This window comes from Neomonachus schauinslandi, chromosome 14, assembly GCF_002201575.2.
Source record: "Neomonachus schauinslandi chromosome 14, ASM220157v2, whole genome shotgun sequence".
In the NCBI taxonomy this organism is placed as follows: Eukaryota; Metazoa; Chordata; class Mammalia; order Carnivora; family Phocidae; genus Neomonachus; species Neomonachus schauinslandi.
In genome coordinates this window covers 12,751,045-12,867,018 of record NC_058416.1, presented here as the reverse complement: position 1 = coordinate 12,867,018, position 115,974 = coordinate 12,751,045, and the positions used below count along the sequence as shown (strand labels likewise).

At 39.7% G+C, this 115,974-nt stretch overlaps 2 protein-coding genes across 3 annotated transcripts in view; both read left to right on the top strand.

Annotated features, from left to right (window-relative positions):
* Window positions 1–12,297, top strand: part of SERPINB11 (serpin family B member 11) — a 20,390-nt gene extending 8,093 nt beyond the window's left edge. The window contains exons 5-8 of the mRNA XM_021686404.1: window positions 550–667; window positions 8,339–8,481; window positions 9,405–9,560; window positions 11,640–12,297. Of these exons, the coding sequence (XP_021542079.1) occupies window positions 550–667; window positions 8,339–8,481; window positions 9,405–9,560; window positions 11,640–12,044 (822 nt within the window). The 3' untranslated portion in view covers window positions 12,045–12,297. The remainder of the gene's footprint in view (window positions 1–549; window positions 668–8,338; window positions 8,482–9,404; window positions 9,561–11,639) is intronic.
* A 17,237-nt stretch (window positions 12,298–29,534) lies between these two features.
* Window positions 29,535–87,351, top strand: SERPINB7 (serpin family B member 7). Of its 2 annotated transcripts, none has more exons than XM_021686153.2 (8): window positions 29,535–29,612; window positions 63,825–64,010; window positions 70,255–70,305; window positions 70,877–70,993; window positions 77,720–77,837; window positions 81,476–81,618; window positions 83,169–83,315; window positions 86,179–87,351. In XM_021686153.2, exons 2-8 carry the CDS (start codon window positions 63,843–63,845, stop codon window positions 86,575–86,577), a joined length of 1,143 nt encoding a protein of 380 aa, XP_021541828.1. In that variant the 5' UTR covers window positions 29,535–29,612; window positions 63,825–63,842; the 3' UTR covers window positions 86,578–87,351. The 2 variants fall into 2 exon arrangements, with proteins under 2 accessions (XP_021541828.1, XP_021541827.1); XM_021686152.2 differs by lacking the exon at window positions 29,535–29,612 and adding an exon at window positions 58,693–58,750.
* Window positions 87,352–115,974: the final 28,623 nt, after the last annotated feature.

Sequence of the window (115,974 nt, the reverse complement as noted above, 5' to 3'; positions counted from 1 at the left end):
AGGTCAGGGATGAAGCACAAACACACATACACACACACACACACACATCAAGGTCAGGGATGAAGCACAAACCCACATACACACACACACACACACACACACACACACACCATGGGGAGACCTAGCTCTCCGTTAGACCTCAAACAAGCAAAATGTACCACTCTGGTCCTTACTTATGTAATCGCCCTAGATCTCAGTTTTCCAATCTAGAACATAGGGCAGCAATTCCCATTTGTCTGCTTTGAGAGGACAGAGTAGTGAGAGTGAACTGCAACTTGCCATTTTGCTTTGAGTGTTTTAGAATGAAGAATTCCAATGATATGATAGAAGAAACAACCAAACATTTCTGAACATTCCTTTTGGAAAGCTTTTTGATTTGTTTAAATCCATTTGTTTTATTAAGAATAAGTACATACGGATTCTGTTTCCTTGCAGACGTATATACATGAGCTGCTTTTGTCTCTGTGTTGTAGATTTTAGAACACATAGAGCTTAGGCTTTTGCTTCCCTTACACTATTTTTTGTGTGTGATTGTCCTTTCTTTTACAGCAATATTTAACTTGTTCTGAGAAACTGTATCAAGCCACACCACAAACTGTTGATTTTGAATGGTCTCCAGAAGAAACGAGGAAAACTATTAATGCTTGGGTTGAAAGTAAAACTAATGGTAAGAATAAGTCCCACATGTGTCTCCAAACTTTATTCGCACTGTTTTGATAAGCTCCCTGAGTCAATGCTAACAAGGAATCTGGTTGAAGTCCAGGACCCAACATAGGCAGGTCAAGAATGGAGGAAATGGGGGAGTCTTTGGGAATATTTGTAAATATCCTTTACAGTCATTTATCCTGATTGGGAGCTAAAGCTTAGTGACTCTGAGAATGAGAAGAACACTATTTCTACTTTACAGAAGTGTTGTACATTCTGCAATTAAATTTAATTAATTTTAAATCTACCTTTCATGATTTTAAAATAAACTTTCTAATTGTCAAATATTTCTTTGAAATTGCAGGTTAAATGTATAGATTTAAAGATGTATCCATTTCATTATTTAAAAACATCTAGTTAAGGAAAGATTTAAAGAAAAACAAGTGGAGAGAATACTATAGTGAATCCTTATTGACTCATCACTCAGCTGCAGGATTTATTATCTAAAGCTATTTTCCCTTGCCCTTTTCCCCCTAACTCTTCCAGGACAAATCCCAGAAATCATCTTTTTTTTTCAGGTTGTTTCCTCTCAAAAATATAAGTTATTTAAAATAAAATACCACTGCATCATTATATCTATAAATTTAAAAATAATCATTTAATATTAACAAATAGGCAGTGAGTTTTTGTATTTCCCCAATTGTCTCTTTTTTTATTTGAATCAGGACCCAAATAATTATACATTGCAGTTGGTCAGTATGTTTCTTACATCTTGATTTTTAAATTAAACTTTTTTGATTAAAATATATATACTTATAGAAAATTTCATACATTCTGTGTTTGCTGTTCAATGAATTATCACAAAGCAGAAATTATCACAAAAGTGAATGCCCTCAGGTAACCTCCCTCCACCTCTACCAAGTCAGAGAAATAAAACATTAGTTACTAGGAAGGGCACACTCCAAGGCCACTCTTGTGTCTCCTCCCAGAAACTAAACCGCGTTATTGCCAAACATTAAGGCTTCTCTGACTTCTTTACTGTATATTAATTCTGCCTAGTTAAAAATTTCATGTAATTAGAATCATAAAGCATATGTTTAGGTTTTTTTTTTTTAGGTTAACATTTTGTTTGTGAGAGTCATCCATGTGACTACAGGTTGGCATGGTTTGCTCATTTTCATTGATGTCGGTTTTGTTCTCTGAAAATACCTAAATCTATTTATCCATTCTACCGAGTCTTAACAAACACTTGGGACATTTTTAGTTTGGGTCTATTATGAATAGCACTGTTATGAGCATTTTGATACACATCTTTTGGTACATATGTTGTATGTGATTTTGTTGGATGGATACTTTGGAATGGAATTGCTGATCATATAAGGTGTATATATATTCAATTTTAGTAGTTAACAGTTTTCTAAAGTGGTTTGCCAATATACTTGCCCAAGCAATGAATGAGAGTTTTATTTATTCCTCAACTTTGCCAACACCTGTTAGTCTTATTAACTTTAGTCATTGTAGTTAGTTTAATTTTAATTTGCATTTCCTTTATGAATGATGTCATTGGACATTTTTCATACACTTCATGTCTTCCTTTGTAAAGTGCCTATTTGAGTCTTGTGCCCATATGTAAGGTTGGTTTGTCTGTTTTTTTCTTATACATTTTTAGGAGTTACTGAATACATGTGTTGCAAGTAATTTCTACCATTTTGTATCTTCCCCTAATGGTGCCTTTGATGAATAGAAGTTCTTAATTTGAAAGGAGTAAAATTTATCAATCTTTTCCTTTATAGTCAGTACCTTAGCATACTTTTAAATAAATCTTTTGCCTACTCCTAGCTCATGAAAATATTTTTATATGTTATCTATTAGAACCTTTATTGTTTCACTATAGTCAAGATTCATTTAAAAATTCATTCCACTCCACATGGACATCTAGCCGACAGCACTATTTATTGGGAAGAGGATCCTTTCACCATTACACTGCACTGTAAACTTTATCATAAATCAGATGACCATATATGTATGAGTCTGTTTCTGGGTTCAGTGTGCTCCATCTATCTATTTATTCTCATGAAAATACCACAATTATGGTGGCTTTACAATACATCTTGATAGCCAGAAGTGTTAAGTTCAGTGTTGATCCTCTTCTGGGGCTGCCTTGACTTAGCTTGCTTGATTTTTTGCATTCCATGTAGATTTTATTTATTTATATTTGAGTATAGTTGATGCACAATGTTATGCAAGTTTGCAGCATGGTGATTCAAGTTTATACATTATGCTGTGTTCACCACAGGTGTAGCTACCATCTGTCCCAATACATCGCTATTACAGTATAGTTGACTATATCCCTTATGCTATGATTTTATTCCCTTGACTTATTCATTCCATAACTGGAAGCCTCTGTCTCCCTCTGCCTCCCCTCTGGCAACCATCAGTTTGTTCTCTGTATTTATAGGTTTGATTCTGCTCTTTGTTTATTCATTTGTAGTTGTTCTATGCAGTCATAAAAAAAGATGAGATCATGCCATTTGTGATAACCTGGATGGACCCAGAGGGTATTAATGCTGAGTGAAATAAGTCAGACTGAGAAAAGCAGATGCCGTATGATTTCATCATAAATGGAATCCATACACATTGTAAAATCAACTTGTCAATTTTTGTTAAACATACTAGTTGAAATTTTAGTTGCAGTGATACATATAGAATCTATAGGTTTGGAGAGAACAGGCATCTTTATAATATTCAGCTTCTAATCCATTTCCATGAAGTTTACCTCTGTTTATTTAGGTCCTCTTTAATTTTTTTCAACGACATTTTGTATTTCTGTATGTTAATGTCTTGTATGTCTTTTGATAAATGGTTTTCAGATATTTGAAGTGTTTACCAAATTTTAACTAGTATCAATTATTTCAAATTTTATTTGTTGTTGATGTAGAAATATATAATTGACTTTCATATATTAACATTGCTGAATTCTCTTAAATCTAGTTTATATATTATTTTAGATTTTCTATAAATACAATCATTTCCTCTTCAACCTTTCTTGCTTCTTTTCTTTTCTTTTTGGCTAGTGCCTGCAGTTGAATAGAAGTACTGATACTGGGCGTCCTTTTGTTATGTCTTGTTTCTGGATTTATATCTTGTTTCTGAATGGTTTTAATAATATATATTTAAGTATAATTTTTGTTGCAGGTATTTTTATGAATATATTTTTTCAGATTAAGGAAGTTTCTTTCTATTTCTGGTTTGCTAAGAATTTTTGGCACAGATGACTAACCATATTATATTAAAGCCTTTTCTAAATCTATTGAGCTATGATTTTTCTTCTTTACTAGACTAATTTAGTGAATTACATTAATTGATTGTTAGTGTTAAACCAGCCTTTTAGTCCTGCAATAAACCCGACTTGGTCATGGTATATTATACTTTTTGTGTATCACTGGGTTTGATTTCTTAATATTTTCCTTAGAGATTTTACACCTATGCTTATGAAAGAATTTGGCCTTAGTTTTTATTTATTGAAATATTCATGTTTCTCCTCTTTTTTCTAATTTCTAAAAAAGAGTTTATGTAAGGTTAGTATGCATTTTTCTCCTTTAAATATTTGGAAGAATTCACTGGTGACCCTCTGTGCCTGGTGTTTTCTATGTGGGAAAATTTTAATTAGAGATTTGATTTCTCTAGTAAATAGAGGCCTACATACATTTTCTGTTTTCTTTTTGTGTAAGTTTTTGAATTTTTTTTAAGAAATATGTCCATTTTATCTGAATTTTCAAATGTATTAGCATAAAATTGCTCATAATAGCCTTGTATTATCTTCTTAATGTCTTTTGGATATATAATGTTGTCTTTTTATTCCTAGAAATCTAAATGGTGTATTTTTTCTTTTTTTCTTAGTTAGACTTATTATGGATTTATAGTTTTTAGTCTTTTCAAAGAATCGATTTCTACTTTCTCTAATATAGATTTTTTATTACATTAATATTTATGATTATCATTTATTTCCTTCTTCTTACTGTCTTCGTATTAAATTGCTATTCTTTTTCTAGTTTCTTGAGATGAACAATTGATTTTCAGACCATCTTTTTTCAATGTACACATTTAAGATAATGGCTTTCTTTCTGGTGTCACTTTATCTCCATCTCACAATTTTCCATTTGTTTTATTTCCACTATTATTCAGTTCAAAATATTTTCTAATTTTCATTGAGATTTCTTCTCTGAATCATGGGTTGTTTAAAAGTGCTCGATTGATGTCCAAAAATTTGGAAATTTTCTAGTTGTTTTTTAGTTATTAATTTTTAGTTGTTTTTTTTTTTGTAATCAAAGAACATAATAATTCAATTATTTGAAATTTATTGAGACCTTTTGTAGCAAACCATATGTTTCGAATTTGGTAAAATTTTCATGTGCACTTAAAGATAATGTGTATTCTTTATTGGGTTATTGGGTGAGATGTTTAATTTTATCAGGCCAACTTTGTTAATTTTGATGTCTATGTTTGCATATCCTTATTTTTTGTCTGCTTTTTTATCATTTACTGAGAAAGCTGTATTAAAATCTTCCACTATGATTGTGGATTTTTCTGTTTCTCCTTTTAGTTATGTCCAGTTTTGCTGTGCATATTTTGAAGCTGTGTTATTATGTGAATAGATATTAAATTACTGTATCTTCTCAGTGGATCAGTTCTTTCTTCATTATGAAACACCTCTTCCACCTTGCCAGATCCTGAACTTCAATTATTTTTTCTTTAGCACTGAGAGACTATAAGTAGTTCTTAAATTCTTGGTTCACTTGCTGCTGTGTTTCTTCTTATCTAGGCGTGGGGCAACTTTTGAAATTTCATTATACTTTGAGGGAAAAATTGTCCAGAACTCTCTATTGAGCTCACCTGCCCAGGTTTTCTCCTGTCTCTGGGATCGTTATCCCTTCAGTGTTGGTTTCCTGCTTCTTTGAACTCTATTTTTGGTCTTCCCAACCCTCTCATGATGTTCTACTCAGTTTCTCTGTCTCTTTCAGTCACTTTCTGCTCAGATTTTTTGCATCTCCATTGCTTATGATTAGCAGTTGCTTCAGAAACAACACAGTGTAGAACTTAAAAAAAAATGTATTCAGCTTTCCTTATAGTTCTTGTCAGGGATATTGGTCTGTCATAAACCATATTCTTATTGACTAAAGAAATCTCTTTAAATCTTTTTTTATCTTTTAATAATTTCTCTTTTGATCTTTCATTAATTTCCCCTCCTTTTTTTTCTTACAGAAAATTTGTTGAAGGAAATAGATATTTGCCTGCATTTTCTCATAGTCTCGATGATGATGATTACACCTTGAAATGTCATTTAATAATTTCCTGTTTTTATATTTCTCATAAGTTGGCAGTTAGACCTAGAAACTTGATAAGATTCTGGTGATTTTTGCTTGTGTGTTTGTTTTTTACTTTTGATAAATATGCTTCATTGGAGGTGTTGTGTTTCCATCAGGAAATAAATAATGTCTGGGCACCCTCCCTTTTTTATGATGCTAGTAGCCTTCGATGATAATTGCTTAGGTCCATTATTTCAATAGGGGTTATAAAGTTGTAGTATTCCAATTCTTGCATTACTTCTTTATAAGCTGGAATATTTCTATATAAGATACTTCACCTCATAAAAAAGTATTTGGTTATTCTAAGTACTGTTCATATGAGAAAAACAAAAAGAGAATGCTGGATTCTTTCTAATACCAATTTCAAAACTACCTTTTTTTTCCTTCTAGCATCCTTCGAAGATAGCCAATGAGTTTTATTTTTTTTAAGACTTATTTATTTATTTGAGAAAGAGGGGGAAGGCAGGGGCAGAGGGAGAGAGAGTCTTAAGCAGACTCTGCACTGAGCATGGAGCCCATCATGGGGCTTGATCTCATGACCCTGAGATCACTATCTAAGCCAAAACCAGGAGTCAGTCGCTCAACAAACTGTACCACCCAGGTGCCCCAACCAATGAGTTTACTTTTAAAATATCCTTATGAATTCATAATTTTAAACATTCTGAGGTGTTTCAATTTATTGGCCCCTTTTAGTCAGGGGTCACATCTTTATATTGGTTTCTAAGTCCTTTTGACACTACCCTGCAGAATTTGATAGCTTCCTTGCCTTCCAATTTGACCAGATGTTCCAGACGCATGTCCTGCTCCTGACCTAGAATTACTTACTTCTCAAGGGGATCCTGAATCATTTTAATGAGAAATGATATTTAGAGACCATAATCTGGGTACAGGAGTACTCATTGATACTGGCTTGGTTATTGTTTATAGGCCTTCTCAGTGCATACATTTTTTTAGATGAAATACAGCATAATTTCTTACTGTTATGACCAGTTCAAATTCAGATTCATAGGATTTTTACTTAACATGCCCCCTTTTTATATCTATTTCTCTTTTATCTTGTGTCAAAAATCCCAGATTCCAGTGTCACCAGTATTATTGCAAAATCACATCATTCAACATAAACACGGTCTCAAAGTAACAATACTAATAGAATGTAACAGTAGCTTAAGATATTTTTTGCAGTTCTTTCTGTCCTTAGGATCTATCTACCCAACTAGAGATGTACAAATTACCATGTTGAAATAACCTGTCTCTGTGTGGTTGTGCCACCAACTCATTGTACCAGTAGTTTCTGAGGTTTATGAATGTAGACAATCATATTCCTTGATATAGGAAAGAATTAAGTTTATTAAGTAACAAAATCAGGATGAAATAACATTAAAGTATTAAATTAGAGCTAATTGCATTTATGAAGAGGATGTCAGTAATATAAATACTTCTCTGAGAATAAAGACCACATTTCTAACATATTCATATCTTACTATTTCACTTACCAGTGATGAACTCTCAACAGTATTTTGTTGATTGATAGATTGATAGATGTTATTCAAGCTTAGTAATAGGTGACCAGATTAAAATATGTATTTATTTAATTCTTTGTATTAAGTTAGAAAATGCTTGGAAAGGTCTACAAATTTTTCAGATCTGTTAACTTACTTAGAACAGTAATGGAAAAATTAAGCTTAGAGTCTAATGTTCTGGATATCCCTATGTTTCCTATTGTTAGATTATATTCCAGAAAGGTTTTATAAATTGCAGTGCACCAAGAGGGCTTGGTGTTCAATCTGACTGGTATATCTGGTTGTATACTTTTATAAATTCTCATTTTCAGATACATATTTACTTTAAGTCTTGGTATATACTTGTGATACACTAATTGCTAGGACATTATAAGAATGAATGAGTCTTTTGAATACTTAAAATATTTGGATGTGGTGGGGTGCTGGTAAGTATAAAGCCTGATAAATATTAGAAGGAAGCCATAAGAGATTATTAATATTTTTTTAAATAAGCAGTAATGTATAGGAAAGCATTGGATATAACTAGGTATAAGACAAGTTGATCATTAGCTAATATACTAACTACTCCCTAGAAGCCATCTTCTGATTAGAAATAACAAAGTATTTAATTCTTGGACATAAACTTCATTTGGTAAGGACAGCCTCAATGGCCAGGAGATAAAGTAGTTCTCCTGGCATCTCAAATTTGTAACTAGCCTTAAAAAAGAAATGGTTCCAAATTTCTAGTGACTGTTCAACTCTCTGTTATTAATAAACCCAAGTTCAAATCCAAATACATTATCTGTTTTTTTTTATTATTATTATAAGGAAAAGTCACAAACCTCTTTGGAAAGGGAACAATTGACCCTTCTTGTGTAATGGTCCTGGTGAACGCCATATATTTCAAAGGACAATGGCAAAATAAGTTCCAGGAAAGAGAGACAGTTCAAACCCCTTTTCAGCTAAGTGAGGTAAGTATTTTGTTTTCAGACTGATGATAAATTCCGAAGAATGCAATAATCATTTAAGGACAGTTTAGAAAGTTTTAGTGAAAATGCTGGTCTAGGTTTCCAGAGGTTTCTTTAATTGTGTCTTTTATGAATTTTATTTTCATTTTTCCTCATGAGGTGACAGTAACCTTTCTCACAGGGCACTGAACCGGAGCCTTTGGACATGGGGGCCGCCCTGGGAGAGAAGAGAGCATGCTCTCTCCTCGCTCTTCCCCTGTCCACACATTCTTCCGACATATGCTGTGGCTGTTTTCTCAGCACAACAAAACCATCTACATTATTTTTCTCCTAGAGAGTCTCCAATTGGATTAAAAAAGAAAATGATCCTATGATGTCATTTTTCACATAAATCACTTTAGGTGGTAATGTTAGCTTTGTTTTGGGGAAACATTATTGTTACTATACATATTACTATACATATATATTTTATATATAGATGATTATATATATTATTTGAACTAGTTAGGCTCTAACAATGACTTATTTTAAAATAAAAAATAACAATTGCAAAGGAAAGTAATAAAGGGTTACTTTATTGTTTATATTTTCCCCATGCCTTTAGTGTTTTGTTTTTTTTAAATTTTATTTATTTGACAGAGAGAGACACATGAGAGAGGAAGCACAAGCAGGGGGAGTAGGAGAGGGAGAAGCAGGCTTCCTGCAGAGCAGGGAGCCCGATGCAGGACTCTATCCCAGGTACCTGGGACCATGACCTGAGCCGAAGGCAGACGCTTAATGACTGAGCCACCCAGGTGCCCCATCCTTGCCTTTAGTGTTAACGCAGATATTCATGTTAGGCAAAAAAAAAAAAAAATCATTGTACATACATGTTCATGCATATATGTAACTATTCTACCTAATTACAATCTTTTTTTAAAAAATAGGGTAAAAGCGTATTTGTGGAAATGATGTATCAAACTGGAACATATAAATTAGCCTTCATAAAGGAACCGCAAATTCAAGTTCTTGAGCTGCCCTATGTTAACAACAAACTAAGCATGATTATTCTGCTTCCAGTAGGCACGGCCAGTCTAGAACAGGTAAAGGATGCTAATGTGCAGAGAAACATGTGTGCTCATACCCAGCCTCCCAACTCTGTGTACCCCATGATGCTGTGGTCAGTCCCTAATTCAGTCACACTCTGGGTTGAGTGGGGTTGCCCCAGGGGCTGTGAGAGGGACCCTGGTCCCTGCCCTCAGGACAGTATATTTTGGGGGAATAATCCGTTCTTACATCAAAGAAGGCACAAGGAGGCCAAAGTGCCATCTTGTACAAATATCACACCTACTGGTTACTTGACACTTGGGAAACATGATTCTGTAGTAGTGAAATTGTAATGCTGCTTAGGGTCTTAGTCCACTGAAATCTGATTAAGCCATCTTCCCTCTCAGGAGCAGTTTTTCCAGCCCAGATATGACATGCTTTCATGAGCTAGCCACCCTTATTAGCATCCTGATTTTGTGGGGGAAATGAGTGCCACAGCCCCTGAGAACAGGTCATAGTGGTGGCAGGAGTTTGGGTCTAAGCCCCTCTCCCTGGCTGCAGCCAGTGCTGCCCGGCACAGAAGCAGGCAAGCCACTGATACAGAGTGACTACACTTCCTCCCCGGCCTTGCTGGGACTTCCCAGTGCTCTGCTGGAAGGACAGTTTCTTGGGAGACCAGCTGTGCTTCTGGGATCTTGGGGAAGCTGACCTACGCCCACAGATGGGATGGCCACAGTCAGGGGTTTCTAAGTCAGGGAGCGCCTGCTTGAGGCTAAACAGTGTGGCACAGGTGGCTGGGGGATAGGGAAGGCTTCTTGAAACACCTGAGCTGGGATGCATGCATTTGGACTCCTAGGAAGAGAAGCACGGCCATGGCCATGAGAACTGGTGTGGCCAGTTCAGAGGGGCTCAGACTTCTGGTTGCCTGTGGTGGGCTGCCATGGGAAGATAGTTGGAGGCAGATAGCATTTTGGAAGCAGTTTAGAAGAGGTCTTTATCAGCTTGTGATACATTCATTTATTTGTTCATTTATTCATTTATATACCAAACATTGAGTGCTTATGCTGAGAATTCTCGGGGGTTCTAGAACACCGACAAATGCGTGGTTCCAATACAGAGTTCTAAATATCATGTAACAAATGCCATGATAAACTGCCGAAAGTCCTGTGGAAGTAGAGTAGAGAGTAGAGAATGAGGAAATCAGGAAGGCTCCTCGTAGAATAATCTCGATGCCTCACTGGAGGAGTAGAAGTTGAGTATGTGGAACAAGCCCACTCTTTTGTTCTCACCAGAGCAAAGAGCACATGCCAATGCCTTAGGGGTATGAGGCCACGAAGTGGATTTGCAATATGAAGTCATGGTAACTTGGATTAGGGCAGAAAAGGACGAAAGGAAAAGATAGGAAGAAAAACCACCTTTACTTTATGTCTGATGGTATATTGTCAGGATGGAGAGAAGGTGACCAAAAGTTTTCAACTCTCATATTTGAATGATAGGGTTTTGGATGCCGTTTTGGAGCTGTGGGGAGGGCTGGCTGGAAGGTTTCAAATGCCCAAGGGGAGAGCTTACACAAAATTATAGCACTGGGTGGAGGATGAGAAGCCGGGATGTGAGGCTGCATGGCCAGGTGGAGGCATGAAGCGGCATGTAGAGCTGAGCTTCCGGGGAATAGCAGAGAAGGACTGGAGGGAAGTGAAGCAGAGCAGAGCAAGGGGGTGCTGGCGTCACAGAAGCCAAAGGAGAAGCAAGTTCATAATAGAGGGTGCAACGAAATGTTTCAGGTTTGAGAACCGAGGAGGAATGGCGAATTCACCCAGGACACACCAGGACTCCAGAGGCAAGAGAGGGAGTGTAGGTGGAGCCTACCTGCTGAGGGAGTTAAGGCAGAAGACCGTAGGACACACATTTGAGGCATTGACTTATGAAACATGGATAAAAGATAGACAGTAGAACAGGGAAGATGTGGCTGAGTGTGAGATTCTGTTTCTTTTTTCCAGATGGGACTGGAACACATTTTCAAAGTAGAAAAGAAAGCAATACATTGAATCATTCACATTGGGAATTACAAAATAAACAGCATTTAATACAGAGAGCACGTGTTTGGCTCACGTGGACTCATCTGTGTTTTGTCTTAGGTAGAGAAGCAGCTGAACACGAAGACGTTTCACGAGTGGACCAGCTCTGCTAACATGGTGGAAAGGGAAGTTGAAGTACACATCCCCAGATTCAAACTTGAAATCAAGTATGAGCTAAATTCCCTGCTAAATTCCCTGGGCATGACAGATATCTTCAATGAGATCAAAGCTGACCTTTCTGGAATATCACCAGGTGATGGCCTGTATTTATCAAAGGTCATCCACAAGTCGTATGTGGATGTCAACGAAGAGGGCACCGAGGCGGCAGCAGCCACAGGGGACAGCTTCCTCGTGAAAAGACTCCCCATCCGGGCTCGGTTCCTGGCGAACCACCCATTCCTGTTCTTCATAAGGCACAGCCATACCAACACGATCCTCTTCTGTGGCAAGCTTGCCTCTCCCTAAACAAACGGGCTTGAGCAAGGCTCAGAGGAGGTGCAGGGACAAACCCATGACTAAAAGCAGTTCATCCCCCACACACCTCTGTACCTCACTTCACTCATCTGCAAAATGGGGCTAGGATCTCTCTCAACCTGTACCTTGAATTGGTGGACCTTAAGATTATGGAAATCATGGAAGAAGGTACATTTACAAAAAAGCTCCTCTAGTTCTCTTGTCTTTGGAGCCTCATTTAACTGCTATCTGGGTGACGTAATCAAGTCAGTGAGACTAATTTTAAATGGTTAGATTTGTTTGACTTCTATATATCCATAAGCTCTTGAAAAAGTGACCAATCTACCTTCAGAAAACCAATTCGAGGGCTTCAACTGTGATGGGATTTTTAAATATTGTAATTTTCCTTGCATGCATAGATACAACATCATGAATTTTAGTTCAAAATTCTGTATTCACTATAATAAATACGTAAAATGCCTTCAATTCTTTAAAGATTTTTAATATACCACAGCAATTAAATGACTTATGAAAGGATACTGAATAAGGAGAAGTCTAATTCAGTGAACATTTTCATGGAATTTTTGGCCAAATATTTTCAGCCCTAAATTGAATAATAGATTTTTCTTTTTGCCTCCTTCCCTCCCTTCCTTTGTTCCTTCCTTCTTTCCTTCATTTTTCTCTGTCCTTCCCTTCCTCCCTCCCACTTCTCCTACCTTCCTTCTTCCCTTCCTTCCTCTCTCTCCCTCCCTCCCTCCCTCTCTCTCTCTTTTTTTTTAATAATGCAGTGAGTAAAAGTTCAGAATAGCAAGAAAACAGAAATCATATTTTTATTAAAAAGGGATTTTTATTTTTAAAATTTGAAAAAACTTAAAAAGAAATCCTTCTTATTTTCTACTCAAGATAACATGAGGTGATAATCAGATAATAAAGGCCATGATATATTTATTGCCTTCTCAGTGCCCTCTTGGTAAGTACTTCCTCTCAGAACTCTGTCAGAGATGTGAGCAAAGCAGAGGATCCCCTCAATTCTTTCTTCCCTAAGCCTGTCTTGGAAGAGGCAGTCTAAAATCAGCCACTGCTTCCCTCCCGAGGTTCTGGGACACCCTCTTTTACTATTGACAGTGGTGGTAGCTGACAGTAGCTCTTCTTTCCCATCAGGGCACTGAAGGATGGGGCTGACTTTACTCTCTAATAATAAAGATAAAGTAGCTGTGTGTGCTATTCTAGTGATCCTTTATAAGCTCATGCTTCATAAGCCACCTTGGCCTACTTCACAGAATACCCCAGTAGTCCCCGGGTACAGTGGGTTTAACTATGGAACAATGGAGAGACTTGAAGCAACAGTGATGGGTGGAGAAAAATAAGAGTTGTATCTTGGCATCTACTTCTCACTTTAATCATCCTGAAGAGACAGTGAATGGAACCAGTCCAGTGAATGCTGGGTCCTTCGACATGAACCTGGCCTGTGCTGTGCAGGAGCATGGAGGTATCGCATGGACCAAACGCCTTGGGCATGACCATAGCCGAGCTGCATGGCACTCATTTGGCTTGGCCTCCATCTGTTAAAAAGACTCAGAGTGAGTGCCCATTCCCAGGTTGCAGTCATAGAACCTTAGAGTCCTCTTGAAGGGATGGGAACTGAGCTGATGGTTAGCATTTAGAGTCAAAGCAGGGAATACTTCACAGATGGGCCTTCAGAAGCACCGGTATGGGTGCTGAGCTAGGAAAGGAGGACTTGGAGAGACAGCAACTAAATCAGCCCCTGAGAGCACAGCTGGGAGGGGCACTAGAGTCAGGATCCTGAGCCTCTTTGTAGGATGGAGCCAAGAGCTTTTTAGGGCACCCAGCTGGGATGGGGAGAGCACAGCTATTTTCACTCTTCAAAGAGCTAATGTTATATGTCAGTTTTATCTCAGTAAAAAAAATATGGGTAAGGGACCTGGATAGACATTTCTCCAAAGAAGACATCCAAATGGCCAACAGGTACATGAAAAGATATTCAATATCACTAATTGTCAGGGAAATGCAAATCAAAACCACAATGAGGTATCACCTCACACTTGTTAGGAAAAGAAAAGACAGAACAAGTGTTGGCAAGGATGTAAATAAAAAGGAACCCTTATGCATTGTCAGTGAGAATGTAAATTGGTTCAGCCATTACTGACCGCAGTACAGAGGTTCCTCAGAAAATTAAAAATGGATACTATATGATCCAGCAATCTCGTTTCTGAGTACATATCCAGTGAAAATGAAATCAGTATATGGAAGAGATTTCTGCACTCCCATGTTTATTGCAACATTATTCACAATAGCCAAGACAGGAAAACAACCCAACTGTCCATCACTTAGAACCATGAAACTATTCAATATTACACCATGCTGGAGAAGACATGTCCATACACGTCTGTCTAATCACATAGGATGTACAGCACAAAGAGTGACCCCTAATGTAAACCATGGATTTTAGTTAATAACAATGTATCTAAGTAATTACCAATTTAACTAATAATAATAGTAAATGTATTGGCTCATTGGTTACAGTAACAAATGTATGACATTAATGCCAGATGTTAATAATGGGAAATTTGGGAGGGGCCCCAAAGGAGGTAGGTGGGAAGTCTTTTTGCTCAATTTTTCTATAAACCTAAAACCGCTCCAAGAAAGTTAAAGACTAGTAATTTTTTTTTTAAAAAGGAAGTAGGGAGGAAAATCTCCTTTAGCTGGACTTCAAAACAAAAAAGTCTTTTCTTTTTTCTTATATGTTTTCTGATAGTTTTTTTTTTTTTTTTTTCATTTCTGTCAGTTTTATTCCCTTTCATACTTAAAAGCTCTTCTGAGTTTGTCAGTGGTCTTTTTTCCCCTTCTTATTTCAAGAACACTGAGCCTCCAGATGAGTGTTTGGTATATACAATGTCACAGCGACTCATACAGAATTACTGCTTTCCTAACCACGTTCACAACCACACCTCAATGCACAGGGAAGCCTGGTATTTCCCCATGGCCAGTAAATAGCGTCAAACCAAAATCTGAGTCATTGTGCATCTGGGGCGTAGAACGTCAAACTTTTTTTGGGTCTCTTTGCTCTGAGTGGCCTCCTCCATGTGAAATTGCTGCAAAATTAAAAGGCAAAGTGAGAAAAAATCACCACCTGGATAGTAGTCCAGAGAGAGATTTGTCTGTGTATTTACTGGTAAATATAGCTTTTTCCCTTTACTTCTAAATCTGTCATTTTTTTTTTCTCAGAAATTTTCAGGAGCAGAGTGGAATGGCAGAAATGAAGACTTAATGGAGACCACCTTGGAGGGAAATCTCCACCCTCAAACTTCCGTATTGAGGAATCTAGCTCCTTCTCCCTGTGCTGTCCTTGAAGTGCTTGGATTGATGGGGTGACTATAATCCTGGTATGACTGGCTCAGGCGTGGCTTACCTCTGTTGCCCTTGTGTGATAATCAGTAGCTTCCTATTTTACACTCAAAATTGTCCTGGTTTGGATGATTAGTTATATGGCTTTCCCACGTTACTGCTATTATGTCATGGTGGGAGGTCATCCTATCGAGTTAGTTAGCTAAGGCAACAGAGAAAGAGCTGCTGGTAGGAGGCTCCAGTTCTTCTGGTCACAATAACACTGATGCTTGACCAGCTCTCAGTCTTTGCTTTAGTGTCCCATGTTCCTTTGATTCTCTTCCTGAGAGCGCCATCCTTCTTCTTGCTCTGGGGTCTTTGTGGGGGGAGTTACTCCTTATATGTCTTATTTTTTAATTTTATCTTTTAAGAAACAACAGTTTATTGAAGTAAAATTAACACACCATAGAATTCACTCATTTCAAGCGTACAATTCAATGATTTTTAGTGAATTTAGAGTTGTGCAACCATCACCACAATCTAGTTTGAGAATATTTTCCATTCGCCCCTAAAAGAAACCTCATGCACATTTGCAGCCATTCCCTGTTTTTTTTTTTTGTACTTTTTAATTTTATTATGTTATGTTAGTCACCATACAATACATCATTAGTTTTTGATGTAGTGATCCACGATCCATTGTTTTCGTATAACACCCAGTGCTCCATGTAGTACGTGCCCTCCTTAATACCCATCACCGGGCTAACCAATCCCCCCTCCCCCCTCCCCTCAAAAACCCTGTTTGTTTCTCGGGTCCATAGTCTCTCATGGTTCATCTCTCCCTCCGATTCCCCCCCGCCTTCATTTTTCCCCTTCCTTCTCCTAATGTCCTCCATGGTATTCCTTATGTTCCACAAGTAAGTGAAACCATATGATAATTGACTTTCTCTGCTTGACTTATTTCACTTAGCATAATCTCCTCCAGTCCCATCCATGTTGATGTAAAAGTTGGGTATTCATCTTTTCTGATGGCTGAGTAATATTCCATTGTATATATGGACCACATCTTCTTTATCCATTCATCTGTTGAAGGGCATCTCGGCTCTTTCCACAGTTTGGCTATTGCGGACATTGCTGCTATGAACATTGGGGTGCGTATGGCCCTTCTTTTCACTACATCTGTGTCTCTGGGGTAAATACCCAGTAGTGCAATTGCTGGGTCATAGGGTAGCTCTATTTTTAAATTTTTGAGGCACCTCCACACTGTTTTCCAAAGTGGCTGTACCCACTTGCATTCCCACCAACAGTGTAAGAGGGTTCCCCTTTCTCCACAACCTCTCCAACATTTGTTGTTTCTTTCCCTGTCCATTTTTGCCATTCTAACTGGTGTAAGGTGGTATCTCAGTATGGTTTTGATTTGGATTTCCCTGATGGCTAATGATGATGAACTTTTTTTCATGTGTCTGTTAGCCATTTGTATGTCTTCTTCAGAGAAGTGTCTGTTCATGTCTTCTGCCCATTTTTTGACTTGATTATTTGTTTTTTGGGTGTTTAGTTTGAGAAGTTCTTTATAGATCTTGGATATCAGCCCTTTATCTGTAGTGTCATTTGCAAATATCTTCTCCCATTCTGTGGGTTGCCTCTTTGTTTTGCTGACTGTTTCCTTTGCTGTGCAGAAGCTTTTTATCTTGATGAAGTCCCAAAAGTTCATTTTTGCTTTTGTTTCACTAGCCTTTGGAGATGTATCTTGAAAGAAGTTGCTGTGGCCGATGTCGAAGAGGTTACTGCCTATGTTCTCCTCTAGGATTTTGATGGATTCCTGTCTCACATTGAGGTCTTTCATCCACTTTGAGTTTATCTTTGTGAATGGTGTTAGAGAATGGTCGAGTTTCATTCTTCTGCATGTGGCTGTCCAATTTTCCCAGCACCATTTACTGAAGAGACTGTCTTTTTTCCATTGCATCTTTTTTCCTGCTTTGTCAAAGATTATTTGACCATAGAGTTGAGGTCCATATCTGGGTGCTGTATTCTGTTCCATTGGTCTGCATGTCTGTTTTTGTACCAGTACCATGCTGTCTTGGTGATCACTGATTTGTAATATAGCTTGAAATCGGGCAACGTGATGCCTCCAGCTTTGTTTTTCTTTTTCAACATCTCCTTGGCGATTCGGGGTCTTTTCTGATTCCATGCAAATTTTAGGATTGTTTGTTCCAGCACTTTGAAAGATGTCATTAGAATTTTGATCGGGATGGCATTGAAGGTATAGATTGCTCTGGGTAGCATAGACATTTTAACAATGTTTATTCTTCTGATCCATGAGCATGGAATATTTTTCCATCTTTTTGTGTCTTCTTCAATTTCTTTCATGAGTGTTCTGTAGTTCCTAGAGTATAGATCCTTTACCTCTTTGGTTAGGTTTATTCCGAGGTATCTTATGGTTTTTGGTGCTATTGTAAATGGAATCATTTCTTTAATTTCTCTTTCTACAGTTGCGTTGTTAGTGTATAAGAAAGCAACTGATTTTTGTGCATTGATTTTGTATCCTGCCACGTTACTGAATTGCTGTATGAGTTCTAGTAATTCGGGGGTGGAGTCTTTTGGGTTTTCCACATAAAGTATCATGTTGTCTGCGAAAAGAGAGAGTTTGACTTCTTCTTTGCCAATTTGAATACCTTTTATTTCTTTTTGTTGTCTGATTGCTGTTGCTAGGACTTCTAGTACTATGTTGAACAACAGTGGTGAGAGTGGGCACCCTTGACGTGTTCCTGATCTTAAGGGAAAGGCTCTCAGCTTTTCCCCATTGAGGATGATATTCGCTGTGGGTTTTTCATAGATGGATTTTATGAGCTTGAGGAATGTTCCCTCTATCCCTATACTCTGGAGAGTTTTAATCAGGAAAGGATGTTGTATTTTGTCAAATGCTTTTTCTGCATCAATTGAGAGGACCATATGGTTCTTCTCCCTCCTCTTATTAATGTGTTCTATCACATTGATTGATTTGCGAATGTTGAACCACCCTTGCATCCCGGGGATAAATCCCACTTGGTCGTGGTGGATGATCCTTTTAATGTATTGTTGGATCCTATTAGCTAGGATTTTGTTGAGGATTTTGGAATCCATATTCATCAGGGGTATCGGTCTGAAATTCTCCTTTCTGATGGGGTCTTTGCCTGGTTTGGGGATTAAGGTAATGCTGGCCTCATAGAATGAGTTTGGAAGTTTTCCTTCTGTTTCTATTTTTTGAAACAGCTTCAGTAGAATAGGTATTCTTTCTTCTTTGAATGTTTGGTAGAATTCCCCAGGGAATCCATCAGGCCCTGGACTCTTGTTTTTTGGGAGGTTTTGATCACTGCTTCAATCTCGTTTCTGGTTATTGGCCTATTCAGGTTGTCAGTTTCTTCCTGTTTCAGTCTTGGCAGCTTATAGGTTTCCAGGAAGGCCTCCATTTCATCCAGATTGCTCAGTTTATTGGCATATAGTTGTTGATAATAATTTCTAATAATTGTTTCTATTTCCTTGGTGTTAGTCATGATCTCTCCCCTTTCATTCATAATTTTATTAATTTGGGTCCTTTCTCTCTTCTTTTGGATAAGTCTGGCCAGTGGTTTATCAATCTTATTAATTCTTTCAAAGAACCAACTTCTAGTTTCGTTGATCTGATCTACTGTGTTTCTGGTTTCTAATTCATTGATTTCTGCTCTAATTTTAATTATCTCTCTTCTAATGCGTGGCTTAGGCGTCATTTGTTGCTTTTTCTCTAGTTCTTTAAGGTGTAGAGTTAGTTGGTAAATTCGGGATTTTTCTATTTTTTTGAGTGAGGCTTGGATGGCTATGTATTTCCCCCTTAGGACCGCCTTTGCAGTATCCCATAGGTTTTGGACCGATGTGTTTTCGTTCTCATTGATTTCCATGAATTGTTTAAGTTCTTCTTTGATTTCTTGGTTGACCCAAACATTCTTGAGCAGAGTGGTCTTTAGCTTCCAAGTGTTTGAATTTCTGCCAAATTTTTTCTTGTGATTGAGTTCCACTTTTAGAGCATTGTGGTCTGAGAATATGCAGGGAATAATCTCAGTCTTTTGGTATCGGTTGAGACCTGATTTGTGACCCAGTATGTGATCTATTCTGGAGAAAGTTCCATGTGCGCTCGAGAAGAATGAGTATTCTGTTGTTTTAGGATGGAATGTTCTGTAAATATCTATGAGGTCCATCTGGTCCAATGTATCATTCAAAGCTCTTGTTTCCTTGTTGATTTTCTGCTTAGATGATCTGTCCATTGCTGAGAGTGGAGTATTGAGGTCTCCTACAATTAATGTATTGTTATCAATATGACTCTTTATTTTGGTTAACAGTTGGCTTTTGTATATGGCTGCTCCCATGTTGGGGGCATAGATATTTACAATTGTTAGATCTTCTTGTTGGATAGACCCTTTAAGAATGATATAGTGTCCTTCTGTGTCTCTTATTACAGACTTTAATTTAAAATCTAATTTGTCTGATCTAAGAATTGCTACCCCAGCTTTCTTTTGAGGTCCGCTGGCATGGAAGATAGATCTCCATCCCTTCACTTTCAGTCTGGATGTATCTTTAGGTTCAGAATGAGTCTCTTGTAGACAGCATATGGATGGGTCCTGTCTTTTTATCCAATCTGCAACCCTGTGCCATTTTATGGGAGCATTTAGGCCATTCACGTTGAGAGTGATTATTGAAAGATATGAATTAATTGTCATCATGTTGCCTGTGAGGACGTTGTTTTTATAGATTGTCCCTGTAAATTTCTGTTGTAGATCACTCTTGGGGTCTTTCTCCTTTTATAGAACCCCCCTTAATATTTCTTGCAGGGCCGGCTTAGTGGTCACATATTCTTTCAACTTCTGCCGGTCGTGGAAGCTCTGCATCTCTCCATCCATTCTAAATGAAAGCCTTGCCGGATAAGGTATTCTTGGCTGCATGTTCTTTTCGTTTAGTACCCTGAATATGTCTTGCCAGGCCTTTCTGGCTTGCCAGGTCTCTGTGGGTAGGTCTGACATTATTCTGATGTTCCTCCCTCTGTACGTAAGGACTCTCTTCCCCCTAACTGCCCTTAAGATGGTTTCCTTGGTTCTAAGATTTGCAAGTTTTACTATTACATGCCGGGTGTTGGCCTGTTTTCCTTGATCTTAGGAGGGGTCCTCTCTGCCTCTAGGACTCGAATGTTTGTTTCATTCCCCAGATTAGGGAAGTTCTCAGCTACAGTTTGCTCAAATACATCTTCTTGCCCTCTCTCTCTCTCCACTCCCTCCAGGATTCCAATTATTCTGACATTGGAACACCTCATGGTGTCACTTATTTCTCTGATTCTGTTTTCATGGATTCTGAGTTGTTTTTCCCTGGCCGCCTCTTTTCCCTTTTTATCTGTTATACTGTCTTCCAGATCGCTTATTCTCTCTTCTGTCTCAGTTACCCTAGCTGTTAGATTATCTAGATTGGATTGGATCTCATTGATAGCATTTTTAAGTTCTGCCAATTCCCCTTTTATTTCTGCCCTTAGAGACTCTATGTTGCCATTAATTGATATCTCCATTCTAGCCATTGTCTTCACAATTGCTAGCCTGAATTCCATCTCTGACATCTTGGTTATATCTGCATCCATTTGTAAATCTGCAGCATAAGTCATAATCTCTGAGTCTTTTCTGTTTTGGGGGCTCCTCCTCCTAGTCATTCTGTTGATGGGTGGTTGAGGGAACGTATAGCGTCGAAATTATTGACCAGAACCCAAGCAAGATGCACCTGTTTTCTTGGGACCTTAGGGTTGCTGGCCTCTTGTTTTCCCAGCCTGTCTTCTGCGGGAGGGGCCTGCCGTGCTGTTACTCAGGCAACCCTGTTTGGGCAGAGTTGCCCTGCGCCCCTGTGGCGGGGGATGGGCTCAGTGGGAATCAGTCTTTGGGGCTTTTGTTCTCTGGCGCCTTTCCCTGGCGGCTTTCCGTGTCTCTTCCGCGAGTCAGAGCAGAAGAGACCATTTCCAACCCTCTGCCTCAGAGCAGAGAGACCTCAGTCTGTTCTTCAGTGAGCTCTCCAGGCCACATTGTCTCCATTTCTGTCTGTGCTGCTATAAACTGCAGCATCCTGGGTTGTGTGCCCCTCCGCAGCACCCCTAGTCCTGCCTCCAGGTCGGGGCACGTCTCTGCCCTTTGTGCTTCTAAAACTGCCAGCCGCTCCCAGTTCCCGTGCGTGCGACTCAGCCGCTCGGGGTTTACACCCCCGGGGGTTGCAGTTCATCGGCGGGACCCCGGCGCACTGGGTTTCCGTCTTGGAGGCTGCAGTTCGCGTGCGCGCGACCGTCGCTCCGGTTTCTGTGGGGTGGGGGGGGGGGGGCGGCGACCCCGCCAGTCTGGTCCTCCACCCCGGGGCCTGCCCTAAAGTTCTTTCCCGATGCTACCGGTCTGCGAGTCTGTGCCCCGTCCGCAGCGCAGGAGGCTGTCACTCACCAGCGGTGTAGGATCCCCACGTCCAGGCTCCCTCCCGCCGCCTTTTATCCTCTGATATCTGCCCGCAGAATCACGGTCTCCGCTTCCTACCTCAAAACCAACTGCCTGCGATATTCTGTTTGCAGAGATCCAGATCTTCTTACATCTCAGGCTGGTTTCGTGGGTGCTCAGAGTGGTCTGGTAGATATCCAGCTCAATTCCGGGGACCAGTTGAAATAGGGTCCCCTGCTCCTCCACCATCTTTCCCCCCTCCTTATATGTCTTATTCTGGGAGAAGCTTCTCCTTTTATTTCTTTCCATTGGTGGCACTTGTTTCTTCTTTGTGTCAGTAGAGAAAGCAGAGCTCAGTGGGGGCACCCAGCCTACCCTCAACCAGACCCAAAAAGGCACATATACCTCCAGCCAACACCAGATTTGCTGCCCAAGAGTGGGTCACTTTAAAAGATTTTTGTTATTTCATTATTCATTGATACGTGGTTTATTTCTTGAAGAAATATTTCTTGAGCATCTACTAAATTCTAGGCCCCATGTTAAACCGTATGTATATATAACGAATACCAAAAGAGTCGCAATACTTGTCTTCATGAACAGAGACGACAGACTTCAGAACAATAATGACACCTGGGTGCTGGGCACTGTGAGAAGGCTGTTACAGGCAAGGACAAGTGATGAGGATGGAGTTATGGGTGGGGGTCTCCAACTGGGGAGCCCTGTAGCCATTTCAGGGAATGAGGACTTTCTTCTGAGGAAAATGACTGGATCAGATTAGCATTCTGGAAACATCACTTGGGCTTCCAAATGGCCATCTTTATAGTGGGAAAGATGCATTACAAGCTACATAAAATACATCACAAAGGAGCATTTTCCATGTTAATAATCATTTTGGCAGAACTAGAAGAGTTTAGAGGTGTAGACACAATGACTGCTCATGGTTTATTTTGGTTATATGTAGATAGCATCTTTGACAATTTAGGTGTGATAGTGAAGGTGCCATTGAGATGCTAAACTGGGTGATGGAATTGTCCAGTAATGTGGATGTGAGTCAGAGTCACCCACACACAAAAGCTCTGAGATGTCCATGCCAAGAATTCCCTGGTCTAGTCCCCAAGCATCTTTGACTATCAACGTGGAAAAGACTGTGTGTTAAGAGGTAATAAGGTTGTTGGCTGACATTTACCAGACTGGGATTTGGCAGGGTTTCCAGGTTCTACATGTGATCTATGGAATTTTTTTTTTTTTAAATACTCCTTTCTGTTAATGAAATCTTTGTAAGGTCTTGTAGACCGTACACTGGACTAACAGACTCTTTCTGCACTTGATCTCACTGGTTGTTGTGGGTCCTTCAGAATCCCTCCCCTTGCTTCCATAGTGCCCCAAATCCTCACTGAGATTCCCCGCTATTCCCTTCCTTGTGGTTGGATCAGTGTGGAATCTGCTCCCCTCTTTGGTGCCCCAGAAGCCACCTGTGATGTCACCAACAGGTCCGCGAAAGTGCTACCCTCTGTTGGTGTTGTGTCCAGAACTGCATTGGATCAAGTGTCCTTGAGTTCCTGGATCTGCTACTTCTGCCCCAGTGGGCTCAAGAATTTGGTGTGAGGAGACAATGCAGTGCTTGCAGTGGAAGCTGGGGTCGGAAAACTCTTGCTACCTGTCTGCTGTATCCCGTCATCATTCCCAAGCAGGGCTGTGTTGCTCTCCCAGTCTTGTTCAAGGATGATGCAGAGGCTATTTGAACTGTCCCATGAAGCTTTTCTGCCCTGGGGCTCAGACTCAGGTATGAGGGAACATGACCTGAGCATACAGGTGCGCTGCTTGTACAATTGCCCTTTATCTCAGAACCTGAGCCACCGTCCTTGGGTCATGGACACCCCAACTCTCCTCCTGAACATGAATTCTTTCCAGGATGCTCCCTGGTTCCTCATGCAGATAGGCTCCAGTGGGCTCCCTCATCACTCACTTCTTCGTACATGTCCATGCCACCCAAATTCCTGTGTGGGCCACAGGTCCATCTGGGACCCTGGCCACGTTCCTAGTCTTCACTTCCAGATGTCATCCTCCAAACTTCTAACTTGCAACCTCATTACACACTCGCAATCCCTCTTCTCTATTTTGCTTTTCTCCTTAGCACTTACCACTCTCATATATTTTATTTATTTTGTTTATTGACAGTCTCTCTCCTCTAGTATGTGAACGTCATAAGGGCCGTTTTTTTTTTTTTTAATCTTTTTTGGTTGTCTCAGTGCCAATAAGGCCTAGAGCATAATAGTTGCTCAATAGATATCAGTTGAATCAGTTAAGGAATTAATTCCTTAAATACTTCAGTGTTCTGAGTGTCTACTATGTTCAGCATTCATTGGTCTGAGTGATATATGCTAGATGGGGACTAATGCCGTGAACTTGGCCCAGAGCTCATCTGACAATTCTAATAGGATTGTTCTATAGTTAAATGAAGGTGACCCCAGGCTACAATGTGGAAAAACGTTTTGTTTCTGCATTCACAATCTCTTCTGATAAAGAAGATGAAAGAGCCTATATACTCCCACATGAGATGGTTTAAGATACACCTTGTGTTGAGCTGGTTTCCCCAGAACATCTAAGCCACAGTTTAGGAGAGTCAGTGACCACTTAGGTCAGCTGACCCACTGCAATGATGCTCACAAGTGGAAGAGAAAGTCCAACCTGTCTAACTGAGTTCCGGGTGTTGATACATTGGGAGCTGAACAGTTTAGTGGTTGCCAGCTTGTTAGGATACCACTCAGATTAACTAAAATTGTTAAGGATGGTCAAGAGTCTTCTGGCATCTCCAAAACGAGGTGTCATCGTGTTATATAATGTAACCAGATTTTCCAATTACAGCTAAATTTTATTCAGCTTTTACACTAAGTTACAACCTCTTTGTTAACCAGTGTGTCTTGGGTTCTTCCTGATGGGTGAGACAATAACATGAGATGCATATAAAACATAATCTGTGCTTGTGGGAGACCATGATGACAACAATGGCAATGAGAACTAACATTTATTGAGGCATTACTATATGCCAGGCACCATTTTAAGTATTTTACCAGTTTGATCTCCACAAGTGTATGTGATGACACTCGGTCACTTGGCCTGAGACTTAGAGAATGTCAGTAACCTGCCTAAAGTCCCACTGTTGGTAGTATAGCCAAGATTTGAGCCCAAGCAGCTTGACTTCAGAGTCTGTGTTCTGTCCTCTGCACCATTGTTATAACGGTACTTGGTACTTTTGTGAAAGTTGGAGGGAGGGTTAGATTGGCAATTTAGAGGCCTGGGTTCTACCTCTGCTTCTGCCACAGCTCCTCTTAAACTGGGTAATCCCTAAACACTGAGCTGACTGACATTTGCTTAAGGGCTGTAGATGTGTTGCTGCAGCTCCCCATCCCATCACTAGATGGCAGACATGGTGGTGGGAGGGAGCGCAGGGTGTGGTAGATGTACAGTATTTGATTTGTAAATCTCTTCTTGTATCCTACTGGTAAAGTAGTTTATGGGCTATTTCAGTCAGGCAATATAAATATTTATTACATTTATACTCATTAAATTTCTGTCAGTTTGTATTTAATAGTTCCATTTGTCCTATTTGTTCAATGTATACAGTAGCTACAAAAGGAATATAAATCAGGTAGTAGGGAATTTGGCTGCCTTATTCATGACAATGACTACAAGAGTATCTGGCCTATAATCAGGACTCAACAATATTTGAGATTTTCTTTTCTTTTTTTCATGTTGTAAGGATTTCATTTTCCTTTTTGTTTTGAACAAATGTTAGCGTTATAGAAAAGTTGCAAACATATTACAAAGATTTGCCTTATATCCCTCACTCCATTTCCCGTAATGTTAACATTTTACATTACCTTAGTAGAGAGATCACGAATAAAAAATCGACACTGGTACAGGCTTATTGACTAAACTACAAACCTTATTTGAATTTTACCCATTTTTTCCACTAATGTCCTTTTTCTGTTCTGGGACCATACTCTTCAGGGTTTCACCTTGCATTTAGTTACTATTTTTTCTTAGTCTCCTCCAGTCTGTGAAAGTTCCTTGGTTTTTCTTGGTGTTTTGTGACCTTGACAGTTTTTATTGATCCATTAATTTACAGAATGTCCATTAGTTTGGATCTGTCCGATGTATTCTCCTAATTGGAGTGAGATGATGTATTTTGGGCAAGAAAACCAGAAGAATGATGCTGTGTCCTTGTCTGTGCACCACATCTGGGTGTTCATGATATTGATATGTCTTACTGCTGGTGACGTTTACCTCGATCACTTGGATAATGTGATGATTGCTAGGTTTCTCCATTGTAAAGTTACTTTTTTATACCATTGTAGTTAATAAATACCTTTGAGGAGAGTTTTTGAAGACAATGCAAATCTTGTATCTCCTCAAACTTTGCCCACAAAGTTTAGTGTTTTTTCTGCTCTCCATTACTCACTCTGTTATCCATTTGGCCAAATCGTTATACTCTTGGCCTTATTTTTCATTCTTATATGACTCCGTAGTACTTACAATGGAGTGTGGATAAGAGACAGTGGAATATGCATATACTGTACATCTACTACTTATTGACTGGTTCAGATAAAGTTTTTTTTTACTGGTGTATAATTAAATTATTAAATTCCCCAACTGGACCTCTCTAGACCCCACTATGGATATTTTTAAAGTGAGAAACTATGCTCTGAAAAAAATACTGGAAGCAAATTTCAACAGTAATTAATGGAATAGGATCTACCCTCTTAAATCCATTGAAAATGTAAAGAGACAATTGTATTTATAAAAATTTATCCAGTGGTAGAAACATTAGAAATTATAGGTAATCATAAAGAAAAAAAACTCATTAATTCTTCCCTTAACTCTAACCTTTGTTAAGATTATGCCAATATCCTTCAGATTTTCATATATATATATATATTTAAATTTCTGTTTTAAAAAGGATCATATTGCATATGTCATGTTAAACTTAATTTGTGTACTTACTATGTTAAGTAATTCTTTTTTTTTTTTTTTTAAGGATTTTATTTATTTGACAGGGAGAGACACAGTGAGAGAGGGAACACAAGCAGGGGAAGTGGGGGAGGGAGAAGCAGGCTTCCCACCAAGCAGGGAGCCCGATGCGGGGCTCAATCCCAGGACCCTGGGATCATGACCTGAGCTGAAGGCAGATGCTTAACGACTGAGCCACCCAGGTGCCCCTATGTTAAATTATTCTTAAGAACAGCACAGTATTCATTTACAGGATATAGCAGGATTTATATAAATAATTCCTTCTTATTGTATATTTTCAGTTGGCTTACTTTTTAAATTTTAAATGTATCAGATTATAATTGGAGATGATATTTGAGGGTTACTTGTCCCCTTGATGTCTTATATCCATCTTCTAGGCTTTCTTTGTATACTGCCTTCATGAGGAAAGAGTATGCTGTTGGGCAGTGCTAAGGTTCCTCAATGGATTTTCTAGATAATAGCCTTGAAAGTCAAGCTTTTGTTTGCATATACCTGAATTTGGGAGGTAAGATTCTTTAAATTTCCAGGATTTGGCACAAAAAATGCAGGGTGCAAACTACGAGAGAAGCTGTATTTGCAGTTAATTTGACACATGTGTACACATTTCTGTTGCGTACGTATATAGGGCTGGAACAGCTTATGCACAGACTTATAATCAGTTTTAGTAGTTTTTCCACTTTATACTACCACTAGCAATGTCTGAGAAGTTCCTGTTCGAATCTTTTGCACGTTTTTCTACTGGATTGTCTTTCCTTTTATTACTGATTTGTAGAACTACTTTATGTATTTGCATAACATTTGAATGGGAGGAGATGAGGAAAAGGGATGTACTTATACTCTAAGTCTAGCCTTGGCAATGTGTCTAATTTTCCTGTATCCCAAGGGGTGTGTGTGTGTGTGTGTGTGTGTGTGTGTGTGTGGTGAGGGGATGAGTGGGATGTTGTTTCTATAAAGGACTAGTGACCTTCAGATAGCTTATTATGTTATGCCATGCTGCCTACCATTCTTACCCTTTCTACCCTGGCAGTTAATCCATGGGCCAGGGCATCCAGTAAGATGGAGACTGAGTATCCCCAACCCAAATAAATGGAAATAGAGAATAGAAGTGGTTCTATAAATTAGTGATACTGGCTGGTTTTATTTCACATGAACAGGGAAGTCTCCTTATTTCAGCACACAGACACTACATCTCTATGCTCCACTGTCACGGGCCATGGCTGTATTTAACAAGGGCAAAGTGACAATAATTTTGTGACGTAGATGAGATTTTCATTTTACATACAGATCATGATGAAATGCAAAATGAAAAGTCTTTTTCCAAAAGATAATTTAGGAGATGTCCAGGTGTGTATGAAGGGTGTTTATAGTCATGGCCAACCAAAATACTACTTGGACCACAATTAATTAAGTACATATTTTTCAAGTGCTTACCAGATTTCTTACAGTATATTAAATCTTTGGGATTTTAAGGCAGTATGGCTTGCTTTCTGTGCTCAGGAATATGTCTTGTAGGAGTGACTTAGAAGTGACAATATAAAATTATGTATAAAAAGTGGAAATTTAGTAAAGTATATGATGAAAGCATATTATCAAGAAAGAAAGAAATCAATATGGGCTCGTGATAATATGGAAGATGGTGAAAATGGGGGATTTGAGGTGGACTTTGAGTAATAGGTAATATGTAAATAGAAGAATCTTATAGGATCAGCTCTCATACATCCTGGATTTTCCAGGGCTGTCTCAGTAGGTTATTACAATAATAACTACATTTATTAAATGCCTGCTATCTACTAAGTACTTCGTATATGCTACTTATAATCCTCTCAACCACAAATTTCCTAAAATTCTCCCCATTTTTCAAACAAGCAAAGCAAGACATACAGAGCTTGCCAAAGGTCAGGTGGGTACAAAGTGAGGAGCTGGAATTTCCAGTACACCACACCCTTCTCTATTCTGCCACCAGAAGCGCACTTCCCAGAAGACGTATCCTGATATTTGGTTCCGAATATATGGTCTCTGCTGTGTATTGCGTTGTTAGCATTTCTCCAGAGTTGCACGTTGCCATCTATTATTGGCAAAAACCGTTCACGTGTTGCAAGCTTATCCTGAGATCTGGGACTTGAGTTACTTCATCTTCAGGGACACCATTTGAACTCTACGTAACGACTGTCATGGGAATGGCTGAAGCCCAGGCATTCGGTCAGTCCTGGGCAGAGGACAGGATTGTCTAAGTTTTGCACCTGGTGCTTGGCCCCTCTTGGCTCTGTCTCACCCTCTCACCCTCCCTGTGTTCTATTCTGCTGGCTCTGATTCTTGGCTCTTAACTGATTACCTGCTCTAGGTCCAAATACACACAGTTTAGATGGGAATGTGAAAGGAGAGTCTTTAGAATGTTTTCTTTCTGTGGTTGGTTTAGTTTACTTGCTCATGATTAAATGTGGTCGGTTGAATGACAGACACCAAGGCACTGAGCAGGGGGCGCCCTGTGCCTTCCTGAGTTGGACAGGGAAGCCTATTTGGTGTGCCTCGGTGGTGTCCCTTCCATGATTTTCTTCGGAGAGCAGTCTGGGAGAGGGGAGGGGCTTCTTGCACTGCTGTCACCACTGCTGCTGTTGTTGCTAGGTCCTCCTTCAAGGGCTGAGCCAGTGGGGATTTTGGGGAACTTTCCCTGGACCTTGGCAGAGATGAGGAGGGAGGAGGCAGGAGGAACCTGAGCCCAGCAGTGCAGGTGGCAGAACTGCAGTGGGAGGAGGTAAGTGGCATTCTTATGCATGCTGGGTTATTATAGAGTATTTTCAGACACCCTAAAAAGGATGGGCAATGCCAGTAGCTGTCTATGTGAGCATTCATCTGCCTTCAGAGTAGCAGCTTTGCCTCCAGCATCTGGGCTTCTGGCAGTCAGACAGTGCCTTGCTTGGTAAAACCAGAATCTCCCGCGTTTCCCTGAGGCATCATAAACTCCCCTATTCACTCTCTATTCTCTACAGGGTTGTAGAGTGATTTTAAGATTAGAATGACGGTGGATGGCAGCCTCTATCACATTGGCCAACATATTAGATATAAGAAAATCAGCATTGTTCTTTACTGTATGTGAAAAACGCCTACCAACTGCTGAATAAATCCAAGCTTATAAGAGATAATTTATACACTGAACATACTTAATGCTTGCATCCAGGCTTCCTATCCCCTGGGCGTAAAAACAGTACTAAATAAATGTGTGAATGAATGAATGGATATTTACAAGCTAGTCTTTTCTACCTTTTTATTTGTTTGTTTAACAGCAAATGATCTAAAACCCTGATGACAAGTTGCATGTCAGCTCCCAGATCCAAAACAAAAGCTAGAAACAATAATACAGGATGATAAAAATCCCCCCTCCAAATCTTCTAGGTGTTAGACACTCCCTGTTGGTGATATTTTCATTATTATCAATGATATTTGGCAACTTTAGCAACAATGGGGAGAGGCTTGAGCTTGATGTTGTTTTTAGGAATGTTAGGTGCTTTGGCGTACTTGATAAACTTAATTCAGAACCAAAGTTCCCCTGCCCCCGAAAAAAAAAAATCCAAAGCTGGGTGCTGCTGAGCTTTAGAATATCTCTGTGGTTTATGGGGCGCCTGGGTGGCTCAGTCGTTAAGTGTCTGCCTTCAGCTCAGGTCATGATCCCAGGGTCCTGGGATCGAGCCCCACATCGGGGTCCCTGCTTGGCGGGAAGCCTGCTTCTCCCTCTCACACTCCCCCTGCTTATGTTCCTTCTCTCGCTGTCTCTCTCTCTGTCAAATAAATAAATTAAAAAAATCTTAAAAAAATTTTAGAATATCTCTGTGGTTTAAATGTTGTGTTCAACAGTAATGTATAACCTGGACATCTCTGTTCATATTTTTGCTCATAAAGATAAACTAGAGTGTGCGCTTCCCACGGGGCCCCCTATTAGGCATGACACAGAGGAGAGGAAGGAAAAGGACTGTTTATATTTGTTAGGCCCTAACCTTGCATTTAATCACAGTTGTAGCTGGAAGATTTTGATCCAGTCTGTGGTAGGGTTTCCAATACTAACGTATTAGTAGAGAAGTTTATATTGATAAATAAAATAACATTTATTCCTCAATAGGGATGAAGTAAAACTGTTCTGAAAGTTTTTCTTAAAAAAGAGGTATTAAGTCTCTCATTTGTCTGAAAAGTGCTTAGAGATCTACATGGGGTGGAATGAAACCTAAGTTTCATAACTAGGGAAGTGTGCTGTTTTATTCACGTTTCATGAGTGAAGACGGGGTCTGGGTTTGCTCCAAAGTAAACACTGATTTCCTCCTTTATTCTTTGAGAACTAATCAGATTATGTTTTCCTGTCTGACCTGGGTTGTGTTGCCATGGGTGATGCTGCCTGGAACACCGGCAAAGAGGTAAGAGCTCCACAGTGAAGTTTTGTAGGGACAAGCCCTATAGTCTTAGAATGTTCCCCAGAGGAGCAAAGACAAGGATACGACTGGTCATCAGGGCTGTCCGGAGAGAGGCTGGAGCCCCAAGGATGGTGATTCTCTGCGCCTGAGCCCTTCCCTCCAGCTCAGTCAACCTCACTGGCTTCTCTCCTTACTTCTGTCAGAAGGAGTTTGAGCAGCATTTCTCCTGGAAAGCCTCCTGCAGCCATTCCTTCTCCCCCAAAGCTCTTTCCAAGTATCTCCAGCCATCACAGGGCATGGACTACTGGGGGAGAGGCAGGAAAAATGCCTTAGGAATTTCCTCCCACCCACAGCGTTTAAACTGAAGTGTTGAATTGAGGTGGCACTTCAGGCCATAGTTAGAGGCTTCTTGTTTTTTTTTTCCCCTACTTCTGAAATGATAAAAAACACTTTTTTCTTTACTGCTTCTTTTCTTCTCATTTCTCCCCTCGCCTTTTTTTTTCAATTTTTCTTTCCCTGTGAGAAGGGTGGGAGGGGGCATGAATAGGGACAAAAATCAGGGATAAGATAAGAAGGATCCGAGTTTCTTTCTACTGGTCCCCTTGGTGTATAATTAGCCTGTTTTCATGGCAGACACTGGAGTTTGTGGGTTGACTGAACAAAATTCACTGGCAGTAGTATCATTTTAAAGGTGAGTTAGTGGGGCGTCTGGGTGGCTCAGTTGGTTAAGTGTCTGCCTTCAGCTCAGGTCATGATCCCAGGGTCCTGTGATCGAGCCTCGCATTGGGTTCTCTGCTCAGCGGAGAGCCTGCTTTTCCCTCTCCCTCTGCTGCTCCCCCTGCTTTTACGCGTGCTCTCTCTCTCTCTCAAATAAACAAAATCTTTAAAAAAATAAAGGTGAGTTAGTGAGGCAAGTGGTGCTTAATAGATGGGCACTTTGAAAAATTTTAAAAATATTCAACTATGGACAAGAATTGTATCACATCACTAATAAAAGGATGCCGTTCTCTATGTAAGGCTGTTGTCATGGTTGACCAGTATGCAGTATGGTTTTACCTATTACCAAAGGTGGAAACAAATAGGGACAGTATTCATTGAGATATATATTTACACATGAACCTTTGAAGTTTAAAAATAGGATACTGTTCTCTGTGCACAAGATGTTATGTAATGAGAGCATGCCTCAGGGGATACAAAGTTAAGAGGAGAGCTGTTTTCTCACACATGTTGCTGCCTGTTCAAGCTCAGATTGTGAACTTTACTGTGTGCCAGGTCTCATAAAATCAATATGCGGGGTCGGTGCATGAAATGTTTCAGCCAAGTGGTTGGGAGTGTATTTTCCTACACCTTGATGGTGACTGGCCATTTCTGTCAGTGGGGCACAGAGAACTGATTTATGCGTGGTTTGCTCCCAGCCACCCCTAGAGGACCCACAGAGCGATCCAGTGACAACACCACAGTCTAAGAGCCATCCCGACCTGTCTCTTGTTACAGGTTGTGAAAGCACACACTGTGTGCCCATACCCACTTGGGTATGGGCTTCCACAGCATCCCAGTTGAAATCAGGGTGGAGGATAAACGGAGGTTCCTGCCTCCATGGTCAGTATTTTTTGAGGAGCTGGTGAAGGAGATTCTGTGAGATTAGAAGGCATTAATTATCTCAGGCAGTTAGGCCTGGCACTGTGGTTTCCTTCAAGATTCCTGTCCTACATTTTAGATTTTGCCAGTCATTTCCAGAGTCTTGGGTGGACTCAGTGTGTATGTGTGTGTGTGTGTGTGGTGTGAGGAAATGGAAAAACTTACAAGGACTCTCATTTCTTTGTAGTTGGCATTACAGTGAATTAAAAGGCTTTCCTTTATCAAATTCTCTACCTTTCCCCACATTGGTCACCGTTGTCATGTTGAAAGTTTCTGTTCAATGTTAAGAGTTAGAAACATAGGAAGTTCATCTTTCTTGTCCAGAAAATTTAGTTAGCTACAAAACAAAAATTTAGATTCTGGATTTTCTGATTCTTATTGAGCCAAATGATTGTGTATAAGTTCTATCTATTATAACGTGTGTACCCTTGGAAAAGTAATTGAATAACTTGAAATTAATTTTCAGCTGAAAAATAGGAAAATAGGAATAATAATAAAATAGTGGTATCAATGCTTGTGAGGATCAAGAGATTTTATAGATTTAGTTGGTGTAAGAGTGTTAGTTATGAAGTTTAGTTATAAAGTTGCATAGGGGTCTGTCAGGAATCAAGTGTGGTTTGCTAGAGTCCTTAATCTCATCTTTGATTTCTGGAGGGCCATTTAATGCTTTAGGGTGGAGTTGGCAAACTTTAGCTCTCAGTCCAAAACAGGCTTGCCACCTGATTTTGTAAATAAAGTTTTATTGGAACACAGCCATGTCCATTTGTTTACCTACTTGCTCTGTCTGCTTTCATGCTACAGCTGAAAAATTGAGTTGTGACAGATGGCCATATGGCTCAGAAACCCAAAGTATTTACTCTCCGGTCCCTTACAGAAAAAGTTTGCCAACCTCTGCTCCCAGGAGTTCCTGATGAAACAGTCTAAACTTCTACAGTGCAATGCTTAGTCTTTCATGTAATCGTAAACACTAGGCACCACACTTAGCAAACTATCAGTAGAGCTCCCCTTCAAGTTCACAGTCTAGTTTGCCTTTCTGGTAAGTTTTAGATTCTGAGGGATCCTTTCCTGTTTGTTGTCCATCCCTCAACTACAAGTGGGTTTACCGGGGCAGGGTGGGGGGGGTGTTGTCCACATATTTTAGGAACCGCTTCTTCAAATCTGGTGCAAGTGTCACACTGCTACATTCTCAACACACCTTCCCCCACTCCCTCACACACACACTTTGTACAACTCTGTGGTCCACATAGCAGACAACAAATGGCACGACTGGTGTGACTTTAAAATGTTCACCGATATAGAGCCCCAGAAATTTTTAATAGTATCAGGACCAGGACTGATCCTAACTGCCTAGCCACACCCAGAGCCAGACACCATCCACAGAGATTAGTTCTTTTTCCTCTGATATTTGTGCATTTCCTGGCTGGTGAAAAGTGGCACACGGGACTTAAATTGTAGAGTGAACACATTTTCACTGTCTTGAACAGATTAGTTAATATAAAGGGAAGCAAAAAGTCATGAACTGCTTTCTTAAAGATGCTTCCTGCTTCGCTGAAGCACTCAGAAATATAATCACTGTTTAGAAACTGGCTCTAAATAACAGTGACTTGGCCATTTTTATCCAGTCTCAAATCTTCTCTATCTGTCCCCTGGAGAGATAGTGGTTGACTGTGGAGAGATGTTTCAGGGACAGTTATAGGAAAGTGATTCTTTAGGGCCTGGGCCCCTTTACATGAACAGATCTCATGTCATCTGGATTTTTGGTATGTGTGACATAAAGAAGACTCTTGTGGAAATCCTGGTGCCCATGTGGGTGACAGGCCCACTCCGTTCTAGCTCCTCACCCTTCTCACCGACATGAACAGCCACTGTGAGGCTCTCACTCCCTGCTTTGGCACAAAGCCCAGCTCTTCAAAGGCATCCCCACAGTGTGCAAGTTCCCTTAACAGCAAAGAGCAAGAACTTTGCCTGGTGGCCAGGGTCCCCAAGTTTTAGTATTAAGCCCTAAATATGTAAGAAAGATTTCAAAGATTTCAAGACTTGATTAGAATCATCACTGAGTGTAGACCCACTTCTTGGTCAGTGGCTGTCAAGCAATTGTTGTCGATCACATGCATGTGCGCACATGAAATAATACTTGCCCTTACTGTGAGCAGTGCTCTATGATCTATTTTATTCTCTTTGTCTGTTCTCGTGTGTCCTATCCTATTCTATCTTATCATATACTACTGTATTTCAGTTTTTTTTTAAAGATTTCATTTATTTATTTGAGAGAGAGAGAATAAGAGAGAGCACATGAGAGGGGGGAGGGTCAGAGGGAGAAGCAGACTCCCTGCTGAGCAGGGAGCCCGATGTGGGACTCGATCCAGGGACTCCAGGATCATGACCTGAGCTGAAGGCAGTCGCTTAACCAACTGAGCCACCCAGGCGCCCTGTATTTCAGTTTTTAAAAAGATTTTATTTATTTTGGGAAGGATAGAAAGATGGGGGAAGGGGCAATGGGAGAGAGAATCTCAAGCAGACTCCCTGTTGAGCGTGGAGCCGGCACGCGGGGCTCATTCTCACGACCCTGGGATCATGACCTCAGCCATAATCAAGAGTCGGACGCTTAACTAAGCCTGAGCCACTCAGGCGCCCCTCATTTTTTTAAATTTTTTTTAAAGATTTTATTTATTTATTTGAGAGAGAGAGAATGAGAGACAGAGAGCACGAGAGGGAGGAGGGTCAGAGGGAGAAGCAGACCCCCGCTGAGCAGGGAGCCCGATATGGGACTCGATCCCGGGACTCCAGGATCATGATCTGAGCCGAAGGCAGTCGCTTAACCAACTGAGCCACCCAGGCGCCCCATTTTTTTTTTTTTTTTAAATGCTGATGTCCATGCACTAAATGTATTTCATTTCCCCCAGTGGATTGTAATCTGCAGTTTGGAAAGCAGTGTTCTAGGTAAAATGAACATTACTGACTCTTGCCCACTAAAATTGATGGCTAGGAAACAATATGTTTTCCTTCGTACAGAACCATGACACAGAGACCTAAGGGAGAGCACTCAGGCCTCTCTGGGCATATGTATCTTTTTCCTTCCACAACTGGATGGATTATTTTAAAGTCCTGGTTTCCTTTTTATTTCATTACTAGCTTTTCACTTCTTTTTTTACCCCCTAGTCTGTTTGTTTTCTTTCTGCCTTTGACCACTAGCTCCGCCGGTCACATGAAGGGCTGCCTTGTTCTCTACTGTCCCTGAGCCCTTGCGTGTGTGGCTTGGCCTCCTTTCTGCCCCTGTAGGCCTGATCAATTCTAGTTTATCTCTGGTAAGTTTCTCTGCTCCCTCTAGCTCTCCATGAACTCTATTTCCTGGTTGTTCAGACAGCACCGCCCTGTGGCACTTTTCATTCTGCCTTGTAATTGTTCATAAAGGGTCTCCTTTCCAAACTTTGGGCCCATTGAAGGCGGGGGACAGGGTTGTTTTAAATTTACCTACCACAGTATCCCCACAGTATGGCACAAGGCCCAACATCTAGTAGGCTCTCGATGCAGATTTGTGGGATGAATGAGTAGATGAATGGAACTACTGACTGGAGGGGGAAAAAGCCACTAGATGAAGGATTTGAATGGGCAACCTTCTTAAAATAAGTTCTGTTATCATTATTATTATTCTTTCGTTTTGTGCACAATGCCAAAATGTTCATGGAGTTTCCTTCTGAAATAAGATTGTGAGTTTTTTCTCTCATCTTTGGTGGTATAGTCCTTGTATCTTGATTCAGATCATACCTGCCCAAGACTATTACTGAATCGGACTTATAGATTGTTATGTGCATTATGTGTATCAAGTGGTAGGAGACACAGTGGCCTCCTACACATCTAATTTATGGGCTGAAAGGAAATGGGACAAGATTGTATACATTAAGGATCCTAGCTTCAGGCACATTCATGAAAAGCTGCATGTGCCAAGGATCTGATTCGCATGGTTTTCATTGGCATGGTTTTGAATTGTATATGTTGCCTGTCTCAGCCAGTGCACGTGGCGGTTGGTGCATGCAAGCAGTCATGCTTGTTCTCCAGAAGATCAAATATTGAATAGGAAGTCTTTTCCCTTGTAATGGCATTTTCATCTCAAATTTTATATTGGCTTAATTTAATTAATCCCATATCTGTGGAATATAATTCATTTTATCAATAGTCCGTTAAAATTTAACTTTAATATGGTTGCTGGATTTCAACTGACTCAACATGGGAAAAGCCACTTCTCAGAATACTCACCAACAAAAAGAGATTGTTTAGTCCTTTTTTATTTCTGTAATTTCATTTATTGAAGGACAATTTTTAGTGTCCACTAGGATATTGTGGTGAGACAACAAACACAGACATTGCCTTCATGGAACCCAAAGTGTAAAGGAGAGACAGACATTCAACAAATACATAGATACATAATTGTAAGCTCTTATAAATACTAAAGGGAAGGTCTCTGAGTATAGGAAGGAGGGCCGAATTTGGATCAGATGTTGAGGAAGCCTCTTTGTTGAAGTGGTATTTATGCCAGATATTTCATTCCTGGTGATGGAAACCTGTAAGAAATCTTTGAGGAGGAAAAAGCAAACTCTTTTAAATAATTGAAATACCACTGTATTGGATCTTAGGGAGTGCATTAGGTTCCTAGAGCTGCTGTAACAAACCACCACAAACTTTGTGGCTTAATTAAAGCAACACAAATGTATTCTCTTACAGTTCTGAGGATCAGAATTCTGAAATCAAAGAGTCAGCAAGGCCCACACTTAACTCTGGAGACTCTAGGGAAAATCCTGGCTTGCCTCTTCCAACTTCTGGTGGCTCTAGACTTCTTTGCCTTGTAGAAGCACAATTCCTATCTCTCCACTTGCCATCTCCGCCTGAGTCTCTGTGGCTGAAATATCACTCTCCTGTGTCTTATAAGGGCATCAGTCATTGGATTTAGGGTATACCTGGGTAATTCAGAATAATTGCATCTTGAGATCCTTAATCAAGTCTACAAAGACCCTATTTCCAATTAAGATCATATTCACCTGTACGGGGGATTAAGAGATGGGTGTATCTTTTTGGGGAAGGAATACAATTCAACCCACTACAGGAGTGAGAAGGAGAGTGTTGGCGAAGAGGTGGGCAGTGGGCATGGCCAGATCATGGCCATGGGCCTTGTAGGCAAGATCAAGAACAAAGGAAAGTCTTTGAAGGGCCCTCAGCGGGGAAGTAACATGATCCACCCATGTGTGAAGACAACTGTCCTGGATGATGTTAGAGATCAGATTGGAGAGGGCAAGAGTGGAAGAGGTGAGGGCAATGAGGAGCTATTGCCAGAGTTCAGATGAGAAATGATGGTGATTTGGATGAAGGTAGTCCATGAAGAGATGATGAGAAGCGGACAGACCTGAGATATATTTTGGAGGAGGAATCAGTAGCACTTGGCAATGGATTACATAAGTATGGGGGAGATGGAGAAATCAAAGGTCACCCTCAAAATTTTGTACTGAAAAACTGGGCTGATCGGAGTTACTGAGATGGGGAAGGCTAGAAAGGAAGAGCAGGTTTGGGGAAAGATCATGAAGGCAGATTTGAAGGTGAGAAGTTTGAGATGCTTGGGTGATGTCTACTAGACTTTGGAATAGAGGAATTAAAGGAGATCTTGGGTCTGGAGATGCAACTTTGGGAGTCGCCAGTGGTGGGTGACCATGGAAGTAATGGGGGTGGGTGAGATCTTCTGGAGAGAGAGTGGGAAAGGTGGGACTAGCATTTAGAGCACAAAGCAAACAGAAGGAACCAGCAGAGGAGACTGAGGGTGTGGTATGGACCCCACCAGGCTTTCATCCACCTCTGAAGATGTCCGAGGAGCAGGGGCAAGTGCGGGAGACTTAGAGGTCTGAGTTTTGTTGATACACTTGACACTCACTTGTTCTGTGGTTTTGAGCATCTGTTCTCTTTACAAGCAGGTGCTATGAACACCTTTTTAAAATAGATACATAAAATAAGGGCATTATTAATCTTTGCCTCTCCATGTATGAATATTCAGGAAGAGAAGAATCATTTAACATGATGAGGTATTTCACTACATTCAGTGGCACATTTTAGATTAATTTTTATTTCTCAATCATCACATGTTTGATCATAAAACAAGAACTATATAAATATAATAACAACACTTTAAAATAAACATTGAATTCCTCTCATGCCTATAGTATCAGCAGATAATTGTGAATTAGGTTGATGATATGTGTTTGAGGTTAGGTCATATCCTTATTTTTAGATTCCATCAGAAACAAAGGGGAGAGGGCCCTGCTTACTGTGGTCTAGCTACAACCTTGGGGGATGTGATTGGTTAGTGACAGACTCGCTTTGTAATTGTGGAAAGGAGTGGAAGGATGGATGAAAATCCAGCTCCTGAAGGAGCCTGAGCATCCTAATGAATATCACACAAATCTCTGCTAATTTTATTATCAAAATGTTGATGTAATTTTACTGAACTCCTATAGAAAGTTGTTGAAATCTGTGTCTTCTGCATGCAGCTTTGTGCTTCAAACTTTCTTGCTGCTTATTTTTTTTTGAATAAGCATAAATAATATGCTGAAAAGTGGAAACAACTAAGACATCTTCCAGAAAGTAATCTGGTCACTAGAATAAACTGAACTATAGGCTTTCTGTTGTTATTAAATATTTAAAAATTTTCAACCTGAAATGATTTTATGTTTGGGATGGTCTAATTTTTAATATTTTAAAAATTGGTAAATAATCCACTTTAAATTTATGAGTGGGTCTAAAAAAAGCTTATTTTATTTAAAAATAATCCTGGTGAAATCACAGCCGGAGCTAAATTTGGTAATGTTCAAATTCATCAGATGTTTAACCTAAAGGATGACTACTTGTCCAAATTTTAAGGTGCTATGGGATGTTAAGGTATTATGGGAATATAAAGCATTTATGTAGAGCACTTTAAATAATAGAGAAAGAGGCTTGGGGTTAAAGATTCATAATGTAGGTGAGTTGCAGGTTGTGGTGATACCTTTGATTTGGGTTCAGTGAAGCAGAAATTAGTGGCCATTGGGCAAAGAAGACTATCTGCTTCCCTTTGTTAAAGATCATGTCCTTTGAACATGCCCTAAGTTATTTTACTAAATGAAGGACTAATTTTTGGTGACTTGAATCCTGTCATCTCACCATGCCATGCTTTGAGAATTCCATGACTTGGGAACATATTCCAGGCCAAGGAACCCAGAAAAGAACAAGTTTGACCTGTGTTTCTAAATGGGTCACTATAAAGAATTGCATTACAATACAATTACAGTTGTGTAGTATTTCCCAAGTTATGAAAACAGAAACTGCATGCCATTTATGTGGTATGAACTGAATTGAAGGCAGGCCCAAGAGTGAAACTTAACCAACCTTCAGGGTAAAAGAAAATTCTCCCAAGACTTGGATTCTGTTGAGTGATGGATGATCTGATACATTTGGATAAATTTTTCTCAATCACTTGCAGCCTTGGTCCCAATATCTGCAGTAGAGTAATGTGAATGCAGATGGGATTTGGTTAACCAATCTAAGAAGATGCTGCCTCTGTTCTTCTGTAGTGAATGCAGATGGGATTTGATTAGCTAATCTAAGAAGATGCTTCCTCTATTCTTCTGTAGCTCGTACCCCAATGGCACACACTATGTTTGGAGGTTTCACAAAGCCAAATTTGTTTTCTGTCTATATTCAAATAAATATGGGGTGACTGAATAGTTTGGCCCTTTGAAGGAAGCCAGGTCTCTGCTTGTTGGAATTCTGACTGTCCCTGTCTCTTTATACATCCCATGTATGCTCTTTCCTGCTTCTCCCAAGCTGCTGATGGAAGTGTCCTAAGGAACCCTCAGACTAGTCTTCCAGGAGTGGCTGTATCTAAGAACCAAGGGTATTCTCCTTAAGGAATGCATGACTCAATATATTTTTTAAATTACAGAAATTAATTCTACTATACTTTGTACTGGGATGTTTTTCTTGAAAAATAAATCTAAAATTCTGTAGAAAATTTAAATGAATGAAAATAGTCAAGAATGTTTTGAAAGTGAAGAGCAATTTGAAGGACTTGCCTTAACAAATACTGAAATACACTTTTATTAAACAGTTTTAACTGACAAAAAATAAACGGATAAATGAGTGGCATGGACTTGAACTCAGAAATAGACTTACATAGTTGAAATTTAGCTTGTGATGAATGGGAATCATACATATTTGGAGGCAAGAGAGTTTAAAGAGATACTAGTAGGATAATTGGTTATTATTATTATTAAGTATGTAGATCTTCATTTTATACCAAAGGATAATAGAAGGAAACAAACAAAACAAATTAGCAGAAGACATGGGTAATTAGGTATTGGATCTCAGAGCAAAGGGTTTCTAAACATAAGAGCAGTAGAGGAAATCACATATTTCTAATTGCATAAAATTTAAAATAGGAGTGGGGAAGAGAGGAGGAATGAGTAGGCAGAGCACAGAGGATTTTTAAGGGGGCAAAACTACTCTGTAATTCTATATAATGGTGGCTACATGTCATTATACATTTGTCCAAACCCATACAATATACAATAGCAAGAGTGAACTCTAATATACACTATAAATATTGGGTGATAATGATGTGTCATTTTAGGTTCATCAGTTGTAACAAATGTACGACTCAGGTGGGGGATCTTGATTATCTGAGATGAATGAGGGCAGGGTATATACGGGAAATCTCGACCTTCCACTCAGTTTTGTTGTAAACCTAAAATTGCTTTAAAAGGTAAAGTCTATTAAAAAAAATTTTTTTTGTATATGTGAATTGTCTGTTCATGTCTTGTCTACATTTTTCTATCAAGTTTTTGGTGCTTTGCCCTTCACATTTAAGAGTTCTTTATGTGTTAAAAGTAGGCCTTTTGTCTATGGTGTATGTTGTTAATTTTTCAGCTTGAGTTGGTTTTCAGTATTTTCTGACATGCATTAGTTTTTATTTTTATTTTTTAGTCAAATATATTAATGTTTTCTTTTACTGTCTCTGGATTTTGGGTCATCATTAGAAAGCCTTTTTCTTCACAGAAGTTAGAAATTGACCAGTATTTTTTTTCTAGTACTTCCATGATTCAATTTCTTACATTTAGATTCCCTAATCCATTTGGAGTTTATTCCTATGTATGGGGTGAGATATAGATCTAATTTTATCTTTTTCTAAATGACTACCCAATTGTCCCAGAGTTGTTTATTTAAATATCCATCTTTATTCCATTGATTTGAGATGCTGCCTTTCTCATATTCTAATTGTCCGTAGGTATTTGGGTGCAACTATAGACTTGTATGTTTCTTTTATGCCTGCTACTTCTTTGAATTTCTTTTATTGTTTGATTTGCTTTTATCACTGATTATCTGTGGCTTTCCAGGTATACTATTACAACATCTAAAAATACAGGTAATTTAACTTATTTTTTTCGATCTACTCTTATTCTTCTGATTGAGTTCTCTTATCTAAGTGAATTTAGTAATACCCTCAGTGCAATGATGAGTAATAACAGAGAAAGTGGGCACCCTTTTTTTCTTGAGCATTAGAAATTTTTTTATCACAAATGGGTATTGAGTTTTGTCAGTGGCTTTTTCATCATATGTTGAGATAATCAGGATATTTTTCCTTAGATTTATTAATATGGCGTATTATAGTAATAAAGTTACTAATATTGAACTAACCTTGCCTTTCTATAATAAATCCCACAAGGTATTGATGTATTGTTTTCTTAATGTGGTATTGGATTCTATTTGTTAATATTTTGCTTAGAATTTTTGCATCAATATTCATGAGTGATATGTGTCCCTTCCCTGCCCTACTGTCTTCATCTGGTTTAGGTATTAGTGTTATAATTGCTTCATAGAAGGAATTGGGAAGTTTCCTTTATTTTCAATGTTCTAGAATAATGAGCACTGGGACCATCTGGTCTTTGGAAGTTTGGTAGAATTCTACTGTTAAACTATCTGTACCTGATACTTTTTTGTGGAGTAGTTCCTTAATAACGCTATTTCTCCAATGGAAATCGGTCTGTTTTTTTTTTTTTTTTTTTAAATTTTTAAAAACTTTTTTTATTTTTTTCCAATCCATTGCAATTATTTTACATTTTGGGGCTTATGTTTATCCCATTTTACGCCAGTAGGAGTTTCTTTTGTTTTTTTTTTTTTTCTTTTTTTTTTTTTTTTTTATTCTTATGTTAATCCCCATACATTACATCATTAGTTTTAGATGAAGTGTTCCATGATTCATTGTTTGTGCATAACACCCAGTGCTCCATGCAGAACGTGCCCTCCTCAGTACCCACCACCAGGCTAACCCATCCTCCCACCCCCCTCCCCTCCAGAACCCTGTTTGTTTTTCAGAGTCCATCGTCTCTCATGGTTCGTCTACCCCTCCGATTTCCCCCGCTTCATTCTTCCCCTCCCGCTACCTTCTTCTTCTTCTTCTTCTTTTTTTTTTTTTCTTAACATATATTGCGTTATTTGTTTCAGAGGTACAGATCTGAGATTCAACAGTCTTGCAAAATTCACAGCGCTTACCAGAGCACATACCCTCCCCAGTGTCTATCACCCAGTCACCCCATCCTTCCCACCCCACCCCCCACTCCAGCAACCCTCAGTTTGTTTCCTGAGATTAAGAATTCCTCATATCAGTGAGATCATATGATACTTGTCTTTCTCTGATTGACTTATTTCACTCAACATAATACCCTCCAGTTCCATCCATGTCGTTGCAAATGGCAAGATCTCGTTCCTTTTGATGGCTGCATAATATTCCATTGTATATATATACCAGATCTTCTTTATCCATTCATCTGTTGATGGACATCTTGGCTCTTTCCACAGTTTGGCTATTGTGGACATTGCTGCTATAAACATCGGGGTGCACGTACCCCTTCGGATCCCTACTTTTGTATCTTTGGGGTAAATACCCAGTAGTGCAATTGCTGGATCATATGGTAGCTCTATTTTCAACTTTTTGAGGAACCTCCATACAGTTTTCCAGAGTGGCTGCACCAGCTTGCATTCCCACCAACAGTGTAGGAGGGTTCCCCTTTCTCCGCATCCCCGCCAACATCTGTCAGGAAATCGGTCTGTTTAAGCTTCTCAGCTCTTATCTAGTTTTAGTAATCTGTAGTTTTTTAGGAAATTATCCAATTCATCTAGATTTTCCAGTGTATCTACATCCACTTATTTATTTATTTATTTTCTATTTCTTTCTTTTTTTTAAATTTTATTTATTTATTTGAGAGAGAGAGAACACATGAGAGGGGACAGGGTCAGAGGACGAAGCAGACTCCCTGCCGAGCAGGGAGCCCGACGCAGGACTCGATCCCGGGACTCCAGGATCATGCCCTGAGCCGAAGGCAGCCGCCCAACCAACTGAGCCATCCAGGCGCCCTTATTTTCTATTTCTTACAAAAGTGTTGGAAATTGCTAGTTGCAGCATTTTCTAATAGCTGCTTTAAAATCCTTGTTAGATAATTCCCACACCTATATCATCTTGATATTGAAATCTGTTGATCATCTTTTGTCATGTGATTTGAGATTTTCCTGGTTTTTGGTAAGATGACTAATTTTTTTTTTTTTAAAGATTTTATTTATTTATTTGACAGAGAGAGAGATAGCGAGAGCAGGAACACAAGCAGGGGGAGTGGGAGAGGGAGAAGCAGGCTTCCTGCCGAGCAGGGAGCCCCATGTGGGACTCGATCCCAGGACCCTGGGATCATGACCTGAGCCGAAGGCAGACGCTTAACGACTGAGCCACCCAGGCGCCCAAGATGACTAATTTTGTATTGTGACCTAAACATTTTGGGTATTATGTAATGAGACTCTGGTTCCATTTAAATCTTCTCTTTTAGTAGTTTTTAAAACATTTATGATCACAGAGTACATTCTGGCTCACTTTGGTGGGCTGTGATTTTAATGTCAATTTAGTTGTCCAACTCTTTGCAGTGCTATTCTGGTCTGCCCCACTTTTGCCTTATCCAGCGGCCTGCGTGGAACTGCACTGTAATTCAGTTCTCAGAGTATTTGCTTTACTGGTTCTGTTCAGTCACAGATGAGTGGAACAAGGGTGTGCCTGAGACTTCATATGCAAATTTAAAGGATCATTTTTTCCATCTCCTGCCTCCAGCTCTCTAGTTGGGAGGAGGAGGGGGGACTACTTGTTTGCTGGTTATTGTATTCTTCACTTTACGTCCGTTGGGGTAGTTATAGTCGACAAGATCCCACCTTACAGACTGTGTTCTCAGGGCAAGTGGGAAGGAGTGGGGGTTCTCTTGTCTGTGTCTGCAGCCACCACCAGTGGCCAGGCATGTGACACTGTTTGCTTGGTATAGGGTGGGGATATTCACCATGGTTTCACTCCACTGTCTCTGCAGCAACTAGACCGTGGTGTGGTGGGGGGGGTGGGGGGGTTAGTTAGGGGTGTTGCTTCTCTCATGACATCTGCCTATAATTGGGTGGGTAGAGTCTAAAAGGCTCTGTCCTGAAGGGCTACCCTCTTCCTAGACCTCTGGTTAGAGAGAACAGGCTTTCCTTGAAGACTTTTTTCCTGTCCCTGTTAGGAGTTCCAGAGTATAGAACTCAGGCTGGGATGTATAGGACGATACAAACCCAGCAAATTTAACACTAAGTTGACCGTCCAGTCCTGAGGTTCCTAGGCATTTTTCCATCTTTCTTTCTTTCTCCTTTCAGAGTCTTCTCATAGTTCCTATATGGCTTTTGTCCAGGGATTTTAGTTGTAATTTTTGGGAAAAATAGGGTGGGGTATGTTTTTCCTATTTTGACTAGAACTGGAAACCATTGTCATTAATTTTTGTGTGTGTGTAATTTTAGTTTCAATTTTCCCTTTCACCCAGGAGTGAATAGGAGGATTTTAACTATCCATGTGTTAGGGTCTTTTGTGCTTTGTTTTTGTTAGTAAACTCTGTTTTGTTGCAATGTGATAAGAAGGTGTTGTTTGTAGTATTTTCCCTTATTGAAGTTATTGATGGGTGCTTTCTTTGTGACGCAGTATATGATCAATTTCTGTGAATAAGCCGTGGGTATTTGAGATGAGTGTATTCTCCAGTATCAGGGTATAGAGTTCATAGAGATATGTAAGATTTACTCTGATGCCTATGTTGTTTAAGTCTTTTAGCATCTGGCCTTATTTTCTTTTCATTCCTCTCTCTCACACAGGTACACACACCCCACAGAATGTTACTCCCTTTCACCAGAACAAAGGGGATGATAGTCTCATGAAATGTAGTCAGAGTGGGAGAAAAGCTGAACTTCCAGAAGATGTGCATGGACTTTGCATGATGGGGAGAAGTGGGTCTCCTGTCATCAGTTGTTCATGGATGGGGATAGGGTGGACTTGTGCAAAAGTGGAAGGGGTGAATGGAAAGTGGGGCATAGTTGTGGTGAGGATTTGTGATACAGGGAAGGATGGTTAGCTGCTGTTCTGAGTGAAAGTTTGGGGATGGAAAGAGATATCTAAAAAGGATCTAGGGGGGACTTCTATGTGGCATACTTTGTGAAGTCTTTAGAATGGTCTCTTTAGGGCGCCTGGGTGGCTCAGTCGGTTAAGCGACTGCCTTCGGCTCAGGTCATGATCCTGGAGTCCCGGGATCGAGTCCCGCATCGGGCTCCCTGCTCGGCAGGGAGCCTGCTTCTGCCTCTGACCCTCCCCCCTCTCATGTGCTCTCTCTCTCTCTCATTCTCTCTGTCTCAAATAAATAAATAAAATCTTTAAAAAAAAAAAAAAAAAAAGAATGGTCTCTTTAAGGAAGCCTAAATAAATGGAATGGGATGTGTGTTTTCTTTGAAGGTGACTTTTTGCACAAACTGGATCAGTGGTCCTAGTTTTTATTCTCTGTTTTGTTTATATTTTATCCATAATTAACATAATTTGACATAAAATTACCATAATAAAAGAAATTTTTAAATATTTCCATTATCTGTATAGATTTGGCATTAGTTTATACTCATTTAATATGTTCTTTATGTTTCATATACCCTGCACATAGTTTTTTCTTTAAAGACCAGAATCTCTATATGCTTGACACCTCCACTCAAAAAGGCACCCCTCTTTAAGGTTTTGCATGGGTTGGGAAAGTATTACTCCAAAAATGGTGAGAAAACAACTCTGAGTTGATTGGTTTATTTTAGTTTCCTATGAGATCATGTGGGATTCTCTATTTCTCATAGGCTCTTATGAGAACTGATGGGCTGCTAGCTATGAGGCAGAAATCTATGGTGGGCACATTCATGCATAAACAAGAAGGCAGCCATATTAGCTTCTGACTTCTGACTAAGAATAAGTCTCAGAGGAAGCAATGGGGGATGCTTGCAGAAAAGCCAGAAGTACTCAGGAAGAAATTACAGTTCAATGAGAAAAAAAAAAAATCCCAGGCATCCTGGGGTATAGTTCCAAAAGTTTCTTTTTTGGGGGAGAGGTAGGGGCAGAGAGAGAGGGAGAGAAAGAATCCCAAGCAGGCTCCACGCCCAGCACAGAGCCCAACACAGGGGTGGATCTTCCAACCCTGAGATCATGACCTGAGCCGAAATCAAGACTCTGATGCCTACCTGATTGAGCCACCTAGGCATCCCCCAAATGTTTCTTATTTTAAAAAAGCACAAACTTTCTGAGTTCCAGTTTTCTCAAGTTGTAAAATGGGAGACTTAGATTTAAATGTTCTCTGAAGTTTCCTTTAGCTCATTATATACCTATCTTTAATAAAGGCAGAATTGGATTTATGTTTACCTTCCAGGTCACTGAATTCACAAATTTAATTAAAATTAAAGTGGAGATCTTAAAATTACACTGCAAGTAGAGGAATGCATCTAGAATATAGTTTTAATGAGCCCAGTGAGAACCAGAACCATGATGATAAAGGATGAGAAAATAAAAGGTTATAGAAAAACTAAATACAGGTTTCCCCTGCCATCCTTTTGTAAGCTAGGATGGCCTGAAGTGAAGAAGCAATTACGTTAATTTATATGGAAAAATATTTGAGTGTTCCCTGATCCCAAAATAACCTGTCTTAGGCATTCCTGATACCTTAGGACACAGATGCACAAAATAAATGGAGACAAAGCCCAGAGGCTCATAGATACAGTTCACAGCTGGGGCTGCTGCTGAGGTGCCCAGTGTGGTTCCCGGGGAAGGAACCGGTGGGGGCCCCTCTCCCTGCTGCTGGGGGGGGGGTCCAATGCCCCTACAGTGGCTGTGACTCCTGCAAACAATCTCAGAATTCTGTTTTCATTTTTTACCTTTTTTCATAAAAGAAAATCTTCTTTGGATTTATTTTGGTTAGCAAAAACAGCTACTAATGCAGGTCTTTCATAAAAGCCGAGTGGCTTAATGCAAACTTCTGAGAAGTAGGTGATGCCTATACATCATTTACATTCAGCTTTGCCACTGAAATTGATCAAGGCTTAATGAACCTGGGTTAAGCACCAGACTCTTGATTTCAGGTCAGGTCCTGATCTCAGGGTCGCAGGATCAAGCCCTGAGTTGGGCTCTGCGCTGGGTTTGGAGCCTGCTTGAGATTCTCTCTCTCTCTCTGTCCCTCCCCCTGACCCCTCCTGGAGCATGCACACGTGCACTCTCTCTCTATCAAAAAAAAAAAAAGAGAAAGAAACTAGAACTGGATTTTATTTGGGAAACTTCCCTGTCTCAGCCTGTTCATAAATATCGGAGAACTAAGAGCTCAGATAAGAAAGGTTACTGATAAGCAATAGTGGTGACTCAGTTCTTCAGGAACTTACCATTCATTATTCTGTTGTTTGTTGCCATGAGGATGTGATGAAATGACATGGCGCAAATAAGTGGAAACTGAGAAAGCCTCCGATATTTGAAATTCTGATGAGAAGAGATTGTAGGAAGTTCCAATGACTGCATTCATTTAAATGTCTGAGGAGAATACACCATCATGGTATTGATGGCCAGATGAGAGCTCAGATTATTCATTTCGAAAATAAAATAGGGAAGAAAAGGTGAAGGAGGTAGAGCCAGAAGGAAAGATAGGGTAAATACTGACATGTAAATAGGAGATGTAGACTAATGGAATTCTTTTATGCCCTGCCTATTGTGCAACAACAAAAAATACATCAAGAAATAAAAATAAACCTAACATTCAAAGCATGTAGGATCAATTAACCATGATACAACATGAAATTAAGCCATGGAACTTGCTGCTGCAAGGTTTTATTCAAACAGATAGATTAGAGGATTCGATTTGATAAACACAGTTTATAACAAAATTTCAGTGTCTGCAATTCAGAACAAACGAACAAAACACCAAGCAAAACAAAAAGCAAATGACTTCAACTTCCAGAGAATATTCTAATCTATTTTAGGATGTGTAGGAAATTTCCCTTAAGTGATATTTTATTGCTATTCTTATTGATGGTCTTTAGTAATAACCTCCAAAAGTAGTGTTGCTGAGTAAGAGGCAGAAGCGTTGGAGTATGAATTCATTGCTTTTCTTTTTTTTTTTTTTCACTGCTTTTCTTTTTTTTTTTCTTTGTTTGCATGTTCAATGTTTATAAATTTTTTATTTTTTTAAATTTTATTTTATTATGTTATGTTAATCACCATACATTGCATCATTAGTTTTTGATGTAGTGTTCCATGATTCATTGTTTGTGTATGAATTCATTGCTTTTCAAAGGAAGTAGCCATAACCATAATGTAACAATGGATTTTCCCCGTATCAATTGTGTAAAGAGAAACTTTAGGGAGAAAAAGTGAAAAAATCGTATGTCAGTAAATAGGAGACAATTTAATGTAGTGAGAAGAATAAGCATTTTGGAGGTCTGCAGGTTTTCCTTACAGTTTTCCTCCTACTCTCTCACCTCTTGCTCTTCTGCCTTTCCACACGCCAATCTGTCCTTTCCTGCTTATTCAATAGAATCGAATCCTCGCTAGCCCAGTAGTGAGAATTCAGCAAGCACATGGATTGCAGAATATAAACCTGAAAAGAAAGGCAGATCTTGATTAGACTATTTGTATACCTTGGAGTATTGCCTGCATGTTCTGGGAGCTCACTGAGCAGTACTTGATGATGATGAAGAAGGTGATGATATGATGGTTGTGGTGTAGGAGTGGAAACAGTAAAAAATACATAAGCACAGTCCTCAGGGGCTTCCTGCAGGCCTCTGTTGAGCTCTCGAAATTGACCCACACGAAAATGCTGTAAGGCAACCAAACTGGTCTCTTTCCCCTTCATGTGGTCAGGACATGAAATGTATATTTCTGTTTTTAGGCATTGTTTATTCTTTTTTTTTTTTAATTTGATTTAATTGTATACTATTGCTCTCTTCATAGACCATCATTCCAATTGAAATTTTTAAATTCTATTTTATTGTTTATGGAAATTTTCAAGCATATGCAGAAAGGGAGAAAATAGTCTACAACAAATCCTGTATCCATCAGCCAGATTCCACAGTAAGCAGCCCATGGCCAGTCTCTTTTCATCCCCGTCCTTTGTTTCATCTCTGCTCCTTTCTCATTCTGCCACAACATGGGTTATTTTGAAACAAATCCTTAATAAGGTATCCATTTTAATGGTTTCATGTCTTTCTGATGTGAACGTCCTCTCCTGGAGTAGCCTTCCCACTTCTCTTCATTCTAAATGTCCCTGTTCCCCAGACCCAGCTCTTTCTATATCATTCATGCTGCCAACATGGCTGCTTCAGCCTGCAAGGATCTCAGCCTCCTTAAACTCTACACACTTAGACTGTGTTATTTACGTTATGCCACCCTGTATTTCTCATTATTTTTATGCATTTTAATGTCTTTTAAGCCTAAATATACTGAAAATTCCATGAAGACAGGGAGTTTTTTTTCATTCCCCATATATGTGCCTTTATATGCCTATTTTAGTATCTGACTAACAGAGGGCACATGATAAAGAGTTTTTGTTCTGTTCTTTGGAAAAATCATCACTAATCCCGAGGCTATTCCCCTCTCAGTGCTAGTATTAGTATTCTGTCACTGCAGAAATGGTGTATTCTTAACCCAACTACAGAGCTCTAACCAGAGTTCACAGCCTCCTCAACCCATACCTCGTATAATCCTGAATTTACTCCTAGTACTTGCATCAAACCCTTCTCAAGTGGAAGCTATTTATTTCCTATGAACTCCTTCTCTGAGGCCAGGAGGAGAAGGTAAGAGCTTTTCTCTGGCTCCTCACCAGCATCTTCAGAGCATTTTTCATCTTCTATTGCCCTTTCTCTTTTGAAACTCTAAACACCTACAGCTGCCCTTTCTCTCCCAGCCTGTCCACTTCCCATCTGCCAGACTCTTAGTTATGCCCTGAGGACTCTAGAGGACTTTGGCATCTGGGTCTTAGTTACTATTTGTGATTTTTCTTTCAAAGTGTCCCTGGCTTGACCATTGATGTTGGTATACCATCTAATACCTAGCCTCTTGTCCTCCTTCTCAGGCCACTTCTCTGAGCACATGTGGACCTAGTTACAACCTGGAGAAGATCCACTTCTAGAGTTTTGAGCTCTTTACCCCAGTCATACTTACTGACCTTTGTGTGGCCCACATTCCCATTAAACATGCTTAATAACATCTTGTCTTCCAGCGTAATGATGTGCATAATCTTATGGTTCACCTCCCAGGTAGCCTGCCAAGGCTCACCATGCTCACTGCAGGTATAGGAGTTTGGGGCAGGAGCATCATGTGCTGATGTCCATGGTTCTGCAACCATCTCTGCTCTGGGAAATTGTGAAGAGGGTCATGCTCTCTCTTTAGTATGCTCTGTTAAACCTGGATTTCATGGTCCACCATTTCAACTGTACTCTTATTACACTCACTAAATTTGATTCCACATCACCTGCATTTATAATTCAAAACCCAACCATTTTATTTTTTTTCATCTGTGCTGCTCTTGGGCTTCCTGCTGCTACTGCAGAAAAATCATGTAGCCGTACTACTTGACTCTTCTTCAAATATTTAATTTTTAGCCATAGCTGATTGCCAGGCCTTTTTAAGTCCCTTTAGGGGTCTGGATCCTTGCTTTGCCTATCTCATAAATGTAGAAATTTCTCAGGAGGCCTCCCCAATGAGCTTTTATTCTTCTTAACCTTTGTACGGTAATCTCATTCATGGTTTTAATTACCATCTAGGTGTCAAAGACTCCTGAATTAGCGTCTATCTCGCCAACCACCTCTTTTATATACAGACCTGAATTTCCAACTACTTTGTCCAGCTGGGTGTCCTATAGGCATCTCAAATTCAATATATCAGGAGCAGACCCTGTTATCTCTTCTTCTTCTGTCCCATATACTCTTACTGCTGGATTCTTTGTCTCTGTCGATAGCATCGTCATCCATCCAGACAGCAGAGCCTGCCATGCCTCCACCCCTCCACCACTTCTCACTAGCTATTTTCCAGCTATTCCCAGAACACATCATGTCCACTACTCCCATGGGCCTTTACTCAGGCTGTTCTCTCTCCCTGGAATGCTTCTCATCCTCATTCCTCAAGATCCAGATTGGATCCTTGCTCACTTGTGAGGCCTACTTAAGACTCCCACTTCCAATTAATTATTTCTCCGTCAGAACCCTCACTTGTTTGCTTTTCTGTCATAACACTTATTTTACCTTAGGTCGTTTCATTAATTCAATAGCATTTATTAATGCTGCATATTATATCAGACACTGTCATGTACATGAGGGAAGAAAGAGGAATGACTTCAGTCTAGATTACTTTGTTTTATTTCCCAACCTTCTTTTGGGAAAGGTGGGCATTTTATTCACTTTACTTTATGCCTTTAAAGAGAAGATATGCCTAGCAGTTCATTTGAGGATAGTAACAGGAGAATAAGCTTCAGATAAAGCCTTCATATAAAATGTTAAAGATTGAAAGTTCAGTAGTAACAGTAAAGACAATGTAGACATATTTGGGTCATATGATGGTTTGGTCGTCCCCCAAAGTGCATACTTATAATAGTTAATTTAATTGAGGCAAGGAGCTATCAAAGGGATGTTTATGTGTGGGTATTAATGGCATCATGGGTGAGTGAAAAAGAACAAAACAAAATGGAAGAATCTCTGTTATTCACCTGGTCCCAGGGATAAGCATCAGCCAAAGAAACTGTTGAGATGACAAATCCCAGGATATGCATCTCTGCCAGGTGCCTGATAATAAGGTACAATATGAGTGATGAAGGGACCTTCTTCCCATTTCTTCATGGTACCAAATGAAGGTGTTGAACCCCTCCACAACAATTGTGGGGACACCAGGAAATAATATTCTTGGTGGGGACAGCGGTCCTCCTTCATTGAGAAGTAAAAAAGGTGAGGGATCCTCAAGGATCCTGGAGACTGAGGATGTTGATGAAGGTACCAGAACAGAAGAGAAATATGGAAGGCTTATATGGTGGCTTTAGCTGGTGAGCAAACTTGTTTCCTTGGGAACCCTCAAACATCATCCCAAGCTTCAGTCCTGGGTAAATAAGTGAGGACAAGAGATAGTCAAATTAGGTTATTACAATTCATGTGATCTCATCTGTACTCATGAACTGGTAAGGCCTATGGAAATTTGGGTTATCATTGTATGGCAAGAGAGAAGAATTGATATGACATGCCAGTTCCCATGGCTGAGCTTCCTTCTCAGACTTCTGTCACTTTGGGATTGGTTAGTTCTAAATAGACTATTGCAAACACAGTAGTAGGAGGTTTGTCTGAGTTAAAGTGGAGAAGAAAACATTGGTGAGAAGAACTTTAATTATGGTTGACTCTTGGTAATTGCAGGAGGATTATCTAGTTTGTGTGTCACTTGGATTGCTCACCTTTTACCTACTGGCTGTTTTACCACTTGAAAGTACTTTATGCCTACAATAGGCAGATGATAGAAAGAATATGGAACTAAACATATTTCAGCTCTATGCAATCAGAACACAGAGAATAGGAAATCCATTTGTAATCCTGTTTTCCATATTAACAGTACCCTTATCCACCAGAAAATTTGTTGAAACTACTAAATCAAAATAAGTTTCAGGGATTTTTTGTGACTTTATTTTTCTCTACTATTATATTACCCATAAACCATCATGGAACTGAACAATGACTATTTGATTTTGGATAAGCTAGCTGGCTCCTCTTCTTCCTTGGACAGAAACAAAATAGATAAAATTGACAAGCTACTGTAAGATTGTGGCTCCTTCAGATTCCAGTAGCTTTTTACAGTAGAAGACCCAGTCATTTGGGTAAGCATTGGCTATATGCTGGAAAACATTCAGCCAAAAGAACCAGGCGTGCTGTTCCTTCTGTACACAGCAGATGCAGGTGGTACACAGCTCAACCATGTGATGCTAGCACTGGGACTGGAATGGATGCCCCTGGGTGGTATGTTCTTTTTTTTTTTGGTGGGCAGCAAAGCAAAGTTTATTGAGTGAGACCGAAGTGATAGTACAAAACTCCTGAGGAGGGAAGGGGACCTGAGAGGGTTGCCCTGTGTGGTTATGTTCTAATGGCAAAGTTGTCAGTAACCAGTTGGCCCTAACCTACCTTTTTGCCTACACATGGCCATTGTCAAGGGGCAAACCCATTTCAATGAACTGTAGCCTGTATTATAGCAGGGAGGATCTAGATATTGCAGATGGAGCTTTCCATTCATTGCCAGATCAGAAGGGTGGAGAAAAGTCTGGCGGGGTGACAAGTTTCAGCTTCTCTCTGAAGCTGCTCAGTTCAGGTAAGCATCTAGAGAAGCCAGGTGAGATTACAAACCCAACAGATATATTTCTGGAAAATTCCAGGCCAGAAAAAAACTGGGATGAAGAGGAAGTAGGAGAAGGATGGAGGACAGTACAAAAAGAAGCCAGTTAAGATAGTTTGAGGTCCAGATGAACATCTGAGTTTGAGGAATGATGAAGATACTGTATTAAACTCTATTTTTAGGTTCCTATGCTAAGCACATCTACACAGGATAAGGTTGAAAATAATTAGACTACAAGAGATCAATGATAAGTTGCAATAAAATTTCATACAAAAGTCACAGAAGTCCCTGATGTCTTGCTTTAGTTTACTGATGATCCCTCTCACAGAGGGTATGTTTTGAGACAGGCTGATAAATACTGTAGATCCTGAAATTTTTTGTATACTTACATTAAAACCGTTGGCATTGTAAAGAAGAGAGATGGGCAAATTCCCCCTTTAAAATTCACATACAAACTGAGGGAACCCCATAATGATTGCCTTAGTCAGATACTATTTTGAAACTGGTACAAAGGCTTAATGCTTATTAGCTTCTTTAGGGACAGTGCTTACTCTGAGTCACAGGGAATCCATCCCAGAAACTAAGTCTACACATCAATAAGCAGTTGCTGGGGCAGGGAGGGTGTAGACTGCACCTATGGACAGCCTTTAAAACCTAATCCTAAGGTTTTTAGGAAAGTATTCAGCTTAGAAATGCTTGTGTTTTTTTTTTTTTTTTATTAGATTGTGGTAAATCAGGCTTTCAGCTCCCCTCTTCTTTGTCCCCTTCCTGAGTGCCTTGGGAAAACACGTAGGGCTGACCAGTCCAGAGTGGCGTGGAAACACTTTCTTTGCGAGTGAGAATGCATCACTTTGAGAAGGGAGATCAGAGTTTCATCACTGTGTGTGTGCGCGCGTGTGCCAGGAGGCTGGTGTGAATGCATTATTGATTTGCATATTCAAAAGGCTGCTCCTGTTTCTGTTGCTGTAGGTGAGAGGTAAGCTCACTGCTGAATTTCAAGAAAGATGTAAAAAATGGCCAATATCCCATGCAGAGGTCTGAAATCTCTCCAGGTCACTGCTCTGGAGGAATTGCTGGGTTTGGGGGTTGCTGCGGGGAACACTGGGACCCCTGGTCTCCCATCATGCACCAGGTCTGTCTGGTCTCCTGTCCTGCTTGGCATCCTATTCTTTACCTCACTGCCTCTCTGTTTATCTTTAGCTCAGGGTACCCCGCCCATCCTCCATCAAAATCTGCCCTCAGGAATAGATCAATTATTAGTTATATACAATGCACTTGATCCTACTTCTGAGATATTTTATTTCCTTATATATTTTGATCGACTTTTTAAAATCATGAAATATAACTTGGATACATAAAATATATGCATACAATTTAACAAATAGAACATTGCCAATATCTCTGAAGCCTCCTTCCTCATCCTTTTACCAAAAACCTTCCCTCCCCGTAAGAGGTAAGTAGAGCTAAGTAAAGGCAATCATTCCCTTAACATAGTCTGCCCACCTATGTAAGCATCCTTAAAAATACAATTTTGCCTGGCCTGATCGTCCCATAAAGGGAATCATAATGTGTGTATTCTTTTGTGCTTCCCTTCTGACTGTGGCTTGGGACCCCATGTGTCCTGTCACAGTGATTTCAGGCATCAGTGAGCAGATGAAGATGTATTTTGGGTGTCAGTAATACATTTTGTATGTCTCAAGATAGTTTGAAGGGAATGACCAGGACCTGGTGTGGAGCACAGTTTTGGGGTGTGCTAGATAAGCAGTGGTCTGGGAACTGCAGGTGAAGAGAGGAAATGTGCCCCAGTGGGCATCCCACCAAGACAGAGGGGGGTCCCAGGATGTGGGACTTTCAGTGCTAAAACCGAGGATGTCTCAGGCAAATTGGAACCAATTGAGCACCCTGGTTCTTGGTTCACACCTAAACCTCCATGCCAACAGAGGTCCCTTCCCCACCTCTTAACTCTGAATTTGTACTCCCAACTGCCCATTATTCCTAAAAGCCCTCTCCATTCCTCCCGTGATGAAAATCTCCATGTATTATTTATCATTGTATTATTTTCAGAAGGGTGGAACTATCACCCTAGAAAGATAATAACAGTAAAACCCCAGATTCTGGAAGGTAAAATGCTGTATACAAACAGTTGAGGTGATCCAACTTCTTATGTTGTATGTAATCACATATAATACAATAGAGCCAGGGCAAGGTGAGCATGGAGGGGGATTAAAATTATTGAGGGCCTCTCCTGCACCAAATGCTATTCTGGTGTATATAGACATAGTATAAATGGTATAGTATATAGTATCTATAGATGTACACATACATTCATATGTCTTTAAATAAAAATAGAATTGATCTGAATTTTGATTTTATGGATAGAAAAATGGGGGCTCAGAGAAACTAAGTTATTGACTCAAGGTCATATGGCTAGTAGAGTTGCCAAGCTGGAACTTAACCCTAGGTCTAGTATTTTATCCTTTTATCTATTGCAAGTTTAGATATGATCTAAGCAGTGAGGAGTCAAAATGAGACCAAAGATCAAGTAGACCAGCATTGCCTTCTTCCCTCCCCCTCCCACACTGCTTCTCACGTAACAGGAAAAACAACTCTTGTTTTTAAAACCACTTAATTGAAGTATGATTGACTGTGGTGGTGATTTCGTAGCTGTATACTTATCTCCAATCTCAAGTGCTTTTAATGCTGGCTTGTATCTTCCTCCAGACAGCTAAATACCATGCTAATCCTGCTCTTTTTTGCATTTTTCTTTTAAAGACTAATACTACAGACTTCCTTTCATGGAAGGAAGATACGCCTCTTGGATACCCTATATTCACCACCTGACCCCTACCCACAGTTTCCTCCTGGCTTCCTTACAGAGATACATCATGAGTCTTGTTTAGCTCAATACTTAATATTTAAATCATTACAACTAAGAGAATATTACCTACAGTTGAGCTGTAAAGTGTAGTAGGCTACACATTTCACTGTGTAGTCTTTGTTTTCCCTTGAGTTAATAATTGTATTTTTTTCCTAATTTTTTTGTTTGCTTAGTTTTCAGTGTTCCTATCACTAGCTTATTCGTCTTCTGGTGGAGGTAGGTCTCTCCCCATGTGCTCAATATGTTCAAACACAGCTATCCCTCTGATAGGATATTCACCTTAGAGAACTTTAAATGATCAGCATATTCCCTTCTAGCATTAAAACATGCAATTAAAATGAAGGCATGGTGGGGAATGCCTGGGTGGTTCAGTCGGTTGGGCGTCTGCCTTTGGCTTGGGTTGTGATCCCGGGCTCCTGGGATCGAGTTCTGCGTCAGGCTCCTTCCTCAGTGGGGAGCCCGCTTCTCCCTCTGTCTGCCGCTCTCCCTGCTTGTGCTCTCTCTCTCTCTCTCTCTGATAAATAAAATCTTAAAAAAAAAAAAAATGAAGGCAGGGTGGGCAAATGCTCATAGGAATAATGTGTAAGGTAAAGTCAGAAACACTTTGTAAAGTAAAACCTGGGGAGTCATTAAAGAGTGAGCTCACCTGCTGTCCTCAAATACAGAAATCCCGTCTCTGAGCCAAAACAGTGCTTGCTGCCCCCACTTTGTTCCCCACCTCTTCGCCCTCTCCCCTTCTCTAGGGGCCTACTAATGCTCTTCTAGGTGAGGCTCTGCAGAATTTCTTGTTAGATACCAAAATCCGAGGAGGAGGTGGACTCCAACAAACAGCAATAGCAAAAATCAGTGGTTGAATCTGAAAAGCATGCCTTTCCCTGTAGAAAAATACCAGGTTAGCACAATATATGCATATTTACATATACTACATAAAAATACTATGTGATGTTAATACCAAGTTAAAGTTTCATGCTAAATTATACTTATTAAAGCATGTCTACTTTGACTACTTTTAATTAGATCTGTAGCACATACGCTACACATTTCTCTTAATTTGCTTTATAAAGGGCCTTAACATAATTACATTTTAATGCCATTATTTAAAACTTCCATGGTCATCACAAAAGGAAGTAGGGAGTGTCTGAGTCAGAGGCTTTATATTTCAGAGTAATGCAAGGAACTCTTTCAGACTCACCCAACCTGCTGCTAACTTCCTCTATGAAGAGAGTAAGGTAAATATTTCTGAAGCCCACAACTTAAAGTCTGGCCAGACACTTTGAATGAGAGAGACAAAGAGGGCAAGAGATAGAGACACAGACAGAGACAGAGAGAATGATGGCTGTTTGTACCTGAGGGTCTGAACTCATCAAATACTATTAGAATCATTGCCTACTCCTGCCCTCAGCTTCTCTATCTTAGGGCTTGTCTGTGGCTGACTTTGTGTGGTGTCCCGGGGAGAAGGGCAGGCAGCACCATGCAGGGGATTGGAGACAGTTGAACACCTCATATTCCATTCTTGAATAGATAAATAGCACTTGGGGAATTATGTACAAATCTAAATCTAGATTCTGTATTTCCAGTGTTCTTATTTTAGGCATTATAATTTAGAATTTTTAAATACAGCATAGGAAAAACTAGGTTTTGAGATTAGAACTGAACTTTAAAAGTCACATAGCATGGTGTTTGTCTGCTTAAAGATTTATTAAAATTTGAAACCAGATTTTAAGAGAAATGGAAAGATTTGAAAGTACTTCTGTAGAGGAGTAACTATTGATAGCATTACATTTGACTTATATGATAAGAATAAAAATTAAGCATGCTTGATAGTAGTTACTCATTTTTTTTCCCCAATAAGTGTATTTAATTCAGTAAATACAGGAGTTTTTTTTTTTCTTCAGTAATGTACCATGAAATAGGATTACTTTTCCTTGTATAGACAAAATTATCCTGAGAATAGGTAATATTTTGATCTAATATTTAAGGCACACAATTTATCAATCAGGTATAGTATGTTTAGGTCCATAAAATATCATTATAATTTCGTGGGTTTTTTTTATTGTGTTTTGTCCCTAGTTTTTCCTATGCTTTATTTAAAAATTATTTTTCTTGCCTTTTATTTGACTTTTGAAAAAGCTTTAGTGAGAACATGTATTCTTTTCTTTTGACATAAAAAGTGTTGACTCTAGAAAGGAAGGGGTAAAAAATTTCTTGGATTAAAATATACCATAAGTAAACAAATAAGCTTTGAGTTCCCATGGGGTTTTAGATCCTCAAGGTGGACGCTTGGGATTTAAAAACCTGCAGGAATCTTTGTTAATTTGTGTTAACTTGAAAATTATAAATTATATATCTGTATAGTAAACTAAAATATTTGTGTAAAGAATGTAAGAATACAGTATTTTTTAGTGGGATGAAAAATTAATCTGAAGCCAAGTTCCCTCCTGATTTGGAAATCCTATTCCTTCACTGTTATGTCTGGACAATGGCATCCTGGGTCCTGGGTAGTATCATACTGATATCTTCTGTGGCTTAACGTGATTTATTTTCCTTTTCTATTTCCTTTAGTTATTTAACTGGGACCCAAATCATTGGATACTTTTGGATGGCCTGTTTGAATTTAATTTATTTCTTTTGGTGCTTGTTTATTATTTTCTTTAAAGTTGCGATAAAAAGTAATTATAAGAGAAAGGAAAATCACAGTTTTGGCACTAATGTTAATATTTATTCATCTGTCACCTGATGGAATCTTGGGAGTGTAAAAAAGTAACTCACCCTTAAATATTGTTTATCTATTTGCCAGTGAGATTTAGACTTTATATCAAAAGACAGGGAAAGAATCTTGCTTCCATTTCTAGAAACTGCAGTGCACCTGCAGAGAGAAAGATAAAAACACTTATGTGAAGTGGAACATAGTATTTGGTATTTATTTTCAAAGTGCATAAACACGTCTGTACAGGAATGTTTAAAGATATATGATCTAGTACCATTTGTCAGTTTAAAAGTCATTGCTTGAGAATTTGTATTGGTCTAGGAGAGTCTCAGCTCATTTTCTTTTTATGTTTATCTAGTATGGTGTCTCTGCCATAAAATTGATCTAACTCATAAAAATGTGTCCTCAGTTGCCTCAGTAAACAAATTCCTGTGTAGCTTCTCTTCTCTCCAATACAATGATAGTTTTGTGAAAAGTCACCAGGATGGTTAAAAAATTAGAAAATGAACATTTGTAATTATTGCTTAGAAAATGATTTAAGGAACGGTTTAAAAATATGAAGGGCCCACCCCCCTTGCCCAAGGGGTAATATAGCAAGATATACTTTTTTATTTAAAAAATATTTTTAAAGATTGGGGCACCTGGGAGGCTCAGTCGGTTAAGCATCTGCCTTCGGCTTAGGTCATGATCCCAGGGTCCTGGAATCAAGCCCTGCTCAGTGGGGAGCCCGCTTCTCCCTGGGCCGCTCCCAGGCTTGTGCGCTCTCTCTCTTTCTCTCAAATAAATAAATAAAATCTTTAAAAATAAAAAAAATTAAGATTTATTTATTTATTTGAGAGAGAGAGATTGCGTGGGATGTGAGGGGCAGAGGCAGAGGGAAAGAGAGTCCTAAGCAGACTCCGTGCTGAGCATAGAGCCCCATGTAGGGCTCAATCCCACGACCCTGAGATCACTACCTGAACTGAAGCCAAGAGTAGGAAGTTTAACCCACTGTGCCACCCAGGTGCCCCAGTAAGACATACTTTTATAAAGCATCAAGAAGAATTGGGGCTTGACCAAAGAAAAGTGCATTGAAATTTTGTACTTTGGGATATGACACTAACCAAGTAGCTTCCAGACTCCACTGACCCACACAAGCAGGTCCCCAAATAGGGTCATTTTTAAATCTTGGAGGTCTTAAAGATTCAAATTATATTGAATATATTATATCAAATATATCAAATAAATTATATAGAATATATTAAAATAAATTCACAATCCTCTATTAAGTATAATTTTCACTGGTAAGTATTTGGAAATAATTACTGTAATTTTGCTTTTAAAGTTACTTTCCTAAGAGTGATTAATTTCATTTACTGTGCTTTTCAGTATGAAGTCTTGGAAACTGAAGAGACAGAATCTAGCATACAATTTCTCTCTAAAATTAAGGAACTTCTTATGAGTACAAAATTTAATATAAAAATCAATATGTTTCAATTTGAGTTCCAATTTAAGTATATGTTTCAATTTACTTATATATTCACTAATTTCAATTTTGTCATTTTTTTCATTTTTTGGAAGCAATACTTATTTTTCCAATGTAGAATGTGACTTTGAGCCCCTGGAAAGTTCAGGGGCCTTAGTCCCTGACAATACCACTCACATAAAGCTGCCCTGCATCTCTTATCCTGTGTCCTCTCCTTCTTCTGGTTCCTTCTTGCCTTTGCTAGAAGGGGTTTCTCCTTCCAATCACAGCGGCCACTGGGCATCCCCTTAGTTTACATGGATTTGATATGAAATCATTAAATTTTCTGGATAACCATTAAAAAAAACATTAGATGTTCTTTCTTGGAGTGAAGAGTGTTTGGAGTGTGAATGATGTTTTCACCCTGTATTTCTGGGGGCATAACTGAGGAGTGGGACCTGTAATGAATTGAAAGTAGCTGAATTTGACCTTGCAAAACAGCATTATTTATGGCCCTGTGCCTCAGTGATGTTCTCAGGGGTTAGAATTCCAAAGTGCAGAATACAGTTTCCTTAGGAATACTCTGGAAATGTCCAATTTGTGGTCTTTTAGGAAGAGCAAATTTATTACCATTTAATAAAGAATAATGACTATAGGGCAGCTTCAATTCATTTGACTGTTTACAATGAATCAGGCATTATACTAGATTGTTCCTCATTTTTTTTAAACTCAAACTTCCATTTGATAAAATAAAAGTTGAAAACTTGCTTTAATGTCATTTGTAACTTTGAAAGGCATTAAGTTTGTGACTTCAACAAAATCAACACCATGGTAATTTTAGAATATTATTTTTTCAAACCACACATATCTCCCTCCTCCTGACCTTCTTCCTTTTCCATACCATGCCCCCACCCCCCTCCCCAAATGCTTTGATATGATGTGGTTCTTTTACAGCTGTAAGGGTGGAAGGACATGTGGTTTTCTGTCCTGCAAATTGATCATCTCACTGAATAAGATGCAGTTTAGAAGGTTAGAGAAATTAAAGACTTGACCCAAGTCAACAACTTTTAGCAACAAGGTTGGGGTTAGGGCTGGGTCCTTTAAGGGTCCATGAGTATTGGAACCTGCCACGCATGAGGCATAATGTCACAGAATATTCAAGGAGAAGAATTTGGAGGATCCAAGTGAATTCCTTTAGTCTGTGACAACCCCAGCTGTGGTATTGGGATCAGTTTAGTATCCTGGAAAAATTCTGCAAAGAAATACCAAAGCAGATTCCTAAAGAATTCCATGCTGGTGGCAGCCCTCTATATTTCAGAAACAACATTATCAAGAATTTGAAGACAATCTCATTTTCATCCTGGATTCTAAATTTGCTATTATACCTCAGGTTCTCCAGTAAGAGACCTCTGTGTTGGAAAGTCATGTGCATGATACATAATATAGTTAATCACACTTTCCATTCCAAAAAAATTAGAAAGTTGTATGAAAATAATAAATACAGGATCAAGGATGCATAATATTTAAAATTAGGACAGTCTTGAAAAGAGTTAGGATGTATGATTACTCTAAGCACATGTATGGTGGCTATTCTAGAGAGAAGGAGTAAGGAAATTATGTGTTAAATCTCCAAATGTTAACATTTTTTAAAATTACAGATTGAGAAAGCAAGGACTATAGCCCCATTTAATAGACTGTCTAATGTTGTAATATTTGTTTTACTGCAAAGAGCACTTTTGCTCTATTTCAGCTTAGAAAGCTGGGGTGATTTGATGAATGGTAGACCCCAGGAATGTGTCTGCTTAGGAGTTGAAAACAGAACTCTCAGAGGGCACTGATGATAGAAATGCCACATCAAGGAGAAGTGGGAATATAATGTGAGAGCATAGGCAGAAACACAGAAATATTGCACTAAAGAGAATCAGTGTTAAAGAAAGTGAGTGTATCATGATGTTGTTGGCAGAAGAGAGAGTTTTAGAGTGTTGATAACAAGGATACAGGACCAAAGGAAATTTTTTTTGTTCTAAGTTATTTGATGGTTACATCCAAGGCTGAAGAAATGAAGTTTAAATACAAAAATAAATGAATATAAAAACCATCATATGCGCCGAAAACATACTTGGAACTCATTCCATTTCTCTTTGTCCTCTAGGCGGCACTCCATTCCACAATGGCCTCCCTTGCTGCAGCAAATGCAGAGTTTTGCTTCGATCTGTTCAGAGAGTTGGATAACAATCAAGGGAGTGAAAATGTGTTCTTTTCTTCTCTGAGCATCTTCACTGCCCTGGCCCTGGTCCGTTTGGGTGCACAAGGTGACTGTGTGTCTCAGATTGATAAGGTCAGTCTCGGTTGTGCCACCACCCATGGTTTCTGCGATTAATCGGGGCAAATTGTTTCCTACAAGAGCATATTCTACTGCAATGGTCCCATGTAAATGAGAACATCTCAGTGAGTCCGTCTCTGGGTGTGAAGAAGACACACTGATTGTAGCACTTGTTTTTGGGATGAGAGACAGAAGGAATATTCTCAGAACTGCCACTTTGATTCTTTTCCTTAGTACAGTGGTTCTCAAAATGTGTTTCCTAGACCAGCAGCATCAGCATCACCTGGAGAGCTTGTTAGAAATGCAAATGCTTGGGCCCCAGCTGAGACGTACTAATTAGAAACCTATGGGGATGGAACCCAGCAATCTGTGGTTTAATAAACTCTCCACGTGCGCACTAAAGCTTGGGAACCACCGCCTGAGTAGAAGTAGATGAGAAAGAAGAAGAGCAAGATACCAGTGAAGTCCCACTTTAAACACAAGTGATGTGGGCACCAATAACATAATAGTGAATTCCAGATAATAGCAGCCTACCTGAATGGTTATCACATTGTCACCAACACATGTAGAAAGTACTTTTTAACTCACCCTTGTATACTACCCTGAACCAGGCTGTGCAGGGAAGTGACACAGTCACGGAACTGTAGTAGCTCAGTAGCAGGTGAGATCCCAGGTCCAGGCTGCCTGTGGAGGTCTTTGTCATCCCTTTCTGCCCCCTGGATCCCCCCATTATTTTATTCATAAATGAGAGCTAGCGGAAGATTGTCTGCATTGTAACCCTTCACAACTAAGCACTTGTTGAAGATTGTGCTGATAATTTAAGCTAGGACAATTCGTTTCTCACTCTGGATAGCTCAGTGAATATTTGTTTCTAGGGAATAACCACAGGGTCTCAGAATGCCATTTTCCCAAGAGCTGGAGTGATTCACAACCACAGAGCATTGGGCACTTTTAATGAGATGATAGCAACTAACTGCTGAGAACTTCATCAGTGTCTGCCTCTGGGATGAGCCTTATGCGTATCTCACTGGCTGCTCGCGATAGCACCGAGTAGGCACTTACCCTGATCTTGTGTGTTCCCATGCCATCTTAGCTAGTAAGTGGCAGCACTACGAATCAAACTCAGGGTGATCTTCTAAATCAGGGTTTCTAAATCTTGGCCCTACTGACATTTTGAGCCAGATAGTTCTTTGTTGTGAGGGGGCTTTTCTGTGCATTGTAGAAGGTTTAGCAGCATCCCTGGCTTTTCCCCACTAGATTCCATTACTGTACCTCTGTCCAGTCATGACAATCAAAAATGTCTGCAAATATTGCCAGATACCCCCCAGGAAGCAGAATCAACCCACAGTTGAGAACTGTTTGCCTTAAAGCCACCAAACTGAAATGCAGCCCAAAGTACATTATTGCAAAGCCTCAGTTATTTTAAAGTTAGTATTTTGATAAACAAATATAAAGACTTTGGGGGAGAAAAACTTAGCAACTAATAAAAATGTATTCCTTCGTTATTATAAGTACATAATGTTTTAGAACCAAGTAAAGCAACGTGGTGTCATGGAAACAGAACACTGGTCTGGGAGTTAGGAAATCAAATCCAAATTCTGATTTAGGAAAATTAGTTCATCCATGTGGGCCTCAGTATCCTCACCTATAAACTATGGGGGTTGATTTGGTGGTATCCACTTAACAAATAGCTTAAAAGTTGTTCCTGTGGCATATGATAGACAAAGATGTGTAGGCTCCACCCTATGACAAAACCCCACGCCTTTAACACAACAGAAGACACAGTCACTCGTTATTGCATGATTTCAGGTTAGGAACATTCCCAGGCTATTGCCTGATTAATTTCCTGAGGTCTCCTTGCCCCACCAGCAGCCTGGTAGCCCCGGTCAACAACTCATGGGAGGTGGGTCACAGTGGATTCAGAGAGCCTGTCTTACTGGGGTCTGCTCTTTGTCACTGCTGGAATCAGTGCCTTTGCTGAGTGACTTTTTATACTTCTTGCTATTATAACCTATAAGAAACAGGCAAGAGGGAAAAAAAATGCAACTGTAGACACAGAAACATTCATATAATTCATCTGTACAAATATTTAGTCATCTGCAATATACCTTCTTGGGAATTAATTGTTAGCCTTCCCCCTCCCATCCCCAAACTCTGTCCCAGTTAGTTTCTCCTTCCAATACCCAGCACTTGACACTCTGGGTCACGTATGTATATCTTAGAGAAATCAAGCCTCAATCAATTTAGTTGTAATTTATGGCGTCATTCTGTCTCTCTCAAGCATTGCCATGGACCAGTGGTCATTCTTGTTTTTGATGTTCAGATGGTCACAGTTGGGCCAGTAGAAGTCTCTTTAAACTTGTCATTTTTAAACAATCCTTTCAGATGACTCTAAATCTTTGCTGACAACACGATGTTCTGGGCCTGTCCTGAATTTTCTTGGCTCAGGACAGGTCAGGTCACACACTCTCAGGGAAACCCTGGTTCCTTTACTAGGTAATAGCATTGAAATCCAGAATCGGCATGTGTGAGGTTCAGTAGAGTTAAAGTGACATATCAGCTGCTTGCCATTTGAGTGAAAGCGCAGAAAAGCATATTTATTTATAAGGTCCTGTGTTCAGGTTCATATTTTTTCATTTAGCTCTAATATTACTGTACTTTCTTATTTTAATATAATAGTTTTTATTTTATTTTATTTTATTTTTGGAGGAAAAACTAAACCTTATTTATTTTTTAAGACTGAAACACTTGGACAATGTGTCACAGCCTTGAGACACCAAACATAGGCTATATTATTTCAAGTAATAAGCTGGTAAAAAGAAAATAAGGTCCTTATCAAAATGATAAGGTGCTAGAGCTAGGGCAGGAACACTGCTTGCTACAAAGGCCCCAGGCAAAAGTGGTATTTGGTAAAGGGCGGGGCGGGTTGCTCCTCTTTTGTTTTAAAGGAATCGTAGCTCCGCCCTGAGTTGCTTACTTTTTCTCCTTTGACCTTCCTGTTGCCCAGGGATTGTCTCAATAGGGCTGTGTTATTTCAGGGGGCTAAATAAGCAATACTGAGTTTAGGCTTTCATTCCATCCTGTTCGATAAAAACAGATTTTTTTTCCAAATCCAGTACTTAATAACTCTCTTAATTAAGAAGCCATCAATTCATCCTTCAATGTTCATTCCTGGATACCGGTATATAGTGCAATCGAAGCCCCCTTTCCCTTCAAGGGAGGGTGTCACTGCAAGATTGTCCAGTGGCTCTGCAGCAGAGAGCTTTGGGGCCATCACGGCAGCCAGGGAGGGGGAGGACTGCTTCCCACACCGAGGGGAGCATCACCTCCCGTGTATTTGCAGGGTCTCCCAGTTGGGAGATGTAATGTGTATTTCAAGAAATGCATATCCACATCTTCCTGGCCAGAAACAGATAGCCACAAGGAAGTGTTCAAAGTTCTTATCCAAACTACGTCTCCTAACTCCACATCTTAAAAATCAGCATCAGGCCCTTGTATATAAAACAAAACCAAGCAAAACAAAGATCTAGAAACCTTCCCCCCCCCCCCCAAATTAGTGACCTCCTGGATTTTGTTTTACAGCTTATGGAAAATGATTTGGTGATCCTTCTGGTAAACAGGAGTTTGGCAACAGACAGAAATACCTCTGCTCACACTAATACAGTGCTTTTTAAAATGTATTTTTCTTTTCTTTGAGATAGCTACTCTTCTGTTTTCTCTCACATAGCATTTCATTGAAATAAAGTATGTATAAATTTTTATCTTAAATCATGTCTTTATATTACAGTGTTATTTAAAAGTTATATAAATTTGAATTTTCTAAAACAATTGGGTTTTACCAGAAATATTTCAAAAAATAATCATTGTAAGATGTTAACTTATTCTACCACGCTGTGAGAAAACATAATAGTTTTATAATTTGGCGTGAATACACAGGTAGAAGGCCATTGAGATGCAATGATTCATAATCTTTTTTTTTTTTTTACCTTCAATCCAAAGATCCTAAAATTTCTTACATTGTGTTGACCCATGATTTTCCTTGTTTGCCATTATCTGACTATGTTAAAAGTTGTGAACAATAAAAAGAAATTGTCATTTTCCTACATAGGGTCAGTCAGGGGATATGAGAACACAGGACTGCCGGCATTTTGGATTGTGATAAATATGCCCTTTGATATTTTATTTAATACCTATTACATTTGAATATTTACTAGTATCATTATTCATCTTTAGTCATGGTAGTTTTATTGTTGAATGTGTAGTATCTTAGAATTTTTGAAAATATAAAAATATATATGCATCACCTCAATATTTACCAGTCCAGTTTACTAAAAGCCAATTAGGAATGTCAGAAGAGACAACCAGATTATTATCACAATAGAGTAAAATTAGAAATGATCAAAGAATGATGTTAAATGTTTATGCTTGTTAAAGCTATTTCAAAAAGTTAACAGGAATGACTTCTGGGGATTCATATACTTTTTATAATATTGCCTCAGTTCCACAAGAGTTAGTTCAGAAAGGACATTAGCATTTTTGAGTCCTGACATTGTACCATGATATCTTATGTTTCTGGTACCTCCATATATTCCCAAATACCAGTCTATCCAATGCCAAGGCAAAATGAGAAAGGAGCCTGATATTTTTCATGCTCCACTGTGGCATCGAGCTCGGGGCTCAGGATGACATCCAGGGTGCCAAGCATGTTGTCTTGCAAAGACCCCACCAGTGAATTTTAAATTGACTGCTAATTTGTATATCAAGTTTGCCTTGTTGTCTTTGTCTTTTTTTTTTTTTTAAATATTTTATTTATTTATTTGACAGAGAGAGAGATAGCGAGAGCAGTAACACAAGCAGGGGGAATGGGAGAGGGAGAAGCAGGCTTCTCGCCGAGCAGGGAGCCCGATGTGGGACTCGATCCCAGGACCCTGGGATCATAACCTGAGCCGAAGGCAGACGCTTAACGACTGAGCCACCCAGGCGCCCTGTTGTCTTTGTCTTATCTCTTACTCCATCTCATGTTAATTATTATTTCAGATTAAGAGGGTGTAGAAACTGAAATAGGTTCCAATTCTCTGTGACCTATTAAGATTAATAATGACACTCACAGCCTTCATACGTTTTCATATAGCTTACTGAGCTCTTCCATTTCCTCCTAGCCAATAAGATGGTGCTATTAATTAGGGGTCTGAAGTCTTGAAGTTGAAAGCCCCCACAGACACACTGATAACAATATTGACTTAATTAGATTCCCATCCATAATTCCTTTACCCAGTGTCAGAGTGGTCCCTTACCCCTTCTCCCGACTTCTGCCTCCCACCAAGGATATGGTTCAGATATAGCTCACATGACACCCCCCTCTTTTTAAGATTTTATTTATTCATTTGAGAGAAAGACAGAGAGTGCACAAGCAGGGGGAGTGGCCGGCAGAGGGAGTGGGAGAAGCAGACTCCATGCTGAGCAGGGAGTCTGACCTGGGTCTCCATCCCAGGACCCTGGGATCATAACCCAAGTCGAAGGCAGATGCTTAACCATCCGAGCTACCCAGGCGCCCCCATATAAGACCGCTTAAAGAAAACCTACATCTTTCTACGGAAAATCTTGCCTGTCTCTGACAGTGCACATTCATTTTGCTCCAGACAGCTGCATAAATGATTATCATATGCGTAGTACCCTTTATTACTTCCTAGTACAGAAGCCATTTGCATTTCAGATCCCCTGGACATAAGGGCCTGGGGGAATTCGGATAAAGTGCAATAGAAAATTAAAGCTTGGGCAGAATAGCAATTATTAGAATAATGGGATTATGAGAGCCACACTGGAAAAGGAAAAGCCTAAAACTACTTAATTTCAAATAATCGTAGGATCTTTTTTTGTTTGTTTCAAATAATCGCAGGATCTTAAATCACATCTCTCAAGTCCCAATTTAGCTTCACATTTAGGATTTCCTAGATATTCAGTAACTACGTCTCTCTTTTATGTCTTGGTGCCTGCATAATTAGCCTTAATCTCGCCCGCCATGTGGGTAAATAAGATTTCTCATTTATTCACTCTGCCAGCTTGGGGTGCTTTCCCCAGTGAATAAACTGTGTTCTAACCAAGTCAGTAGTGGGACTGCACCGGTCATGGCTGCCCTGTGAGCTACCACACACACACAAACACAACCACTAACAATGAAGTCTCTTCCTTCCTTTATTTCGTGGGGTCCCTTCCTGTCGAGCAGGACCTGCTAACTGATTTCCTTGCTCCCTGTTTGCAGATGCTTCACTTCAACCCAGCCTCAGGATGGGGAAACTCTTCTCAGGCTCAGGTAAAGACAACACATTTTTTTAAGGAAAGGGAGTGTGAGACTAAATTTAGAGAAATTACTATCGCACCGATGTATTTAATTATGCTTACTATCCTTTCAAAGCAAAGGAATATGTCTCACTCAGATTTCCATCTTGTGGCATCTCAAGGACAATTTTTGATAATTTCTTTGTTAATTATTAATGTACCAATATTTTACTTGTGCGTTGGCCAGATTTTGGCAAGATAGTTTGGAACTAAATGTTTTGCTTTTATCCTTTGATATTCACAGCCAACTTATATTGGTAAAATGAATTATTTAGTATACACGTGAGGCATATTCATTATCTGCTGTTAATAATTTTATTCTAAGGTTAATTATTTTAGTAAAATTTGTAATTAACTTTGATCACAGATACTATTATGAGAAAGGGCAAGAAATTGTAAATAGAGGGGGCATTGCTGCTTTTACTAGCATCATTATTTTCCAGTTCTTTCATGGTATAATATACATGTTTTATTTCATGTGTAAATAAGAGTGTGGATATATTTGCAGTCCTGTAATACATTTTTATAAATCTTTTTAATAACAGCCAGGACTTCAGTCTCAACTGAAAAGAGTTCTCTCTGATATAAACACATCGCATAGGGATTACGAACTCCACATTGCCAATGGTCTTTTTGCAGAAAAAGTGTTTGATCTTCATAGGGTAAGTGTGGCCTCCCCTGTCACAGGTTATTTCCACTCTGGACCCTAGTCTTGTTCAATCCATCATCTGCAAAAAGGCTTGTATCTTTTCTACGGAGCGATACAGCGGTGATTCGTTTTTCTTATAGCTGCTAATTGTGTTGCCAGATGTCTCCAGAATTTCATCTCCCTGTTTCTAGAATACAGCTTTACTTGAGCTGAGTGATCCCCGCATTCAGGGTCCCCAGACTGAGAGGCTCCAAAGCAGAGGAGACCGTGTCCTCTGGCAGTGGTGCGGGGCTGTAATGGGGCAGGAGGAGAAGACTGCTCATTTAGGGTTGTCCGTGGGCAGCAGAGGAAAAAGTCTCCCCACTTTTCCCCTAAGCTTTGTGTCTCCTGGGATCGTTGTGGATCCCCAGGGCTGAGTTCACCTTCTCTGTTCTCAGCCACACCCTTTCATCTCTTCTGCCAACAGTAATTTTGCGGTGAAGGCCACTTACAGAAGAGCCCCTTGTAGGGGACATAGGCAGATACGGCCAGCCACTGGCAGAGGGACAGCTCAGGCTGAACAGAAGGCGGGGGACTGGTTCCCTCGAGGTCAGCGGGCAAAGTTTTCATGTTCCTGTGCACTGTCTGTGTTCTCAGTTCATTCACCATGGCTTCCTGCTCACCCAAAGACCAGTGAGACCCAGACTGCACCTTATATGCTCCTGGGCTCAACCAATGCTTTGGAGCCCACTGTTGCTGTGACAACCGGACACTGGTTGGTGCAGTGGCCATGATTTTCTGGGCATGTTTGTTCTCCCTTGTAATTCTCCACTTGTCAGACAGCCATAAAGCTTTGCTTCCCTGACATCTCTGGACTAATCTCCACTTGCATCTTTGTCAGCTGTCTGTGTTCCACCCAACCATGATTGTCTCCTCTGTCACCCACACAGATTCTTTGCCCCTTCTGACACCGCGCCCAAGCCCTTTGGCAGCCTGCCAAGTATGAAGCATTAGGCCACTTTGTTTTTTTAACCTTTCCAAAAGAGTCCTACACAAGCTTTCCAGGGGCCACCTTGTATGTTCAACTCCACATTTTGTGTCTTTTCCCACACATACTGTGGACTCCCTGAGGGACTGCTAACCCTTTTAACCCGGAAGTTGATGTGTCTATCATGTTACTATTTATAGCACATTTCCATGTTCCTTTATCTGGCGCTCAGTGTATGCACCCAGCACAGGCAAGGTGAGATCTGATCACCAACATGGAAAATAGACACTGCTATTTTTTTCCTCCCAAACATTTACAAACACAGTTAGTTATTCTAAAAACTACTTTTGATTAAAAGTATAACTGTTGTTGACTTTCAGTTGTCAGATCAGTACAAAGATAGATCATCTCCAAATTTTCTACATTTTGTTGTGTAACAGTTTTTTACTCATATTTGAATATGGATGAGTCTATTTGAATTGATGAAGATAATAATAATGTATAACTTGTCTTTACAAAAAGTATATAGAAGACCCAGCCGCCATCTCTGATACCTTCTCCACCCTCCTCCCGAATCTGTGCTCCATCTGTCTTGGTCAGACCTCTGTGAATGTCAGTCCATATTGCCCCAAGCTCTGCCACCATTTAGGGTGACTTCAGTGTCCCTGTGACAGCCAGCTGTGAGCTCAGCTTCCCTCCTTACAGTCTCCTGACCTTCTCTGCCTGTACCATTACAGTAACAATGCCCAAGCCACACCCTGAAACTCATCAACGCCCAGAACTGTTCCACTCCTGAAATGTATGACTGGACTTGCCCCGTCAATGGCCGCATCATTCCGTGCTTCTCGTTCTTTCATTATTTCAGCCCCACTCTACCTGTTCTTCAACTGCATCGAGTTATGCAATTTTTCCTTCTCTCCATCGTCTCTCAACTTATCAGCTCTCCCTTTCCCCCAGCAAAACCCCACCCAGATGGGTCCCATGACTTCCCTCGGCAGCTGTGCTTCGGCCACTAGGCGACACTTGTGCCAAGCCTCGGCGTGTGTGGTCTCCACCACGACACCACGGGCTCCGAGCCCCACTAGGTGTCCTCCATGCTGTCCAGCCGTCAGCTGGGCGCTCACAGTGATTTCTCTCGTTCCTCACACCAGTTACTGAAAGCTCTTCTGCTTCTCTCAATTTCCCAGCAACCCCTTATTGCCACCATCAGTTTCAACTAGGTCTGTGCCAGGAGCTCTAGGTCTCTGCTGCCTTAGATTTGTCTAGTTGGTCCTAGAGCAGGAGAAGGGCCCAGTGCTGTGGGAGCCCAGGTGAGGACTGGAAGCCATGGGATTTAGTGGAAATGTCTCTGGGTTTTCTTCAGTGCACATCCTGCTTCCCCTGGTCATCAGAATCCCGACAGTAACAGGGCGTTAGCCTCTGCCTTTGGTGGGGTGGGTGGGTGGATGTCTGGATCATCTGGGATAGACCGAGACCTCAGGGTGACACCCCTCTGCTCCTCAGAACTGCTGCTCTCGGCTCCTGGGGTGGCTGGCCAGGGGAAGGGCCCGCCTGCACGCCTACTGCTCTCCACCCTGCCGAGACCAAACGCTGGGACTTAGTCCTAAATTTTACACCTGTTTGTCCTGTTCACCTCAAAAATAGAATTTCCATACTTGGCACAAGCGCTTTCAACCTTCAAACTTCTCCTTTTTAAAATAAGAACTTACTTTAATACTGAAACGGAAATACATGTTGTAATATACGTGGGATGAATATTTTAGATCTGGATAGGCCATTTGATCTTCTTAGAATTAATGGAAGAATTTTCAAGTGACAAAGCAACAGTGTGTCTCTTAAAGATGAATACATTATATAAGTTCATAGAACGAATTGTGTATAGAGAAAAAAACTGCACTTGAGTTGTCTTATGTTCCAGCTTCTCTTCTATAGGTAAAAGCACATCTGCCTCAGAATAATGCCTTTTCTTACTTAAGCAATAAATTCCCATCTCCACTTGTCTTCTACTTGACAAAGAAAATAGACACCATCAGGGCGGATCCATATCCCAACTTACACCCGGCTCCCTTTCCCTTTTCCCTTTAATTTCAGAGGCAACACTTTGTTTAATGGATAATTCCTCCTTTTCTTCTTGCCACCTCACCCCCTCCCCTGCCCCCAGTTTCTTGGTGATATCTCCGTCACTATTTTTCCTGAACTTCTGTCACTCTACTGTCTTCTTCTTCATCGCATATAAATGTGCTCCAGATACATACCTTCTAAATTTTTCTCTCCTTTTTTTGTAAAGTTACCCCATGATTCTCTTCCATTTCTGTGTTTCTCACTCTGACAGTCTAAACTTGAAAAATCAAGCCTCTTCAAAGAGTGATATGTATAGGCAGAATCCACTTTTCCACCCTCTCTCACTGCTCCATCTATTGCAAACTAGTTTCTACCTTCCACGCTCTCCTGAAGCTGCTCCTACCAAGGTGACTAATGGCTTCCAGTGGACACCAAGCTATGGGCACTTTGCAGTTTGGGTCTTACCTGCCTCTTTAGTATTCAACACTACTGGGGCTCCCTGAAACTTTCTCCTCTCATGGTTTCTATGGCATTGAGTTCTTCTGGTTTTCTACCTTCTCCTTCATTTCAGTTTCCTTTGTTTATCTTTATTCCTCCATTCATCTCTGAAATACTGGTGTTCTTTAGGGTTCCACCCTCCGGCCTCTTCCACTTTGAGCCTACTGTCTCACCCAAGGAGAGATGATCTACTTAGAAAGTTTATAGTTCCTTGATGTTGTCCTCCATACCTCCACAGCTCTCTGTGGTTGTGTGATGAGTCATTCCTCACCCTCAGTGTCATGCTCATCTCTCTGCCTGCCTACTTACTGCCGGTCCTCGGGTGGGCATCGACAGGTTCTTCAACACACCATCTCTCCTGTCCCCACACATTCTCTTTCCCCTGGGTTCTCTTTCAGTGAATGACCTACCAGGTATTTTGATCAACTTGGACGTCTCCCTTTCCCGGAGCTTCACAGTCCATCAGTGGAGAAGACCTAATAGATTTTCCTTCTACTTTCAAAGAAAAGTTATTTTGAAATAATTTCAAACTCACATAGAAATTCCAAGTATTGTAGAAAGAACACTTTCCCCCTGAACCATTTGAGATGTTTTATCATATTTGGATACTCCCATGTAATTCCTACAAACAATGACATTCTTCTACATAGTGATGATACAACCATCAAGATCAGGAAGTTAACAGTGTGCATTACTTCAGCTCATCTTCAGATCCTTTTGAGTTTCACCAATCAGCCCAACATCATCCCTCATAGCAAAGGACTTAGTTCAGAATCATGCATTATATTCTGTTGACTCACTTTTAGTCTCCTTCAATTTGGAACATTTCATAGTCTGTCTTGATTTTCATGATCTTGACACTTTGATAATTATTCACAGTGTCCAGTTTTAGGCCAGTTATATTTTAGAATGCCCTTCAGTGTGGGTTTGTTTGATGTGTCTTCATGAGTAGAGTCCTATTTTCTCCCAGCTTTACTGAAATATAATGGATATGTAATATAGTATAAGTTTAAGGTATACAACATGTTGATTTGATACACTTATATATTATGCAAGGATTATCACCATAGCATTAGCTAACACTTGCACCAGATTTGAGGGAAACATCCGGGTGTTTATTTTTCGTTGCGTTATCCCTGTGGCACACTAGCAGGATTTTGATTTATCCCATTGCTCATCCTGCCATCTTTGGTCACGTGATTACAAGGATGTCTGCTGGGTTTCTCTGTTGTGAAGTTACTCTTCTTCCCTTTGTTGTTAAGTATTTTGTGAGGAACTGCTTTCAGGCTGTGTAAATATCTCATTCTTGATAAAACATATTTGTTTATTTATGGTAATATTGTTTATTTATAACAATATGGTGTCCTGTTTTCGCCAAAGGGTTATAATCCATCATATTATTTTCATGCTCAAATTATCGCTTCTATTGGCATCTGCATTTGTTTGACATGCCCCCCTCATTTGAGCACTTTCTTTCTGGCACCATGAGATGTTCCAATCGCATCTTCTTTTCCTGTCTCAGCCCTAGAATCAGTCATTTCTCCAGGAGCCTTAGTTCCTTTTTAGGAAAATACATGCGTATATTGAATCAATGTTCATCTTTTTACCTAAATTTGGTGAAACCCACGAGTTCCTACTGATATCTACAATTTCCATCAAACACCACAGGGTTCGTTTCTTTTGTTTTGTTTTCTCTCTTTCTGTGTTTAACTCCCTTCTGCAATAGTGAGAAACCTGGCTGCCATTACTCTTACATATTTACTTGTTTGGCCAATCACCCTCTATGTAACCCATTTCCCATCACTGATATTGTTGCCCCTCCCAGTGTGAAAACACCTTCATCCCATGAGAGATCTGCCCCTCCATGCTCGGCTGCTTCTCCATGAGTATACCCCTTCCCCTCACTTAGTCCCCCACACCCCATGGTGGTCTGCCCACCACAGAAATGTTCCTCTCACTTTTTTGGTCTTTGACACCCCACAAGGATGCCTACCTCACACTAACATCTGCCTGAGGCCACCCCTCCTCAGGGATGCCTCTGGATTCTGCCTACACTTGAATTCCAGAGCTGGGCTTCCCTGACAAGGCAATGTGTTCTTTGTCTCCTTCGGCCACTAATACTTTGTGTTGAATTGCTCCTCACCGTGATGGGGCTCTACCATCCAGCTCTGCCACACTGGTCCTCCCCACACTGAGATGTATACCTACCTAGATTTGCCCCTCATGATGACGTTGAGTCTGAATTGTTCAAGAAGGAAATGGAAGGCTAGGGGGTAAGAAAGAGCTAGTTCTACCTTCTTAGTGTATCTCTAAAGTTCGTTTTGTCCTCCCCATGGCCCTGGAAACTTCCAGTGCCTCAGTTCAGGACCTCTTTATATCCCTCAGGATAAACTATACGGACATTTTAACAAGTCCCTCTATTTCCAGTCAGTTTTCTTTTCTATGCTGATTTCAGAGTCCCCTTTATGAAATGCACATTTAATTATATTACTCCCCTGTTTAAATCCTTTTAATAACACTCCCTAAAATAAAATGAAAGCTCCTTGTCAAGGGAAACAAGGCACTCATGCTCTTCCTCTGTCCTGGCTCATGTCCTCCATTTCCCCTTTCACTACATGCTTCAGTCATCACAAATTGCTGCTGGTCTCCTGAGTGTGTAAAGATCCTCTTACTTCTCTGAGGGTACTACTACTTGGAGGGCTCGCCTTTTCTGCTCATCTTCTTCAACTTGACTTCTTTCTTTTTTTTCTTTCAAATGCAGGCCAGGTCCAGGGGCTTGAGCTTTATCTTAAGTACAAGAAGTAGCCTGGAAGCCTTCTTAATGCTTTCAGTAGGAAGGGGATGACACAAGCAAGGGAGATGAGCGAGGACACTGTTGAAGTATTTATGGTGAGAAAGCAGTGGTCAAGCCAAGGGAGTGGGCTTTAGCTGTAATCCCTGTTAGCCTCCCCTAATCCACTTCAGATAAACTTAGGTTCAAATAGTGTGCTTGCTGTGCAAATTCAGTTTCGGGTTCTCCAGCAACCCATCCAGCCATATTTCATATTTCTAGCCATATTTCCTCATCTTTGAGTGAGGAATGAGTCCTTGAGTAAGATGGCGAAAATGAAGAGACAAGTTCAAAAACAGAGTTGTTATATGCTTAGTTGATGGTGACTTGTGACTATAAAAACTGTGTATTACTTATAGAACTGTAATTATTTATATTTATAGAACTATATTGAGTGTGCTGAAAAATTATACAATGCCAAAGTGGAACGAGTTGACTTCACAAATGATGTAGAAGATACCAGATATAAAATTCATAAATGGATTGAAAATGAAACACATGGTGAGTGCAACCCTATTTTTCTACAAGATTTGTGTGATATCTGAATACTGAGAATGGTCAACCTTAAAGCTGGACATCTTTTGTAAGACATGCAAGGAAAAGTTCCTCCTAATCCAAAGTAATAATTGCTGCTATTGAATATTTCTCATGCACTGTTGGTGGTAAGGCAAATTGGTGCAGCCACTGTGGAAAGATAATGGAGGTTCTTCAAAAAATTAAAAACAGAATTATCAGTATGATCCAGTAATTCCACTACTGGGTATTTATCCAAAGGAAATGAAAAAACACTAATTTGAAAATACATATGTACACCTGTGGTTATTACACCATTATTTACAGTGGCCAAGATGTGGAAGCAACCCATATGTCCCTCAGTAGATTAATGGATAAAGAAGATGTGATATATATCTCTATACCTAGATAGAGAGATAGATAGATAGACAGACAGACAGACAGATAGGAATATTACTCAGCCATAAAAAGGATGAGATCTTACCATTTGCAACAATGTGGATGGACCTAGAGGGTATAATGCTAAGTGAAATAAGTCAGAGAAAGACAAATATTATTTCATTCATGTGTGGAATTTAAGAAACAAAGAAAAAAGAGGCAGGCAAAAAATCAACTTGTTTTTTTAAAGATTTTATTTATTTGTCAGAGAGAGAGAGAGAGAGAGAGCACAAGCAGGGGGAGTGGCACACAGAGGGAGAAGCAGGCTCCCCGCTGAGCAAGGAGCCCGATGCGGGGCTCGATCCCAGGACCCTGGGATCATGACCTGAGCCAAAGGCAGATGCTTAACCATCTGAGCCACCCAGGCGCCCACAAAAAAACCAACTTTTAAATACAGAGAACAAACAGGTGGTTACCAGAGGGGAGGTGGGTTTGAGGATGGGTGAAAGAGGTGAAGGAGATAAAGAGTACACTTACCTTGATGAGCACCAAGTAATGTATAGAATTGTTGGATTATTATATTGTACACCTGAAACTTAATATAACACTGTATGTTAATTATACTTCAATTAAAAAAAAACCCGAATGGTGGTTACTAGGGGTTGGGGGTTTGTGTGTGAAAGGGGGTTGTTCGATGCATTTGGAGTTTCAGTTTTGTGAGACGAAATAAGTTCTGAAGATGTGATATACAACAAGGCATGTATAGTTAATACAACTAACCTGTTAAGATGATAAATTTGGTGTTATGATTTTTGATCACATTAAAAAATGGGGAGCAAAAATTCCTCACAATCCTAGCACCTCAACAAATCACTGCTTCCTTTTCCCATTTTCTATTCTAGTCCTTGGCTTTATGCACAAAGAATAAATTGACCTAGTTATGTTCGGAGCCTACGTTCACATCTGTGTCTATATTTTTTTTTTCTTCACATTCTATCTCCCACGTATTTACAGACTACTTTGCAATTTTCATGACCATTTAATTCCATAGACCAAGTATGAAATAAAGAATGTAAACATATCCTTAATAGTTTTTTATATTTATTATATGGCAGAATGATAATATTTGGGATATATTGGTTACATCAAATAAATTATTAAATAAAAAAATAAAGAAAAATTGCTTTAGTATTTGTCCACAATGTGGTTCTGAATAATCTTAATAATTTGAATGGTTTATACTTTTCAGAAATCTTACCTATTACATTATCTCATTGGATTGGGAAATAATCCTATGAAACAAATATTGATTTCATTATGACCATTTCATAAATTACTATGTGGGAAATATATTTTATATCATTGCTTCTTCTGAAAGATGGATTGTTTGTCTTTCATTTAAAACCCTCTTCATTTAGCAAAATAATGTATGTGGCAAAAGTGGTACCTTCCAGAAAAAGTACATTGCTTTTTTGGTGTTTTTCACACAGCTAAAAACTGAATTCCAGCAGATGTTCTGGTTGAGTTCAAAACAAATAAGGAAATGTATTCATTGCTATTTTGTTGATCAGTTGCTTCCAAACCTAGTCATTTCTTTACTTAAGGGTTGACCTGGATTTATACTCTGAACAATATACATGTATTTGCTGAGTCTGATTCTGTCTCAAAAGTATGAAAGGTGACTTGCAAACGTTCAACATACTACAACTAGTCCTGGGAATAAAAATAGAGTGTCTCAGTTTTCTTTTTGTTTGTTCATTCATCATTACCTCAGTAGAGGGTTATTTTGACCATTAGCCACCACATGTTTCAAATGTACTATTCACAAACCAAGTGGAACTATGCAATTGCTTTTCCTAATAACTGAATGGAATTCTATTTAGTGTGTAGTTTTTAAGGGTATCAGATTGCTAATACCTTTTTCCATCTGGACCAATTATTTATTTCTCTTCCTTCTTTCTTCATGCAAATATATCTTAAAATTATTCTTATTTTGATAAGCATTTGTTCTCAATGCTCATTTGGGGGGAACACCTCAGAATACTGCCAACATTCCAACAAACCCACCCAGGTCCTTTCACCCCTTCCCCATCCTCCACACACTACCAAGTCCTTTTAAAAGGACTTTTAAAAGGTACATCTGACCCATCATGGCCATGTCCCTTCTTATCTTCCAATGAATCCTGAACAATCGTTTTCCATTGCCTTCAGGATAACCCAAAATTATTACCAGACATTCAAGGCTCTTCATTTTCGGCCCCTGCTCATAACCTTTCCAACCCTACTTTCCCTATACATCAGAATGAGTTAGGGTTTCCCCAAATACACTGTGCTCTTCCAAGCTTCCATGTGTTTGGGTGAACAGCCTCTGCTATATGCAGCTTCTCTCCTCCTCCCACCTTGCCATCAGCTCAAGCAGAGGGCCAAGCCAGAGATGGTGCCCCTCATCTGTGCTCCCACAGCACACTCAGCACGTGGCTGTGGTGCCAGTGTGTACAGCTGCTCCCCGGTGCTGGGCCGTGAGCCCAATGATGGCATGGACTGTTCTTTCATAGTTGTGATTCAAGTATCGAGAATAGGGTTGACATCCGGCAAAAATCTTGTTCATGTGGAAGGAAGGAAGTAATTAGCCCAACAGAATGGAGTTAAATTATATTTGGAGTGCTGTGGCCTCGTCGAGGCAGGAAAGGTAGTTTGGTGCTTACCAGCAAGAAGGGGCTTTGGGAATTGTCTTTCCGGGTCAGAATCCTGGTGCCCTAACTTGTTGTGTGATGTTGTACAGATTACTTCATCTCTCTGTGTTCCAGCTTCCTCAACAAGAAAGTGCCCACCTCACAGAGATTTTGTGAGGATTAAACCAAATATTCCATATAAGAGGTTCAGAGAGTACTGGACGGAGCAATCGCTCATGGGTTATTACTAATATCATTGTATTATAATTATGTCGTAAGGAAAAATATGTTCACCTTGTCTTTTTAAAAATTACATTAACAGGGCATCTGGGTGGCTCAGCTGGTTAAGCGTCCACCTCTTGATTTTGGCTCAGATTGTGATCTCGGTGGTGAGATTGAGCCCGCAACGGGGGTCCATGTTCAGTGGGGACTCTGCTTGAGATTCTCTCTGCCTCTGCCCCTCCCCCTGCTCTCTCTCCCTCTCTCTCTCAAGTAAATAAATAAATAAATCTAAAAAAATAAAAATAAAAAATTACATTAAAATTTCACGTTTTTTCTCCATTTATTTTTCAAAAGGCAAAATCAAGAGCGTCTTTCAAGCAGGTAGCATAAGCTCTTCGGCTGTGATGGTGCTGGTGAATGCTGTGTACTTCAAAGGCAAGTGGGAGTTGGCCTTCACCAAGAACGAAACTGTAAATTGCCATTTCAAATCTCCCAAGGTACGGAAATCTTTTTAAGAAGTTTTTTTTTGCCAGGGGGCCTGGGTGACTCAGTTGGTTAAGCGTCTGCCTTTGGCTCAGGTCGTGATCTCAGGGTCAGGGTCCTGGGATTGAGCCCCACATCAGGCTCTTTGCTCAGCGGGGAGTCTGCTTCTCCCTCTGACCCTCCCTCTGTGCTCTCTCAATCAAGTGCGTAATAAAATCTTACAAAAGAAGTGGGTTTTTTTTGGTCACAGTATTCCTTCGCAGAAATTATGGAATTTACATAGACAAATGATGGATTCATCATTTCTTTACTTGTTTCTTCTATTGCTTACCAACACCATATGGTGAATTGTTTATAAAACAACCTATTTTCCTGATAATGCAGGTTATGGTACACTACTGGAGGTGTCCCATAAATTGATATTTCTTAGAATATATTCAAATTTGAGAAAGACAATAATGTATGAATTCATTTTAAGATATTCTAGTTGGATGCCTATAAGAAGAAAATATGACAAAAGTATGCTTTTCATTTTTTTGTGATTCTAACTGTGGGGTGTACAGTTCCAGTAATTTAATATCAATGATTTTTCCAGAGTCAAAGCAAGGATGTGTTTCCTTTTACAAAGGAAGAAATTATGTTTAGTCAAGTTATGCATTCCCAAGTGTCAGTCTTAACCAACTTTTGTAAAACATATTCTTGTGTGTGTGTGTGTTTTACCAATTTGTACACAATAATCTTATAGGATAGTAGAAACATCAAAGGCTTTGGAGTCAGCAGTACTGTGTTGGGGTTCTTGCCTTGCTTCAGTGCCAATCTGCATTGTCTTAGGCAAGTTAACTCAACCACCATAGACCTTCCCATCCTCACAAATGAGGCGATTCCAGTAATTGACTTCTAAAGTTTCTTTCAATCTCTCAGCCTTTTGTGTTGAGACAGAGAAACTCAGGTTAAACTTTTAAACTTAGTTTTATTTATTGAAATGTTCTTTCTGCATTTTTCCACATCAGAAGTTTTAGAATTGGAGTGCTGAGAGCTGGTAGAAATCAAAGATCACTGAATGAATGATAAATATTGCTATGAATACTATAGATTTTTTTCTATCATCAGAAGTCAAATACAGACCAGTACTATCAAAATCACACAATTTAAGAATGAGGTATTATAAAAATAAAAAATCTATAGCATTCATTTTTAGTTATAATGCTATTTAATAATTATTCGTTACTTACTATATAGACATTTTCAGATAAAATGCTAAGTGCAAAGCAATGTACCAAATGCTAGGTATGTTAGCTCACATAATCTTTACAACAGTCCTATGCAGGAATGGAGGCACAGGGAAGTGAAGTAAATTGCCCAAAGTTGCACAGCTGGAAGTTTTAAACTCAGGCAGTTAATCTCAAAGTCTGTGCTTGTATCCCTAAGCTATGAACCACTGCAACCACTCTTGGCAGCAAGTCAGGAAAAAGCTACAGGATCAACTGGACAAAAACTGAAGCACTATTCTTATAAAGTGAAATAATGTGGGCTAATAAATATTTTTTTGTGACTTGACTTTCAGTGTCCCAGGAAAGCAGTCGCCATGATGCATCAAGAACGGAAGTTCAATTTTTCTGTCATTAGAGACCCACCCATGCAGGTTCTTGAGCTCAAGTATCATGGTGGCATAAGCATGTTCATTATGCTGCCTGAAAATGACCCGTCCCAAGTAAGTTGCTACTGCCGCTTTCACTAGAGGAGAATTAGAAGATTTTTAGGATATTATTGATTGTGTTTTTATGCATCAACTTTATGATTTCAGGTTATAAGAATTAGAGATTTACCCCCTTATTCATTTATTTGACAAATATTTAAGGAGTACCTACTCTGTGCCAGACACCATTATAGTTACTGAGATTGACTTACTTCAGTTTAATATAATTTTAGTTGAATAGCTATGAAATTGGAACCCTCTCAAACCTCGACCTTGGAGGGAAAATGGCACGAGTTTAGGTCTTTGCACTTGGCCATGAAAACAGTCTTTCATGTATTACTGGAATTTGGACAGACTAAGTATTTTCAGGCAGGAATGATACTGTGGGGTCTGGAGCCCCGGGCCTTTGCGCATTGAAATGTATGGTCTCATTCTGAGCTGCTGTGTCTCTGGGAAAAGCAGAGGTTAGGGACTGCCCTGTGACTGGTATGGCCGGGGCAATAGACCAGCACAGTGCAAGGGCAAAGAATGGTAGCCCTGCAAAGCCAGGGAGCATCACCGTATCTCAGATCCTGATCTTTCAGGCTTGTGAATGTGGCCTCCTGAGCCTGTGACCTGAAATCCCAGAAGCCTGGATGTCAGGTCCCTCTCTGTAAATGGAATAATAGACACCATCCATTGAGCACCTACTATGTTCCAGGCTGTGTACTCTAAGCTGCATTTATGTTATCTCTTTTGATCCATACAGCAGTCACGTGGGACAGGGAAAGGAGGCTCATGGAATTTGATCAATTTGTCTGATAGATACATACATATGTACAAATATGTGTGTGTGTACACATATCTCAGCTACCCTAAAATGTTACAACTAAAGTTTAAAATATATTTTTGTGTTTTGATTAGTAAAATAATGACTGTTGCTTATGAAATAACTGGAAGGTAAAAAGAATATAAAGAAATGCTCCTCCTACCTAGAGGCATTACTTCTATCCATCCTTTTTCTATGATTTGGAAACATGATTTTAGAACTTTGGAAATATAACTTCTAAATGGACAAAATCACTGAATCATTATAATGATTTTTATTTAGTTTCATTTTAATTACCTTTTTTCACATGAACAGCAAGAGGAATGTCATGAAGTTGCTATTGTTAAACCTAAAGTGACAATATAAAATATTGATACTCATATTAAACCAATCATTCACTTGATAATCTTTATCACAATTAGATTTTAGCATGCATCAATTTTTTTTTTTTAATTTTTATAATGTTTTTTATTTATTTATTCATGAGAGTCAGAGAGAGAGAGAGGCAGAGGCAGAGGGAGAAGCAGGCTCCCCGCCTAGCAGGGAGCCCGATGCGGGACTCGATCCCGGGACTCCAGGATCATGACCTGAGCTGAAGGCAGTCGCTTAACCAACTGAGCCACCCAGGCGCCCCATGCATCAATTATTTTAACTTCAAATAATCTACAATAACAGAGAAAAGTAGCCCATATAAAATAAACAGCAGATAACTCAAAAGATAGATTTGTTGTTTTTTTTTTAAAGATTTTTATTTATTTCTTTGACAGAGAGAGACAGTGAGAGAGGGAATACAAGTAGGGGGAGTGAGAGAGGGAGAAGCAGGCTTCCCGCGGAGCAGGGAGCCCGATGTGGGGCTCGATCCCAGGACCCTGGGATCACAACCTGAGCCGAAGGCAGATGCTTAACGACTGAGCCACCCAGGCGCCCCAAAGATAGATTTGTTTTTATACTTATTGCCTAAATTTTTCTTTTCTGTAATAGATCTTCCTAATAGTGTTTGGATCAGATGAGTATAAATGTATATTCCTACATTATCCTACAGACCTACATAATCCTATGAAACTAAATAATGGGGAAGTTGGCTTTATAGTGAGTTAAATGAGGAAAAAATTCTAATTCAGAATGAGAAGTTATTATAGATTAACCATAAACTGGATAATTTACACACATAAAATTTAAATTAGACAAAATTTGATTATACAAATTTAGGTCCTTGATAAGGATAGCTGTGAAAAGCTATCTTTAGGATTCCAGTGAGACTGAATTTGTGAACAAATACCTACATATAAGATTTGTAAACAATCTGCATGAAAAATCTTCCCCGTATAAGTCTGGATTGTCTCTGATCAATTCTCAGTATTCAGGAATTGGTGAGTTCCATTGTGAATCATTGGGGACAGCAGTGATGCTGGAGAGAGAGCTGTGGGTACCTAGCTATGTAACTGATGTGCCCAGCTATGCAATTTGGCACATTTCCTACAATGTCTTGAGTTTCAGTTGTTGCATGTGTTGAGTAGGAGGGTATATTTGGATCCAAGCCCCCCAGATGGTGTAGGTGACTGTGCTAGAAGGTACTAATCACCTAAACTCTGGAGGCTAGAGCTCTGGGCTCCTTGCCTTGGGCCACCTGCGGTTCCATTGGTTATTCCAGCAAGCTATGCAAACATTACCATTTTCTATGTCTTCCATGATGGGAAATGGTCAAGAAATGCTGACTTAAATGACCACTGAGCTCCTTTCTCCTTCTCATGTTCTCTGCTACCCTAATTCCTTCACCTGCCCATTTTTCCACTTTGGCTGTATTTATTCATATGCGGGAAGAGAACAGAAATGCCTTGAAATACAGGTAAGTCACACCTTGTCATAGCAGAGCAAATTAACCATGATTTGTTAAAGAGTGCTTGAACTATTTGTGTTAGTAACTTCCCATTTTCAGACTCCCCTGGACCCATTGACATACTTACAGTCAAATATCCAGGAGAGGATAATTATGAAAAACCATCTGTCTTTATAGTTGGTGTTTTATCTGTCTCTTAAGCATATTGAATTGCCTTTTCAATATTCCTACAGATTGAAAAGAGAATGACCTTTCAGAATCTAATGGAGTGGACCAATCCAAGAAAAATGAGCTCTCAGTATGTTGAGGTGTTTCTTCCTCAGTTCAAGATAGAGAAGAATTATGAAATCAAACACCACTTAAGAGCCCTAGGGCTGAAAGACATCTTTGATGAATCCAGAGCTGATCTCTCTGGTATAGCTCCAGGAGGCCGTTTATATGTGTCCAAAATGATGCACAAGTCCTATATAGAGGTCACCGAGGAGGGCACAGAGGCCACTGCTGCCACAGGAGTTAAGATCGTCGAAAAGCAGCTTCCCAAGTCCAGGGTGTTCAGAGCTGATCACCCCTTTCTCTTCTTCATCAGGAAGGATGACATCATCTTGTTTAGTGGCAAAGTGTCTTGCCCTTGAAAATCCAGTTGGTTTCTCTTATAGTAGTCCGTACCACATCAAGGAACCACCACAAGAGAATAGATCTGAGCGTAATCAAAGCACATTGTGTTTCCTTTGTGTTTACTTCCTTCTAATATTGGTCGGCAGATGATTTTGGAGACTTGACCTTTTGCAGACACCTGGTTGAGTGTCCTCACCCTGCTTTGGCCTTTCTACCACTGTGTGCCTTACCTATTTCTAAGTTCATTACCTTTCTGACCCAACTCAACTCATTCGCATCATCCACCCTCCCCTCCCCCCTGTCCCCATAGCCCCTTGCACCCGGAGCTGGGCATCACGTCTGGGAACTGCTGGTAATGACAATGTAGAAGCAGCCCTAGGGTTTTGTCTGAAACTCTCTAGTTATCCCAGTTATTCCAGTTTCATTGAAATGAGCTTGGAAGGAAGCCTAGCTACTGAATGTAGGTGTGAAGGATAACCTTTCCCTGCTGACCTAGGAAGACACTAGAGAGTTTCACACATCTGATTTGAAATCAGTGTCGAATTTAGATGCCAAAAAAATATAGATTTGGGATTGGGGGACAACTAAAATACTTCATTAATAATTTCAAGTTCATGTCTTTCGGGCTTTCCTTGATAGAGATTTTTTTTTTCCTTGATAGAGACTTAACATGTACATAGTTTTCAAACATTATGTATCTTTGAACTATTGCCATTTGTTATTTACAGTATATGTTTCACGTGCTGTATAGTTTATTCTCTATTTATGAAAAATAAATAAATACAACATGACTGTACAGTGTGATTGTTCTCCTCTGACCAACTGTGAGACTACCAGCAGTTTCTTTATTTGCTAGGCCAAGCAAATTAGCAATGAATAGAAAGAATGCTTTTTAAATATAAATCTGATTTGGTTCAATGTTGCTAATTTATTACACATGAAAGTTACTTTTCCAGATGCATGGGCTGATAAGGTAATTTTAAATAATTTTAAATACTAAGATTTACATTAACAAAACAGATAAAAAATAAATTGAGAATCAATAGACCAAGCTGAACTCACTTAGGATTTTATAAACAGCCTATTGGATTGTGTTTTTATCACAAAAGACTTTCACCTGAATAGGAACTAAATTAATCTGGAGTAGTCTATAGCATGGCACTGAGCTGCATAATACTAGACCTGGCAGCTATTTGATTTTCAACAGATGTGGAATTCATGAATATGGCGTGAATGAGTTAATGTGACATGATTTGAGAGATGTAGAAAAGCTTCTGACCAAAATAATTTAATTGCTAACCTGCCATACCTGAAATAACTATTATGTCTTTCAGAGACCTTTGTTGGGGCGGCGGGGGTGGGGGGAGTGAAATTAACCGGTATGCAGTGGTATCTCTCTCTCTCTCTCTATATATATATATATTTTTTTTTTTTTTTAAAGAACTTATTTTTCTGATTAACTCCATTCCCACCTATTGCCATTCAAAAATGACATACTTCTAGACTCTGTCCTTAGGTGGTAAAGATACAAGAAGGGGGTACAGGAACATGCATTCTGATGGCCGCCATGCTGTTCAGAAGCATGGACACTCTTGTCTGCTGGTAGGGTTTTCTGGGCAGCCATGGTGGGACTCACAGCTCCTGAGGTTTGAAGCAAGCATCCAGGAGAGTGAGAGTCAGGTCTGTGAGGAAATCGTATGGAAAAACTGGTGTGAGCTATCCCTACAACTTGGTTGGTCTGCCCATCTATATGTCCACCTCAAGGTTAAGGGCCCCAGCTCATGCAGAGAAGGGCTACCTTGTCCAGTCATGATCTAGGCTTCATTTGGTGTCACTTCCACAAACCCGAAACAGCTTCGGAAACTGTGGCAATTGTGGAAGCATGATGTTTCCTGTGAACATCGTCAATACACCTCGGGTTCAGTGACAGCAAAAGTAACGCTGTTGAACCTGTCTTAGCATTGAGCTTCATGCTTCTTGGGGCAGGAGCCGTGACTGATTTGTTCTGTATCCCAACACCCCTAGAACAGTACTTAACATATAGTGGGCACTCAGTGTGTCTTTAGGGTAAATGTAGTTGGTAGTCCCAAGGGTGTGATTTGAAGTGGAAATGAGACCTCAGGGACCACTTCGGTGTAAGTTCAAGTCATTGATCTTGTAATCAATTTTTATCTTTTAGGGTCATGTTTTTTTCAATCTGCTTATTTAACCATAGGTCTTTCCAGAGCTCCTCTCCTCTTACTTAAAATTCTATATATGATCCCGTCTGAACACATGGCTTCCATAATAGCTGATGACACCTAGCTATATGCTTACTTCATCCAAATTCACGACTGCCTCCTGAAAAGCCCACCGAAGTTTTACTCCACTAAAGCTCCACTTTAGTGGAGTAAAACTAAACATGTCTCAGTTAAAACACATCACCATCTTCCACATGATCTTCTTGGGGGCCTGCTTCTAGTGAAGGACAAATATTGTCTAAAACTCTAAGCTCAAACCATCAAGATTATCTTTGTGTATTCCTTCTTTTTCACACTGTGACTGTTCACCAGTGTTACCACTAAAATGTCTCTTAATTTATCTCCTTTTCTTTCTTCCTATCAGCACTGCTCAAGTTTAGACTGTTCACGCCTGCAGTTTGTTTCTTATCTGTTCTGTCTGCCTCTTGTGATTTGCATTTCCCTCTCACTCTTAAGCCAAAAATCATGAAGATTTCTATGTTTTCATCCATAGATGCCAGTTATCTTCCTGAAACACAGATTGAACAAGTCACTTTCTTATAAAGCACCAATGGCTCTTTAAGCACCTAAGGACAGAGTCTAAACTCCAGCATGACCCTCCAGGCCTTCCACAATTTTCCTTATCCTCCTTTCCACTTGGTCTTGCCTCTCCCTGCCAAAGACTCTGAGCTCAACATACCTTGGACTAATTGAAAACCCAGTTTACTATTTTGTGTTGTTCAACCTGTCCCCTCTGAGTGGCACGCTCTCTCCTTCTTTGCTTAATACCCATTGAATTGTTCAAGCAGCTGACCACATTCATGTTCCCTGGGGAGAACTCCATTCACGTGGACTCACAAAACACACTGTGCCTCCTTTTATGAGAGCTATGCTCAAATTTCCTGCTGCCTTCTGTTTCTGTGTGTGTGTGCACGTGTGTGTGTGCATGCGGGTGTGCACGTGGCTTGCTAGATTATAAGCTCTTTAAGGGCAGGTATGGCATATGATAGGTATTCCTTCCTGATTTTAAATGAATAAATTCCTCTAAGGTCCCAAGAAAGGACAAAAATCAACCAGAGAGTGTAGTGCAGACAGAGACTCTGGACAGATAACAGGGGCCCTTGCCAGCCTTTGGCCCCACCTCCATGAGCGCCTCCTTGAGAGCATGCTATTTTTCACCAGTCACATGCCAAAGCCTCTAGAAGGGCAAGATCTCTAAGGTGGGCGAAAGAGCATTGTTGGATCTTCTGTCTCTGCAGGAGCAGGAAGAAGCTTTTTTCCACCCATTTTTCAATGAAGAGGAAGAGCAGTATTGTCATCTTCTTCACCACCATCGCTGCTTTATCATTTACAAAATGTTTTCACAGTGCCACTCACTATGACATCTCATTTCTCCTTTCAGTCCTGTAAGGTGGAAACTATTATGATTATTAATGTTATTTTCATTTCATAAGGCAAATTAGGGTCAGAGAAGTTGAGCAGTTGCCTAAGATCATGTGTGCTCTTTCCATAATAACCCGCTGCCTTGGACGTCACGGATCTCACTTGTGCCTTGGCTCTGCTCAGAGTCCTCTTATCTCGTGCTCCAACGCCTCACGTGTTTCACTCCTTTGGCATGCCTGCTGGCTGACACCATATGTCTCTGATGAGCTCGGGCTTTCCTGAAACACCACACCTCCTATAAATTTGGGCAAATCCACAATTACATGACTCTGTGTTCTTATATTTGGGTCATTTATACTTTTATGATTTGGGTGATTTAATTTGACTACATATTATTTGTCCTAATAATAAACTTTTTGAGAGTTTATATAGGAATGATAATGATAGTGCAAACTCTTCTAATCATAAACTCTCCTAAGTATAAACTCTGTGAAACAAGGGACAGTTATCTTCTGCTCACTTTGTAATTTCTCTCCAGCACATTCTGTACCCCTTCACTGACTGACAGTTTCTACTCATCAACAGGGAAAGGCAGCATATGTGTCTGTAATCATCTGGTTATCTTTTGACACTAATATTTCATTTCTGTCCCTACAGACGTCCTAGAATTTGTAAAACTCAGAACTAGGTTCGTAAGCTTAATCTTCCCTTTAGATGCCAGTAGCACCTTGAAGAAGAGAAGGCCACAGTGAGTTTACCTAAAAGTGGTAAAGAGTTGGCTATCAGAACTTAATTGTGTCATGAAGCATTCCTTTGATAGTCTCTTTTCGTCTCCTTGTTTCTTGCCCATGGCATTGTGAACCAAAAGAAGACCATTGAACTTGAAACATGAAAGTTCTTTAGTGAAACCGAAGATGACTAATCTTTTGTAAATATAGAGCTGTTTTTTTTTTTTTTTAACAAAGCAAAATATTATACCTTGATATACTCAGTGCGTTGGGAGGGAAAGAAAAGGGAGAAGAATGAAAAGCATATGGAGGGAAGAGAAGACGGACAGAAATACTTTCTCGATATTTTAAAAACAGTCCATTTTTAAATGTAAAATTTCTCTCCAAGTGTGTCTCTTCAGACAAGACTTGTCAGTGCTGCTAAGAGTTTGAGTCTGAGGCAGGGTGGACTATCACAAGTTTTGCAAGTTGTAGTAGGGTGATAAGTTCTATGAATGAGGTCAGAGATGCTGTGGAAGGGTGAAATGGGGGCTTCTAAACCAGTCCTGGAAGGATAGGAAGGCTTCCTGGAGGAAGGACTGTTGTAGCTCAAACCAGAAGGAATGAGGAGGTAAAGGGACTGGGAAGGGAGGGGAAGAGGGTTCAGTAGAGGCACCAGCATGTTCCAAGGCCCACAGTTGAAAGACCATGGGCTCGTCTGAGAGCTGCTGGGGTGACCACAGGATGCAGAGGGTAGAGGGCTATGAAAGGTGGGCTGGGAGGAGGGGGGAGCAGGTACTGGCTCTGGGCAGCACCATGTGGAGTTTGCCCCTTTGTTCTAAGTTTGATGTAAGGGCAGAAAGGGCTTCAAGGAGGGGAGTGACATTTTCAAGTTTGTATTTTGAAGGATTGTGTTTGGTGTGTGGATGCTGAGCTAGATAGAGTGCTTCAAGACTGTCAATGGGCAGAACTGGGCAGTGGTCCAGCTGGGAAGTGACAATGGTCTGGACCACAATGTAGGTATAGGGTAGACAGAAGGGAATGAGGCTGACAAATTTAGGAGGCAGCCTTTGATTGAATGAATGTGGGGTCAGAGCTTTGTGGCAATGAATTTGAGGTCAAAAGATAAGGACTTCTCAAGATTCAATCTGGCAGTCATTTAAAGATGTGACATCAAATAGCTGGAGCAGGGAGGGTAGACATCAGAGAAGAAGAAGGCTGAAGGGTAGGGGCTCCTGTGTGAGGCCACTGGGAGCTTTGATGGTCATGATCCTTCACTGTGTGAAGTAAATATTCCCTTTGAGAATCAAAGTATCAAAACATGCACATACATAAGAACTTACATATACATGTTCAAGTTCACAGACCTCTCTAATCCCATCCATAGATCTGCTAGATTAAAAGTCATTGTTATGTATCTAACTGCATTCCGGGTGGAAGCCATCCACTGTAACACCAAGAAAACTACACGAGCCACGGTCCACTAGATGGGTACAATTTCTGTGGAATGAGGGCTCCAGGGGTGACCATAGACAGTGATCTGTCCATTTAAACATCCGGGACAATAAGCAGGAACACACACCCTCACTCATATCTATGAATCAGCGTCTTTACAGAGAAGACACTTTATGTGCAAGAGAAGCCAATAAATGTTCTTCTGTTAATAGCATTTTTAGGTAATAATAGCACAGAAGTCATTGAACCCGCCCAGCCATCTCTTTGCAAAATGACCTTCTGGTTCTGTCAATAGCCAGCCAGTGAATTATTAACTTTTTAAAAAAAACTACCTGTTCCTTGGGTCTCCTGGGGAACAGCATCTATAGATGAATCAAAATCCTGTGAGGTTGATAGAATTCTTTTTTCATTGTGAACCCCTTCTCCTCCTTGAATCCAAATTCTCCTGAGGACTGTATATGAGAGAAGTGAAGTTCTCTATGTTGGTGGGCAAAATGATTCAAGGTATATTTCTTGGAGAGTCTAGAGGTTTGAAGAGTCATTTAGAAGTTCCTCTCTCTCCAGGAGCATGAAGAACACTGACCCTTTTCCTGGCTCCAGAGTCCCTACATAGGCCTTCCGCTCCTTAACGGGTAACACCATGTCTCCTGCATCCCTTTTAGATGGGTCTTTACCCAGAGGGAAGATTGTAACCTGGAGGTGAGTGGACTTTTGAGAATATAGTCTGAGCATCCAGGATGCCTCTTGCTTATGTTATAAGTAACTAAGTTGTTTCATTTCTTCCCTTTACCTCCTGAGAATCTGAGAACCCAGTGGAACAAAGGGGCATTTCTTGTGCGCGCCATTGCCTTTTCTCATTGAGTAGGGTGAAGCCAAACACTGCCTAATGGTCTGATATGGTGGGCATTTGACAATTCTGTTTTGTGAAGACCCCAATCCAAGTTTTTATTCCTGTGTGTGTAGTAATTTTATAAAGTTCGCTATCAATTCACTGTAAAGTTTTTCACTATAAAGTTGGATTTGTGTCCTGTGGTAATTATATTTGGTGTCTGCTTTTATGTTACCTACACAAGTCAGGGGTCATTTAATGGAAATACAAAGGACCTAAATCCTGCCTTTTTTTTTTCTTTTTTATTGCTTTGAATCTTTTTCTTCCTTAATTAACCTCTTCTTCCTCTGGATATATTTGTAGTTTGGATATCATTCTTTTAAAGTAGAAGCTTTTCTATGTATGTATATGTGTGTATAATTTGATAGAAGGAGTTAGTACAAATGGCTGGATCTGACTTTAATTGAACCCAATTAATGCTAGATAATCATTTGTTGGGGGAATTCTTTATGGAAAAGGCAAAAATATGTGCCTTTATTTTTAGCAAAAAATATTTTTATAGCATAGTAATTTTAATCTGTAGGGGTAAAATGAAAGCCAAAAGTGGTTAGGGAATTCAAATGAAATGGATGAACTCAACCAGGAGGCTTAATATCAATACATAGGTGAAATCTCCGGTTGAACACCAACGCTCAGAATTATCTTTTACATGTTACTTCTCTGTACTAAACAATTTGAAAACACTAATCCATTCTAGTCTCTGCACCATGTTAAATGAATACCTAGTTATATTAGGGCTTAGATTCCTTTTTTGCAAGATGAGACGGTTGGGCTAGGTTAACATTTTCCAACTGTGGAATGGGACCTATTAGTGGGTTGTAAAAACAATCTAGTGAATTGCTTTCAGTGTTTAAAACATGAAAAAGGAGAAAACAGGAAAGGAAATATCAGAATGTGTCATTAACCCTAAGGGGAAGTATTTTTTGCGAAACTCTTGTTTCCTTTTTGAATACGTGGTCTGGATCACAGTGTAAAAAGTACTTCTTTGATGGGTTAAAAGTCTCTGAAGAGATGCTAAGTTGTCTCCACCTCTCACACTCTAGTACACCCTATCAGTCTCTGTCTCAGTTAGAATAGCTGGTATATAACTTGTTTCCCGTGGGAATCCTGCCTACCTTTGCCTTGAGATGCTTGAAATCCTTACTCAACAAGAGTTACTCCATCCCTGGATGCCTCTATTCCAGACAGAACAACATTTCATCATCTTAGGAGTCAAGGAAAGAAACCTGTTTCCAGTTCCCAATACAAAATGCTTAGTCTCTGCCTTTTAAACACCGATAATATGTTCTATGTGTAATATATACGTACAAATTAATTTTTCAACATCTAATATATTCTGTAATTATAAAAGAGCACTCAATTTATTGTATAAAATCCATGGCATTAAACATTTCGTTAAGTTTTTCCACATCTTTTGGGTCACTACGCTGACCAGAGAAGCAGTGTATTTTACCTTGCGTACATCAGGTGGCTCACTCTCTACCCTTGGTATAAATACTTTAAATCACTTCACAGCGCAAGAAAAAATGACCTGTGCAACCAAATTCTGAGAAGACAAGAGAAGCAAACTCTTGGTGCCGAGTACACTGTGTGTCTGTGTGTGGGCTCACACGGAGTGGAATTTCAGCCAACCTGAAGACCAAGTAAAAATGCAAACGCTAAATCATCATACCTTCTTTGACATGATTTTTGTAACTGGTGATGACTTGTCTCAGAAAGCATAGGAGAAAATATTTAGTTGTAATCAAAGGAAAAGGGCAGTGAGAAGCACCATGGTTTGGGAGACTTTTGTAGGGAGGCATGAATATAAAACCGGCAATGTGGTCTCTTTTCCCCTATTCTCACTCACTGAGGGAGCTTTTTGATGTCATGGTTTCCAATACCGACGAGAGCCATTCCTGTCACCAATATCTATTCCCAGGTCAAGGTGAGGACTTTCAGGATGCCTGAACTGAGGCTAGGTGAGAAAGTTGCTGGTAAATGGCTACCACACCTAAAAGGAAACTGTGCTATGTGGTACCAAATTTAGATCCTCTTTTTCTGGGTTGTGTCTCTATCTGGTAAATTAGAGGGAGAGATGACGGGTCGTCAGTCAGGAAACCTGGGTGTTCATTGTGAATTGGATGTTTTCTAGCTGTGCAGATTTAAGGAAGTCATGTAACCCTTCTAGGCTCACTTTGGTGTCCACATTTGTAGAATTAATTTTGGGACCTGATACTTTCCTCCTCAAATCTCTTTGACTCTTCTTTGAGTTAAATCCATAATCACTAGAAGGGGGAAGGAAGATAATAGTATTGAATAATATTCCTATTTAGAGGCTTTATATGTATTATCACATTTCACACTCACAACGACCTTTTCAGGTGACTCCTATTTTATAATAGGAGATTTATTTTATAGTTAGGTTCAGAGAAGTCAAGTAAGTTACATGTGTAACAGAAGGCAAAGTTCACATTAGAACTCAAGCTTGTCAGGTTTAAAGGCTCTCCATTATCAAGACCCATGCTTGGCCATTTCAACTAGTTGTTCCTTCAGCAGAGCAATCCTATTTTTCAGATTCTTTGGATCCAACTAGAATTAACTGATATAGCCAGAGGATGGTTTTTGATTGTAAGTTGGCTGTGTGGGTTACCAGGAAGTAGACTTCCCAAACAGTTGAGTGGGGAGGAAAAAAACAATGGGTCAGCATCTCGCAAACTCTGAGGGACAGATCTTGGTTTGTGCATCTATTGCTATTTTCTTGTGAACTTGAACCCCATCTGACTCATATTTTTCTCCCTCCCCCCCAACTCCATTTCCAGAATATATAGGAATATACTGGTGTCTTAGAGGATTTTACTTCCATGTTGATGGGAAGAGAGTGGTAGCTTTTAAGCAAGTGGTAACATTTCCAGTCCCAATGAAATGTCAGCTATTTAGCTAGCCAAATTATTCAAACTTGATCTTTTTGTAGGAACTCTTAAGGCTGTTTTATTGGAACCACACCCCTGGGCTGGAAAAGTTGCTTCTGGGCTTCCGGATATTGGCAAGACATTGTATGAGTTAAATACTTCAGCAAAAAAAAAAAAAAAAAGATGACTTTTCTATTTGTATCCTCACTCAAACTCAGCAATGACACGTTTTCCTTTTCAGGTGCTTTTTAAGGAAATGTACCACACTGGGTTCTTTCCCCTTTTAAAATGTACAGGACAAAGAAAGCATTTTCCTAAAACATTTGGACTTTCTAAGACTGAGATACTCCGTTTACATGAACAACAGATGAAGGGAGCATTTCACTCTGATTTGAATGTCTTAGTGGAAGCCCCTTAAGGTGTCCATAACACAATGTAAGTACAGCCACCAGAAATACAGACCTGCAGCCTCCTGTATCCAAAACCCTGACCTGGCATCCCAACCAGGGCCAGGAGCAGGGGCAGGCAAGCAAGGTTCCCAAAGGAACAAATTTTAAGGAGGCACTCACTCTTAGGTGCCAGCCCTGTGTCTGTATGACTCCAAGTGCACAGTGCTTCCTGAAATTTACAGATATTACATGATTTCATCCTCACACGAATCCTGTAAGAAAGCTGTTACTTAGCCATCACCAGAGAGAATGTAGACACCAGGAGAACTAAAGTAAGGGTCAAAAGGCTAGAAGGTGGCAAAGATAGAAATGCATTTCGTTCCAACATCTGTGTTCTTTTTGCTCACACAAAGCCCCTCTTAGAGCATTTTGATTTCACAAAATAGAAGTAACTATTTCCCTAATTTGAAATAAACTGCTACATAGTGGTGGTTTGATGTACATTTTTGTTGTTGTTTATCTTTGTGTTCCAGAACCCAGGTAAAGGAATGCACTCAGTGAAGCAAATGCACAGTTCTGCTTTGATGTTTTTAAGGAGATGAGCTATGACCACACCACTGAGAACCTCTTCTTTTCTCCCTTGTCTTAGGGGCCAGAGGCCACCGGTGCATCTCAGATGGAAAAGGTATATCACACTTTCAGCCATGTCTAGAAGACAATCACATGGTGATTTCAAGCACTCTCCTGTGAGATCGCCCATAGATGCCCAACTCTAAACATAGGAGAATGTCCACCTTCACTTCAGGTTACTTATCAAATTGGCTCTTTCAAAAAGGGCTCAAAAAGTAAGATTTCCCATAGCTCTGTTCTGAGGGGCAGGGGATAAGTGAGCACAGCAAAGGTCAAACAGGGGAGGAACTCATCGAGGCAAACCTGACCCATAGCAGAATTGGGAATCCCCACCTCCATTCCCACCCATATGCATCCTCCCAGGGCCTTCCTCTGATGGGTCACATAAAGAATATTTTCAAGGATTTATAATCTATACAGTTACATTTTCAAAGAGATCATAAGTGCTTTAATTCAGCCAATGACTCTGGGTGACTGGAAGAAATAGTTCTTAGTAGGTCTCTGTCAACATGCCTTCACTATCTCTCTGCTTATTATAGAGGGAATGAGTAACTAGTGGAACAAAGATTCTCCCCAGTCAGAATTTAAAGTGGAAATGAATTTGAAGAGCTGAGTCAAACTCTGAGTTTAATGATGTATTTAAACTCAAGAAAAATTAAATGTAAAAGCTCTTCTGTTCAATTTCATCCTGTTTCCGTGCATTGGTAGACTAGGTTCCAAATGTCTTACCCACAGTAGGTGCTCAATAAATACTTGTTTGTGGCAGGGGAGAAATAGGAGCACAGGAGGATGCTAAGGACGCTTTACACGTTGTGGGATGAGTATGTGTAGAGTCACCTCTTCCCGTCACCCCTCCTTCAAAACAAGAGACGACCTGCTGACCGGGGGCTCCTTCTAAACCGCAGCTCGCTTCGGGTTTTGCCACCAGAGAGACGGCCTGGCCCGCTGTGCTGAGGGCACAAGTCAGGCAGAGAGTCTGGAGCAGAAATATTTATTGTCTCTTCTGGCAGCCAAGCACCTGAGTTCGCAGAGACCCAAAGAGGTCACATTTTTTTTTCCTTGCTCCTTCCCATACAAAATGGAGAAAAATCCCTCGTATTTTCATCCCCTTAATGATTCTCCCTTACAGCATTCAAAGACCCAGCCAGATGCACACAATTGCGCTTTCTTTTGAGGAGGAGGAGGTGGACCACAGAAGCAACACCAGGGAGCACCATTCATGCAGAGTCCACGGATTATGGAACCGTTCTGTTCTATGATATAGGAAACTGCCAGGCCAGGTCAGAGCCAGGAGTCACCTCCACTCTCCACTTCCATCTCCACTAGAAGCCAGCAGGCAAGAGGCTGCTCAGTTCTTTGAAGTCCTCCAGTAAGGCGGAGCTTGAGAGGGTGAGGGTGAGTAGCTTTTTTTTTTTTTTTTTTTTTAAGATTTTATTTATCAGAGAGAGAGAGACAGAGGCAGGCAGAGGGAGAAGCAGGCTTCTTGCTCAGCAAGGAGCCCGATGTGGGACTCGATCCCAGGACCCTGGGATCATGACCTGAGCCGAAGGCAGACGCTTAACCGACTGAGCCACCCAGGCGTCCCAAGTGAAGTAGCTTTTTAACAAACATTCAGAAAGTTCGACATTGTAGAAAGTTCTTCCTAGCCTTGAGCTAAAATCTACCTCTCCATAACCATGGCTCCTTTATCATTTTCCTGTTCTTAAAAGATGTACACAAAAGTTATATCCTCTTGCATGTGTATTTTAAGAAAGTTGAAATATCTGCTCCATATCAGCTACTTCTTTATCCCATGTCTACAGAGCATGTTAAATGTACTCAGCCTTTCAATATTTGAAGAGAGCTGCAATGTTTTATTTCAGCTGTTCTCTGATAAAGATCTTAGGAAACTGTGGTTACACCTTGGGTTAGTCAATAGGTCTTTAGGAAACTTATTAACTCTTTGTGGAGAAAATGATAGAAGGTACTGGAATCTCGAGGGGATACTGTGAACATCAAATTGGATACCATTTGTGAACATAACTTGGCAATAATTACCTACTATATGAATTTAATGGTTATTTTTGCATGCCTGGTGAGTAACCAATGGTATTAACTGCCTGCAAATGATGTTAAGATCCATTCATTAATCCACACAATCATTCATTCTTCATTCAACAAATACTTATGGGCTTCCTACAATGTTTCACAACTGAGAATGTAGGGATGAACAAAACAAAGTGACAACACAAATGAATAAGGCTGAATTATTTTTAAACACCTTTTTAAACCTGTCTTGCATTCTGTCACAGGGATTATAAAGGTAAATACACACACACACACACACACACACACGTAAGTGTCTACACCCCATCCCTAACACTGTAATACTCAGATTCCTGCTTAAGAGCACATGAAAGATTTTGTTTTTCAAACTCACCTTTCCTCTTTGAGATAATATCTTTTATTTTCATGTGGAACAAAACTAAGAAACAGATAAGAGAAAGGTGCAATGAATAACAGAAAGTTCATAAAAATGTAAACAGCTTAACATTCATGGTAAGAAGTTGATTTCCTTTCTCACCATCTGGTCTCTTGGAGTAGCATTCAATAGCCTTTGAAAATAATTCTTTGTTTCCCTTTGTAGGTGTTTCACTTGAATGAATTAACAAGAACTGCAAATTCCTTAAACACAAAGGTATGTATATAGTTCCTACTTCTGTATTCATTTCTTTTATGGCAGTTTATCAGAGCGACTTCATAATGGAACCCAAAAGCTACCCAGACAGTAGAAGTGCCTGGACCATAGTCAGTGCTCAAAATATATAATTATATTATTTTTTGGAAAGGTAACTAAAGATGGCTTATCTTTATAAACTTTATTGTTGTTTTTTTTAGATTTTATTTATTTATTTGAGAGAGAGAGAGAGATAGCAAGAGAGAGCACAAGCAGGGGGAGCAGCAGAGGGAGAGGGAGAAGCAAGGTCCTGGCTGAACAAGGAGCCCAACATGGGGCTCGATCCCAGGACCCTGAGATCATGACCTTTTGTCGAAGGCAGATGCTTAACCAACTGAACCGCCCAGGAGCCCCTATAAGCTTTATTGTTAAATTCTTTTCCATATTAGTAATTTCTAAAAAAAAAACCAGTGTAATGTATTCCTTCATTCATGTAAGGAGGTCTATAGCATTTTAGAAGATGTGACCTTCCCACTATTAACTATGCTGGGCTACTAAGACCAAACTTCATTGCCCAGAATTCCTATTTATTACAAAATATAGCAAACACATTTTCCCTGATGCCACCTCTACTAAAATTAATATGTCCATGTGAATGTGTGCCCGGGGCCATCTTGTGGAGGAGACGGGGCAAGCTCCGCCCAGGGGCATGGACTATGCTGCTGTCCTTCATGCCCGTGAGGTGATGGTGACATGTCGTGGTGCCTGCTCTCTGAGCATGGTCTCATTGTCAGACAGGCACAGTCCGTGAAAGGCAAAACTTTCAATATGTCCACATGGCGGAACAAATAGTCTTTGTTTCCGTTTTTTTTCTGAAATCTCATGTTCTAATGCAAACCAAAGACCCCCTTGTCTAACCTCAGCTGATAGTTAAGTGGGTGATACCAAGGTCCCTGTTTTCAAGTATTTTCTTTTTTCTTTTTTTTTTTTTTAAAGATTTTATTTATTTATTTGACAGAGAGAGACACAGAGAGAGAGGGAACACAAGCAGGGGGAGTGGGAGAGGGAGAAGCAGGCTTCCCACCAAGCAGGGAGCCCGATGCGGGGCTCGATCCCAGGACCCTGGGATCATGACCTGAGCCGAAGGCAGACGCTTAATGACTGAGCCACTCAGGCGCCCCTGTTTTCAAGTATTTTCTAACCTCATCCTAGTGTGAACAAGAAACAGGGATCCATTCACACATTCAAACACTTCTCTTGGAAATCAGTATGTCCAATCAAGTCCCCATGGCAAGTGGGATGTTTGCAGAAGTTCCTCCTGGGGAGTTAAAGTAAAACATGTTTCCATAAGTAAGGTAGAAGCCTTTCCTTCGTTCCTTTATTTAATTTATTCTAGTACTGTTTGTGTTTTCAAAACTGTGGGAAAATAAAAAGATGTAGTATATATTGAGATAGATATTGCTATGTAGAGAACATACAATATATTTTATATATGCATTTATCTCATATAGAAGAGTTTAGGATTCTAATTTTCAGATGTTAATTTGTGACATGTTCAATCATGTTTCAGATGAGTCCAGTTGAAGCATAAAAAAATACATTTTACATAGTTTACGATTAAAAACAACACTGACAAAATTTTGATATCAGTAATAAAAAAGGAATTGATATCTTGGAACCCAAGATATCTGACTAATTACTGAGGACACTAATTCTCTTGTCAGATTATCCTAATTATGCAGTGCACCCTCAGAGGCTGAGAAGAAAGAGAAATGTCTTTGTCATTGAAATAACATCCTAGGGGCGCCTGGGTGGCTCAGTCGTTAAGCATCTGCCTTCGGCTCAGGTCATGATCCCAGGGTCCTGGGATCGAGTCCCGCATCGGGCTCCCTGCTCGGCGGGAAGCCTGCTTCTCCCTGTCCCACTCCCCCTGCTTATGTTCCCTCTCTCGCTGTGTCTCTCTCTGTCAAATAAATAAATAAAATCTTAAAAAAAAAAAAAAAGAAAAGAAATAACATCCTATAGTAATTTGTTAATTTTCCTTCACTATATGCCTCAAATACGACAAATGTATATATTTTTATTAGTTGGGCCTAGTCCTGCATACTTGTATTTTACATATTTCTGCCTTTATTTATGTAAGATTTTTGCCATGTATGGCCTAAATGTATTAAAATCATAATTTATTTGCTATGTCTCTTCTTTTTCTATGCTCACTTTATAGGAATATTTAGAATGTATTGAAAAATTATATAAACTGAAACCTGAAAATTTGGATTTGAAAGATAATTTAGAAGAAGCCAGGATGCAGATTAACTCATGGATTGGAAATAAGACAAAAGGTAAGGGATCTAAGACTTCTTTTCCTCAATCCTCTTCTTTTAGGAATAATTTACATTGAGTGAAATGCTCCAATTTTAAAAAGTATACTTGGACAGTTTTGACAAATGCATATCAAGACACAGAACATGTCCATCATCCTGAAAAGTTCCTTTGTGCCACCAAGCAACCATTGATTTGATTCTATCATCAGAGGTTAGTTTTGTCTATTCTAAATTTCTAAATAAATGCAGTATAGTATGCACTTTTTTGTTAACTGCTTTTCTCATTCAGCGTATTATTTTTGAGATCCATTCAGGTTTTTAGATGTATCAATGGCTTGTGCCTTTTTGTTGCTGAGTAGAATTCCATGTATGAATCTACCACAGTTTGTTTATCCATTCTCCTGTCAATAGACATTTGAGTTGTTTTCAGTTTGGGGTTATGATGAATAACGTTGCTGTGAACATTTTTGTAAAAGGCATCTTGTGTACATATCTTTTAATTTCTCTCATGTACTTAGTAGTAGAATTGCTAGGTCCTAGTCTAGAGACATGTTTAACTTTTGAACAACTGGCAAATAGTTTCCCAAAGTGGCTGAACCATTTTACATTCTCACCAGTACCATATGAAAGTTCCAATTGCTCCAAATCCTCTCCAATTTTTTAGTGTTGTAAATATGTTTCATTTAACCATTTCAGTGGGTTTGTAGTAATGTCTCATCGTGGCCGTAATTCACATTTCTCTGATAACTAATGACATCGACTATTTTTCATGTCTCTTGGACCTTAATATATCTTTCTTTATAAAGATTTTTCAATTGGATTGTTTTGATTTTTGAGTTGTGGGAACTCTTTACATATTCTCAAGACAAATAATTTTGTCAGATGCATATATTGCTAATATTTTCTCCCAGTCTGTGTCTTGTGTATTTATTTTCTTAACTGTGTTTTTGATGAGCAGAAGTTTTAATTTTAATGAAGTCCAATTTATCAATATTTTTCTTTTATGGTTTATGCTTTCTGTATACTCTCTAAGAAAGCTTTGCTTATCCCAGGGTCACAAAGATATTCTCTTTTGTTTTCTTTTCCATTTATTATTTTAGTGTTTACATTCAGGTTTATGATCCACTTCAAATTGACTTTTATGTAGGAAGTGAAATAAAAGTAAAGGCTCTTTCTTTTTTCCATGTGAATAACTGGTTGTTTCAAAATCATTTGTTGACAATCTAAAGACATTTTTAATTTCGTAAAATGAAAAACCATGACAGTTTCTTATTAATTTTATTATTGAGAAGTAAGGAGGCATAAAAAGCATAAAATCTTTCTTCTGCCATTTTCCCAGTGATTTCTTTTGCTTGATTTGAGCAGAAACTCGTTGTGAGGTGACAGTGGTGATCTGCAAAACTGCCTACTCTGACATTCATGTTTTCAGCATATGGTGGTAGGAGGAGAAAGGTCACAGAAAAGCCAAGGCTGAATGGTTAATGTGTTAGGATCTCTAAACTGCCTCTTAACTGGGTAACTTAATCGTCAAATACATTAAATCGTTTTTTTAACTTCAACAGGATTCCTAACTTTTAAAATCCCCCTTTCCTGTTAGATGGTGCTGATGATGAATACCTTTATGACACTTCATCTACACCAGACTGTTCTGAGTCTTTCACATTTATTACATCTACTGTCTCATCTAATGCCAGTGGGAATAATTCCTATCCCATGGCTCATCAGGTGTGTTTCTCTCCCCAAAGGTGAAATGCAGACCCTTATCACCCAACAGCCTCATGGCACCCCATCATCAGGTGCTGGTTAACACTATTGTTGTGCCTTCCAGAAAGACCACACCGACGCAGTGGCTTTCAGGTTGGATGAAGTAGTCTCCTGTCTTAATTTATTTTTCTTTTCAAGGCAATCCTCAACAGTTTTGCCCTTAAAATACATTACATTATTTCTGGCTTTAGGCAGGTAATGAATTTCTAAGCGACTGTCCTAAGTGCATACTCAACTAAGTGCAGAGTTGGATTTACAAAATGTTGGTTTTGCTATTAAACCTTTCTTTTAAATTCTCCATAGTATTTTTACCCTTTCTGAAAATAGAGATACTATTTTTGGCATTCCAGTTGTAAAATGAAGAAGTGGTATAAAATATAGACCTTGGAATTGTTTAAAGTGGGTTTGGGCTTTGGGCTAAGCTTAAATCATTATTAAAGAATTCACTAACTGCAAACTGGAAATGAGGCAGTTGATGGAGAACAAGGAATCAACACTTTCAGAACTAATCGGCAGGTCATTTGTAAAATGGGTGTGATCTTAAGCAAAGCCAAACCAGAGAACAAGATTCACAATCACAATAAAAGTTTCCAGGTGTGCTGTCTTGCTCCCACCTCCAGTTTTCTTTTCTTCAGCTTTTCTTAGTGCCCCGAAGGTGTCCAAGATATCAGGCTGCACCCAAAATCAGACATGTCATTTAATAGAAAAGAATGGATTTGTATATGATAACTCAGTCCCTAAACTATCAAATGTGTTTATTCTCTCAAATGCTTGAAATTGTTGGTCAACTTAAAATCTGTTATAGTCAACTATAAAAATAAAGAGGGTTTATAGTTCTGAATAAAATGTTTTTATGCAAAAGGAATAGTGAATGACTTTAAGGAACAAAATAACCCTCTAGCCCAACACATCAGTCACATCTGGAAGTATCTAGTATTCTCTTTCTAAAGAATATTACCATCACATATTGGGGTCATAACACATAGTGAAATTATGTTCTTTTTTATTGCTGATGTTTTTTAAAAATGCAGATTCCAGGGCCACGTTCCTGAAGATTTGCAAAAAGTGCTTGAGTATTTGCATTTTTTAAATAGCCCCCATAGGTCCTTCCAAGGATCAGCCCAGTTGGGGGACCCCAGTATAAGGAAAATGCAGTGGAGATTTTAGCAGGATTCATAGAGAGATACTTGAGGGGTAAGCATACCCAAAAAGGAGCACATCTGCTAGAGGAAACAGTTAATCAATTGGAATCTTTAATTTCTAGTGAAATCTGGTCCCTTTGGTTTACATACACAATGCAAGTATCTTTATGTTATGTTCACTAGCATGTCATACAGAAAAACAAAATATGGTTGGGGTCACAACTACATTTCCTTAAAGTGGTCTAATTATATGGAACTCACTTAGCTACTTAGCTCACTTACATTCTTAGCTGTTTTGTGACTACTTTGTACTATGCACCTCAATGCTGCAGATTAGTCCAGATGAGTCACATTTTACTTGATCTGGAAAGATTTCTAAATTATGTTCTTGAAAGGACCTATCTGACTTTTAAAAAGTTTTCCTGATAAGATCTTTTGGTGCATATTTCCCAGTTCTTTGAAGTGAATTAACTGCTTCTGGGCATCAACCACATCCAGTTGAGTGAAAAGAACATATTGAGAGGCAGACATTTTGTCCTTCAGCGGCTGCTTTGTTGAGGTGACTCTTCCTTTCAAATCATCACGATAGTGATCAGATATTTCTGTGGAAAGAGACATAGATTTCATTTTGGTCACTCAATGTAGGCAACGTTGGAGGATGAATATAAATGTGAATTTCCCATGCCTTAAATGGAACAATAAGAAGAAATTGGCTTTGTTGTTTCCCTGGTTTTACTTTTACAGCCCCAGAGCAAAGCCCAGCAGATTATGCAACCACAAGGGCACTTGAGAACGGTCTCCGTACAGGAGCCCCAGGCGCAGGTCCTCACAGTGCCCACCGCCGAGGGCCACCTGAGTGTGGTCATCCTGCTACCCAGCGGGGATGTCGTCCTGGGACAGGGAAACCACTGGCCTTTGCAGACAGAGCCACAAGAAAAGGCTCTGCTTGAGGATTCCATGCAGAAGGCTTGGAGCTTTAGAATAAGCACTTACGTGACTACTTAATGCAGTGTTATGTCCACTTGAAAAAAAGAAGCAGAAGCCCCAAATGAAGGACATGTCCTTGCGCTAGGATGTGTTGCTTCTATTTGTATAAATTTTAGGCTTGGGGCGCCTGGGTGGCTCGGTCGTTGGGCGTCTGCCTTCGGCTCAGGTCATGATTCCAGGTCCTGGGATCATGACCTGAGCCGAAGGCAAGACGCTTAACCATCTGAGCCACCCAGGTGCCCATAAATAAAATCTTTAAAAAAAAAAATTTTAGGCTTTCAAAGCTGTCACCACATTTCCTCTTTCAGTCCTCATGGCTGGTTGTTGATTTACATATACTTTTTTCAAAAAATATTACACATTGACATCTCTTTTGGACCTGCTGCCAACCAACTAAATTAATTTCCACCAACACCCAAGTCCCAAACATACAAACTCAATGCTCAGGCTTTTCCCTGTGCTTCCTTCTCTGGTACTTTCCCCTGAGCCCCACGTGGATGTTTTGCTCCACACTGACGGTGTCTTCTTGCTCCCAGCATCGAAAGGATCTAGTCCCTGCAGCTTTCTTTAAATTCCTTTCTTTCCTCCTTCACTTCTGCATTTTATGCATCTCTCAAGTTCACGTCCCTCCCACCTGTTTCTCTCTGGCTACAGACTTCTCATCCTCCCCTTTACTCTTTCTTCATCCCTGGTGGCAAGGATCATTACTGGCCCTGTGAGGTGACCATGCTGGGAGTGGCAGCCCATCAGGGGCAAGAAACCTGGGGACCAAGCCATGATTTGCTCAGTATTTCATAGCTACTCATGTCGGTGATGCCATGAGAGCCCAGTTCCCTGGCTTCTCAGCCCGCTCCGGCTTGGTGTTTAAGTTATTCAGATGCTGGATGAACATGGCTGAAAATCAAAATCTCAGTTCTTATGTATAATTATATTTCCACATAAGCAAATGTAGAAATATGATTGCTATAGTCTATGAAGAAAAATAAGACAGACATGAAAAAGACAGGGTTAGTGAGCATCTATTTTACATTGGACAAGGGAAAACTTTCTGATAAGTGAGGTTTGAGTTATTGCTAATTAAAAATTATTAATGCCAGATAGTATTATTATTTTAGAGTTCCTTTCCCATGGTTCGACAATGCATGAATGCTGAATGTAGGTGGCAACATTGAAATCTGACCATGGTTTTTGCCACAAACTCATTACAGGGCTGTGGGACAGTGCGTTAATCTCTCCAAACCTCACTTTATCCACCCCATGAAGACGTTACAGTAAATGATCCCTATGGTTCCTTTTAGCTCTTAAATTTGATAATTTCATGAAAGTTCAGTGAAATGGCATCCATCTAATATAAACTACATGATTACACTGTCAACACTTTGTGGTGTACTTCAATATCCTTGACATGAATCATAAAATTGGAACATTTTAGAATGATGTTAAGATCTCTGAGAAGTAAGCAGATTCTGAAGTACAGTCACAGTTGGATGAAATGATCTTAAAGAGGGAATGGGGTGCAGTTAGTAGGTCTTTATGGTCAACCACTTTTCTGTTATGATACGTCATGTTAATTCATCTCTGTGCATGAGGACAGTCATCCCTGTTTTGTAAATGAGTATGAGTTGAAGGCAGTATATGATGGATGTCAATTCCATGCAAAAAAGTTTTTTTTCTGCTCGAGATTGTATTGGTTGGTGTGTGGTCTGCCTAACCCCAGATAGATTCCATCCCCAACACAGTCTAAAGGAGCCATGGGACACTTAAACCTCCTCCCAGCAAGGACCCCTGGAATGAGGAGAAGCAAGACAAGGTGCCCTGTGAAGAGGAAAGGAGGAAAGGGGCTCTGCGTTAGGGAGCATATTTGTTGTCTTACAATATTTCGTGGCCCTGGGGAAGAAGGAATGGGTAATGTGTGGCTCCCCGAGTGAGAACTAAAATGAATAGGTGGGAATTACAGGGAAGGAGGTTTATGGTCAAAATGGCAAGGGCCTTTCTTGCAAGCCGAGCTGGGCAACCCTGGAGCCCAGCTGTTTTTATAGAGGTGAACCATTGACACAAGGGCTTCTCAAGTGGGTGCTGGTTGGTGGCGCCAATGCTGTGAGAGACGCTTCTCGAAGGTCTCTTTCAAATTTAAGATTATTTCATTCTAATCGTTTACAAGTGTTGCTTGGATATAAATTCAGGGTCTTCGGATGCCTGACTAGTGAGAATGTTGGTTTGAGTTGAGGTAGAAAAGAAATTGGTCAGTTTAGAATTATAATTTATGTCATCAAAATCAGAGGATCTCAGTTTCCAAAGGTGTATTTTTTTTAAAAGATTTTATTTACTTATTTGAGAGAGAGAGAGAGAGCACAAGCAGGAGGAGTGGCAGGCAGAGGGAGAAGCAGGCTCCCCGCTGAGGAGGGAACCCGACGTGGAGCTTGATCCTAGGACCCTGGGATCATGGCCTGAGCCGAAGGCAGACGCTTAACCGACTGAGCCACCCAGGCGTCCCTCAAAGGTGTCTTTTTAATGTGGATGAGAGAAGAGTGTAGGCACTTACGTAAAGTGTGCAATTATAATACATGTTGTGCTATTTATAGAGGGTCGTAAAAGGAAGAAAGTAGCAATTCCCTGTGATGATTTATTTTTTCCCACATGACTCTGGGATGGTGTGTCAAGGCAGAGATTCCAGGGCTCACATGCTTCAGTTGCAGTTCCCGCACACAGCTGCGTTTTCCCCACTTATTCTTTTCTTTTTTTTTTAATATTTTATTTGACAGGAACACAGTGAGAGAGGGATCACAAGTGGGGGAGAGGGAGAAGCAGGCTTCCCGCTGAGCAGGGAGCCTCATGTGGGGCTCGATCCCAGGACCCTGGGATCATGACCTGGGCCGAAGGCAGACGGTTAATGACTGAGCCACCTGGGCACCCCTCCCCACTTATTCTTATAGAACCTGCTTTCCAAAATGACAAGGGAAAGTAGCCTGACCTATTCAGAACCTCACATCCAGCCTTTCGAATGCTTCACATTTGCGTATAATTTTTTCTAACTAAAATTTTTCATATTTTAACCATGAGAGACAATGGACTCTGAAAAACAAACTGAGGGTTCTAGAGGGGAGGGGGGTGGGAGGGGTGGGTGGGAGGATGGGTTAGCCCGGTGATGGGTATTGAGGAAGGCACGTTCTGCATGGAGCACTGGGTGTTATGCACAAACAATGAATCATGGAACACTACATCTAAAACTAATGATGTAATGTATGGGGATTAACATAACAATAAAAAAATTTTTTTTTCATATTTTGCTTCCTGCTTTTTTTCCCATGGGTTGCCAAGGAGAAACTGAAGGACTGGATAGGTTCGGCCAACATGACCGACACAGCTGTGGTTCTGCACCTGCCCCCGCTCGGACTTGACCAGTGTCATGAAGATGTAACTTTCATATTGGCGGCTTTGGGAATGCCAATGTCTTGGACCCCTCGAGGGCTAACTTGTCTGGCATAACTGCAGGAAGAGGCTTTGTGGTCTCCAGGATAATCCATAAGGCCATGCTAAAGGTTTCTGAGGGTGGTGAGTTAGCACTTACCAACCAAATGAGCAAAGTGGAAAATCCTGACATCTTCAAGGTGGGTGGTCCTCTCCTCTTCTTTATCTTACACAAGGAAACTAAGATGGTTCTCTTCTATGGCAGAATATCCAGCCTATAAGGAAGGGAATGAATTTATATTCAAACCACTCTGATTCTTCAAATCAGCTGGATTTTATGAGCTTGAAGAAAACTTTCAGTAGAGTTGCAACTAAAAGAGATATGATATGCTTCATAGCAATATTTTTCTTTCAACTATCTCATGTAGAATATCCAACTCATTCTTCCTTGGGTTGGTTTACATTGGTTAAAGAAGTTATAGCATGACATTAATTGTACTTATTAAAAAATTAGGATCAATGCTGCTTTTTTCTTTGGTAGCCTTCAACTTACTCAGAAACCTCATTCATAGGTTGCTAAAACTCAGAATACTGCCTTTTTCCAAAGAAACAATGTTATTCAGTGTGATTAGGTCACCAAGCGAGTTCTTTAGAACTCATTTACCTCACCTGCAGCTGAACTGTGGTATTAGTGAGAGGAGCCAACCTTCGCTAGGCATGAGGCATGTGTCTAGCACTCACACGCACGACTTCATGTAGTTCTCATCAAAACCCTCAGTGGCAGAATTAGTTTCCTCCATTTTAAAGATGAGAACCTGAGGCTTAGGCTTAGTCATTCAACACACAAATGAAAAGTGACAGACTGGATTTTAAAACCCAGAAAGTCTGATATAAGACCCTAGACCTTGACCATGATCGGCCCTGCCCTATTTCCTGGTTTGTGTTGTGAGACTCAGAGCCAGGGCCTCAATGGTAGAAAATGAAGCAGACAGGAACAGAAGGGAGTCATTTCCCTCCTTTCCCTCCTGTGGGAATGGGTACAGGTTAGAATAAAATTTATAGAAGATTTTCAAGTGGACAAAAAAGTTTCACACTTGAAATCATTTCATAGGCAAGTGTGCTTTATTTGATGCTAGTTCTCTTTTCTGTATTTATCTCCACTTCATCACACTCTTCGTTCTTCTGGCCTTTAGGTGTTCATTGTCTCAAGTCCTTCTCCAGGGAACCCTGAGAATGGAATGGAAAGAGCCCTGGATTTGGTGTCAGGCTATCTTAGTTGGGCACTGAGAAGCCAACAGGCTTGGGGAGGCATCCCCCCTCAGAGCTCAGTCTCATTCCTGTGCAGAATGGATTTTCCAGGTCAGCCTGCTTCACTAGGCTGCTGGCAGATTCAAAATCCACACACAGGGAAGGGCATGGTAAGTTGTTAACTCAAAAATTACAGAGGCACCTGCGTGGCTTAATCGATTATGTGTCAACTCTTTGATTTTGGCTCAAGTCATGATCTCAGGGTCCTGGGATGGGGCCTCACCTCAGGCTCCGTGCTGAGCAGAGAGTCTGCTTGAGGATTCTCTCTCTCTCTCTGCCCCTCCCCACACATGTGCACGCTGTCTCTCTCTTGCAAATAAATACATAAATCTTAAAAAATAAAATAAAATCACATGTTGCCGAAATGCACAGCTGTCTGGAGCCCTGCACAAAGGCCTCAAAGAATGCTCTTTGGGCCATCCCTTCCTTTGATGTGTCTCTCCCTTACCCACTCTCTGCTTTCTCCCTCTTATGGGAGAATTTTGCTCCTTCTTCATGTCTACAGGCTTGATTATCTAATGCCAATTCCTTACTTACCCTGGTGGTGTCATTTTGCAGTCATGCTGCATTTCTAGTTTTATCTGGTGGGAATGATTTAGAGAAATGGTTTTGATCATTTTTCTCAGATTTTTAGAATTTGAATTGTATGTCTACTTTTAAGTGAGTTGGGGCCACATCCCAAACTCACAACTAGTTCAATCCCTTCACTCATGTCAGAACATTGCTTTTTAAAAAGTTTTACCATTTAAATTTAAATTTATTGATATAATAAATCTAATATTAACCACTTCCCTTAAATCATTTGATTGGTAACTTGTATCAGGTGAATCATTCCAGTGATGCTAATGCATTGTAACAAAATTGTTTCTCAATCTCTGCTACCTCACAATTTAGATTTTAATTGCTTTAGGTTGGATATAGCAATTATATTTTGACAGGACTGAATAAAAATTCTGTAATGTATAACACTGGGGAAATATTGGTGGTGATGTACTATTAAAAATTTACTAGTTGCTTAGAGTGTTTTTCATCAAGTCACTTTGTACACCCTAGTAACACATACCCAGAATTTGTTTAAATACCTTCCATTGTCTAAGCTGACATTTGAGTCATCATAGTTTCCAAATGAAGTACTGTCAGAAGCAGCCAAAAAGGTATGAGAAGACAATTAATGCTGGACAAGTCGAGGAAGTGAAACATAAAAGGTGGAGAGCAAGGCCAAGTATACAGTAACATACAGAAATATTCTAACTATGGGTTTTTTTCATTGTAATGCTGGGGATTTTTCTTCTTTTTTAAAATTGTATGTCCATGCCCCTAATCAGTTATACAGGAAAAAAAAAGAGGAAAGGAAAAGAGAAGAAAAGAAAAGGGAAAAAAGTGTAATTGAGAAAAGTGGGACTCACACAGTTTTGTGAACTATTTTCTACAAAAACAGCAGTTGACACCTGAAGAGTCTAATCTTTAGTTCAAACAGAATGTATAGAGGCTGAGTGCTAAACCACCCGCTCATGCACCCATGTATGCATGCATTCTCTCTAAAATAAGTGAATAAATCTTTAAAAAAAATTACAAATCTAATATTGTTTAGTACTACTCTTAACAAATAATTATTTTTGAAAATAAATGCTTTAAAAAACTAACAATGGTTTCTAGTAGATAAGATAGATTGAAGAAAAATGCCTTTACTTCAAATAAAGAGGATTTGTTTTAAAAGAGTCTGGAATACGTGTGGAATATACACAGACAGGCAAAAGGGACCATGGAGTTGCATAATAGCATGAACCATAGGTTCAAAGAAATTCCTTACTTCATACTTGATAAATATATTTCATTTCTTTTCATCACATTTACATCTTTATATGCCTCACCTTGTATATAGCTTACTCAGTCCCTCAGTGTACAGCTATACTTGGATTTCTACATGAATTGAAAGTACTAATGAAGTTAGTCAATGAGCCAGCCTCCACCCATTGCTTGAACATCCATACGGAACATGGTGCCACCCAAAGATTTCTCTCTCCACCTCCAACATAGCAACAAGGAGACTCCATTGCACAAGAAAAACCTCAGCTCCCTCACGCAGCTGTCTTTCTAGGGCGGAATGCCTGAGGGCTGTTCTCTGTGCAACTCTGTTTCAGCAGGTATGTGCTCCTGTTTTAAGAAAAATTTGGCATGAGATTAAAGATAAAATTTGAAACGAAGTATCTTATGAATTAATCTCTTTGATCTTGGCATTCAGAAATTGACAACAAGGAATAAAGGGAGCAAATCTGTCAAAATAATGAATAAATCATTAATAGCTTCACCTGACTCTCTCTTAGACCAAGACATCTAGGCCAAAGGATCAGGAGTCAACACTTGTAAATAATTTTATGAGAGTAATTAAAATTTCAGAGCAGAAAACCATATATTTCCATATGGAGAATAATATTGTTTGAGAAATGAAGTTTAAATGTTTTTCTAAATCTGCTGTTTGGAAGCAAGTATTCTATTTAGGAATTGTTTCTAAACCAGAAAACCATAAAAGCTATGGACTATAACTTATACAGTATCTTATTTTTCCCTCCTGAAACATAGATAATTTTCTAGAAAAGAACCCTCCCTCTACCCCTGTGGCTATTCTACAAAATTTTAACAACCCATGTCACATACTCTATAGTAATACTGATAAGCAATTTTAATATAAGCAATAAAACGTAAGAGTAAGTAATAATAATAATGATGATGATGATGATCTAAACAAACATAAGAAGAAAAGCATTTATTTGCTTCCAGTTTTAATTAATAATTTTATCTGGGTCATGATTTGCTTAGGTCAGAGGCTGACAGTAGTATTTCTAAACTTGGGTAGGACTTTTGATCTATGAAGACACAGAGAAGACACAAAGTAAGGCTGACATGAGACAAATGCCTTGAATTTAATAAGGTGCTAGTTAATAAAGTGAGGAAAGATGTTTGAAACTACTGCATATTAATACCTTCCTTAGCACACAGATTTTAAAGATAACTCAATTTATTTTGTGTATAGCTCCTTTTTTGCAGCAGGCTCTAGTAGAATCTGTAAATAAGAATCCGTATACTTAGTCTCGTTATATTATTATTGTTATAATATATTACAAACTTATTTAATACATATATTATATGTATTACATTGTATTTTTATTGTCAAATATTTTGCCAGGCTAGTTAGGGAATCGGGTGGGACAACTTAGGTGCATAAACAAGAAGAAGCAGTGGGGGAAACTCAGTAAAATTTTTTTCTCAAAGCATTTTCCGTCCAGACTATACCAAGGCTGTTTATATCCTTGCAATACTGATTAGCACCTTTCACTTTATCTGAGGCCATATTCTTTTTCAGGGTAAAAATTCATTTCAGTTACAGTTTATATGCTATTTTTAGAAACATGGGGGTTGGGATGAGAAAGAGAATTTAAATTAAAAAAAAAGAGAGAATTTTCACATATATAAATTATTCAGGCCCTAAATGTCCTGTTTTAATCCTATCTATCACGTAATAATCAAATATCTATCATCCAGTAGTATGAAGTGGGTACAACCACCCATCAACACAATCTGGAATCAGACAAGGTTTGGGAGGATTAGGAAAAATGATTGAGAACACTGAATAAAGACTGGATTTCACTTTAGCCTAGTATCATCGTAACCTCCAGGTAAGTATGAGAAAACTGCTTCTGTGTAAAGTATCTTGTCAGGAAGCTACCCGCCTCCTCCCTCCGTTGCCCCACCCCCACATGCAGAGAGGAGAGTGTAGCAAAAAGAATCTTGTTGATTTAAATCAGAATGTACACATTACTTTCATTTTCATGTGTAGAAACAAAACAAAAATTCTTCATACTGTTAAATTACTTTCCTTCTGTTTATCACAGTAATTCTTTGAATAAAAACTGAGTTTTCTCTATTTCATAGCTGGAATATGCTAGATCAAGACATGTAGTTGTTATTGTTGTTGTTTTTAATGGTCTTAGGCTCTAAGAACAAACTGGCAGAGCTCTTGAACTCTAAAACTGCCCTCCTGAGGGAATTCGTCAGTGAATTTTAACCTGAGGATTCTTCAAAATGACCAAATCATTACAAAACTCCCATCTGTAAGGTGGTGGATGGAAATATGAATATAGAATAAAATTCCCCCAATTTTTCTTTTCTAGTGGTGGCAACAGACACAATGATTTAATTTTAATGGAAAGCAAGATGTCTTCTTTTAAGAGTTTCCATGAATTAAATATTGCATGCCATGCCTTCAGGAAGCAAAGTGCTTAACTGGCAAACCCACACATAGCATAAACACATGATAAATACATGTAGCTCTGAGTGGGATGCCCTCTATTTTACTGGACTTTTTAAAGTCATGGACTCCTTTTAGAATTTGATAAAAGCTATTGATCTTTCCTCATAAAATGACCCACGCACATTCACACAAAATGCTTCACACAATTTCCCAGACCTCTTTAAGTTGTGCATGGATCCCAGGCTAAGAAGTGCTGGTGTACGTAGCTCTATCTCTGTATTAGTGCTTCTTGAACCCATCCAGGTTGGCAAAGCAACTGAACATGATGATCATCTTTGTGAAACATCACCTGTTTTTAATTCACCATACAATCTAGAAAAAATTATTTATGTGTCTGGGGTGATCCTGTGATCTTTGAGATAGTGAATACGCTCTTCTCCACAACATTTCATGTCATGTACTTTTATGATTCTTGCTGGAATTTAGCTAGCATACCTCCATAAATAATATCTTCTCTCTCTCATTAATTTGTACCTTGTTTAAATTAGCTTAAGATATTATATCCATTAGCTTGTTATTCTTTATCATGCACAAATTTCCCTGAATCTGGCCACTGGAAGCCCCCTCAAGGCAGACACCAGGTTATTTTGACATGTCCTCATCCTGCTTTGAGCACTTCCTTACTCTTTAGTCCAACAAGATATCCTAGGATTATCCTGTACATTCCCTGTCCCATTCCTGAGAATTTTCTCAGCCGGTTCTTTGAGAAGCTCTAATTCCCTTTAGTAAAGAATGGTATTTAGAAAACAATTTGGGTGCTAGGGGTACCCTGTTCTTTATGGGTATCTCCATTTCTAAGCCATTTCAGTAGCCAGAGATAGAAAATTAACATGATATATGCTATGCTATGATGTATAATATAGTATAGTATAGTATAGTATAGTATAGTATAGTATAGTATAATATAATATAATATAATATAATATAATATAATATAATATAATATAATATAA

What these genes read in the sequence shown, in the direction of transcription:
- SERPINB7 (XM_021686153.2), top strand. Translation starts at nt 63,843, where the DNA reads ATGGCCTCCCTTGCTGCAGCAAATGCAGAGTTTTGCTTCGATCTGTTC. An exon ending in GAAACTCTTCTCAGGCTCAG is followed by an intron (nt 70,306 to 70,876) that starts GTAAAGACAACA and finishes TTTTAATAACAG; the next exon opens with CCAGGACTTCAGTCTCAACT. An exon ending in GCCATTTCAAATCTCCCAAG is followed by an intron (nt 81,619 to 83,168) that starts GTACGGAAATCT and finishes CTTGACTTTCAG; the next exon opens with TGTCCCAGGAAAGCAGTCGC.